Genomic DNA, 144,179 nt, shown 5'->3' on the forward strand with positions numbered 1-144,179 from the left:
TTTAAATCATATTGAAACAATATGAGATTTAAACATATATTGTTTTAAAAAAAGCGAGATGTTTTTGGTAATGTTTTGAAATCTGTGTATTTATTGAGAGTAATCTCAGATAATAGCATTATTACAAATATGTAAAACATGATATTTCTGTGCTTAGTTGTTAGCAGACTCGAAAGAATTTCTGTTATATTTCTTAAAGGATCGTATGATTTTAGAATTATGTCATTTTGTTTTCTATCTATTCGTGTAATTATATAATTTTTACTGTTTTGTACTTGAAGCATGAAAACAAACTTGGTTACCCATAATTTGCAACTTTTGAAATAGCAAAACACGTTGGCAAAGTATGATATACTTTCTGTCATAATTTGTAAAACGTCCATATTGCCTAAATCCTTAATCGGTCAAAAAGGGGATATTCACTATTAAAGTTTATTTTACTTTTTATTCTATTCTCTATTAAAACGAACTTAAGGTGGTATAGGAGTCTAAAATAAAAATGATAGAATTTGTTCATACTTTGCCAAAATGTAGTATCTATTGATACATGTTAAAAAATATTATAAAAATGATAGGTCACCGTGCATTTTTTCAAGCTACGGGTCGTGACAAAATGACACATTTTGTATGGATTATACAGGAAAAAACACCATTTTGTGAATAGAAACTAAACGAAATGATAGAATTGTAAAATAAATTAGGAAAATATAGCTTTCAAACAATGCTTTGATAATATCAAAAGAAAAGATAGGGTCACCGTACGTTTTTTCCGGCTAAAATACAAAGTAGGAAAATTCCATGAACAATCCAACAGAAAATGCACTGTTTTAGAGTTACCTCCCCTTAAAATGACAATTTCAAAATATTTAAAAACAACCAAAAATAATCTACACTTGTACATATATTTATATTTATAAGTTATATTCTTATAAATTGGATCTTTTAAATGTAAAAACACATGAAATATCTGCATTCTTGCATCAAATTTTGCTAATTTGATGGAAAATATGGACCTTAGATTCTCTGTTTTTTACAATCCAAGATGGCGAAAGACACCCATACCACCTTAAACACCATAAAATACTAATACCATTATTGATTTACTCTTGTATTTTAAATGTGTAAAGATTATTTTATATTTTTCTGAAGATTCAGGTTTCTCAATTATAGTAGGTTAAACATATCAAAATATTCGTCAACAACGATTTTCAAAACAAACCATCGTAATCATATTAAGAAAACTGATCAAGAACAAAACTGTTCTAATGACCATATAAATTAAAATAATTTTTCGGTATATGTTGCAATTTCTTATTAGACCTGATGTTCTAATGTTATATTATAGTTGTTCCTCTTTTAGTTTGCAAATAATGATATGCAGATAATATAAAGCCAGGTCTTCTGTTCCGATTTACTGGTATAACTTAGCTGGTAAGTATTAAGCAAATACAGTACAATTTTGGAATACACTCACTAATCTTGAAAAATTGATTTCACATTTGTCAACAATGGTATATATATATATTTCTAGTAGGACATATGGTTAAGGCATATTAACTGTACTATAGTAATGTGTGACTTTGAAAATAAAATTATCCCTTTTAAACTGTACATATTGTCCTTCTGTTGATATCTGATACACTCATAGAAATGTCGTTTGCCTTGGATATGTTTTATATATGTTTAAAAGGGAGGTGAGAGAATAATTGAACACAAATTATCTCTCTTGACATCTTATTTCTAAATATCATACAGTCATTTCAATGTTTTTTCTCATGTTTTAATTCAAATTGATGTCCTTTTTTGTGGAAATGTAGAAAACATTTGAAAAGAAAAGATGAAGAATCTAACGACATGACAATTACACGGCAATTACAATATGTTTACATTGTCTTCATAACACCTTGAAATAGAAATATGTTTAAGAAAACAAAAAATAAATTGTAGCAATATAGTTTCACATTATTTGAGACTCGTTTTCAGTGATTACAATTAACTTTTTATACTGACTATGACATTTTAAACTTTGTGTTTGTCCGTGTAGTATAACACACCTTTAAATTATGATTATTCATTTTAGATATTCTGTTCCTTATTGTTTTTATGTGTGTTCAAAATTGTATTTCATTCATATTATATTTTAATGTTTAACACCTCTTTTAACTGCATTGATTGTGTTTATGTTAAGCGCTTAGAGTAATTGTAATTAAATAATGCTCTGCATAAATATTGTAAATAATAGATAATAATTGCGAATAAACTATTGAAATCAGAAGAGATAATACACCGTGTATTGAGCTTTTCTATTGCTTAGAGTTCAGTAGAAAATATATATACATGCTCAACCTTTACAAACTATTTGACCTACTGCGAGTTGTTCAGTTTTTACTGTTACTCCTGTTTCTCCTAAAATATGGGTGCTAGAAAAACTAGCAAGTAAAATGGCCAGTATCAGATCCGTACGTCTTGTTTTGAAATGAATTATCTTCTTTTGAGAAATATTCATTTTGTCATCCAATTTTTCACCGCTTACAACTGTCTGTCTGTGGTTTCATTTTATACATTAACTTTTAAGCATGATAAGTATCAGTTTGTTTTCAATTCATATTGTTTCGTTTCGTTTCGTTCCGATGTGCCAATGAGACAATTATCCATCCAAATAACAATGTATTGAAACTTTATCTGATTCTTATGTTTTGTTGAGTATGATGCCAAAATTTTAATCAACAAGGTCAAAATGAAGGTAAAATGCCAAGTACCTACTTTTAAAAATTTAAGGGGTAGACTTCAGAGTGAAAACATTTGACATTTAAATATAAAATTAAATATTTAATTCATTTAGTATATATAAACTACAGTTTATGTATGGACTTAACCATTTCCACCTATTCATACCACATCTTCTTATATCTATATATATATATACACCATGTTTTCATCTCTAAACAATTCAATTAACATTACAGTCTGCACCAAGTTCCAACTACTTAGACATTTTCCTGAGGTGTCTACAAAAAATTTGCAAAATTTCCTAGTCCGAATAAAATTTTACAAGCTTGCGGCATCAGATTATATATACAGCTATTATGCAGAGTGCAGATTGCAAATATGTAATAAGGTTAAATAGAATAATTTTTAAACTTCCACTTTTAATACTAGAAACAATGAAGAAGAAGAAGAAGAAGAAGAAGAAGAAGAAGAAGAAGAAGAAGAAGAAGAAGAAGAAGAAGAAGAAGAAGAAGAAGAAGAAGAAGAAGAAGAAGAAGAAGAAGAAGAAGAAGAACAGAAGCACATATATGTTAATACCAACTAAGGGCCCACCAGTGGCATATATAGAGAATACATGCATATTCAGAAAAAAGAACATTGATAAGCATAAAAATTACATATATATATATACGTTTTGCTACAAGTAACAAATACCCTTACAAAACATTTTTTTTACATTTGGGAGATTTATAATTTTGAGTTTTTAAAAATTTACACCTATGAAGTTATTGGATGAAGTTACAAATGTAGCTGAATATGGCACCATAAAAAATGCTTTGGTAAATTATTAATTTATTGAAGTTACATGATATTCAACAAAAAATAAATATATACAAGTTAAATAGGTTATGGCAAATGACTTAACTCTAAAACCAAACCAAAATTCTTAACGGTCATATTAATGTATGTCCTTTTGAAATGATAGCTTATCCTGGTTAAACTTCTTTCTATAAAAATTATCATATTAGCATCAATAAACTTCAATGAACTGTAAACTATTATTTACATATACATGTACATCACATAAGAAATAAATATGTTTTAAAATGGCTTTTATGCATGTTATGCATGTTTTTAAATGCTAATTTGTCTTTACTTCAATGTAAAAAAAAATGAACATTGACGTTTTTTCAAGTTCTTTTATCCATAAATAAGGTATAAAGAAAGTAACAAAAATGAGAAAATCTTTTTAGAAGCAAAAATGAGTCAGTTATATTAAAACTGAAAAGTTCAATAACACATAAACATGATATATGCTATTTATTCATGTTATTATAAAAAGAAGATATGGTATGATTGCCAATGAGACAACTGTCCACAAGAGACCAAAATGACACAGACATTAACAACTATAGGTCACCGCACGGCCTTCAACAATGAGCAAAGCCCATACCGCATAGTCAGCTATAAAAGGCCCCGATATGACAATGTAAAACAATTCAAACGAGAAAACTAACGGTCTTATTAATATAAAAGAATGAACGAAAAACAAATATGTCACACAAAGACAAACGACAACCACTGAATTACAGGCTCCTGACTTGGGACAGGCACATACATAAATAATGTGGCGGGGTTAAACATGTTAGCGGGATCCCAACCCTCCCCCTAACCTGGGACAGTTGTATAACAGTACAAAATAAGAACGAACTATAAAAATCAGTTGAAATAGGCTTAACTCTTCAGATGGACAAAAATACAAATAGACGGGTACTTATACATCCCGCCAACAAAGTACTAGGAACAGATCTGAGAGTACTCACAGTTATTTGACAACAAGTTCAAAGCCACTAAAACTAATAAAAAAATCATGCATCTAAGACTAAACTATCAATCCATACACATCCAACATCCAATGGATTTAGTAAAGACGTCATAAACAGTCAGAGAAAAGCATGACCTTGTACAATGCCAAGGTACAGGTATCGACAGATAGTAGATCCATGAATGTGTATATGTATATAACATACAAGCAATATTTAGTTTGCTTTTAATTTACTGATAACAAAAGCAATATTTATACCAATAAAAACAATATTCAATGATCTTATTACAGTGTTGAATTGGTAACCTCAGTGGCGGATCCAGAAAAAAATTTGGGGGTGGTCCCAAATGGATATTGAATGGTATGAAAAAGGTTAAAAAATACCTTCGACATTATGGAAGATCATGAATTTGGACAACACCATGCGATGCACATATTCCTAGGTACAGGAATTTAAAGACATGTAAAACCGATTTTATTTAAGACTATACAATATCTTGCAATCTAAAATAGCACAACATACTTGTAACTGTCATCTGAATAAGGCAAGCTGAAAAAAAGTTTAGCTAACATGTTCCGAATCGGTAAAAATAGTATATATATATATATATTCTTTATTGCCTCCAGGAGGAGATTGAAAATAATGAACATGATAAACACAATAATTAAACAATTGAACAAAATAAACAATTAAACTAAATCAGAAAATGTCATGATCAGTTGAAGTGAGTAAATTGTCAGTTGCGGATATTACAGTTATATTAATATTGTAGTAAAGTCCCAAATTTATGGATATATCGAACGCATATAGCTTGGAATGTCTCTAGTTGGTCGGTTTCTAGTAGAAAATTGTCCGAATTACAAGAAAGTAAATAATAAAATAGTTCTTCATCCGACATGTTTGATAGGAAGATACTAAAAGTAATTGGATCGATGTTTATAATTTCACACCAAAAGTTCTCACGTGTTTCGTCAAGATAGTCACACGAAGAAATAGTATGAACTATTGGATCTAAAAACATTTTACCACATCTGTCACATAGAATGTATTGCCTATTGTCATTGTCTTTTACTATACAGCAGACAGAAATCAAGAAGTGTGCTTGTTTTCTTAGGTTAGGACGCTTCAATGCTATAGTCCATGCAGGGTGAGGTGTATAACCTTTTTTGATCATTTTAAAAGCAACAAAATCATCATCAATGTTAATACGTCTTGTCCAATTAACAATTTCGAAAGCGGCCACTGCAGTTTTGACAATGCGCTTCCATATTAGAGGTGTTGGAAAAAGTCCGGTTTCACAGAAATCGTTAAAATATGATGATAACTCATACTTCCTCAAGATGTTTATTATATCAACAGTAAATCCCAAATTTGAATAGCTTCCGTCGTTGTATTTAAAGTCGTTTAATATACGGAAAGATATACTTTCGCCGGTACCAACTTCAGTGCTTGAAATGCTGTTGGTGTTGGGGGGAAAAAGGGGGGGGGGGGCTCAAAGAGATAGATAAACACATTTAATTTAATTCATTCACAATGATTGTTTTTTTTTTGCAAAATGTACATAAATGAAATTTAAAATTTCACTTAAAAATACAAAAATAATTTGTATTTACCTTTCAAAATAAGCAGTCAAATTCTTCATATTGACGAGCTATTTTGACAATTTAATTACATGTATACAGGTGAAACGCATTGATCCGTATTCTATCATTGTGACACCTCCAGGTATCTAGTTAATCCATAACCAATTAGTGCGATGAAAGGATTAATCTTAAGTGTTAATTTGTTAATAAGCTAGTTATTGAAAAAATAGACACTTTAAAAAAAATTGAGGTTCGTCATGGGGGTGGTCCGGTGCGCCGTGGGACCACCCCCTGGATCCGCCACTGAACCTTTAAGAATAAGTTTATTTAAAGGAGCGATAAGTTTACAGGGATCATTTCTAAATTTTCGGGCACGGTTATTAGTTTAAAATTGTAGAATTCAAGTTAAAATCACTTTCCAAATTCAATGAAATTATTGAATAAAATCAATTTACCAAACCACATGACAATATACATGACATACACATATATATATATATATATACGGTATATCAGAAACCTCTAGACTATTTTAATCTTGGGTCATGTTTTTTTAAATCTTGGTTCATTTATATATTTCAGAGTTTAGTGTGGTGTCCATTTTTGTAAAGTAGAGAAGATGTAGAACGAGTGCCAATGAGACTACTCTTCATCCAAGTCACAATTTTTAAAAGTTAACCATTATAGGTCAAAGTATGGTCTTAAACACAGAGCCCTTAAATTGAAATTGGAAATACGGAATATGTCAAAGAGACAACAACCTCGACCAAGAACAGAAAAAAGCCTAATGTCACCAATGGGCCTTCAACACAGCGAGAACATTCCGCGACAGGGGGGGGGGGGGGGGCTTAGCTGGCCCCTAAACACAAATGTGTACTAGTTCAATGAAAATGAACGTCACACTAAACTCGAAAACATATAACTGAACTAAAATAAAAAAAAACATACAAGACTAACCTTGCTAACAATGGCTAGAGGCTCCTGACTTGGGACAGGTGCAACAATGCGGCAATGTTAAACATGTTTTGTGAGATCACAACCCTCCCCCTATACCTCTAGCCAATGAAGAAAAAATACACACACAGCAATACCCACAGTAAAACTAGGTTTAAAAGAAGTCTGAGTTCGATGTCTGAATAGATACATGTAGCAAAATAAACTAAGCAAAATGACAATGATACATAAATTAACAAAGGACTACTAGCAGTTACAGACAAAGTGACATGCCAGCTCCAGACCTCAATTAAACTGATTGAATGTTTGTCTCTTTTATATGAAAGCATAATTCCTCCCGTTAGGGGTTTAGTATCATACCAATGATACCATCATAAAAATGATTAAATATATATCAGAACATAACCTGTATCATGCCAACAACTGGTTTTTGAATTACTGTGTTTATTTCTGCATGTTCTGATGCAAATACCTACTATGGGTGCACGTGAATCAATATTAATTCCAAAATATGCCATTTTTAATGTCCTGACAACAGTATCGTAACTGTATCCCTTCTTAATAAGTATGTTTAAAGGTTTTGTTAGCTTTTGAGGTGAATGACAACAGTTTTGTGCTTTGTATAGAATATTACTATAAAAGATTGGATGTGAAAAACCTGAACATATAAGATTTATGCATGTTGATTTATATTTACGAATACTGTCCTTGTAGCTATGGTAAAATTTAGTACAAAAAAGTAAATGTTTCGACTAATTTGTGATATAGAAAACCCTGGTGTAACAATTTTTCATAATACAGAGATTTTGTTCGTTAAAATCAAATACATTGTTTCTTACACAAGCGAAGACGGTGACAAGGGAACAGATAATTAACAATAGGAAATGAAAAATCATTTCTTTTATCATAAATTTTGGTATTAAGCTTCCCGTTAAAGATATAGATATCAAGATCCAGTAAAGGGCAGTGTTCATTGTTACTATTAACTTCATTTGAAGTCAGTTTGAACAGCAGCACATGTATACATGTATCATTGTACCTGCATGTCAAATGACCAAAATTGTCAACTGACTCCTCAAAATAATAATTTCTTAAATTTTCTTTTCAACAATTATTTCTTTCATATTTGGCGATTAATTTGAAAACTACATAGCAGATAAAATTTTACCTGAAAAGCACAATACTGACCCCTTTCAATGCCACAGTCATGAAAAAAAATCAATTTACTTAAACCATCCAATATTTACCAGCTTTTTACAAATTTAACTTGTCAACATGGTCAACGTCATACATCTAATGTTAATGATACCATCGTCCCTTTTATTGACAAAATATTCTATAAATGACAACACGTTTATGTCAGAAAGCAAGCCTACCTGTATTGGACATTTAAAAATGAAATGGGACTAAACATAAATTTCATGTTTAAGATATTAAAAGCATGATTGTTTTTTACATGTTTTAATAGTGACAAGTTTCATGTACTTGGACAATTGATGTTATCTTTTAATTTTGCCCCTATCCATGATTTTTTTTAATACACTTGTCGTACAATGTACATTATCTATTACCATGATTACTGAATAAGAAGAGCTTTCAGCTTTACAATGTTTATAATTCAAAGTTCAAAATCCTTAAAAAAAATGTCGCTCTGTTTGTATTGTTTTATCAAATAAATTACCAACCGAAACTCTATATAAAAAAGAAGATGTGGTATAATTGCCAAAGAGACAACTCTCCACAGGAGACCAAAATGACACAGAAATAAATTTTGGACTTTCATAAAATATTTCTGAACAAAGTCAGCACAGGCAAAATCTAATTAAAATTAGGTCTTCGCACTTGCTCCTCGTTGTTCATATATCCCACGCGCATTGGACAAGCTTTATTGGGTTTTTACTTGTCTGACCCTTGTTACCTCTGGTACTAATCCAAAAAATCATGACGTCTTGCAAGGCTGTTTTATTTTTTGTCATTTTTATTAGACGTCTGACGTAGCCTAGGTCATTTTTTGGGAAGGCATCACAGATATAAAATAAATAGCCTTGCAAAACGTCATAATTATAAAAACGTCTGACGTAGCCTTGGAAGGCATCACAAAAAAATAATGAAATAACCTTGCAAGACGTCATAATTATTTGAGCTAGTCTGGTACTGGACAAAGCACCTTTAATATCGCTATTTGTTCCCCATTACTGGACATCGCACAGGTTCCCCTAAATTTTGACTTCATAATACAAAATATCTGACGCCACAATGGAAAAGTGATTGTTGCATAAGGTCAATAGTTCAAGCAGGACAGATTCTCAGGTCAGTCATATAACAGTAAGATGTATTGGACAAGCCCTGGATGTTAATGTAGATAGAATATAAATGAACGAAAATCAAATATGATATACATGATATACAGCGACAAACAACTACTGAATTACAGGCTACTGACTTGCATGGGACAGGAACATACAGAATTCACAGGTTTAAACTAGTTCGGAGGTGCCAACCATTCACCTAACCGGGAGCAATGGTGTAACTTTAAATAGGATATATCATCATGATCATGTAAACAACATGTATCTATATCAATATTATCATTTATCCTGCAATTAGGTGTCCTACTATACAGTTACAGCCCTACGGATATCGATATGCTGTATCTGTATACTGTACAGATATCGCTTTAAAGCTCCGCCAACTGTCGGACTGAGAATTGTTTGAACCTGTGTGACCTCATAATGTGTATTCCAGTTGCATTCCAATGACGATGACAATTGTCGATTTCAAAACTTGAATGTGTATGATTGTGTTACAAAATCAACCATGTCAATTGCAGCATGCATGTTTAGTGAATGTAAAGTCTGAAGCGTAGGACAACTCGTACACCTCTGTTTCAAACTTGACAATGTTTTGTTATTTGTTTTTACTGTTGAAATTAGTTGTTATGTTAAAATAGATAATAATTCAACTTGAGCGATGTATTATTAATGACCATTCGAGATTCTTTTTTTGCGAACCCGTCTTCAGCGTAATGTGTGATTTTGATATTACTACGCGGGCCTCAAGGGATTACACATAGAAAATAAAGGCTAAACATGTTAGTTTTTGTGTCTTTCGAAATACAAACAATAAACAGAATTAGTTACAGGTTAAGGACAATAACTGTTTAATGTCTATACATATCAGCTGTATTTGTACTCGGCTCGAAACAGGTGTAGTAGCTCGCTTAAAGCTCGCATGCACCTTGTTTCCTAGCCTCGTACAAATACAGCTGATATTTAAAGACACTAAACAGTTTTTGTTTATGTACATGTGTACAGATGAATTTACTCCAAATAATTATGACGTCTTGAAAGGCAATTATTTTTTTTTCTTTGACGCCTCACATCGACGCGTCAAAGAAAAAAAATATAATAGCCTTTCAAGACCTCATAATTATTTGGAATAAGATAAATTATGACTGTTTGCAAACATACATACATGAAAATGTTACTTTAATAATTTAAAGAAACTCATTTCGTTCAACATGAAGTTATAATTGTAACAGATTGCCATGACCATTTTGTATAAATGTCTTTGGTCAGAAATCAGACAGGATCATGTTAACCGAATATGGTCCCCCTTTTTATATCAAGTTGCTGACGCTACACTGTCGTTTTGTGTGTTTGTAACAGTGTCACCGAATCATAACCCTCGCTAAATCTGATGTAAGGAGAGTTTACCTACTTTTTGTCATGTTTTCCTATGCAATAAAATTTTCCATATGGGAATCGACAGGTGCCAAAAGTCTGTTTATCCGGGTTATCACAGAAGCAGAGTTAGCATCGTTTTTTTTTAGATCAATAATGCTATGACGTCACAATGCAAGTTGTTGCGTAGGTGGCAAAATACAGTGCGATCGATATAATCAAATTAAAAATACCTGAGATAGACATGAATTATCTTATTCCGGGTACATGATAAAACATCAGTAAACATTTACCAAATTATCTATAAATAAATACACACATTAACTATCGTCATACTTTATATTGTTTTTTTTAAAACATTTATTGTTTATATTTATATCTGAAAAAATCCTTCAGTTTGAACGGAAATAGAACATGTAGAATAATAAAAAAGATATTGTTTACTGAAGTGAATTATGCGATGAACATGTGATTAATAAAAAATTAATAGCTCACGCCCACCTCCCCCTCCACAAAAAATTAAGTAAATAGTTGTTGCCTTATTTATTTGAAAAGGTCTTCCCGAATCGACTTGACGTACACAGAAATATTCGCCACTGGTCTTTACTCAAAAAACGATTCACGCATAAATGCATGACTAAAAAAAAGTGTGAGGTAAATGATATGTTTGTCTAGTATCTCAGATCCGTTAAATAACACGTACAATAAATTAAAAAAACGTTACCTTTACCAAATACTCCTTGGAGAAGAAATACCATTTGAAACGAACAGAAAAGATAAAAATGTAGAGATCCTAATATCTCAATCCTTTTTTCTCGGCTGTAAGAATGCTGTTGCCGAGATCTAACGTTTTCTAATGCGTTATCGAGACATCTCTAGTATATTCAAACTACTGCAAATTATAAAAGTGGCTTTCATGAAGTAGCAACCACTTAACATAAAAAAAAGGGGGAGGGTTATTATTTTTATCTGAGTCAGATTTTTTTTCGCGCGTACGTTTTTAGTCTTTTTTTATTTCAATATTTAACACTATAATGTATGGGGAAACTCTTGATTCAGAATATTTTTTTAAAACATCTGTATGACGATTTTTTTTTTTTCAAATTGGGGATCGGAATATTTCCATTCCCATCCCCCACCCCCTTTTGAAGTCAAATGGTTGTTACTTTACCACTAGAAAAATTTTTCTTAATTCAGTTCTACGTAATGAACATTTAAATGACATATAGTTTACAAGTCGAAACAAATCTTATGTACATGTAGCTAAACAAGGTGTTTAGATGTGAACAAATGTAATGTGAAACCAGTGTACACTACACTAAACTAATTGTAAACATGTTTACTCTACACGGCGTTTGATGTGAACACGGCCTAAGTCTATAAATTTAGTCAACATGATCAAAATGGCCAGTTGACCCCTTAAGGAGCAACTGCCCTTTTTATAGTCAATTTAAACACCCTACCTTGAAGACCGTACATTGACCGATAATGATTTACTTATATAAATTGTGACATGGATGTAGAGTTGTCTTATAGGCACTCATACATTTGTACCACATCTATCATATTTTTTTTCTTATTAAGATAAAAACAATAGTCACATTCGATTTAAGTGAGTTCATGTTGCAAGGATGACTTCATGAGTGAGATCCTTAAAGTTGTCTGTAGAGGTTTGGTTTGAAGGTGGTAATTTATACCAATCTTTGATGTTAACGGGTAGATCTCGTTTTGGACATCGCTTTTTATGAGAACACCCTGTGATGGTATTGCATTTTTATTTTTTATAAATTTGTGGAACATTTGAAGTCTGGTGTTTAGCCTGTTTTCTTGTGGGGTTTGCTAGTTTAGCTTTTGAACCATTTCAGATACACTTCTGGTGTTGTGAAATATATTGCAAGTATTTATCGTGTAGCTCTTCTTTGCATTTGTTCTACCAGATTACTAATTTACTTGTAACTGATCACAGCTCACAACACAACACACTTCTTGGACAAATCATAATGGAATTCTCAGATGAATTCAACGCTTTATTGGCTACCATGAGTGTGTCTGGAAAAGAACCGGACCTGCATGGGAATTTTCGGTAAGTACTGAACAGGTGACAGTTCAGGTAACATGGAACAAGGCTTCACAAGGAAACAGAGGCATCCTCTAGTAAACTCAAAAGTCCTGAAAAGAGCAAATCACCATTCACCAGGAGAAGGGACGCCAAATGTTTCGACCAGTGGGTGCAGACCAAAAGATCTGCTGTACCGCCACTGAAGTAATACCACCCACCGCCAGCGTAGACCAGAACCACCAGACATAAGCCATCACATTGCTAGAGGGAGCCAGAGAGATAACACCTACCAAAAGCCAAGGTGAACCTGAGGGGATCGTTATTAAGGCGGACATTGTTATCAGTCCATTCAACCCCAAGAAAGTCATGCCATCGCCAATATTATCTCCACCAAACCAACCACAGAGGAAACAATGTCGGATTGCCTTTGACGAGGGATTTGATCTAGATGATCCCGAGTTACTCCGTACACCACCACACACATCGCCATTAATAATGCAATCTCCAGAGGCAGTAACTACAGCTAAGTCAATCTTGGAACGGCCAGATGCACCATACCAAATTCCTCGATGCAAGATGAAAGCCATAAATTTGATTAAAAAACAACGCTCTATATAAGATATATATGAATCCCCTGGTAGCAAGATTTCTTGCAAGGCGTTGTCAGGGTTTTTTTCGACTAACATATTAGTTTAAATGTCCCTCTGGTACATCAACCTCACAAATAGTACGTGATGTTATTGATGTACATATTCTAGGTACGGATGTTGCTTAATATCATCTTAATAACGTGTTATAGTGTTTTTTTTTATTTGTCTTTGTATATCTTTCAACTTTACTGTTAAGTCAATTTCTGGTAATATCCTTTTGGCGTGGAGTGGTATTTATGCATCCCGCCATTGCTTTATTGTGCTTTGTTTTTTTGTATTCTTGACTTTCTTATTGCTTATGCTTTTTTAATGGGGTGTCTGCCAGCCATTTTGTTTTTTCTTTTTTCTAATAATGTTAGCGTCAAGTGACCCTTTCTAATAGTGTAATTGTCAAACGCCCAATTTTAAATACAGTTAACGTAAAAAATAATCTAGCTACTTTTTCTGTCATTTCTCAGATCGTATTTTGAGCTACTGAACTATCTCAGAACAAACAAAACTGTTGAACAATAAAACAAAACTCCAAATTCAGTCTTCTAGAAGAAATTTCAGGTCACATGGTCAATTCTGTTGAAGTGGTGTGTATGACATGACTCAGGTAAATCGATCATTGTTAAATACTTTTATACAGATTAAGTGAAAGTTTTATGAAGGGTTTCAGTATCTATGTACATGGAGCTCTCCTCAAATTGCACGTGCCGTTAGATCAGGACAAGAAAAAAAAACATTTTGTACAATGTGTTACTGAGTCTACTTTTCTCGAGGTTTTGGCCTCTCCACTGATTAATACGTCTTAAAATTGCACGTGCTTCAAACAGCCCGTTAGAGTAGGACAAAAATATAACACATGTTGTACAATTTGTTACTGATTCTACTTTTCTCGAGGTTTTGGCCTCTCCACTGATTAATGAATCAAGAAACATCAACACCAAAATATGAACAAAAGTCGGATAGAAATTTAGCATACCACTTATGCTTAAAGGTCGTCACATCACAAAAGGCTGCATATTTGGCTTACACTGTCCACACTATGTAGGGACTATATGACTGTGGTCCCTGATCATATACCTGTTGGTCGAACGACAACAAAAATATATAGTTTCGGTAAATCCCTTTTAGAATTGAAAAATATTTCATTTGATAAATGCTCTATGATCATTTAAAGCAGAAAAGTCTGGACAAGTAATATAAAGCTTTTATAAGTGATTGATTGTTTGATTAATTGGTGTTAAACGCCACTATTGTGCTATTCGTGGTGGTAAGTTTATATTAGTGGAAGAAGTCGGAGTGCCCGGAGAGAATCACTGACCTTCGGTAGTCAATTAAGATTAGAGTCAAGAGCACCTTGTACGTTTGGGATTCGAACTCACAACTTCAGTGTAGATTGGCTAGTGATACAGTAGTTCCTCTACGTAAACTACTCGCCCAATGAGGCCATTTTTGTAAGTGAAAGAATCGTAATGTCAAAATTATATGATATATCAAAATCAACATTATTTCATACTAATCCAATAATCTTACAACCAGGAAACATTCATGTCCTACATTTTTAAAAACGGTCCCAGCGAATAATGCCAGATATTAATCAGGTACATAGAGCACTTGTGACATAAACGGTACACCTAGGATCAATATTTTGACCAATATGTGTTTTATATCTTATTAATGATTTAATCGCTTTTGTAAAAAAAAAAACACTTTATGTATGATTGAAGACGTAAATAATTGGTCCAAACGGGGAAATGTCCCAAACAGTCAATAGTTGTCACCAAAGACAATTCGTAAATCGTTTATAAAATAGTTAACTTATAGCAAAATGTTAGCCAAGTCATATAAATTCCAAGCAATTTGCGTTGGTATTTTGTTAACTAGAAGACACCAGTAAAATGTAGACTTTCATTTTACGTGTATATATGTTACAATAATAAGGTAAATTTAGGAATTACACATAATTACTGAACAATCAGTAAATACCTGTATTTATTAATCAATTTTGTTTCAGTGATTACCTGTAATCACGGATTTTTTGTTGTCACTTTTACAGCTATTTACTAAACTGATAATTTTGTTTCCAATTTTTAGGCATATTCTTATAAACCGAATAATAAAGTAAAGGGGAAGGGTTTATAGGTCTTTCTTTAAGGTAAAGGTATCAAAGGTCCTTCCAAACTATATACTTTTCATTTACAGTTTGCGTACGGAAACTGAAAAATAGTTATTTTGTGAGCTTTTGAACTAGTTCAAAATAGTTTACAACATGCAACGACATAGTTTAACTCATAAATTATCTCAATCAAACATGCTTAAGTTTTAGGCACTTGCATTACATTTCTTCTGAACAGATGTACATGTCGCAACAGACCTGTATTTATTAATAAAATGTTGAATCCGTCTAAAAATGTGCAGAACATTTGTTGCATACAGGTTCAGATTGTTAGCATTGCACCTCATACGGAGTGTGATCGTCTACGGGGTCACTTTGAGCTTGTGGTATCAAGGTTTCAAGTAATGTGGCTTTTACATCAGAGGTCTGTTGACTCAGGTGTTGGTGGTGTACCTTCCACATGGTAATGTTATGCGTCTAGCATGTCTAGTGCGGTAGATCTATTTTTTTTATGGGTCTTATCGCCGCTGGCTAGCATATTTTATGTGAAAAGAGAGCCGAGTGTGTAAGTCTTTACTGCCAGTATACAGCCTCTACATTACCAAGACTCCAACAGTATCCTCCCCGTTGGTAACACTGGTAACTGACATCTTTCGAAGTCAGGCTGAACTGCTTGGGGATCTCGGAGCAGCAAGGACCCTAGAGATTCAGTGTGTAGGCCCATGAATGTGTGACATGCCCTTGCACTCATCAACCTTGCTCAAGCTATGGGTAAATAGTTGGCTAGATATGCAACCTATCTAAGAGAGACAACTCGAACAAAACCGGACAGATCATGACTCGTAAGCCTTGGTTGGGAACTGATATAGAGTACTGGAACCTTAATAGGAAATCCACTGGCCCTCCAGGTTGGGGGTTGAGCACTCGATCAACTATCTCGTCTCATTAAAAAATGCAGTTACGGAAACAAGGACAAGAAAAAATTGAACTCATCTCGTATTAAGAGCACAGTACTAGCAGACATCTGCAAGTATAAATGATGTCAGTGAAAGCCTAACGGAAGCTGACATGAAAAATATTTTGAGCACGAGAACAAAACTAAAAATTGGATGCTGGAATGTAAGGACAATGTACGAAACAGGAAAACAAGCGCAAGTTATCAGAGAAATGAGAGCATACAAACTCCACCTGTTAGGTATTAGTGAATGTAGATGGACTGGATGTGGTAAAATAATTACAAGTACAGGTGAAACAATTGTGTATTCGGGTAGAAACGACGAAAAACATCAAGCAGTAGTAGCAATTATAATGAGCAGAAACGTAACAAAGGCCATGATAGAGTATGCCCCTGTTAACGAAAGAATAATCAGAGCTCGCTTCCAAGCAAGGCAGGGAAAAGTAACCACCATTCAATGCTATGTTACAACAAATGAAGCAGAGGATGAAGTACACAGAGAATGAATAACACCTGAAACTTGGAAATTGATAGATGAAAGAAAAGAAGTGAACAACAAAATTTGTCAAACACATTCTGAGAGAATTAAGAAAAAGCTAAGAACAAAGTATACAGAATGCAACAAGAAGGTAAAACAGCAACAAGAAAGAACAAGAGAGATTTTATGGAAGACCTAGCAAGAGAAGCAGAAAGAACAGCTTCAAATCAGAGAATGGGACTGATTTATCAAGTAACAAAACAGCCTAGTGGTAAAAAAGCTAAAATTAATATGCCAATTAAAGACAAAAACAACAATATTCTAACAACAGAAAGAGATCAATATATGAGATGGAAGGAACATTTTCAAGAGGTTCTTATTCGAAAAGATCCAGATAATCTAGCAAGTATTCGTAAGGCACCATTAGACCTTGAAATAGACACAGATCCACCTTCAAAACAAGAAATACAGAAAGCCATTAAAAGCTTGAAAAACAAAAAGCCACCTGGCATAGACCAACTAAATGCAGAACTTTTTAAGATAGATCCAGTGCTAGCAGCGGATACTTTACATCAGTATTCCAGAATATATGGGAAAAAGCTGTTATTCCTAACAGTTGGTCTGAAGGCAACATCATAACAATACCAACATCAGGAGACTTAAATAACTGCAACAACTGGAGAGGAATCAGCTTACTATCCATTCCAAGTAAGGTCATCTGCATAATTTTAATATCAAGAATTATAGAGGCTGTGGGTAAGAAACTAAGACACGAACAAGCTGGTTTTAGAAAAGATAGAGGCTGCATAGACCACATATTTGTCCTACGTAACATCTTAGAACAGTGTCATGAGTGGCAGAGAAAACTACTAGTAAATTTTGTGGACTTTGAAAAAGCGTTTGACAGCTTACACCGGGAAAGTCTTTGGGAAATTCTGAGAAACTATGGAATACCAAGTAAGATAGTGCCACTCATCAAGCAGTTCAATACAAATTTCTCATGTACCATAAACTCTGAAGCTGACACTAGTTTCCATGTAAAATCAGGAGTAAGACAAGGATGTGTTATGTCATCTGTGCTGTTCATAATTGCCATGGATTGGGTAATGAGAACCCTAGCAGAAAGTAACACCGGACTGAGATGGACACTTCGTACCACGCTGAGGACACAGACTATGCTGATGATTTAGCACTGTTATCCCATACCGAAGACCATATGCAGGAGAAGACAAAAAAAACTAGAAGAAACAGCTAAAATGATTGGACTTAAGATCAATGTCAAAAAGACAAAGTTAATGTACCTCAATACAGAGAGACATCCTGTCATATTTATAGAAGGGAAACAGCTGGCAGCAGTAGATTAATTTAATTATCTAGGCAGTTGTATAACAACATAAGGTGGTGCTGAAAGAGATATTAAGATCAGAATAGGAAAAGCTAGACTCGCATTCATTAGATTAGGCAACATCTGGAAAACAACAGCCTTTTCAAAGAAGACCAAGCTCAGACTATATAACAGCTGTGTACTTTCTGTACTCATATATGGCTCAGAGTGCTGGAGAATGACTTAGAAAGATATCAACAGACTCTCCAGCTTCCATAACACATGTCTGAGTAAGATAATGAAAATATTCTGGCCAAACAAAATCTCCAACAAAGACCTACATGATATGACCAGCACCAAGGACATGGAGACTTTGCTGATACAAAAAAGATGGAGGTGGCTTGGTCATGTTATACGCAAACCATCTGATGACATGACCAAGGAGGCACTTAGATGGACACCAGAGGGGAAAAGAAAAAGAGGCCGACCTAAAACAACATGAAGACGCACAATAGAAAATGAGCTAAAGGAAAGAGGATATACCTGGGGCACAGTGGAAAGAAAAGCGAACAACCGAGAAGAGTGGAGGAAACTTGTCCTTGCCCTATGTGCCATAAGTCATAGCAAGGACTAAGTAAGTAAGTAAGTAAGTCTGTTGACTCATCTTTGTTTCTCGTCGACCATTTCCAAACGGGTCCAGCAAAGGGACCTGGAAGGGGCTTACGGTCGGCATATCAAGTTGTGCACATGCACTTATCAACCTCCCTCATAACTGTACTCTTTAGACAGGACTGTGAAAAAAGCTTGTAAGAGTTGAATTATTTGAAAAATACGACAGAAGACTGTAGTCATCTCTCTTCTTTTTTGTGTTTCATTTTCAAACACCATTTTGAAATCTGCTGACAATATTGTTCAGCTTCTCCCTTTACATTAAGACTCCATCACATGTTTCTTTGTACAATGTGAACAACTCTCCTGTAAATATATTTTCATCGCCATTTTCTAAAAAAATGTTTGAGAGAGTTTAACTAGAAGGTATATTTTAGGTTGGTCACTTTTAATAACTTACTCATAACTCATAGATATCAGTATTGCACTAATTTTGATCAGATTACCATTTTACAACATTGTTTAAACAGTTAGTAAATAGGTGTAAAAATTCATTTAAAAATCGTAATTACTGGTAATAACTGGACAGTTTCAGGAATTACTTGTATTTATTAAGTGCATCAGGAATAACATGTAATTCCTAATTTTAGTAATTACGTGTAATTTCCCAATTTCACCTATTTACTGTAACATACATACATTTTTGTACTTCGCAAATGAATATACAAAAGAAGAATTACAGGGTGTTAGTATAAACCAATCTATTAAAAAAACATGATCACTACTAAGCCATTTTATAAAATCTCTTTAATCTGATAAAAAAAATAGTATGTTTTATGAATAAAATCATCATAGATACATTGAATTCAAACTGTGTACGCCAGACACGCGTTTCGTCTACAAAAGAACCCATTGGTGACGCTCAAATAAAAAAAGGTTAAAAGGCTAAATAAAGTACGAATGTGAAGAGTATTGAGGACAACAAATTCTGAAAGATATTGTCAAAAACAGCTAAGGTGATATATTCCTTGGTAGAAAATCCTTAATATAACGAAAAATATTAAGTTTTATAAACAGTAAATTTATGATTATGACCATATCAATGATCACAAACTTAAATTGTAACCATGTTGATATATGTTCAAACATGGGACCAAATAATTCTGATATGTTTCGGCAAATTCTAAGTATCTACACAAATTTTTTTAAGAAGGAAACTTTTAACAAAAGCTATCACTTGAGTACATATTAAAAGTTGACCTAAGAAGAATTTGGACATTGTTAAGGATTTGATTTTTTTGTCATAAAGCTCTTAAACGTTAGGATTCTTAAACATTCTCGGCTTTCAAATATTTGGCTTTGAACGTTCCTGCTGAAGGTAAAACCAGACGCATGAAGTTATTTTACCTGTTGTTTTCAATTTTAAGTTGAGTAAGAGAAGTCCTTCATTTTTTTATTCAAACAACGTTAAAACTTGTCGAATGTAACAGGCATATAGTTTGCTACACCAGACGCACGTATACATTTGAAATAGGGCTACCAATACTTTTGACAGGAGAACATTGTTCGGGTCTGAAGAAGCCCGAGTAGAGAAATTACTTTCAAATGAAGTTATTTTTTTTCTAAAAATTGTATAAAGTGTTGTGTACATGTATGTTAGCATGGTTAGGGACACAATTTGATTTTAAAATTGTAGTGCATCTTATTCCAAATTCCAACAAGTGCTGCCCTGCTCCTACTTTAGTCTTTACTGACGTTGTTTATTTTGGAAAAAAACAACAAGATAATAGACCCTGTTATGCTCTATCTTTAAAAGCCATGCAATATTATCAGGCATGTGTGACTAAAGCAAATTCAAGTAACGACCAAAAAGTGAATGTCCTATACTGATTAGATCTGTTAAAACTTAATGTCCTATGACTTGCATACATAATTAAAGTATGTGTCCTAATAATTTATAAACTGTTCAGAGTCTAAAAAGATCATATTTCAACTGGTCGAGCACAGATTTGACATGACTTGACTTTATCTTTACTGTACAAAAACTTGGTCGCAACTTTACTTAATAAGTCTGATTGAGTACTTGATGATTTTGATCTTCATATGGTATAAATGAATTGCTCGACCAATCAGGACTCAGTCTTGACCAGACTCAACCTGTCTTGTCCTTTTAATTTAGTCTCGACTGGTCTGAATCAACCCATCTATCTCAATTATATATTCTTCCTACAACATTTCTAGTGTTTTTGGTAGTTCGGTTCATTACTGTCAAATTAAAGGATTTGAATAATAGGTAAAAAAGCTAGAATTTGCAGTTCAGACTAAATCAGAGTGTCACCTTTAAAAAATTCTATATTTTTTTTTCAAATCAACTTGGATTTACATAAAACTCTACAGCTATCTAAACTATAGTTTGGTCTTACAGAATGCCATGTTCTTTGGTAGTTAATGGATCCAATTAATAGGTAAGCAAAGCTGGAATTTTCAGTTTAAGCTTAATGCAGATAGTCAACTTTAAAAATGTGTATAACTGTTCTAAATCATGCAACTTGGATTTTCATAAATCTTTACAGCTATCTTAATCTTATATAGAATTTACAAAATGCCAGGTTATTTTGTTATTTGGTTCATTGCTGTCAAATTTAAGGATTTAATATTAAATAGGCAAAAAAAGCTAGAATTTTCAGGTCGGACTAAATTCAGATAGTCACCTTTAATTTACAATGTATATGACTTTTCCAAATCAACTTGGATTTTTATACAAATCTACAGCAATCCGAACTATATATTAATCTTACAAAGTGTCATGTTCTTTGGTATTTTGGTTTCTTTTTGTCAAATTATGGATTAATTAATAGATAAAAGAAGTTAAAATTTTCAGTTTAGGCTAAATCCAGCTAGTCACCTTTAAAAATTTGTATAACTTTTCTAAATCAACTTGGATTTTCATAAAACTCTACAGGTAACTCAAGGTTATTTGGTAGTTTGGTTTATTTCTGTCAAATTGTTTGATTTAATTAAAAGGTTAAAAAAGCAACGTTTTCAGTTTTGAACCATCATAGTCAAAAACATGTCTGCCCTTGCTTTAGAAAGATTGAAATTTATTTCTTGAAAACTAGATAAAATCAAATTAACCTTGGAAGAGATTTCTTCAATATGATGATACTTACTTGCTTTTTAATAGATATAGGAAGATGTGGTGTAATGTAATGTCCATTTTTATTGTGTCTGTATAATAAATAATATATTACAGATGATGATCAACGTTAAAAAAATAAAGAGCCGATATGTCATACTTAATGAAATATGCCAATCAAACAATTGATATAGTAAATATCCTTTCAGTGTGTTACCTATTATAAAGCACATGCATACAGACATCAGACTCGGACTTCTCTTGAACTGAATTTTAATGTGCGTATTGTTATGCTTTTACTTTTCTACACTGGTTAGAGGTATAGGGGGAGGGTTGAGATCTCACAAACATGTTTAACCCCGCTGCATTTTTGCGCCTGTCCCAAGTCAGGAGCCTCTGGCCTTTGTTAGTCTTGTATTATTTAAATTTTAGTTTCTTGTGTACAATTTGGATATTAGTATGGCGTTCATTATCACTGAACTAGTATATATTTGTTTAGGGGCCAGCTGAAGGACGCCTCCGGGTGCGGGAATTTCTCGCTACATTGAAGACCTGTTGGTGACCTTCTGCTGTTGTGTTTTTTTATTTTGGTCGGGTTGTTGTCTCTTTGACACATTCCCCATTTCCATTCTCAATTTTATGAGAAAAAAATGATTAGAAGCATATATTTTTAATATGATATATTTCAATAAACGAAGTATACTTTTAAATATAACAAATACACAGAAGTTTAATTTTTTTTTTATCAAACTCTTTTATTGATTATACAATTATTTTGTTTTGATATTTAGTTAATAATTTTGTTTGTTTGTTAGCAATAGTTTAAATTAATCTTCATGTCCTATGGCCACCAAAGGAAAACAGTGGAGACTCTATGCCTGAAATCGAGGAAAAAGTGTTTGTCCTACTATGGTTTTCACCGACCCTACCTGAATGTGTCTACTTTGTGAAATTTATGCCTGATAAATATTGCACGGTCTCTTATTAGAAATTCTATTCGGAATTTCATTATTTTTAAGAAGGATCGAAGAAATGTTCAGTTTTGTTCAGTGTGGTTAGAAAAGACAGTTTGTGTCGCTCAATCTTTAATTTATTTTTTGCATTTTGTTCTGTTGTTTATTTTTTAATGTTTTTTTTTCATTTTGTATTTGACTGAACAGTAATTGTTTTCTTCCGAATGGCAAGAAACTTCAATTGGTCCCCTTCTTCTTTTGATATTATCAACATATTGTTAAATAAGGTGACTGTTGCATCATTTTGTATCAAGTGTTTCCAAGTTCCAAAATGCTACAATAGTTTTGGAAAATTTGATAATTTGCTCTAAATTCTAGTTCTAAATGAGTGTGTTATACTCATTGACAATAGTGGACAATGAATTGCTTACCCTTCCTGAGCACCTGTAACCATTCCCGTTATTTATACTCATTGACAATAGCGGAGGAAGAACTACTTACCGTTCATGAACACCTGTGATCATTCCCATTTTATACTAATTGACGATAGTGGAGCAGAAACTGCTTACCCTTCCTGAGCACTTGTAACCATTTCCGTTTGTATACTCATTGACAAAAGAAGAGTAGGAATCACTTACCGTTTATGAACACCTGTGATCATTCCCATTTTATACCAATGGACAATAGTGGAGCAGGAACTACTTACCCCGTCCTGAGCATCTATGACCATTCCGATTGCATTCGCAGTGATAGCAGTGGACCAGGAACTACTACCCCTTCTTAAGCACCAGTGATCACTCCCGTTTTATATCCATAGACAATATTGTAGCAAGAACTACTTAACCTTTCTGAACACCTACGATCATGCCCATTTTATATTCACTGACAATAGTGAAACAAGAACTACTTACCCCATCCATACCACCTGCGATCATTCCCGTTTTACTTTTATTGAGAATAGTGGAACAAAAACTACTTACCCCTTCTGAACACCTGTGCTCATTCCCGTTTTATATGCACTGACAATAGTGGAACAAGAACTATGTATTCTTTCTGAACACCTGTGATCATTCCCGTTTTATATGCACTGACAAAAGTAGAACAAGAACTACTTACCCCGTCCAGAGCACCTGTGATCATTCCCTTTTTATATGCACTGATAATAGAGGAGCAAGAACTACTTACCCCGTTCAGAGCACCTGTAACCATTCCCGTTTTTATACTCATTAACAAAAGAAGAGTAGGAATAACTTAACGTTCATGAACACCTGTGATCATTCCCATTTTATACCAATGGGCAATAGTGGAGCAGGAACTACTTACCCCGTCCTGAGCATCTATGACCATACCGATTGCATACGCATTGATAATAGTGGACCAGGAACTACTACCCTGTCTTTAGCACTTGTGATCATTCCCCTTTTATATTCATTGAGAATAGTGGAACAAGAACTACGTATCCTTTCTGAACACATGTGATCATTCCCGTTTTATATGCACTGACAAAAGTGGAACAGAACAACTTACCCCGTCCAGAGCACCTACGATCATTTCCGTTTGATATTCATTGAAAATTGTGAAGCAGGAACTATTTACCCCGTCCAGACCACCTGCGATCATTCCCGTTTTAGACTCATTGACAATCGCGGAACAAGAACTACTTACCCTTCCTAAACACCTGTGATCATTCCCGTTGGTATATTTATTGACAATAGTGAAGCAGGAAATACTTACCCTTCCTGAGCACCTGCGATCATTCTTGTTTTATACTCGTTGACAATAATGGAGCAAATACTACTTTCCCTTAAGCACCCGTGATCATTCCTGCTTTATACTCATTGATAATAATGGAGCAAGAACTACTTTCCCATCCTGAGCACCTGTACTATGTACTCATTACCGTTTTAAACTCATTGACAATGGTGGAGGAAGAACTACTTTCCCATCCTGAGCACCTGCGATCATTCCTGTTATATACTCATTGACAATAATGGAGCAAGAATTACTTACCCCTCTTGAGCACCAGTATTCATTACCGTTTTAAACTCGTTGACAGTGGTGGAGGAAGAACTACTTTCCCTTCTTGATCACCTTTAATCATTCCTGCTTTACATTCACCAACAACAGTGGAGCAGGAGCTACTCATCCCGTACTGAGCAACTGTGATAATTTATTTTGCATACTTATTGACAATAGTAAAGCAGGAACTACTTATCCTTCCAAAGCATATGTGATCATTCCCGTTTTATACGCATTGACAATAGTTGAGCAGGAACTACTTTCCCATCCTGAACATCAGAGATTATTCATGTTTTAAACTAATTGACACTAGTGAAGCAGGAACTACTTTCCCTTCCTGAGCACCTGTGATCATTCCCGTTTTATACAAATTGACAATAGCGGAACAGGAACTACTTATTCTTCCTGAGCACCTGCGACCATATCCATTTTTTTAGTGATGGTGTTGCCCTTTTCTTACCAATTTTGCTTAGTGTACGCAGGAACATATATATTATGTTAGATATACTGTTCCCAGGTGTACGTTGTTAAGACGGTTGCATTTTTTTGGGGTGTTTTTCTTTCTTTTTCGTTTTTGTATAATCTGGTTTTCTTCAAATTAAAAATTTTGATTGCAACTTGTTATCGTCGCCCTATATCTATTGAGTTGTGTTATTTACCAAAATGTAAAATATATAAAAAAAAAACATCAGTCATGTTCGAGTGGAACAAAATGCTTTTATTTACAAGGCACACATTGTAACAATGACACAATCAGCATCAATATAGAGCAAAATAAGTGTACAAACAAAACAGAAACAATTCAGCATAGTTTTATTTACACAGTAAAAATTGTAAAACGTACCTGGTTAGTAGTCTCAGAACGTATGCAACAAGCGTGCACACGCTGAAATGTCTCAACTTTTTTACTAATCATTGATATTATGTTGATAGTCATAAATATAAAGCTATATTACAACTGTCACATAAACTTAACATTAACCAAGAAAACTAAACATTGACCAATGAACCATGAAAATGAGGTCAAGGTCAGATGAACCATACCAGGCAGACATGTACAGCTAACAATTTTCTCATACAACAACAATAGCTTACCTATTGCTTATAGTTTAAGAAAATCAGACCAAAATACTAAAACTTAACACTGAGCAATGAACTATGAAAATGAGGTCAAGGTCAAATAAAACCTGCGCGACTGACATATAGATCATAAACATTTCCATACACCACATATAGTTGACCTATTGCATATAGTTTAGAAAAAAAGACCAAAAAACAAAACTTAAATTTGACAACTGAACCACGAAAATGAGGTCAAGGTCAGAAGACACCTGCCAGTTGGACATGTATACCTTACAGGCCTTCCAGACACCGAATATACTAGACCTATTGCATACAGTATAAGAAAAACAGACCAAAACACAAAAACTTAACTATCACCACTGAAACATGAAAATGAGGATACAATCTACAAATGAAATATTCCTGCTCATTATTTGTATGACACGTCTTACTTCAAGATTATTTTTATCTTCAGACAACTGATGTTTATTGGTAATAAAAATTTATAAGGGTTCCGCGGAACCCAGTGTCTTGCCTATTTTTGCTGTAAATCGCAGGCTCAACAACAATGAGGAAAAAAATCAATAAAAATATTCCTCTTGTTACTATTTTATGATTGTAAGAAAATCTAAGTCCATTTAAAAGTAAATTACAGAAAAAAGGGAGTAATCTTTTTACAAACTTTACTTCTGGATACAATCTTATAATCATAAACAAGCTTCTGTCCAAGTTTGGTACAAACCCAGGATACATGTAGTTTAAGAAAGTTATTAAAATTTTAAAAACTTTAACCACAGAGAGAATGTAATGGTTCCCCGCAGAAAAACTAAGTCCATTTAAAAGTAAAAAATGGAAAAAAATGGATTTATTTATTTACAAAATTTACTTCTGGATACTATCTTATGATCATAAACAAGCTTCTGTCCAAGTTTGGTACAAACCCAGGATAGTTTGAGAAAGTTATTAAAATTTCAAAAACTTTAACCACAGAGTGAATATTTGTTGACGCCGCCGACGACGACGGAATGTAGGATCGCTTAGTCTCGCTTTTTCGACTAAAGTCGAAGGCTCGACAAAAAGGGAATAAAGATATTAAAAGGCAATCAGTTTAAATATACTGTACACACATAAAGCTACAGAAGATGACTCATTTTGCCATTTGATTAGGGACTTTCCATTTTGAATTTTCCTCAGAGTTCAGATTTTTTTTATTTTACCTTTTTCTTAACTTTTGGGTGAGTCAAACTTGAGTTGGTGAACGGAAACCAATTTGGGGACGTACCTATGTACGAATGGAAGTAGAGGGACAAGGGTAAATCTTAATGCAACGGTGGGTTCATATACAGATATGTTCATTATATGGTTCTGAAAACTGTCTCTTGATCATATTAAGAAGCTTACGTCCAACTTATGTAAATTTCAATGACGGTTTCAATTTTGACAAAATCTTATACTATATATAAATGTTAGCTGTAAACACAAACTAAGTTACACAAGGTGCTCCGCAGGGCGCAGCTTTATACGACCGCAGAGGTCGAACCCTGAACAGTTGGGGCAAGTATGGACACAACATTCAAGCTTGATACAGCTCTGAATTTGGATTGTGATTAAATAGTTGACACAACATAGGTTTCTGACACAGGATGAATGGGGTATAAGAACTTAATCTTAAAAACTTAAAAATTTTAAATTGGACATTTACCTATTATGGTCCAATATTCAAAATCTAAATACATGGTTAGATTCAGCATATCAAAGAACCCCAAGAATTCAATTTTTGATGAAATCAAATAATGTTCAATATTTGACCCTTTAGACCTCAATGTGGTAACCGGGCCCAAATAATAAAAATCTAAATACATGGTTAGATTCAGCATATTGGAGAACCCCATATATTTAATTTTTGTTGAAATCAAACAAAGTTTAATTTTGGACCCCGATTTGAACCAACTTGAAAACTGGGCCCATAATCAAAAATTAAAGTACATGTTTAGATACAGCATATTAAAGAACCCCAAGAATTCAATTTTTGTTAAAATCAAACTAAGTTTAATTTTGGACCCTTTGGACCTTAATGTAGACTAATTTGAAAACGGGAATAACAATTAAGAATCTAAATACACGGTAAGATTTGGCATATCAAAGAACCCCAATAATTCAATTTTTGATGATATCAAAAAAGTTTAATTTTGGACCCTTATTCCTAAACTGTTGGGACCAAAACTCCCAAAATCAATCCAAACCTTCCTTTTGTGGTCATAAATCTTGTGTTAAAATTTCATAGATTTCTATTTACTTATACTAAAGTTATTGTGCGAAAACCAAGGAAAATGCTTATTTGGGCCCTTTTTGGCCCCCAATTCCTAAACTGTTGGGACCAAAAGTCCCAAAATCAATCCCGACCTTCCCTTTGTGGTCATAAACCTTGTGTTAAAATTTCAAAGATTTCTATTTACTTATACTAAAATTATTGTGCGAAAACCAAGAAAAATGCTTATTTGGGCCCTTTTTGGCCCCTAATTTCTAAACTGTTGGGACCAAAACTCCCAAAATCAATCCAAACCTTCCTTTTGTGGTCATAAATCTTGTGTTAAAATTTCATAGATTTCTATTTACTTATACTAAAGTTATTGTGCGAAACCAAGGAAAATGCTTATTTGGGCCCTTTTTGGCCCCCAATTCCTAAACTGTTGGGACCAAAAGTCCCAAAATCAATCCCGACCTTCCCTTTGTGGTCATCAACCTTGTGTTAAAATTTCAAAGATTTCTATTTACTTATACTAAAATTATTGTGCGAAAACCAAGAAAAATGCTTATTTGGGCACTTTTTGGCCCCTAATTTCTAAACTGTTGGGACCAAAACTCCCAAAATCAATCCAAACCTTCCTTTTGTGGTCATAAATCTTGTGTTAAAATTTCAAAGATTTCTATTTACTTATACTAAAGTTATTGTGCGAAAACCAAGGAAAATGCTTATTTGGGCCCTTTTTGGCCCCCAATTCCTAAACTGTTGGAACCAAAAGTCCTAAAATCAATCTCAACCTTCCCTTTGTGGTCATAAACCTTGTGTTTAAATTTCATAGATTTCTATTTACTTATACTAAAGTTAGAGTGCGAAAACCAAATGTCTTCGGACGACGACGACAAAGACGACGACAACGACAACGCCAACGTCATACCAATATACGACCAAATTTTTTTTATAGTTTTTGCGGTCGTATTAAAATTAAAGTTAGATTTTTTTTTCAAAATTTCACTCTTATTATTAACACTTTACAATGCTTCTGTCAAAATTTCACGTTTGACAAATTTATTGGTTACCTTCAAACTTTAATCAAAGACTGACATTATATAAATAACATATAGCTGAGAGGGTGATAGATCAGATTGTTACCCCGAGAAAACATTGTCAACTGAGGCGAAGCTGAGGTTGACAATGTCTTTTCGAGGGGTAACAATCTGCTCTATCACCCTCTCAGCTATGTGTATTTATATTAGATTAGAAATATTATACTGAATGTTCTGTTATTAATGTCGATTAAATTTAAAATTCAAAGTAATAAACTATGACATCTTGTACATAACCATCTGAATTAATAAAGCGCACACTTGATCAAACGTCTCCGTGAAGGGTAATAGAGTATTTGCCATAGGATAGAGTCGTATTTAATAAAGCGCACACTTGATCAAGCGTCTCTGTGAAGGGTGATAGAGTATTTGTCATAGGATAGAGTCGTGTTTAATAAAGCGCACACTTGATCAAGCGTCTCCATGAAAGGTAATAGAGTAAATTGACACCCTCGTATTAGCCAATCAAAATCTTGCATTTTGACATGAAGTATAATAAAATAACATAATACTGTTCATTAACTGTATGCTTTGAATAACTGATGTGGAACCCAATGAAAATTTAATAAACTTATTTTGACTGTGTTGTGTTATTCTGTATAAATCGAACAGTCTAATTAACCATGTTAAGTTATCTTGAATCTGTTGAATGTGGAGCCAACATAAAGAACAATGTCAATGTAATGGTGGTCCATATTTTTTTTTACTAAAACCAAGACAAGGGAATAATGAAAGTAATGCCAACTGAATGTTTTTGTACTGTTTCTGCTATTGAAAAGGATTTAGTTTTTGCAGAAATGTTTTAAATTTTCCTTGTTTCTCCTCTTCAACTTCCTCAAGTGGAATATATTCCTTTACTCCATCAGTTTTAATGAGTTCCTCCAAACATCTAGCACCTCTCCCTACATTTACCAAGGCTTGAACCAAAACACTTATAGTGGGCTTCACTTTCTGATCTTCCCTCCATTGGAATAATATTTCCTTACATTCTGCCACTAAATTAAATCCATTTTTGTACTGGATTATATCTAATGATGTTACAGGTAATCCTAATTCTATCCCAAGTGGGAAGGATACTTCACCAATTACTTGTGCCAGCTTATCTAATATTTCATCTGTTGGAATTAAATCCAAGTACTCATCATTGAAATCTGTAAAATAGTCTTATTTTTATTAAGTTATTTACGAACAGTTAATACTATAAACACAAGTTCTTCCAACATATACATCACATAACGTTTCGAAATATAAATATAAATCAATAAACCAGTTTGTCATGTTCTAGCAAAAATACTAACATTATGAAAAACGGTGACAAAAAATAAAGGTTCAAATCAAGGCAATTTCACTTTAAAAGGAGCACTGGTGTTTTGAAGTATTGAAACCATGCATCCTTTAACGATTCTAAAGTGAATTGTGTTCACACAATGCAACTGCACATCCATTGTTGCCCTAATAAAAGGTTGACTTACTTAACAAATAAATTGTGAATGTGTCCATGAGACACAGATGATTCCGCCATTTTCATATAACGTCATAAAGGGACATAATTCAAGAACAATAACAGTGACGCTTCCCAAATTCATACTTTATCTGAGTTTTGTGGTTATAATCATTTTGTAAAAGATTCATAATATTTAGTTGAGGCAAACTACCTGAGAGAACGGAAACGAAAAAATCATTCCAATTGTAAAAGGGGCTTAACTCTAAAAAGGTAAAAGTGACGCAACTGAAATTCAACTTGATCTGTCATTTGTGGTAATAAGCCTTGTATTAAAGATTCATAACATTTGGTTGAGGCAAACTAAAGTTAGAGAAAGGAAACAACTTTCAGTACGTACGGACATACTACCGGACGTTAAGACGGACAAGGGTAACACATGCTTCTTAGTGTGTGCTTGTGCATAAATCGAAATTGCGAATAACTAAATGAGGTTATTTTATTGGTAATTAGTCAAGATAAGTGTTCACTAGTTATATATCAAACTAATTTATACCTGAAGGAGGATGTGTCACTGGTAATAAGTTGAGTCAAGTGTTCACTTGTATTGGATCAAACTTACCAATATCTTAGAGGGTATATCACTGATCATAAATACAGGCAAGCGTTCACTGGTTATATATTTTGTCTCACAGATCATGTTTACTGTTGACAGTATCAATTTGTGTCCGCGAGTTTTTAAGATAATATCAAAAAGCAAAAAATGTGGGCAAAAATTACTTTTCAAGGGAAATTACTCCATAAAAAGAAGCGTATTACACCAAAGGCATAGTTAAACTTATAAGTCAAAAATGAACTGACAGTACCATGACAAAAAATTAAAAACACCAAAAGTCAAACAACAGTGTATATAACAAAACATAGAAAACTAAAGACTGGGCAACACAAACCCCACCAAAAACTAGGGGTGATCTCAGGTGCTCTTGAAAGAGTATCAGACTCTGTTCCACATCTAACATCCGTCGTGTTACTCTGGATAAATACGTTGATAAACTGTACCAAATGATTAGGAATCATGCATTAGCAGATTGGTAGTGGACTCTTATTTAACTCTTGTATGTTTTAGGCACCAGTATCAGACCCTGTTCCACATCTACCATCCGTCGTGTTACTCTGAATAACTACGTTTATAAATCATGCATTAGCAGATTGGTAGTTGACTCTCATTTAACCCTTATATGTTTTAGACATCACTAAATTCGCAAACCATCAGCCATGTAAGTGTTCTTACCATGAAACATGACCGAATTTGAATTTTTGAAATGTAATTGAACACCATTTTCCATGACTAAGGATAGACAATCCTGTTATTGGTTAAGACAATAAAGACATTGTAAAATAAAGAAAAACACAAAGAACAAAGCTTTAAGGAGTTCATTGGCGATTTCTGGCTATAGTCTTTACTTTTGCTGATAGATGATGAAGTGTATCTTCTATAGACTTAAGTTTTTTAATACAAAAAGTTGATAATAAATCCTCTTTCGAAGGAAGAAACTGTGATGAATATTCAATTGACAACTACAGATATGTTTTCTCATTTGATATTGGCATTATTCTTTTCCTCCATCTATTGTATTTTTTGCAACAATGGCTACATCAACCAATAAAACAAACGCCATTAAATACCACAATAAATCTATTGTTTCAGTAGTAAACCTATGTTTTGCTATCATCGAAATTTTAATGAGATCTTATTGAAAAAACATACCACACTGTCTATTTCTGGTTCTTTTAACCTACAAATATATTTTAAAAATAAATATAGATTATATGTGTACTGCGTTTAAAGTTGATGATACTACAACATAACAGTGATCTTCTTTACAAAAACTAAGGATGACTTTAAGTGCTACGGAAGGGGAAGCAGATCCTGCTCTTAAGGTGGTTCCCTTCGTGTTGCTCATTTTATAACAAAACCGGTAAATAGTCTAATTCATTAGGTCAGATAAGTGAAAAGGGAAGGGGATTGTAATTACGACATAAGGAACATATTCGATATCATCTGTATAACGAATATACGATAACGTTCAACCAACTCGTAATGGCGTCCATTCTATTTACGAAGGTATGGTTTCAACTTCACCATTTGAATCTCTTGGTTTACAAATGAAAAGGTAACACTTGGGACGCTGATATCATGGTTGTTTTAATCGGGAAGCAGTCCAAATGGCTTAATTTAAAATTAATATTTATAGATCTCTTATCTATGATAATAAAACATTAATATCATAATTCACTGTTGTTATACTGATCATCATAATTGTAGTTATGCTGATCCCAATATGGCGGCATACAAAACAGGTAAAATGCATAGTGCTGGCAGTTCATGCAAGTGGACCATGTACAAAAAAACGAGATTCATAACAAATTAGATACCGTGACTTAAAACATGTCTTTACTTGAAAACGAACGTGATTTAAACATTATAGTTTCAAGTAATAATGTGTAAACATGGAAAATGGTTGCATCACACTATCTTCATGATGGACATTTACCGTATATTATGTCTTGTAAAATACAAAGACCAATATTTGTATAAATGATCATGAAAAATTGCAAACTTCCTTATGTTGAACAAATATTTCGATCACAAATGGTGTTTACGCGTTTGTTGTTATCTTTCCATATTTTTTTTAATTAAATATTCCATTAGCAGAAAGTTCTGATAAAATCAGTTACTATCATCATAGACATATAATATACAGTTGCGATAATCCCTCAAGTTAATTGTCTACAAGTTAGTTACGACTATATTCGTACGATGATCTTCCGTACATTATTTCGGTAACAAGGTCAAATATGATATTATAAACATACACATAAAACAGTACCGTAGATATCAACCTAGCGGATGGGTAATTTTTGTTAAAAGACGCGTTCACAGGGAGAAAAGGACGATTTATCCTATTTCGATAATAACAAAACTGTAAAAAGATATGACAATAGTAGGGCAGGTAATTTACTGCTGACCATTCAAGAGCAACTGAGTTCAACCCTTATTTGTTTTCGTTCGTGTTGCTCTACATAAAGTTATTTGGACTGTTGTTTGTCTTTTCATCATTTTGTGTATTTGACCATAAAAAAAACTATAATTATGCCTTTAATTCAAAATTGTAATATGTCTAAAAATATGAAGTGGTCACATAGAGCAAGATCGCCTTCCTTGCATAACATTTTTTTTCAAATTGCCACTCAGGTTGAACATATAGTTTAAAATGTATAACAATATTTTTGTCAAATTTTTCTGGACATACTATCATGATAATGGACATGAAGGGTTGCAATCTGGGAGAGTTTGCACAATTTAAGAGCATTAAAGCAAAAGGACATAACAATAACAGCCATTTGTCAAGCCAAATGTTCGAATTTGTTTATAGTTTTTTTCTTCTTATTTCTACAATTTATGAATACATCATTTTCTTAAACAGCATGTTGATTCCATTTTAGTTATACAGATAGACATACTATAAAAAGATCATGTTGATTTATAAAATCTCGTTGACGATAGTAAGCCTTAAATGTTTGTACATCATACACGTGTTTCGGTAACATAAGACTTGTCCCTCCTCGAACCAAGACAGTTGGAAATCCAAATTAAACACACAGTGGAAGAGTACTTTTAACTTAAAAGTTAGAAAATTTGTGCCAAATAAGAATAACGCCATCCATGCTGTTAGGAGGGGTAAGGAATGGGGGTGCTTTTAGGGGTGGTAGTGGCAAGAAATGTTAACTTTTATTCGATATTTCAAAATCTATCAACACTATAAATTTATACAGAAAATGAAAGAATCATTGATATTTAATGTCAACAAAGACAAGCTGACGAGGTTTCTAACAATCATGCCCAGTTTCGACATGCAGATTTATACAGAAAATACGTTATTCTTTACACTTAAGTATTCATTTAAAAACCTAAAATTGAAATAAGAAAATAAAATATAGCTTACTTGGCAGAGCATATGGGTAGTTAATTTCATCTTTGTTAAAGCATTCCACATATTCTTGAAAGTTCCTGAACATTTTTCTCTCCAGTTGACCAGTATTCTATACTTGACAATCTGAACACATCTAGGATAATTACTTCTAAGATCATCCCATTCTTGTAAAGCCATTCCAAGATGTATGGCCAGTTCTCGTATTGTGGTTTCGTCAAATCTCGATGAAAATCTCTGTAGTTCAATATCACTTGGAATCTGGATCAATGCATCTTCTTGTAAACCTGTTTAAAAAAAACACATACCACTAATACTGTGAATATAACCAATATCGGACTGACAATTCCAATCGACCTTTTCAGGACTGAGATTTACTATATAAGCAAGACAGGACAACCACAAAATATATTGTCTACATATTTAAGGCCGTTACTTTTCTCGTTTGAATTGTTTTACATTGTCATTTCGGGGCCTTTCATAGCTGACTATGCGGTATGGGCTTTGCTCGTTGTTGAAGGCTGTTCGGTGACATAGAGTTGTTAATTTCTGTGTCATTTTGGTCTCTTGTGTAGAGGTTTCTGATTGGCAATCACACCACATCCTTTATATGTTCTACCTTAATCTCGAATTGACAATGCTGACACCAGTCTGAAACATATATACATTGACTGGGTTGCTATGTGAAGTTTGGTAGTGAATATTCCCACACCTTTGCTAAATTCATTAATAATGTCACACGATGTTCGACAAGAACATATTATTTATTTTTGACCACCCTTGAGACAGATTAAATTAACTTCCTTTTCTACTAATCATACTTATAATGGTTTGACCATCCAATCAAGTGAAATCCATACAGCTACCAGTATCATGACTATAAGAATTATGATAAAAACATTATTATTGATGTTTGACCAACATTGAGACAGATTAAATAATTTCCTTAGTCTACGAATCAGACCTATATTGGTTTGACCATCCAATCAAGTTAAAGCCGTTAAGCTACAAATAGCATGACCAGGGTTTCCTCTCGGTCAATTATTTTTTTCGCCACCTCTTTCACCAAAACAAGATATTTTTCGCCACTTTATTTTTTGTTTCGTCAAGGACATACATATATATTTTTCGCTTAAAATTTACCTTTTTTTCTAACCCCCCCCCCCCTTCCCTTAATATGAATTTGCCCCATGGTGTCTATGATTATTCTCTCAAACTTATTTTAGAGTCTACATTTTAATGAATAAACACTAATCATTTACTTTAAAACAGATTTAAAACTTAACAGGGAAAAACATTGTTTTTTAAACAACTTTTTTCCAAATGAGGGGACCACTATACTTTTAATAATAAAGAAGATATAAGTCCTGGAATATAAAAAAAATAATAGACATGTTTCGATCATATAATACCAGTATAGTTCGTAGGGAAGGTTTCTTTAAAAGAAAAAAAAACGGATGTGCTTTTTTGTACTAAGAAGTGGTTTTTACAACAAAACAAAAGATTTTATTACATGAAATTGATCCTTCATTTCATATGTAGTCATTACATTGAAGGGTTACTCTAATTCGAGGGGTTGTTCCCAACCTTTTGTATATATTTCTTCATAACGACAGTTTTCTGTTCTTGGCCATCGTAAATGAAAAAGACGTAAAACTATGAATGAAACACGTGTGTCACTCAAACTACTTTAAAGTAATCTCCCTAATCAATTACCTATATAAAAGTCAAAGGATACTTAAAGTTTAAAATCAGAGATTGTTCTTGCTTTTGAACATTTTTCGTCACAACAAAAGCTTTCTTTTCTAAACTATCTTTAAAAAGAGAGGAGACGTCAACAGTTTGATTCAAACACGTGCGTCACCAAGTGGTAAATAAATTATGTATTTGACATTTAGCGGAAGCAATTTAACCATATCATTTTGTCAATCAACACCTTTAATAATTAGTCCTTTGTTGTCGATAGCTATAAAATGCAATCAGCTGATAATTGATTTTCTGTCCAAATCTTAATGAGGTCAAGATGAATTCCGAGTATTGTCTGATCGGGAAAAGTCCGCGAAACTCGAAAAAAAGTAAATAAACAAGATGGAGGAAAATAAATCGTTATATATATTCATTTCGCCAAAATCTTTCGCAAATGACGAATTTTTATCGCCACAATTAATTTCTTTTTCGCAGCGGAAGCCCTGAGCATTACTATAAGAATTATGATAAGAACATTTGTTTCTATTGCTTTAATATACATGTAGGTTGCACTTTGTAAATACAGCTGTTTCTGAAACCACGCCTCTTTTGGGGAGATTTAGAATATTCATAGAAAATTAATTTTGTTTACATACTGGTTCCCAGTTATGCTCTCTGTGTTCCATCTCATAGAGGCATAATTTGGGAATGTTACCAGTAAATATACATGTGCATATATTGTTTACATTGAAATCTGTGGTAACCCTTCATTCGAGGTAGGGGTAGTTAAGAAAATTAGTGTTAGTTTAAACTCTGAAAAGTTCAGGGCATACAAACGTTGAAAATATGCCGCACAGCCCTATATTTTGACCTTTGAAAAAAATTGTAGTGCATATGAACTTCATAACTTCATAGTAAAAGTGGTACATTTTTAGCCGTAAAAGGAGTTCCTATGGGAAATTGCATTGTCAATATTTACAGAACTGCAACCTTAAAAATTAATCGTCAAGCCATTTTCACTGTTCCAATGAGATTAATTAATGTGCGAAATATCCTCCGCAATTTCTGCGAATCAATCAACAGCATGCTTTAACATTCCCTGAATTTGCTTCAATTCAAATTTAGAGATTCTACAACTAAAGTTGAATTGAAAACCTTGATTTAAGTCATATTCAACAAGTAAAGCTATCTCGCAAATTCTGATTAGCGTTTGGTACAAAGGAAACATAATCCTGAAATAACTCTGAGAGCATCAGAACCACCCACATGAGCACTGGAATCTTTTAGGCAAATTGTCCATAATTCCTACGTTTGTCTTCTGGACAATGGCAATATGGCAATACTATGCAGAACCAGATCGATTGCTGTATAATTGAAATCAGTATGTCATTGGAGCATGTGGAGCAAAACGGAGAATTTGTACCAAGGATATGCGGAATTCTGACATGACGTCCTTTAAACGCTTTGAGTACACACCCGCGGTAAAATATAAATATATATTGTTTGGGCTGTTCCGATCATACTCTCGCGTCATATGCTTTTTTATGAATGAGCTACCTGATGTCATAAAACGATAACGTCAGAATATAAGCATTTTATGAGAAAATACACGCTTTGTAAAAAGGAAAATCATCACAACAAGGAAACGCAAACAAACGATGCTAAAATGTGTTATATAAGCCATGTTTTGTATATGTTCCGAAACCATATGAGTATTTGGACCATACGCGTATGGTCATGACCATATGGGTATATACTCATATGGTCCGACCATACGCGTATGGTCCGACCGTACGCGTATGGTCGGGGTAATTTACACTATGTTACAGTTTACTTTGAATACTTCTAAACTTTTCATATGGTATGACCGTTCATTAAAAAGACGCTATCATATAGGTAATTTTATTATTATATTATAATAAAAAGATTAGCTAAATAAAAATTAGAAGTTTCATATAGGTAATTCTACTAATTTGTCAAAACTATAATAAACACGTTTATACCGAATGTCACTACCGATGGTCATTACCAATTTTTATTACGAGTGAATTGCAATATGTCAACTTAAACAAATAAATCCAAAAAAATTCTCCAGAACTGTTACACAAGAAGTCACTGGAAAGTAACATAGTTTATTTATGGTGTCTTGTGAATATGGTGTTTTGCAGTCATTTTACGATATCTGAGATCTAGAGCTTCATAAAAACACCGTAGACATATCGGAATGACACAAGACATCGGTATCACTGTACATAGCTGCAAAAAAGGCTAACTTTTCACTCGCAAACAAAAGGTGTAAATGAAAAAGATCGTGCACAACCAAGACTTGCAAATGCAAAAAGCTATGATACCGTGTGGGAGTAAATGTCACCCCAAGCCTACATGCAAGAATGTAATTAGCGATGAAAACTAATTATGGCATCAATATTTAATCTTAACGTAGTCTTTGATTTATAAAATTAATACTTTGGCATGTATTAAACAATCATTGTTTTTTTTAGATAAAGTTTTTGTATTACTGAAACGTTTATAATGTAATTTAAAAAAAAATACCTATATGGTCCAAATACTCATATGGTCTGGCCCGTTAATAACCAAACGAGTATTATACTCATATGGTCCGACCATACGCGTACGGTCGGACCATACGCGTATGGTCGGACCATATGAGTATACGCATATGGCCATGACCATACGTGTATGGTCCAAATACTCATATGGTCCGGAACATATACACATAAGACATATAAATACACTTATATAAGTTCCTCCAAACCCATCTAAACATGTTATTGTAAATAGTTTTAGCTGCCACTTATTCATTTTGCTCCGTTCTTTTACGTCAATTTAATAGTGCGTTCATTTATCAGAACGGCAAATAATGCCTTTACCTAGAGCCCTTCGATCCAAAACAATTGTCGTATTTGTTCTATTAGAATCGAAATAATTCATGGGGGCTTAAATATATCTTGATTTTACCACAGGTTGCACTTTATGACAAATATTTTACCCTGAGCGATAGCAGGGGGGTAAAATATCGGCATAAAGGGACAACCCGTGGTAAAATCAAGATATATTCAAGCCCCCATGAATTAGTTCTTAATTGATCTGAATCAATTTCCAAACGTAAGCAGATTGTTGCATGTGTAATGTTTTATCTTGCCAAAACCGGAAATGAGATCATTCAAACGTGCAGCATATGATGTTTGAGCGAAAATAAACAAACCAAGCAATACAAAAATGAATTAGAAATGTTCAAAAAAGTATACCGAAGAAATCGTTTATAAGATATCAAAGGTTGGGAGAGGACAAAGAACAAAGATAGTATAATAACAATAGGGCAGTGGATGAAAAGAAGTTGGTGCTGTTTTTGATAAAATAAGAAGTAAATATAGGATTCCTGATTTGATATCAATTTGATTGAAACTGCAAACAACCCTAACACAAGCAGTTAATGAACATGTTTTGCTCTGAAGGAATTTCGAAGAAAAATGATATCTGATTTTGATTCCCAGCTCGTTGCTGAGGGTCTGGATCTACAACAAGTAGTTCATCAATGTGATAAGAAGCGAAAACGTCTTTGGGTTGCAGCAAGGTATAAACTAGTGTAATGAACAGATCAGTAATATCTAATTAAGGTTAATTACCTGGACAGTCCTCTTCACATTGTTCTTTTTCCTGAAACATATAAATAAGGCGGGCTAAGTTAAACATCTTAAATTAAAGTTAATAGGAAAACAGTGTTGACATCACATCGTGTATTTCCATTAAGGTTTATGACCCCTTCTGTAGCCATTTTTGTACGAACTTTTCAAACTTCAATTGTATCAAAACTACAGATATAATGAATAATATAGATAGGCCATTTTGTACATATTCCAAGGGGAAACTTGATGCAAGGCATTAGTTTTTACTGTTTCATTAAATTTAAATGAAAAAGAGGACTTTGTGGTAAATAAATCAAGATTTTCATAAAAAATCCACAGCCTTTAATACAGAGATTTTTGTTATAAAATTTGAAACATAAATTACTTGTAACTTGATTTTCTATGATTTGCAGTGTTTACTTTTTACATAAAGATCTAAGCAACCTGTAAATTCCAAAACACCTGGTGCTGAGTCCCTAAAGTCGAGCGCACCCTAAAAGGCGTACTGGATTTTGTCCATATTTAAATTTGTTTCAACCAATAACTACATTTATAAACTTGTTTTAAGAAAATCAATGCTAGCACTGTATGCAGTAATCCTATTTCTATCAGTCATCAAATTGACAAACATGAGAGTACAAGGATAAAGGCTGTTAATTTTCTATAAAAATCTTGATTAATTTACCAAAAAGTCCTTTTTTTTCTATTAAATGCAATGAAATATTATTCATTATATATGTAGTTTTGATTCAATTGAAGTTTGAAAAGTTCACACAAAAATGGCTACAGAAGGGCTCATAAACCTTAAAAACTTTAACATGCTATTGACTATGGTAGATTACTTTCAAATAACAAAGAACCGGTCAACCTCTACATGAAAATATAGAAAGACGAAGCCAAAAGGGTATACATGTATGTATAGCTACAGGGTTTCTGCTGGAAATAATAATAAATGTGGCGATTAAAATTCGTCATTTGCAAAAGAATTTGTTTGAAAGAAATATATATAACTATTTGTTGTCATCCATCTTAGCTTGTTTATTTACTTTTTTACGGATTTCTCGGATTTTATCCGATCAGACAATACTCGGAATTCGTCTTGAACTCATTAATATTTTGACAGGAAATCAATAATCAGCTGATTACATTTGATAGGTATCGACAACAAAGTACTAATTGATAAAGGTGTTAATTGTGTTGTTTGACAAAATAATATGATGAAATGGCGTTCGTCACATGTCACATAAAGGATTTATTAACCCCTTGGCCACCCACGTGTTCGAAGCAAACTTTTGACGTCTCCTCTCCTTCTTGTGATGATAGTCCAGAAAATAAAACTGTTGTTATAACGAAAAATGTTCAGAAGCAAGAAAAATCTTCGATTTAAACTTTATCCTTTGGCCATGTTGACTTTGATATAGATAATTAATTTGAGAGAGTACTTTATAAATGACGTGTTTCAAGCATAGTTTTACGTCTCAACTTTTTCATTTACGATGGTCTAGAAAAGGAAAATGTCGTTATGAAGAAATCTATGCAAAAGGTTGGAAATAACCCCTCGAATGAGAGAAACCATTCACTGTAATGACTACACCTTAAATGAGGGATTGATTTCGAGTGATAAAAGCTTTTGTTTTGTTGTAAAAACCACTTCTTAGTACAAAAGGGCACATATTTTTCTTTTGAAGAAATTTCCCCAAAGAACTGTACATCTTTCTGGTATTATATGGTCAAAACATGTCCAAGAATTTTGTTATATTCCTGGACTTATATCTTATTTATTTAAAGTTAGTGGCTCCTTTTTTAGAAAAGTTGTTCAAAATATAATGAATTTTCCCCTTTTTAAGTTAAAAAAAGTTCTTCTTTTCAAAAGTAAAGGTTTAGTGTTTATTCATTAAATGTAGACTCTAAGATAAGTTTGAGAAAATAATCCCAGAAAACAATGGAAAATGGAGCAAACTCATCTTATTTAGGAAGGGGGGGGGGTAAAAAAAAAGAAAAAAATAATAAAGTGGCGAAAAATATATTGTTTTGCCGAAAATGGTGGCGAAAAAAATAATTGACCCAGTGGAAACTCTGTAGATATATAAAAAAGTCACTGAAATATAATTCTTATCTTTTCCAACATAAACTATCCATCACTTTATTCTATAAAACCTAGAAACAGATTACAAGATAACATTTTAAAACATCACAATTTGTACTTTAGATGAAAACTAGCAGAACCACAAAGTATTCCAAAACAAATAAACTTATTCTATTAAAGCCATATGATTTATTACCTGATCTTGATTCCAAATATTCCACTTTTCTTTAGTATGTACAATCTTGTGTTTATTACAGATCCATTCATCAGTCATGAGTGCTGCCTCTTCAGTTATATGGCATTCTAACCTGGAGCATGCATATTCAATGTGGAAAGGTAGTGTTTGGCTGATAGATGTGGCCTGGACTGTGGACTTATAGAATTCTGAGATTCTCTCCAATGTTGTATACATGCATTCCTTGATACCAGTGGCTATATCTGGTACTATCAGTCCATTGGAGGTTTCGTGGACTATGTAGAGAAATATCTTGTTGCCTTCAACACATACAACAATATCATGTGCTTTGTCGAATGATAATCCAATGAATCCTGAAAACAGGAGTTGTTTTCCTTCATATGTCTTCACAGTCCACATACTGAGACATGCGCTAATGAGACGATTCGGTAAGGCTGGTGGTATGATTGTCCCTTTGAAAACAAAAGCTAGACTGATGGCTTTCTCTGGTGTGCATTCATGGGTCATGAATCTTGTGTCATTTCTTTGAGTGAGCATACAGGGAACAAAGAAGTTTTCCACTGGTAACCGACTTCCCGTATTAATATCATATCTACGCTGCTCTGATAGAATATCAAGGTGGATAAGCATATCAAATATGAACTCTTTGTAGGGTGATATCTTATTGAAATGCTTTTGTTCCCAAATAAGATACAGATCTTTTCTTTGTATTATTCCACTTCCTGACATCCTTTCGAAAGTATTTCTAATAAGGCCTTTCTTTGGCCAGAAGGCAATATCTGTAAAGTAAAATTCAAACAAAGTACAAATTAAAAAAGTTTTAAACAAATCTTATTATAAAAAACGAGCTCAAAACACAAAAAGAAAAAAAAATAATTTGAAGGAAATAATTTCGTGACCTCTAAAAAGAGTTTACTAACGATGTCGGGACATGCATGTGACTAATTTGTAAATCTTGTCTTGCTGATTATGACGGCTTTTTTGTTTCCATTTTTCTTTTATACTTTTTAACTAAATAGGCAAAGATTTAAAACAAAAGACCGGTATCATTTGCCATTTAAGGGCACTCACTCCTATAAAAAACGATGTCTGACAGTTTTTACAGAATAGCTTATTACAATGTTTGGCACTGTCATATTTTCTCGCTATTCATTTTCATTACAATAAACAAAGCTTGCATTTCGTCCCTATGTTCAATCTGTAAACCCGATTAAAAAAATATATACTCTAATAACACTGATAATGACTTTGGTCTAATTTGTTTAAGTTTTGCTAAGAGGTTACATACATTACGATGATGTCAACCTTATGTATTATTTTGCAGCCATTTGAATGACTGACCGCAGCGATACAAGCACAAACTCTTTGGAAAAGATACTCCAATGAAAATTTGGTTGCAACTGTTTTAGTAGTTTCAGAGAAGAACATTTTTGACATCAAGAAATGGCAATTGTCAGGTGATCAAGTCTTTGTTTCACTGCCTTTTGTATCTGTGATTGTATATATGTAAGGCCTTTTATCTTAAAACTTTCATTTGTACACCTTCAAACATCATATCCAGTATTATAATTGGTTGATTTATGAGTGTGTTTGAGAATTTTTCTAGAAAGTTTTAGAACTGCAAATTTTTAGTTTTGAAAGTCTTTTGAATTGTTTTGACAATTATCTAGCCTAATTATAAAAAAGAAGATGTGGTATGATTGCCAATGAGACAAATGTCCACAAAAAAGACCAAAATGACACAGACATTAACAACTATAGGTAACCGTACGGCCTTCAACAATTAGCAAAGCCCATACCGCATAGTCAGCTATAAAAGGCCGCGATATGACAATGTAAAATAATGAGATTATTAGCATAGTATATAGACACCTGGCTGTGTTTGATGGCCATGGAGAATATACAAGTGGATAGTATATCATATAATACCTGTAACAAAGGATCTCATCACTTCGACCAGAAGCAGCGGACTGATGATCACATAACCTTTCAACTGTGGGGTATCAAAATAGACTAATTTCCCCAGTGAGTGGTGAAATTGTAGAAAATCTCTCAGCTCTTCATTTGATAAGACAGACACCTTGCTGATGGAATTCAATTCTTCAACTTCTCTCAATGACAATACTTGTTTCCCCTTTGCTACCAAATTAGCAATCTCAAGTTCAAGAGGAACAGAGGCATTGGGCATTGACTCTCCCCAACATGGATGTTGAAAGGTAAGATCTGTGATTGCTTTCTTAAGGACATCGATCTCCGGATCTGTTTTGTCTGTGGCATTGACAAATATTTGGTTGTCGATGACCAGATGTCCTCGTCCTTCATGGTCTCTAAATAACTCTTCTACTCCACTATATAACTCGGCACGCCGTGTTTCAATATCCCCCTATTAAAAAATACAGAAGAACAGAGAGTAATAAGATTTTATGGTGAGATGCAATGTATGCACTGCCTTAGTTCATGTAAAACTAAGCTATCAGTGAATCCAGTAATCCAAAATAAAAAGTTGATGATTTTAGACATGTTTAATACTAGTGAACAATTAAAAGAAAAAAATAAATAAGGGCGTGCAAAATGACAGCAAACCGTTTATTGGTTGTTCATGTTAACCAATTATTTCATGGGTCCAACTCCTAAATGCCAAAAAATAGAATATTCAACGAAACAATATATTGAGATTGCAATGTTATTACATTAAACTATGGTAAGTTTTCTTAGTAATTGCACAAACATTGATATAAAGTGTTATTTTTCTATGAATCATTGATTAATTCCAAAAAAAATATCAATGGAATTTTGAATATTTAATTTGACCTCCATACTTTTATCACAAACAACATTTTGGAAGGGGACTGGATATAGAAGTTTTCGCACAGAAACGACATTTTGGTACATTTTCAATACAATCAAAGATCATTGCACGATGACAGTACAAGTGAAATACGTCTATTTTGAAATTGATCATTAAAACTTAAGTTATTGAACTGAACAAAAACTCGGGTTTTTCAATTTGTTGTTAAAATCCTATCTTCAAAGTCTGTAATAGATTCTTGATTTTAAAATATTTGAACCTTTAAAGCACCAGTTAAGCTACATTGTAGAAAGTTGCATCTGATCTGGTGCAATCAAATTATCGATGTCAGATCTTGTATAGGTATTCTCAATAATCATAAATTTGCCTTTTTCTGTTATATTCTAACAACAATCATGCCTTAATTTCAATCTACTGCAGTGATTCTGACCTTTGACAGAAACGATGCTTCATTCTCAATTGATCTAATATTTGTCCAAACATTTGTGTAACATATTTGTTTGACACAAATTTATTTACCTTAAGTTTGGATTATTATTAAACAACTTCCCCCGAAAAAAGTAGGAATATTTTCCTTCACAATGGACATATCAAGCAAATGATAAAGGTTTGACGAATGATTGAAAGATTTTACATATAAGTTTTACTTCATTGTAACTTAATTATGCAACAAAGGTACGACGTGTTTTGCTCATTCGTAGCACTATCTACCAATTTGAAAGCTAATGAAACTTTATAACAAACAGTATTGACTTCATCAGTGGTTACCTCCAACTGATTAATTCACAAATGTTTACGCATAAACCACACAACAGTTAGTAAAATCACTTCTGCAACCTTGTTACAGTAGGGACAGTAGTTATTATGAATTATCCAATTATAAAACAATAAACTTTTCAAGAAAATGTTATTTTAGTTTCTCCTTACAGCTGGACAACCAATAAAATAATATTCTATTAATAAAATTTCTGCCAACATGACCAATTTGCATTATTACACCCCAGGTAGTTTCTTTAATATGTTAATTGATTATTTGTACCTCACTTCTCGGTATTAACGGGATATTATTACAATATATGAACTATTCAGACCACTCGATCACTAAGGCCCTTCAAATACTAAATGATAGGCATACAATAAATACATTAAATGAATAAGTTCGATTGTGTGCTGAATTGTGAGTGAAAATAAGTGATGTAAAGAATACCATATGCCATTATCTGACGTGTCTGTATATCAGTTAACATTAGTTATCTTACCTTTGGTACTTTGTCTTTATGAGTTGCAACAAACAAAATCTTTGGAATTCCTGTATATACTGCTTTACAATAGGTAAGGATACAGTTGACCCAGTGTTGTAAAAATACTGAAAATACAATATATCAATACAATACATCTCTTACTTCCAGTTATATGGATTTTCGGGATAAATAGCTGGCTTGAGTTTGCAATATCGATATTGGTTTCTAGTTATTCCTTGTGTTTTTTGTCTGTAACTAAATACATAAAATGTTCTTTTATTTTTAAAGGTTATTGCCATTTCAAAGTGAGTTCTCTGACTCAATGTCACTATGAATTCAATGTTGATCACTGCCCATATCACCAAGTTAACAATATGTTATTTTCCAATGAATCATGGATTAATTCCAAAAAACCATCAATGGAATTTAGAATATTTAATTTGACCGAGTTTTATGCTAAAGCAATGTTGTTGCTAATGCAATAAAGATTCATTCATTCATTCATTCAATACCTTGCGAACACCATTTGATTGAAATATATTAAAGATCGCGATTCCAAACACCTGTTTCTCTCTGGATTTTTCATTTTGTATAAAAGCTTCCGTCTGTCAGCATGTTTCATCATTGATTTCCATCCTCTTACTTACACCCTCTGGTTCAATCGATGAATTTAGAATTCGTATGATCAGTTAACAACAAAGTTCATGTTTTAATGATTTGTAAGTCTTGAACGTGTTATATGTTTATATTAATAATAGTTATCAAAGGTACCAGGATTATAATTTAGTACGCCAGACGCGCGTTTCGTCTACATAAGACTAATCAGTGACGCTCATATCAAAATATTTATAGAGCCAAACAAGTACAAAGTTGAAGAGCATTGAGGATCCAAAATTCCAAAAAGTGTTGCCAAATACGGCTAAGGTAATCTATGTCTGGGATAAGAAAAGCCTTAGTTTTAAAAAAAATCAAAGTTTAGTAAACAGGAAATTTATAAAAATGACCACATCATTAATATTCATGTCATCACCGAGGTGTTGACTACTGGGCTGGTGATACCTTCGGGGACGAAACGTCCACCAGCAGTGGCATCGACCCAGTGGTGTAAATAGTTATCAAAGGTACCAGGATTATAATTTAGTACGCCAGAGGCGCGTTTCGTCTACATAAGACTCACCAGTGACGCTCATATCAAAATATTTATAGAGCCAAACAAGTACAAAGTTGATTTATAAAATGAATAGTTTCATAATAATACCTGCTGGGGTTGGAGTCATATGCTGCCCTGGAAAGCACAAGACATCAGGAACCTGCTCATGTAATCCTTTGCTTCCATCAAAAACAACAAGAAACAAAGCTCTATAGGTCATGAAGGTCTGGTGTGTTGTATAATAAACATACTGTCCACCAAAATCCCAGAAGATGAGTCTTCCAACTTTCATCTTGTACTTTCCACTCTTTAGGACTTTTTCCATTTTTCTTCTGATTTCATCTATAGTCATCTTTGCTTTCATTTTCTGTTTCAACTGCTGTCGTGATAGAGGCACACTAGAGGACGTCTCCAGTGATAAAGGTATGGCTGATGGGGGTTGGTTAGAGATAGTATCTGATGTGTTTGATGGCAGAGGCAATGCCATAGCTTGTGATTGCTGTAGGACACCTGGATTACCCATGTTATCGTCTTTACTTCCAGCAGGACTAATATCTGATGCTTGATGTTGGTCTAACTTTTCACTTGAATTTGTTCCCTTCTCGTCTCTTGAAGTCATTAAAACCTTATTGTAAACAACATCCATGGCGTTATAACTTCCTATAAGAAGAACAAAAAAGAATTTTAGTATAAAAAAGTTAAAATAAATGCTTAACTTAAAGCGGGTGATTTTCGCGGTGTGTACATTTTCGCTTATTTTCGCAGATAGAACAAAATAGCCAAAATAAATTCCGCCAATTAAAAAGCGCACATGCAATAAAATTGATAAAAGTTTTTAATCCGCCAAAATAATTACTGCCTAAATATTTCGTATACCTTTTTAGATGCCAACCGCGATATTTTACACCCGCTAAAATAATCCGCTATACGGTGTTCTATATGATGCGCTTCTATGGCATTGTACATTAGAGGGTGATAACATTCTATGTGTATATACCAAACCCAGACTACAATAGAAGTAGGAAGATGTGGTATGAGTGACAAAGATACAACTCCCCTTCCATGTCACAAATATTAAAAGTAAACTATCATAGCACGTTAAGGTCAAAGTACGAACTTCGACACAGAGCCTTCAATCACACCAAACAGCAAGCTATACAGGGTCTTAACATTGCCAACTGTTAAACTATTCAAACAGGAAAACCAACTGTCTAGATATAGGAAGATGTGGTGTGAGTGCCAATGAGACAACTTTCCATCCAAATAACAATTTATAAAAGTAAACCATGATAGGTCAATAAAATATATATATATATATTACCCAGATGCTTCGCAGGGCGCAGCTTTAAAAAAACCCACAGAGGTCGAACCCTGAACAGTTGGGAAAAGTAAAGACACAACATTCAAGCTTGATACAGCTCTGAATTTGGGTTGTGATTGAAAAGTTGACACAGCTTAGGTTTATGACACAGAATAAATATGGTCTAATGAAATTATTTTATTTTGCTTTTGAGCAATACACTTTGATGTTGGATATTAATCTCCTTTAAAAAATCTCCTTTCATTTTAATTTCTGAAATCTAAAATGAGCAAAATTCTACCACCCCACCAACAAATGTGTATCTCCCTCTCAATTTTATTTTACCTCCCCTTTACCTTATTTCAATTCAAATTTCTAATGGAGTTTACAACAATAATTACTCATTTAAATACCTCATAAAATATCAAAATATAAAAAAATGAAATACAGTCATGGTTAAATTAAATATTAATCAATAGTAACTAATAACTTTTTTTTTACAGCTGATCATCTCAAAACAATCATCATTTCTGTATGCATAATTTTCAAGAAGTGTGAGGGAGGTAATCAAAGTATATATATATATATATATATCACAAGAAACGATAAACAGTTATGAACCACATCAACAAAGACAACTACTGAACATCAGAAAGACTTGCAGCGGGACTAAAAATACCAGACGTACAGTCACACTCATACATCGAAAACAAACTGATAACGCCATGACCAAAAATAAAGACAAAGAGACAAATAATAGTACTGTAACGATAACCGAGCGGTCAGGCTTTGGTGTTAACTATAAATATTGGAACCCTTAGTGTGTTGCTATAAGAATGGAATATATGAACTAAAGTTATAACTGGCGACTCTTCTTTGGTAACGTGGTTCTCTAGTATCGTGGTATTCGGGTAGATCTACAGTTGGTTCTGTATAGGTTTTGTGGTACGTTGTGGTATTCTGATAGATCTTAGTTTGGTTCCGTTTAGGTTCTAGTAAGAATAACAGACTCGTCGAATAAAAATCAACTTGTATTTACGTGCAATAAATATCAGCAATTCGTACACATAATAAATAACATAAGTAACAGTATTCTAGTTTAACAAATAAATACCTTACTTTATTAGAATATCGTAAAGAAAATGGATAGTGGAACTATTATATATAAATACCTAGAAAGTTTACGAACAAGATAGTTTGGTAATCGGCAAATGGTTACGGAAATTCAATGTCAAAAGATAACGTTTCTCTCGAGAAGTTATTCTCTAAATACAACTTGTTATGCAACTAACAAGCCAACATTCTACGGAAAAAGTCTAGTTATTACTTAATCGCTTGGAATTAGCGTGTGTCACTTGCCCAGGGTAAAGTCGTACTGAAGCCTTTTTGGCTTACTCCACTGTATTTATACTATGGTAAAATATTACCTAAATGGTTTACCATTTACCAGTGGTGAAAAATACCTAAACTACCAAAACCGGAATTGGTAATTACCAAAATAATGTTCGGAACGATTGGTAAACGTTTATGTACTTCATTTGATATGAACAATCGAGGGGAGTTCCGAATATAAATTCAAAACATGGACGTTAAGAATAATAAAAAGTTAACAATGTTTACACAAAGTTGTACAAGAAATATAAAATAAAAACAGTCAATAAACGGTAAGGTTTTAACTACATCATCACACAATTTTAGGGAAAACAAGTTCCATTTCAAAGAACCCCCATTTTGTTACAGTACATATAACAAAACATAGAAAACTAAAGACTAAGCAACACGAACCCCACCATAAACTGAGGTGATATCGGATGCTTCTGAAGAGTTAGCAGATCCTGCTCCACATGTGGCATCCGTCGTGTTTATTATGTTATTACAAATCCAGTAAAAAGTCTAATTCGGTAAGTCACATTCATGTAAAGGTAAGGGTATTGTAGTTATGACATAAGGAACATGTCCGATATTATCTGTGAAACGGTTATAACAGTCAACCAACTTGTGATTGCGTCCTTAAACTTTACGAAGGGATGATTTCAACTTCACCATTTGGAACTCATGAACAATCTAATAGGTACCAACTTTCACTTTTATAAAGAACAATAGTGTATCATCCTAAACACACACTATAAAATATAACAAGAGCGCACACTCTGAAATGTCTCGCCTTCTTTACAAATCATAGATATTATGTTGATAGACCAAATATAAAGCTTTAATACAACTGTCACATACACTCAACATTAACCAAGAAAACAAAACATTGATCAATGAACCATGAAAATGAGGTCAAGGTCAAATGAACCATGCCAGGCTGACATGTACAGCTAACAATTATTCAATACAACAAATATAGTTGACTTATTGCTTATCAATTCAGAAAAACAGACAAAAACACAAGAAATTAACACTGAGCAATAAGCCGTTAAAATGAGGTCAAGGTTAAATAAAACCTGGGAAACAGACATATAGATCATAAAATATGTTCATACACCAAATATAGTTGGCATAATGCATAAAGTATTAGAAAAATAGACCAAAACTCAAAAACTTAACTTTGACCACTGAACCATGAAAATGAGGTCAAGGTCAGATGATTCCTGTCAGCTAGACATGTACACCTTACAATCATTCCATACACCAAATTTAGAAGACCTATTGCATATAGTATAAGAAAAACAGACCAAAACACAAAAACCTTACTATAACCACTGAACCATGAAAATGAGGTCAAGGTCAGATGACACCTGTCTGCTAGACATGTGCACCTTACAATCATTCCATACACCAAATATAGTAGACCTATTGCATATAGTATAAGAAAAACAGACAAAAACACAAAACCTTAACTATAACCACTGAACCATGAAAATGAGGTCAAGGTCAGATGACAACTGCCAGTTGGACATGTACACCTTACAGTCCTTCCTAACACCGAATATACTAGACCTTTTGCTTATAGTATCTGAGATATGGACTTGACCACCAAAACTTAACCTTGTTCACTGATCCATGAATTGAGGTCGAGGTCAAGTGAAAACTGTCTGAGGGGCATGAGGACCTTGCAAGGTACGCACATACCAAATATAGTTATCCAATTACTTATAATAAGAGAGAATTTAACATTACAAAAAATCTTAACTTTTTTTTCAAGTAGTCACTGAACCATAAAAATGAGGTCAAGGACATTGGACATGTGACTGACGGAAAGTTTGTAACATGAGTCATCTAGGTCTTCTACCTTCTAAAAAATAAAGCTTTTAAGAAGTTAGCTAACGCCGCCGCCGGATCACTATCCCTATGTCGAGCTTTCTGCAACAAAAGTTGCAGGCTCGACAACAATTAACCTCTCACTTAGAGTAAAAATATGTGCAATTTAGCAATTTAAATTTTGATTGTAAATGTTGTCAAATAAAGCTAAATTGTGATTGGTATTGAATATCAATTATAACTGCACATGCAAAAATGTCTTAGATATAAATGGCTTGCATGAATGATTTCTTCAATTGATTGTACATAACTAATAAATTTATCTAACTCAAAAATGACAATACATAAACAAAAGCACCCCGCCCCCACACCCAATTTCTACCAAACAAAAAACGTCTTAAAACTAACTGAGAGCAGAATAAAAAAGGAAAAAACCAATTTTCCTCTTTTTTCACTCTTAATTCTGACAAGTGCAATTAGAGGCCAAATTCTGACCAGAACGTAATAAATTTATTCTATAACACATGTATTAGAGAAAAAATCATGAAAAACAAAGACAATTCTGTTATATTAGTATTCATTTGTTACATTTCAAAATAAATTTATACTGAAATCTACACTTAGCTGTCCGGTTTTAGTCAACTCTCTGTAAAGGTATAAACATAGAATAAATTTATTCTAAATGCATGGTGCTTTCTGTATATGATCATTTATAAAATAAATTTATTATAAAGAGCCATAATATCTATTATTAGTTCGAGAAAATCATAGAATAAATTTATTCTACATTCAATGTCATTTATGATTATAACAATATTTAAAATAAATTTATTTTGAAAGTCCAATAATCTGTATGGTGAGGCTGAGACATACAATACATTTATTCTACATTCAATGCGATTTTGGATTATAATAAAATATAAAATAAATTTATTTTGAAGTAAAGTTATCTGTATGGTGAGGCTGTGACACAGAATAAATTAATTCTATTTGAATGCGATTTCGGATTATAATAAAATATAAAATAAATTTATTTTGACGTAAAGTTATTTGTATGGTGAGGCTGTAACACAGAATAAATTTATTCTATTTGAATACGATTTCGGATTATAATAAAATATGAAATAAATTTATTTTGAAGTAAAGTAATCTGTATGGTGAGGCTGTGACAGAATAAATTAATTCTAGTTTCAATGCGATTTCGGATTATAATAAAATATAAAATAAATTTATTTTAAGGTGGCTCGTGGGTACAAAAATTTTAGCAAAAAATTAAACCTTAATTTTTTCATTACAAATTTTATTTATTACATTATTAGTTGTTACTTTATGATATGGTACCATAAACAACCCAAAAAAAATATTTGGTTTCGCCCAAGATGACTTTAAAAATTGAAAAAGCTCCAAATTATCTCCCTTTGGTGCAAAAATGCCATTTTTTTGCCTTAAATTTGAAATATCTTTTTTAACTCATCGGTGACCTACATTTTTTATTATTGTTTTCAAATAAGCTATACATAAACTAAATAATTGTAAAATTTAAGCGATTTCTTATATTAGGTTATTTTTTTATTTCGATATTTCCTCTTTTTCTCCTATTAGTTTAACAGAAAAAAAGGACATTAACAAAAATGTATGCTTATTCCAGAGGCAGATTTTAGCTTAAATGAACGGTGACCCCATTTTTTTATTTCATTTTTCTTTTAAGTATAGGATAAAGTTCATTTATGAAAAAATATAGCCAAATCCTATATTAGAAAAAAAAATCATTTATACCCAGGAGCCCCCTTAAGTAAAGTTATTTGTATGGTCATAATGGTGAGGCTAAGATACAGAATAAATTTATTCTACATTCAATATGAATTTTGTTCTATATAAAAATAATCTTAAAAGTATTACATGATACAAAATTAAAATAATTTAAAAGAAAATTCCAACGGTCTTATTTATTACAGACAAACTGAGAGACAACTTGAAGCTTCTTTATAATGCATCTGGTACTAATCGTTTCGAGATCTGATCTTTTAGTGACATGCAGATCTGTAATTGGAATTATTCATCTTCAAACTCTTCTTAACTTTTCGAACAATCATCTTTGTAAATGTAATATTCCCAAATACATGTTTCCATTTTTCCGTTCAACCAAAGCTATCTGAAAGATCAAATAAAAAGATGCAGTTCATACAAAAAAAATGTGCCTATGGGCTACAAATGATGCTGCTCGTTAATGTGCACGTGTCAACTTCCACATTCAGATACATGCACAGGATTCAAGTAGTTAAGACAGTTTTGTGATTTTAACATTCGGTTGAGGCAAACTTAAGTTAGAGAACAGAAACATCCAGCAGTTTTTATGGTTATTAATGGGCATAACTCAAGATGGTAAAAGTTTTGCAACATCTTACATTAACCTTATCAAAAACGAACTGTAACTTGTAAAGTAAGCAAATGTTTCAGAGAGATGTACAAGGGCTGAAGGAGCAGCCGGATCTGATCGCCGTATAAATAGAATGTGCAAATGATTGTACAACTGAACATCACATATCAGGCCCTCGCTCTAAAATTCATAATATATTCCTTTTCATAGAGTAACCGATATATTGCACGCATTCTTAAAATAATGAATTTTAATTCACTAATAACAATTCTGACCGAACTACAATTGTCAAAATACATGTATGAATTATATTTAAATTAGCACTTTCAAAACCTTTAGCAATGAGATAAGAAAGAACAATTTTTATAAAACAACAATTATGAATCTTAATTTCAGCATTCTAAGATCCTCCTTTTTTTTTTTACCTCTAAAGATTTTCCTCAAAATGTATCCTTCACTAATGTTCTCTGTGGTTGTAGCAACTTCTGCCATTTTGTCTGCCTTCTAAACTTTTGTGTTTCTTTAAAAAAAATCCTTTTTTGTGTCTGGTGACCTATAAAGAACAGCGTATTATATTTTGACTGAAATGGTCATGTTATCCATGAAGATGCAGACTTTTTGTCAATTATTCTGTGTGCCAAATAGATTGCATAAGAGTGCGAGTACAGTTCTTTAGGTACTTATGGAAATGTTCAAAACTATTTTTTTACATAAAATATTCTCTTGCTCGTTTATTCGTTTTTCGCAATGGTGTGTTATTTTTTCATAGACTTATGAGTATAAATATCCTTTGGATTCAGTGGCGGATCCAGTTAGGGTTCTGTGCTTTGAACACCTTTTTTTTACGATCATTGGTTTTAATTTGGAACAAATGTTTAGATCCCTCTTTTAAAAATGACCGGCCCTGGGTATCTTTCACTTTTTGCTAAAATAATAGGTACATGTTCCATCCTTTTATGCAACAATTTCATAGCTAGTGTGTCCTAACAGCTGTTCTAAGACTAAGCTTAAAGAAAGTTAACTTTTTAATTTTTTAAATGTTTAAAGATTACTTCAACTTTCTCCAGTAGGACATAATAATGAGATTACCAATTAGAAACATTATTAATATCATAATAATTAAACTTAAGATAATGAATAATATTTATTTAATAATTTTACGTTCAAACTAATGTTCGCATGTTTTCAGATACCATCTCCAATATAAAAAAAAATCACATCATGAAAAAATTAACTTGTTATGTGTTCCTCTTCTACTAGCTTCAAAATGTATCCAAAATCAAGAATGTGGAACATACTCTATCTGACATAATCATTTGGTAACTGATGCAATTAATGTCTCGAGCTCTTTTATGCCCGTCCTGAACATAAAAAAAAACTAAATATAAAATAAACACCTCTGCTAATGCTCAGGTTGGTTGTCATATTATGCAACATAGTTAATAATATAGAAACCAATGGGGACAACAAAGAACTTCTTTTATCATACAAAACACTGTCAAAAACCCAAACATACTATCCACACTGATCTGTGTCCACACTTCTAGTATATAAATTTATCTTTGTGGTATAACAAACTGTCAGAGTAGTAAAGTCAAATTTAGGTATAGCATTAAGCTTTGCTTCATGATACACCTCTTTCTTTAATGATATGATTATTGTTATCATAATCAGTTTTGGAGTTCCATAAATGTTTTATTCCAAATTGTACTTGTTTATTATGGAGTGATCGATATTATTCTTATGCAGTGCTATCGTAAAAAAAAATATGCAAATTGATTCGCAGAAGCGGATCGATCGAGGATTTGAAAAGGGGCATAAGCAGAGACTTATTAAACGTCTAGTATGCATTGAGCATATATGTCGGGTATCCATGAGGGGACCCCTGTATCCTTGACCCCCACCCCTCACCCCACCTCTAGTAAACTGAGCAAAACTAACCTCCAATTTCTTGAACTGTGATGAATGTTTCTTAAACGAAACTGGAAAACTATCCCGTCTATGTTTAACTTGTCTTTCCTCCTTTTGATGTCCACTGTCTGTCATCTTCGTTGCACGTACATAGAGAGAAATACCAAGTGATCATATTATACAAAATTACAGATCAGTGGCATATAAACTGGTCCGCCGTTCCATCTATAATAGCTTCGCACCGTCAGTGTAGCGATAACTGAACACAACAGGGGTCCAGTTTGAGTGTCCTACGTCTTGTCATTAATTATCTTTTGTTTCCATTTGAAGAATTCTCGGCATGTGGAAACACTAGGGGGCTTACAATCAACGTACGTGTGCATTACATAAAGTTGATAAGGCTTTTAAGTCGCGTTTGTTGTAATTAGTAAAAAGTATTTTACAACTTCTGATAGATATGCGGTACTTGTTTGCTAACATAAATTAAACAAATCGAAGGTTGTAAATTATTTGAATCTGTGTCATTTCATAGAGGCTATTAATGTATGGTTTTAAAATAGCTTTTCGTTCCGTGCATGCATGCATAAACTATTTGACACTGCACGTTCTGCAACCACCAATCTGTCAATCAATCGATTTTATAGAAAAGATGTATCATATCTTACATCAAAATAATGTATAACGCCACCCGTTCATCTTTTTCTACAAAATGATATATGTGCAGATCACACTGCTGACATTACTACACCAGGCCACATATATGACATTCGTCTATACCTGAGGCTGTGGATGGGGGTTTACAGAATAGAGAATAATGAACAAAAAATAGAAATAATAGTATCGGAAGTATTGGAACAGAATATAAACAAACAGGAACATAAATTGTACGGCTTCTAATTAGAAATGATTACAGTTCAAACACAGCTGCATCATACATTAAAGTTAACGGTCAATCAGACAGTCTGCTAAAGTTCACGAAAACAATAAATCTACAAATACTTAACACGCTAGGCCAAAGCAAATTAATCTAGGCAATTAAATACCGATCTTAGATAAGAAATAAATGTGCAAGTTTCACCCTATGACAGTTTTCAGATAAAAAAAGACGATTTTTAAGTTTGCAGAACATGTTGTGGCTAAACTTACGTGCATATTCAGGACTTGAACAAAATAACAATACATTCAGTAGATATAGGTTCGTAATGGAATGTCTTCATTGTCTTTGTCTTGTGTAAAAAGCTCTCTTGAAATCCCCGCGGGTTTAAGCAACTTTGAAGTAAGTGCTTTGGTACTTTCACAGTTTATATATATTTTTTAGTTAATTCGCCATTTATTATTTTATAATTTACATGTGAAACAATAATTATTAACCCGGATAAATCATTCCAGAAACATGATAGTGCTTACATTTTATAAGATGATAACGAAATTAGAGAATTATATTTATTTAGATTGATATCCATGATGGAGAAAAGTTTCAACCACTTTTTTATGTCCCTTTTTACCATAAGATACTCGCGTCATTATTTATATAAAGAATGATGAGGATGACGATAATAACGATGTCTGATGTCCAGCGGTAACTATTACATACATACACCCAGAATGACAACATGCTTTATGTTATTAACACGTTTTGTACTAGACAAACTGAGTCAGATGTTTTGACGCATTTTTCAGCAGATACAAATAACTTTGTAAAAAGACATGCCAAGACGCATTATTCTTACTTCAATCGTACCAGAATTCAAATGCTTTCATTACTTATAAACGAATGTTTTCTTAACCTTCATTATTTGTTTGATAAGAGCAATGCTACATGTAATATCATGGAAAAACCATTGTTTTTTACGGAAAGCTGGAACAAGAAGCTAAGTCAACAGTGTAGTATTCCGGACGTCAACACAAAAAACAGCATGCAAATATATATATTGGGGATAAGTATACCATTATTTACACATCTGACTGTACTAGTTATATCATAACTTTGTTGGATACACCAAACTAGGTACTTCATATCTGAGTAACAGGCAATGTACGCCCTCAATTTTATAGAACTAATTCATAACTATTTGTTTCATTTGTATTCATCTGTCAAATGTGTGTGTTCTGCAAGGTTCAGCAGTCCTTACCCTTTCATTTGATACATGTATCTATATAACTTACCAAAAATTATTCTGCATATAATATAGTTTGATTTAAATACGTAAGAACTACTATTTTTTTTTAATACGTACTTCTTTCCTTTGTGAACGCGCCCAAAATGCTTGGTGTAACATCTTACGAAGTCTATTCATTTATTTTGGCAAACTATTTCGCTCTGGCTGTTGCTAGTGGTCGTCTTACACGTGCAGTGTTGTGAGATGCTTTTCGTTCCACGTTGAAGGTTTAATGTGACTTACAGCAATTACAGCGCTGTTCCTTTGCTTAATTTTTTTTTATATTCATTTTCTGTCACGGATTGATACCCAATATTCTTTTGTTTTTCTATGGAAAAAATGTTCCTTTACAAAAAAAATATTGGTATATTCCAAACTTCGATTTTTTTTTTATAACGTAAATGATTTTTAATTTTAACAAGGAGGTTATTATGAGATATTCTAACCTAACTAAACGAAAAAGAGAATTGTAATATAAAATCTTACGATTCTAAAGTTTCTTCGAACAAGATTTGTTATCATAATTATGCTAATTACCCATATCATATTTTAATGACCACATACTGTGGCCTTTGTGATCATATAAACCCTAATAAATTATAAATATTCGAATGTAAAATTTCGCACTATAGATAATGACAAACAAACGACGGAAATTACATAATAAATCCACAGCGTGTATCTTAATATATTTGTCAGTACATGGATAACCCGAATAATCCAGTCGTTATATTAGGATCACTTTGATCACTCCATTAACCATTTTCTCGAGAAAAGTAGTGGATAGGGGCACTGAATCATTCGAGTTAGTACATGGAGTTAAGATATTCAAAGATTAGGAGCGACGATTCAATATCCATTTGTGTATTGCATTTGTCGTTGTTGAAACGGCACCAGGAACATATCAGGATAGACAACAAAAGTCTGTAAGTATCTATTTTATGTATTTATAAATATTAACATAGATATTATAAGCCTTTCATGCCTTCTGCTGACAAATTTTCTTAACTATGCACAATTTTAGTAGACCACCGACATGACCGATGTCCTTTTCGAACTAAAAGAACCTCTTTGAAAAGACACACCTCAGTCGAATCTTTCTTCTCAAATGAATGCCTGAATGATCATCACATTTATACTTGTTATATGGGCAGGCATTTTCGAATAATTTTTAAAAAAATGTATCAATTCTGACTGCAAGGAATTTTAAATGGTAAATAATATACATTGTATCTCGAGGGAAATGTACACACTTAGACAACAGTAAAATTGAGAATGGAAATGGGGAATGTGTCAAAGAGACAACCCGACCAAATAAAAAACAACAGCAGAAGGTCACCAACAGGTCTTCAATGTAGCGAGAAATTCCCGCACCCGGAGGCGTCCTTCAGCTGGCCCCTAAACAAATATATACTAGTTCAGTGATAATGAACGCCATACTAATTTCCAAATTGTACACAAGAAACTAATATAAAAATAATAAGTGAATTTTTCATAAATATTATAATGGTAAAAGTGTAGCATACACATTATATATATCATGTGTATTAACGATTAAAGTCTGGAAGAAATAAAGTCAAGCATGAAAACAAATTAATGGGTCCTATTTGGAAAAAATAAATTTTCTCAGAAAAGTATCTCTTTCTTCAGAGGTTTATATGAAACGTTGATGTCTGATGTGCAGTGATGTTTTTTCTTTCTCCGACGCCTGTATGCGTGATATAGTAGGTATTGCAACCAAGTGGCGCCGGCGACGATGGTGTACACTATTTGTTTGAAGCATTATATTTCATAGGTTAGACAATCTAAAGGTTTCATACGATATGTTACGAAATTTCCGTCTGTCATATATCATTGTCCCGGCAACCTCATTTTCATGGTTCAGTAACTGCTTGATACATTTTGTTTTGTTAAATAAAAAACTCACTTATAATGAGTAATATGATAACTATGTTTGGTATATGGGTTCCTAGCAACATTTACATGTTCGTCAGCTAGGTACATGTAGGGTTAACCTGACCTCGACCTTATTCCATGGATCATTTATCAAAGTTAAAGTAACTTAAGCAAGACTGTATCTAGATACATAACTAGTCAGTCATCTATATTTGCGGTATTGATTATTGAAATGATTGTAAGGTGTACATATCCACCCGATAGGTTCCGTCTGACCTTGGCCTCAATTTCATAGTTCATTGGCCGATATATGGTGTTGTGGTTTGGTCTATTTCTCAGATGCCTTAAGCAGTAGGGTCCTTATATAATGTGTATCACGTATGGAATCATTGTCAGCTGGAAATGTCCGTCTGACAGGTCTCAATTGACTTCGACCTCATTTTAATGGTTCATTGGACAATTTTTAGTTGTGTGGTTGGGTCAATTTTTCGGGCATTATAAGCAATAGGTCAATAATATGTAGTGTATGGAACAACCATGACAACTGTGGTGTCATGTCTATCTGTCGGGGTTAACATGACCTTAACCTAATTGTTCGATGATAAGATGTTGTATTAAGATCTGATTCTCAGGTACTATCAGCAACACCAGAACACACCCACACAATCGTGGTCATAAACAGCTTGTGAACTGGAATGACTTTTTGTATTAAAAAGATATTATGTATGGAGAATTTCATAAAAGGTATCAAAAGCCTTCTCCCTTTTTTCAAAGTCTGATATTTGTTTCCTTTCTGTTAAATTCAATATTTTTTATGTCTCTGGTCTCAGACCACAATTATTCTTCTCCTTTGCTACAATGCATCTTTTGGTAAAATTTGCACCGCTCCAAACATTGCCAAACATAAAATAAATGTAACTGCTTATATATAGACCATAATTATTAGTCTAATAAAATATGCTTCTAGGACAATCCATCAGTGCTTTTTTCTTTTGAGGACATTATTAACATGTCAATGGTAGGATATGAATCTTGTATAAATTGACTGACCGACTAAGTCTAATTTGAGGGGTGGTCGGATGGGTCCTGATCCCGAAATCCGGGCTTAAAAACATGAAATCCCGAGATGCAGAATTTAAAGAAATTCATATCCCGAAATCCAAAAATATATTCCCGGATCCCGCAAGGGTCAATCCCAAAATCCCGAGGTCCCGAAAAAGTCCTGATTCCCTCTTATCCCTACCCTACTTTCTTTTTTGCCAACTCACTACTTTCAATTTCAACAATAAATTTTATGCCCCATCTTTTGGCATTGTGTTTTCTAGTCTGCGAATCTGTGCGTTCGTTTGTTTGTTCGTCCTTCCGTCTGTCCCGCTGCAGGTTAAGGTTTTTGGTCGAGGCATGATGAATAATTTATCGTGGTGGAAGGAAGAGAAGCGACACACAAAATGAGGTCTTCTCGTTTAATAGTATACATGACAACTATCATACATTGTAGTTGTGCATTGTTAATGTTAAGTATACGTGATATTTGTAGTAAAACCTCCATAATAAAGACTTTCAACATGATTTGAATGATAAGTAAGAAAAAGGCGAGACATTTGCACTCATATTTTGGTAATAAAATGAAGTGTTGACAAAAGTACATGTACCTAAATTTCAATATATTTTTGTATGAGTGCCGACGTCGCATCTTTAACATTTTGAGTGGAAAATGGATATTTTGTTGAAGGGGGGAATGTGTTGGGTATATTACTCATACTTTTGCCTGAGGAAGCTGCTGTTCTTTTTGAAACATGTCCTACTTGTTTTCTGGTATGTTGAATGGGGTAGGTAAAAGTATTGTCAACACCAGTCCTGTGTTTTGTTTAAAACTTAATGAAACCTGTTTTTAATTGTAATTTGTGTCTTCAGTTCGCTGTCTCCTAGGCATGAACCATTCATCTGTTTTAAGACTTTATGATTGATTGATTGATTGATCATGACTGGCTGAATGTCCAATGGCAAATATTACATGCATATTCAGGAAGTTAGGAACGATTCATGCCAATCCTGATAAAAAATAAAGAAATATGCCTGAAGAAAAACAATAACAGAGTAAGTGTTCCTGCATTTTAACTTCAAATATTTATTGTAGAGTGAGAAAAATGTTATGAAACACCAGCATAAAAGATTAGATTGTTATTCAGTCCTGACTTATACAGTGTTTCTCAAGATTGAGATTAGGTATGTAATAATGAGTTTTAATTTGATAGAGTGTTGACTTTTAAATTGTAAAAGTTTAATGAGTGACTGTACGTTAATCCCTTTATTGTATCAAAATTAAACAATTGCTGTTCAAGTGCATAGCATAGCCATCTTTATCTTGCTGTACCCAGAGGCAATATATATATATACTAGAACACACCCGCGAAATTGCGGGCATTCAGAGCGTATTTGAAAGGATGTAAAGTGTTGTAGGAAGAATTATGTAAAATATTTAATGACGTGAGAATTTCAGGAAAAGTATCAAAAGTCATAGGTACTTGGGGACAGGAAAATGTTTTTTGAACCCTCCTCCTTTATTTCCAAAATGCCCATTTTTTGTTTTCCATTAATTTCATTATGAAAATAAATTTAGTGTACATGTTTTATGAACATTCCAGTCAGGAGCCTGTAATTCAGTGGTTTAGTGATATTTGTTTTTCGTTCATTTTTTGTACATAAATAAGGCTGTTAGTTTTCTCATTTGAATTGTTTTACATTGTCATTTCGAGGCCTTTTATATCAGACTATGCAGTATCGGCTTTTGCTTATTGTTGAAGGCCGTATGGTGACCTTTAAATGTTAATTCGGTGTCATTTTGGTCTCTTGTGGAGAGCTGTCTCATTGGCATTCATACCAAATCTTCTTTTTTTGTAAAACATTTCATTTTAAGAATTTACAGTCGATTCTCAGTTTAATAATTGATCCACAGCGGTCATTAATATATTATTCAGACCCTCTCTATCAAATAAACCCTGTGACTGCTGTGGATAGTAAACCTGAAAATGATATCAGACAGAAAATACACTGTATTCGTAGTATATGTATTTGTTTCAAAGTAAAAAGAAAAACGCAAACCGGAGGTCTAATCTGACTTAAATTTCGTCCAATGACGGATATAAGACAGAAAACACATTGTATTCGTAGTATCAATGTATGTTCATAGTATACAGAATAACGCAAACCGGAAGTCTATTCTGACTTAAAATTTCGCCCAATGATGGAAACATATCCGGACGTCTTTTTTCTCGTTTTTCACCCAAAATAACTCAATCTGAATAATCATATGAATAGATGACAAATGCGATTATGCACTGTACCCATAGGACACAGAGGCATGATGATTAATTTAGTGTGGAAAGAAGAGAATCGACACCCAAAATGAGGTCTTCTCGTTTAATAGTATAGATAAGCAGATGTGGTATGGGTGCCAATGAGACAACTCTCCATCCAAGTCACAATTTATAAAAGTAAATCATCATAGGTCAAAGTACGGACTTCAACACGGAGCAAGACTGTTATTAATGACAATTAAGAGAGTGAATAATACTATATAAACAAAATAGACATCAAAATTAAAAGAAAGACAGACAGTTTCTTCATCAAATATAATAAATTTTGGTACATGTATGATAACTAAAAATGTTTGAAATTGTTTTGAATTTGTCGTTACTTCTTTCAGATCAGGCCTATCCAGAAGCAAGAAAAAGAACAATTTATAGCACGTACATCTACAGAGAGAGACATGTTTTAAAAGACAGATTTATTTTCAATTTTAGAAAACCTGTTGAACTTTTACTATTTCTTATCTGTTTATTTTACATTTATATAAAATTGAGAATGGAAATGGGGAATGTGTCAAAGAGACAACAACCCGACCAAATAAAAAACAACCGCATATGTTGATATTTTGTTTTTTTAAATTGCTGCACAGTATTTCTATTCAGTCCCATATAACAAAATCAGCTGAAGAAATTGATATTTTCATATTTCAAGGGAGTGTCCCTTTGCATTGTTGATAGCTGATATAAGTATTGTCTTAAGTTGGGTTTAAAAACAGTCAGATCGCAACTTCAAATAAAATACATTTTTATGAATGTTATATGTCATTAAATAGGCATGAAAAATGGAAAATTATATAGGAACACATTTTTTATACCTAAATGTATTGTCGAGGTAAATTTATTATGTGAACATATCAAATATTATCAAAAACACTGCTGGTTTAAAATCAAATTATTCTATGTGGCCCAATGTAATCATACAGATCAGTGTAAGTTTTCCTAAACAAATTTTACATATTTTTATAACCAGAATAAATTTATTTTGTGTCTCAACCTTAACATAATTACTGCACTATCAAAATAAATTTGTTTTATATATCATAATACTTTTAATTCACATTGAATGTAGAATAAATTTATTCTGTGTCGCCTCCTTAATATGATAACTGTACTTTCAGAATAAATTTATTTTATATATTATTATACAAGACAAAAATCACATTGAGCATAGAATAAATTTATTCTGTGTCTCAACCCCACCATACATATTACTTTACTTTCAAAATAAATTTATTTTATATATTATTATAATCATAAATGACATTAAACGTGAAATAAATTTATTCTGTATCACAGCCTCACCCTACAGATTATTGGACTTTCAAAATAAATTTATTTTAAATATTGTTATAATCATAAATGACATTAAATGTAGAATAAATTTATTCTATGATTTTCTCGAACTGATAATAGATATCAAGGCTCTTTATAATAAATTTATTTTATAAATGATTATATACAGAAAGCACCATGCATTTAGAATAAATTTATTCTTAGTTGCATCATTTACGGAGAGTTGAATGAAAATGGACAGTAGAGTGTAGAATTCAGTATAAATTTATTTTGAAATGTATCAAATAAATACTAATAAAACATAATTGTCTTTGTTTTTCATGATTTTTTCTCAAATACATGGGTTATAGAATAAATTTATTACGTTCTGGTCTTATTTTGGCCTCTAATTGCAATTGTCAGAAATTAGAGTGAAAAAAGAGGAAAATTGGTTTTTTCCTTTTTTATTCTGCTCTCTGTTAACTGTATATTAAAATTTGAAAGAGAATTTGCGCTGACATAACTCCTAGAACAGATACTGAATAATAATATCATGTTGAGATGCATATGTAAATATTATGTAATTAGTATAAACAGAGTTTTGTGCTGTAATTTCAGATAGGTGCAATGGCAAGCATAAGACGGACAGTTTGATGATTATGAGGGACTAACGGGTCAACATAAAAAAGAAGATGTGATATGCTAACCAATGAGACAACTGTCCACAAGAGACCAAAATGACACAGACATTAGCAACTATACATGAATGGCCTTCAACAATGAGCAAAGCCACTACCGCAAGGTCAGCTATAAAAGGCCCCGATAAGACAATGTAAAACAATTCAAATGAGAAAACGAACGGCCTTATTTATATAAAAAAATGAACGAAAAACAAATATGTAACACATAAACAAATGACAACCACTGAAGTACAGCTTCCTGACTTGGACAGTACAACATTAGAATGATCTATACAAATCAGTTGAAAAAGACTTAACTCATCAGATGGACAAAAATACAAGTGGACGTGGCCGGTTACTTATACATCCCAACACAAAAAGACACACTGCACAGATCTGAGAGTACTCACAGTTATCTGACAGCTAGTTCAAAGCCACTAACAACTAATAAAAAAATCATCTAAGACTAAATTATCAATCCGTAACATCCAACATCCAATGGATGTAGTGTAAAGACGTCATAAACAAACACATTTGACCCGATGCAACGATGTTGCGTTTGGTAAACAACGATGTTTTAAATTTGTCATTGAAACCTCTCCACTAAATTGAAGTTATATAACTAAGATGGAGAGTTATTCAAGTTTTAAAAAAATGAATCATATATTCCTCAATTTGTACTGCAAGAAATAAGTCCAGGAATTATTAAAATCCTGTCAAATAAGAGAGACCATCTTAGTTATGCAGATTGATCTACAAAAAATTACTGAAATACAAAGAGGTTTGAAAAAGTTCTTTGTTTGTTTAACTTCAAACAATCACTGTATCATCATGTGTACTTCAAAGAAAAACACTTAATCCATTACTCAAGCTAATCAATACATTAACGGTAGACAAAAAAGTTCTTTTTTACCACGATGCTATCTATTGATAAAAAGAAGATTATGTGTTAAGGAATAAAATCAATCTTTGGCATTTATGCTTCTCTGCAAGCATGTGGAATTGAGGGATAATTGCATATACCTGGGTTTTGAGGGGTAAAATTTTCAAGCATATGTTTCCAAATAATGCTCGGACGGAGGTTCAGACGGACAAGGGTAACACTTAATTCCCCCTCCAATGCAACAGGGGCATAAACAAACATACTCTTACCTGGATTTATAAGAATCCATTCTCTTGTTTGGACGTCAAGACCACAGCGTCCTTCTAGAAGAGAGATACCATCTGTAGGATGTCTCCCTTCGGGAATGACGTCCCCCACTAATAGCTTCACCAGAGTCGATTTTCCGACGGCGAACTGGCCAGTAACCATACAGCGCATGTCAAACGATTCGTAGGAACCTTTACCCGTTAAACGATTTAACTGTTGTTTTTTCTTCATCAAGTTGTTATATTCTGTAAAAATAACATGAACATGTTTTACTTAAATTATATGAATACCAATGGTATCCGGGGGAAAAAGATGATAACATAAATGAGTAATGTGTCCATGGGACACGGATAATGCCACTTCTTGCTTATAAGGTTATTATAAAGGGACACAACCCAATAACAGTAACGGTGATGCTATCCAAATGCATACTTGATAGGAGTTTTGTGGTAATAAGCATTGTGTATAAGCTTCATCACAAGTTTTTAAGGGAAACTTAATTTAGAGAACGGAAACGATAATTTAAGCAAATTTTCCATTTGTGAAGGGGCATAACTCTAGAATGGTAAAAATGATGCCACCTGCATTCAAACTCGATATGTGTTTTGTGGTAATAAACATTCTGTATAAGATTCATGCAATTGGGTTGAGACCAACTAAAGTTTTAAAGCGGTATACCAATTAAGGGACGTATGTACGGACCGACTGACAAACAAGGGGAAACCTTAATGTCCCCAGAAAATATACTAAATATACAAATGAACAGTTCAACTTACGGTACCAACTAAAATTAATCATAAATATAACATTGACTGGCAGGGGCATTACTCAAAAAGGTATAAGCTTTCAAATTCATGTTTAATTTCTCAAGTTTATTGATTGATGATATTATCAAACGTATATATCAAAATTACGAAGTCAAAAACAAAACAATAGATACAATGAGATAATGCATGGACTCGTTACATTGTATTAGCATTGGTTGTATATATTCTACATTATATGTCATCCAATTATCCATCAAGATAACATCTGAAGACTGCTGACAGTCATATAACCCGATATAAACATAAATATAAAAAGAAAGATAAACACATACAATCATATGAGGAAGATTTGTCGGTGTCTCTTTGTTTTCATGTTACATCCTTGGTTTTCAAATATTCGTTTTTGTGCGATCCTAATGAAGGTAAATCTAGAAAAGCGCTTTGGACAAATGAAATTTATAGCGTGTTGTTTTCATTTTCTACAATTGATGTTTAACAGCTCTTAATTAAACATAGCTTTGGCAAACTATCTTAAAAGTAAGCAACTGTATAGTTTTTTTATAACTTCCATCTTTGACGTGATTTAAATAATGAAACTCTCTCAAAATTAATAAAAAAACCTCCTAAATTGATGAAAACATTCAACAGTCAGAGCTCAAACATTAACAAGTCGATTTTTGTTTTTTGACTCACTTAATTCAATGAAATGCTCCACAAAGCACAGCTTGATACGACCGCAGAGGTCGAACCCTAAACAGGTGGGGCAAGTATGGACACAACATTCAAGCTTGATACAGCTCTGAATTTGGATTGTGATTAAATATATAAAACACATCATGGGTTTCTAACACAGAATGAATGTGGTCTAAGAACTTAAAAGTTTTAAATTGGACATTTAGCTATTATTTTTTTTTTATAATGAATTTTCTTTATTGTAACAAATAAACTAGCACAAAATGTATGAACAAAGGTTAACAGAAGGAAGTATTAAATAATAAAACAACAATTGAATATAAGATGGTGCAACAATAGGTTTAAAAGAAATAATAATCTTATAATATTGGAATCTTATTTGTTCTTGTAATATCTATTAGTGATGTTTCAATCATCATTGGACATTCATTATTTATTCTATAACAGGGGCCCCTGGACTCCAGTATTTGTTATATTCCTTTACAGAGTTTTTTTAAATGAAATGCTTTTTTTCTAAGTTCAAGTGTTCTTTTAAATAGTTTTTTTTAAAGCATTTAAATTTGGCAAAACTTCTTGTAATTTTGTTCGGAAAATATAGTATTTTGAAAGCAGGATATTCTTATTTTTAACAAAATTCAATTTAACATGTTCGTAGCTACCAAAGAGAATAATCATAATATTCATCCCAGTTCAATATTTGTCATTTCAAAAATCCAGATTTTTTGTGAAAGCCAGAGATAAGCGACCATCGGACAGCTACAAAATAAATGTTCTATGGTCTCTGGTCTTTCTTTGCAAAATGTACATATGTTGCAACTATCTATTTTCTTCTTGTAAAGTAGTGAATTAGTTCCTAAAATTCTATGGATAATTATATATTGGAACCAGCAAAGTTTAGTGCTTCTAGTATATTTTGTACACGAAGTGTGTATTTTTTTCCAGTTAATACCGGTCATATGAAGATGGTTCTCCCATTTTTTCCCTTGCAGCAAAAGTAATATATTTCTCATTCAATACTAATTGTACATGTTCTTTGAACCTTTTTTTTTATTCAAAGAAGACACTTATGTTAAAAAAAGAGGGACGAAAGACACCAAAGGGACAGTCAAACTCGTAAATCTAAAACAAACTGACAACGCCATGGCTAAAGATGAAAAAAACAAACAGAAAAACAATAGTACACATGACACAACATAGAAAACTAAAGAATAAACAACACGAACCCCACCAAAAACTAGGGGTGATCTCAGGTGCTCCGGAAGGGTAAGCAGATCCTGCTCCACATGCGGCACCCGTCGTGTTGCTTATGTGATTACAAATCCGGTAAATAGTCTAATTCGGTAGGTCAAATTCATGAAAGGGAAGGGGATTGTAGTTACGACGTAAGGAACATATCCGATATCATTTGTGAAACGGTTATTCCATAACGGTCAACCAACTCGTGATGGCGTCCGTAAAATTTACGAAGGGATGATTTCAACTTCACCATTTGGAACTCTTGGTTTAATAGCTTCCTTGTGAGCAGTAACCCTCTATCAAGAAAATCATGATAGGAAATGCAAGCACGGGAATATCGTATCAATTGGGAGATATATACCCCGTATGCAGGTGCTGCTGGAATGTTGCTACTTAGAAATGGAAAGTTCACAATTGGAAAGCTGAAATCATCTCTTTTGTCGTAAAGTTTTGTCTTCAACCGACCCTCATTGTCAATTTCTAGATGTAAGTCAAGATATGAAGCCGACTTAACTGTATCTGTAGTATCCTTTATCTCCAATTCGATGGGATAGATGCGATCCACATAGTCACCAAATTTTGAATTGTTTAGTGAAAGAACGTCATCTATATAGCGGAAAGTAGAGTTAAAGGATATTGCTAACTTCTTATCTTTCTTCCTAAGAAGTTCCTGCATGAAGTCAGCCTCATAATAATAAAGAAACAAGTCAGCAAGTAGAGGGGCACAGTTTGTTCCCATTGGGATGCCGACAGTCTGTTGAAAAACACGTCCTCCGAACGTAACAAATATGTTGTCAATCAAGAAATCAAGCATCTTGATAATATCGGTTTCAGAGAATTTTTTGTTTGAATCAGAATGGTTCTTTACAAAGTATGATTTATCAGGTAGTATTACTTCAATACTGATCGTGTTTAACCACTCATTAAACGAGTGTGCTTTTCCATAGTAATATGTAAAATATTTGGCCCAAATTGATATAGTTGTTGAAAAATTTGAAATTACCTAACCTCCAAATTCCAGCGTTTGCCCAGTTTTTATAGTAGACACTTGAACCACCAATTGTAATGTTTTCTACCTCCCATAAAGAAGAAGATATAATTGCATCACTTCATTTTGGTTTCTAGAGTGATTAAGGCTTTTCCAAGCATCAAAAGCCTCTTGCCAAAATTTATTTGATGACCTTTTAATAGGCCCAATATAACTTAAATCAATAAAATGTTTTTTGCTCAACAATAGAGACTAGTCTCACCCACTTTGAATTCGAATTATACATCCGTCTTGTCCATGTAAGTTTCAGTCCCTGTCTAAATGCTTTTAAATTTAGCATTTTAAACCACCCATATAATAATCTTGACATAAAAGATCTCGTTTGACCTTATCTGGTTTATTATTCCAGATAAAAGCATACATTTTATTTGTTAAATTACATAAAAGAGGGACGAAAGATACCAGACGGACAGTCAAAATCATAAATTGAAAAAAAAACTGACAACGCCATGCCTAAAAAATGAAAAGGACAAACAGGCAAACAATAGTTCACATGACACAAGATAGAAAACTTAAGAATAAACACGAAACCCACCCAAAACTAGTTGTTCCGGAAGGGTAAGCAAATCCTGCTCCACATGTTGTACCCTTCGTTTTGTCTATGAGATAACAAATCAAGTAAATAATCTAATTCGGTAGGTCACATTAAATATTCTCATCTGGACTATGGATAGATAGAAACAGATGATTTAATTTAGATATAACCAAAGTATTTAAAAGTTTTTAAAATGGTGATCTTTCCAAAAAGGTGAGATACTGTTTTGACAATGTTTTCAAAGTGTTGTCTATATAATCATAAACTGGCCTATAATTAAGATTAATCATTCTGTCTAGTCAACTGAAAAAAAGTCATTACAAGGAGCTTAAATGTACAGGAGCCCCATTTCAATCCCCACTTTAGACAAATTTTATCCAGGCTATGTGTATTGCACTTGTTTTTTCTATATCAATATTACGTCCCGATATTTCAGCATACAATAAGAGAACGCAAAGAGATGCATCGACGGATTCAGGCGAGCCATCTAATATCAATAATGTATCATCTGCATATTGAGAAAGTACAAATTCTGTGTCATCTATAGTAATACCCTTAATATCCTTACTATTTCTTACCAAGATGCCTAATATTTCTGCACATAACTAGAAAATATACGGGGATTAAAGATCTTCCTGTCTTCAGCCTCTCTCTACAGTGAAGAATTCTGACAGAAAAGAGTTTTGTGTTACTGCAGCTGTTATATTGTTATAGGATAACCCCAAGTGGGGTTCGTGTTGTTTATTCATTAGTTTTCTATGTTGTGTTACGTGTACTAATGTTTTTCTGTTTGTCTTTTTCATTTTTAGCCATGGCGTTGTCAGTTTGTTTTAGATTTATGAGTTTGACTGTCCCTTTGGTATCTTTCGTCCCTCTTTTATAGAAGGTTTAAACCCTGGATATAAGTGATTCACCAAAATCAAATATCTTAATGTATCATAAAGAAAGAAATGACCACGATATGGAATCGAATGCTTTCTCAAAATCAATCAGCAAGAGAATTCCTGGAATATTTCTTTCTTCAGTAAAATGTAAAATATCATATATTTATCGATAATTTTCACCTATATATCTACCATAAACAAAACCAGTTTGATCAAAACGTATTAATTTTGACAAAATAGATTTTATTCTCTTTAATATACAGCTTGATGACAATTTATATGTAGAATTTAGAAGAGTAATAGGTCTCCATTTTTTAAGAAATTGTTCTGGTTTACCATCTTTTAGAATACATGTCATCACTCCCTGCCTCTGGGTGACAGACATTTGACCCTTCCCATATCTAAAATTTACCAAATGAATATCAATCAAAAAAAATAAAATTAATTCTGCAGTGTAACCATCAGATCCCGGACTATTGTTATTTTTCATTCTCTTTTATAATGCTGCAGTTAATTTAGAACCAGATGCTCCGCAGGGCGTAGCTTTATACGACCGCAGAGGTTGAACCCTGAACGGTTGGGGCAAGTATGGACATAACATTCAAGCTGGATTCAGCTCTAAATTTGGATTGTGATTAAACAGTTGACACAGCATAGGTTTCTGACACAGAATGAATGTGTTCTAATGAAATTATTTTTTTGTTTTCTCTTAGAGCAATTCACTATGCTGTTGAATATCATTCCTCTCAAAAAAATGTTTGAAGAAATTTTCTTTTTATTTATGAAATTTCAAATGAGAAAATTGAACCCATTTTTTTTAATCACATCCCCCTTTCCCTTATTCCAAAACTAATCTCAATTAAAATTTCTAATGGAGTTTGCAACAATTACTACTCATTTAAATACATCATGAAATATTAAGATGTAAAAAAACTGCTTGTTATCACTGAATGGTAGAGATTATTTTAATTTATCAGTTGGTAGTAAAAAGTGAATATACATTGAATATTGTATATATAACAAAGATTTAAGTTGATTCTGGACAAAGAAAGATAACTCCAAATAAAAAAAATCTAACAATTAGTTATTTCTTGCTTACTATTCTGAACAAAGAAAGATAACTCTAATTAAAAACAAAATTGCTATTTCACAATATTTTGCAATAAGATATTTCTTGCCATTGCGCAATACTGTGCAATTGAAAAGACTTGTTATTGCACAAAACTTAATATAATAATTTTAGATCCTGATTTGGACCAACTTGAAAACTGGGCTCATAATCTAAAATCTAAGTACATGTTTGGATTCAGCATATCAAAGAACCCCAAGATTTCAATTTTTGTTAAAATCAAACTAAGTTTAATTTTGGACCCTTTGGACTTTAATGTAGACCAATTTGAAAACAAGACCAAAAATGAGGAATCTACATACACAGTTAGATTTGGCACATCAAAGAACCCCATTTATTCAATTTTTGATGAAATCAAACAAAGTTTAATTTTGGACCCCGATTTGGACCAACTTGAAAACTGGGCCGATAATCAAGAATCTAAGTACATTTTTAGATTCAGCATATCAAAGAACCCAACCGATTAATTTTTTGTCAAAATCAAACGAAGTTTAATTTTGGACCCTTTGGACCTTAGTGTAGACCAATTTGAAAACGGGACAAAAAGTAAAAAATCTACATACACAGTTAGATTCGGCATATCAAAGAACCCCAATTATTCAATTTTGATGAAATCAAACAAAGTTTAATTTTGGACCTTTTGGGCCCCTTATTCCTAAACTGTTGGGACCAAAACTCCCAAAATCATTACCAACCTTCCTTTTATGGTCATAAACCTTGTGTTTAAATTTCATAGATTTCTATTTACTTATACTAAAGTTATGGTGCGAAAACCAAGAAAATGTTTATTTGGGTCCCTTTTTGGCCCCTAATTCCTAAACTGTTGGGACCTAAACTCCCAAAATCAATACCAACCTTCCTTTTGTGGTCATAAACATTGTGTTTAAATTTCATTATTTTCTATTTACTTAAACTAAAAGTTATTGTGCGAAAACCAAGAATAATGCTTATTTGGGCCCTTTTTTGGCCCCTAATTCCTACACTGTTGAAACCAAAACTCCCAAAATCAATCCCAACCTTTCTTTTGTGGTCATAAACCTTGTGTCAAAATTTCATAGATTTCTATTAACTTAAACTAAAGTTATAGTGCGAAAACCAAGAAAATGCTTATTTGGGCCCTTTTTGGTCCCTAATTCCTAAAATGTTGGGACCAAAACTCCCAAAGTCAAAACCTTGTGATAAAATTTTATAGATTTATATTCACTTTTACTAAAGTTAGAGTGCGAAAACTAAAAGTATTCTGACGACGACGACGACGACGACAACGACGACGACGACGCAGACGACGACGCCAACGTGATAGCAATATACGACGAAATTTTTTTCAAAATTAGCGGTCGTATAAAAACTAATATTTCCCTCCAATAACTACTTTTCATCCTCGCTTAGCTTCGGTATATCATCATAACAGTTGTCCCGTGTTAAATCAACCCTTTTCAAACGATCTTGTTTTTTATCAAGTTTCCCATAAAACACCCGGGTCTGATTTGTAATTTCTTTTTGTTCTTCCACCATAACACCATTTCCTAAAGTAAGTTTTTCAATTGTCTTGAAAACATAATTTCTAGTCTCAAGATTTAAAAAAAAAATGGTAGGTTTTTCTCCTTCTTCAATCCACTGACTTCTTGAACAAACAAATTGTCCCTGAATTTTCTTTTGTCTATACATTTTAAGTTATGTTTTTTTATGATCAATCTCTTTGAAATTTTCTACTGTAAGTGCATTTTCTTCTACTTGTTTTTTAATTTTAAAATAATCTCATTTTCAGTTTTTATACCCGCCGTTTTTTTATAATAGGCATATGAAATAGTTTTACCGCGTATTTTTGTGAGTAAAGTTTCGAAAAAAAACTGGTCATCAACAGTAAATTCAATTTCAAAGTTGCCAATATTTTGTAAATGTTCATCTCTATATATCTTGGCGGTATATTGTTCTTTTACTGTACTTTTTTTTTTTATATCTTTAACATAGTCAGTATCAAGAAGAAGGGAATTATTTAATTTCAAAAGGCCTCTGCCTTTTATAAAATCATTAATCTTGAAAGAAAAGATCACTGGTGAATGATCACACCTGTAACTATTATCAATTTTAACATCACTAACAAAGTGAAAAATATTATCAGAAATCAGAAAAAAGACGAAAGAAGAATGTTTTCCTTTAAGTAAATATTTTCATATTGGGTTTAATTCTCTAAATGCATCAACTAGATTTTAGTATAGAGTCAGATAAAGGGTGTTCATGAGCGAAATATTTTGTTTTTATTAAGGTTGTATGTCTATACGATAACACTTAGCAGGGTTCATTTCAGTTTATCAAATGTTATGACAAACACAACCATTATTCCTATTTATTATTTAAGGAAGTACACATAGGGAGCAGTTGATTCCGGCCTACCATGTTGCAGACAACTAACACTGTAACCGCAATACAAAAAAAGACTAGAGCGATGGTGATTTTACAAATCAGGATTACGCTCGAGATTAAACAACATTAAAAAAACATTGCTAATACTCTAAAAAACAAATTTATATCAAATTGTCTACATAAAATCACGAGAATCTTACATAATCAAACGATAAATTAACTTTAGTATTTAAGATTATATCAGTATACTTTATTTCAGTTGTATTTATCGTGCGGCATTATTTTAAACATAGGATACCCCATTTGCAGACCAAATTCATCTTTCAGTCCCGTTGCTGCCTGACATGGTTAAACATATACTCCCACATGTAATGCTCAAAACTACTATAAACTTGAATCGTTCTTTTCTTTCTTTTTCGTTTCATTTCCTTTGTGAGCATGAAAAAAGTAAAATCACAAAAATACCGAAGGTACGCACATACCAAATATAGTTATCCAATTACTTATAACATATGTATAATAAGAGAGAATTTAACATAACAAAAAATCTTAACTTTTTTTTCAAGTAGTCACTGAACCATGAAAATGAGGTCAAGGACATTGGACATGTGACTGACGGAAAGTTCGTAACATGAGGCATCTATATACAAAGTATGAAGCATCCAGGTCTTCTACCTTTTAAAATATAAAGGTTTTAAGAAGTTAGCTAACGCCGACCGCCGCCATCTGATCACTATCCCTATGTCGAGCTTTCTGCAACAAAAGTTGCGGGCTCGACAAAAAACAGACCAAAAAACAAAAACTTAACTATAACTACTGAACCATGAAAATGAGGTAAAGGTCAGATGACACTTGCCAGTTGAACATGTACACCTTAAAGTCATTCCATACACCAAATATACTAAACCTATTGCTTATAGTATCTGAGATATGGACTTGACCACCAAAACTTAACCTTGTTCACTGATCAATGAAATGAGGTCGAGGTCAAGTGAAACCTGTCTGATGGGCATGAGAACCTTGCAAGGTACGTACATACCAAATATAGTTATCCTATTACTTAAAATAAGAGAGAATTTAACATTTTAAAAAATCCGAAATTTTTTTCAAGTAGTCACTGAACCATGAAAATGAGGTCATGGACATTGGACATTTGACTTGACTTTGTAACATGACGCATCCATATACAAAGTATGAAGCAACCAGGTCCTCTAACTTCTAAAATATAAAGTTTTTAAGAAGTTAGCTAACGCCACCGCCGGATCACTATCCCTATGTCGAGCTTTCTGCAACAACAGTCGCAGGCTCGACAAAAATGTATTCATTTTAAAAATGTACTTTCATTTTCAGACTTATTTTAGTCAGAGAATTACAGACTTGTTTAGGTCTATTTATGTTTATGAATTTATTTATAATTTTAGTTGGTAGCCAAAGTGCACCACGTATGACAACATAAAACTTCCAGAGAGTTTAAATCTATATCAGTATATCACATTATTTAATTGAACATTTTTACTTAACATAGATTACTTTCTTCATTTTGTTTGGTTACAGATGGTTGCATTGTAATGTAAATAAACATTATTTCGTTTTTTTAGGCTCTCCTGCATATTTTTTTCTTACAAGACATAGCATTGTTTTTCAATGTTCATGTAGATGCTTGACCTTTTTATGAATATGCATGGGTCTTGAAGTTGACCAATTTTGGTAACTTATTGACTTGTATCAGTCATCAAAGTTTAATGAAAACTGCTCTAAGCCCTTTAAGGATATTATCCAAAAACTTGCAAATCATCCCATTTTTTTATGAATAAAATCTTATAACTCGGAAACGTAACATGGAAAATTGGTTTAAGGATGTTCGCTACTCATTATTTTGACACCGTTTGCGCACCCTAGTTGAGAACGAATGCCGTAATATATTTTTTATTTTTTATAAATTTAAAACAATGTATTTGACTCAAAGTTATCAAATATTATATCTTACCTTATTTTTAGTGAAATTTTGATTTTAAACCAATTTTAAATGTCAAATTAATCCAGAATATACGACAATAATATTTACGCGGTATTTCGCCTATTTTCGGCATTGTTTACATTGACACCAGACGACATCAGAAGACCCGTCAACAGATCGTTTACCAGTATATTTGAACATTTTTTAACCATTTTACATCAAACTTTTATATCTTATTTACTTTTAATATACATCGATGCTATTTTTATAAGATCATTATTCAATGGGGAGGTTTAGACACGGATTTTTGTCTTGTAAACAAAAACAGAAAATTGCGTCAATTAGGAAGGGTCAGAACATCAGACAAACGGCTCGAACAGTATTACTAGATCATGCATATACAACTTCATATCCATCGTCTTCATATAAACAACCAGACCTGTCAAATTTTATAAATGAGGAAGTCATAGATGAAAACAATGTTAACATAACATCAGACGACAGCTGGAGAAATGGAAGAAGGGTCGTAGAACTTGGGGTATTGGCAGATCATCTCGCTGCGTGCAAACAATGTGGTCTTCCACTCTCTTTACAAAACTGTTTAAACATAACAACATGTGGCCTGGCTGCTTTCTTGAAAGTTTTATGTGTCAACCAAAGTTGTAAAAACATCAATGCCATACCAACAGGAAAACAGCACAACAGAATATGGGATGTAAATACAAAGTTAGCAACAGGTAAATGTAATCATCGCATCCCAGTTGCGGATCCAGATTTTTTCATAGATGGGGGCCCACTGACTGACATAAGAGGGGGCCCACTCCAGTCATGCTTCAGTATTTCCCTATATAAGCAACCAATTTTTTTCCCTAAAGCCGCCTCTGCATTCATTCAAAGATGTCTTACTTTATAAATTCTTTATAAGTTAAATAACAAACAAGTCTATAAATTGATAATAAGGCTGAAAGAAAAAATATGTGGTTTTCTTGTTCACCTGTAGCAATAATGTACATGCATGTGCAATCCTCTATTTTTTATCTCTCAAATATGTGTATTAAACATATAATATATTATGGATATTTTACACTAAGCATGTAGTGGCTGTTAAACTTCATATCTGATATCTCATCCTAATTTTCTCAATCATGTTTTTTTCTTCCTTAAAAAAATATTTTGATCCCATAAAGTCATGCCATATTTGATGAAAAAAATATTGTGGTCAAGAAGATGACAAAAAAAATATTCAGAATCTTGCTTTCCCCTATATTAAAACCTTATACAGGTAACATATAGCAGGGGTAAATCCAACCATTTTAAACAGGAGGTGTTCCTAACCCAAGAGAAAAAAGGGGGTGTGTGTTCCATTTACATGTCCCCATTCCAATGCATTGATCGTCCAAAAAAGGGGGGTTCCAACCCCAGAACTCCCCTGGATCCGAGCCTGTGAGTGTGAAGTGTTAAACTTTGATAAAAATAATTTGATGGAAAACTTACAAATAAAAAATTATGTTAACAAATTGTGTGGAAAAAAATCTGACTAGAACAAACAGCCACAACCATGTAACCCCCTTTGAAGTGAATTAAATTGGTTTCTTCCCTAGAAAACTTTATACTGTAAATTCAGAAATTATTGTGAAAAAATGTGACTGAGTTGTAAATAATTTAAACTTGAATTTTGAAATATCATGAATATTTTACATGAATTTTTCTCAAAATCATGAAAATTTAAATACTGAAAATCTAAAATAACAAAATTGCAATAATGAATGTTCAAACTTCAAAGTAATTTCTGAATTTACAGTAGTTTTAATTATTTAAAACTTTAGTCTAAAGGATAAGTACATTTCACACAATAAAATGACTTCAGATCTATACATGTACTTATACATACATAAATATTGGCCTTCAGTCTCTGAGAGAACAGATTATAATTTTGCTACATTTAGCTGAAATTTTGATTAAAATTTACTTGATAAGTATCAAGCAAGCAGATTTACTACATGTAGTACAACGGTTGACCAACCTTGGGGTTTTAGTCAGACAATCATGTACATGTACAAAATGTAGATATGATGTAAAAAGAAGGCAAGTTAACCATTTATGAAAGCTTCATATTTGCTATTGGTTCTGTCTAACTCTTTATAAGTTCTATATAAATGTCCATGCACATGTACATTTATATGAATCATAATTTTAATTGCAATAGTAACTACATGTATGTATGGACCATTGTTGGGAATTCCAGATATTTTCATCCTTCCAAAAACATCTAATTTTAAATCTAAAAGGTTTAATAATACAAAGACACTTATAACCACACCACTTCTGACTGAAGTCACACACACAAATAATTGGGGTCAGAGTTTTAACTGTTAGATTTAAACCTTCCCCTTTTATATAAAAAAAAAAATGGGTAATGAGTGGTATGATTGCAAATGGGACAACTCTCCACAAGAGACAAAATGACAAAGAAATTAACAACTTCAGGTCACTGTACGTCCTTCAACAATAAGCGAAGCCGGTACCTAATAATAAACTATAACAGACCCTGAAATTACAAAGAGAAACTAATGTCCGAATTCATGCAGAAAAAAATGAACGGAAAACAAATTTATGATGAAGCACATATCAACAAACGACAACCACTGAATAACAGGCTCCTAATTACTTGGGACAGGCACATACATGTAAAAAATGTACTATTACATGTACATACAAAATATGTGGTGCGGTTAGACATGTTAGATATGAAAAAGTGAAAAGATTATATAGGGTAAAACTAAGGCCCAACTTCAGGGTAGGCGGTTAGTCATCCCTTAGGGGGCTAGATTTATAACAAAAATCAACCTCCAGATTTAATAAATTTTGTTTTCTATTATTTTAGCATCAATTCATACTGGTCTTGGTGAAAGGCAAGTAAATGGTTTTCTATCCACATTGAATATACCTCCAGTTAGCCACAGAATGTTTGACCAACGACAAAATGAAATTGGAACAATTCTTGAAGAAATTGCAGAGAAATCGATGAAGGAATGGACAGAGAAAGAAAAGAGTATGACGAAAGAGTAAGTTAATAGAAATGATTTTGGAGTTTGAGGAATAGTAAATTTAGAAATTATTGAGTGCATTTATCTATTATTGCGATTTCATTATTTTAAACTAAAATGTGATTTAAATTTTTGCAATGTTGATAAAAATCCTTTTTACATAGAAATAAATTATAATAAATTTCAAAATGTGAATTTGAATTATTGCCATATACATGTATTACTAAACCTGTCGCAATTTTTTCGCAATAATAAAAACAATTAATGCAATAATTTCAGAAATAGCAGTATAGCTATAGTACTTCAATTTTAATGAAAGAAATTATTTAGTCTTCTTATAAATATTGATTGAAATTCATATTGATTAGTGGTTCTTAATATCTTGTCGTTCATGCAGGTTTCACGCTTCATTGAAGACCCATTGGTGGCCTTAATTCGGCTGTTGTGTGCTCTATAGTAGGGTTGATGTCGCTTTGACACATTCTCCATTTCCATTCTCAATTTTAATTGTTTCCTGCATGCTCAATCAGGACAAGAGCAAGTTATACAAATTACAATACATCCAAATTTCAGGTATAAATCAATGTTTATAGTCAATTTAGAATTTGATAAAAAGGCATTTTTTAACATTACTTTAAAAATGGTGTACAAATAAAATAACATAATGTTTAGAAATTATTAAAAGTATTATTAACAGTTTATCCCAGCTGCTATAAAATGATATACAGGTATCCATGTGTTACTAATTTCCATTTTTTTTACTTAAAGATGTAGTGGAAACGACGACATAACCGTAGCAGTTGATGCAGGGTGGCAAAAAAGAGGTAGTGGCAGATCGTATGATAGTCTCACAGGTAAGTTAAAGAAATTTTTATGTGTTTTATTACTTTGAACGACAAAACTTTATAAAAAGAAAACTAGACCATAGTTGTTAATGTTTATGTAATTTTGGTCTTTTGTGGATAGTTGTCTCATTGGCAATCATACCACATCTTCCTTTTTATATAGACATAGATTTTCAAGCGATACACATATAACCAATTAAACATACACCGGGGAATTTTTTCTTAATACTACTCCACATGAAAATTTTCATACAAATAATTATGTCTGGTGTCTGACAGCTTAGGGGGTATTTAGTGTTATACATGTATATCCTTGTCCTTTGGTAAGAGTCGGCTGTACTGTAGACATCAGTCTGTCTGTTACATTGTCAGTCTATTTATATTTACTTATTCGTTTTATATTGTCTTATCAGGGCCTTTTATAGCTGACTATGCGGTATGGGTCCCATTGTTGAAGGCCGTACAGTGACCTATAGTTGTTAATGTCTCTGTCATTTTGGTCTTTTGTGGATAGTTGTGTAATTGGCAATCATACCACATCTTCTTTTTTTATATAAATCAAATGTTTTCAAATTTGAAAACAATTATTATGATTAAAATACATACACTTTAAGTTTGATTTTCAGTCTGATACCCTGTAGGGTTTTTAAACAGGAGCCTTTATGTCCTTGATACAGTCTTCTTTTATTTTTATAAAATGTAAATGTATTCTCCAATTTGAATGAATTGATTTATTGTATGAATTATTGTACAGGTCATTGCTCAATGATTGGAACAAGAACAGGCATGATATTAGATTATAGTTTAAGATCAAGAACATGCAGAGTATGTGTGACAGCTAGAAGGATGAAAAAGATACCTAAAGTACATACTTGCAGAAAGAATTATAGTGGGAGTTCCAAAGCAATGGAAGCTGACATGGTAGTACAAATGGTAGCTGATGCAAGAATAAAAGGTACGAACATTATGACGATAGTTGGAGATGAGGATGCTACAACCATAGCCAGACTGAGAAATAAAGTAGACAAGTCAATAATAAAGCTTTCGGATAGTAATCATGTCAAGAAAACCCTAGGAAAGAATCTTTTTGCTCTGAGAAATAAACATTCTCGCCTTACTACAAAGATCATTTACTATTTTATGAAATGTTTTAATTTCTTGGTTGCACAAGCTAGAGGAAGACCAGAAGAAATATCAAAGAATTTACCTGCACTATCTAAACACCCCTTTGGTGACCACACCAGTTGCGATCCCAGTTGGTGCCAGTCTTTTGAAGACTCTAGTATGAAATTTCGCTCTTTACCATATGGTAAACCTCTAAAAGACAAGCAACTGCAGGCCTCATTGAGCACATTATTCAGTAATTACATAACACAGTCTGAAAAGCTAGCTAAACTTGAGAGTACACAAGGCAATGAAAGCTTTAATAATACAGTGGCTTCAAAAGCACCAAAAAACAGACATTATGGTAGTTCTGGAAGTCTTGGCTATAGGGTTGCTGCAAGTGTCATTCAAAAAAATAAAGGTCACAAGTACCTCGTAGATGTAAGCACAAAATTGAAAGCATATTTGAATTATTGTTAGTCTCCTAAACAAGCTTGAACACTGAATTTCATATGTTTCTTCTAGAATCATATGAATACATATACATTGTAGCCATTTAGATCCACTGAAACTAGATTTATACATAAACCAGCTGTAGCAAACTTTTTAGTAATAATAGTTTTCATATATGAAAAGTAATTTGTCTAAATATTGAACACAAAATTAAGTATCTCTCCAGCTTAGAATTGTGCAATAGGAGATACATTGATTTATAGCCTACATAAAATTACAATTAACTTGGACAAAGGGAGATAACTGTCAAATTTGTAATAATGTACAAACAGAATATTTATAGTTCACATTTAAAGGTCATATATGTCCTGTAATCAAGTAAAACTGCCACTTTAGACTACATTTAATTATTTTAGTTTAATTCTATATATAGAGCTAAAACATATCTATATACTGTATGAATAAATGGGTATATAAAACAACTTATTTTCCAAATTGCATGATTCTTAGATGGGTCTGCTACTTCAAGTTTGACATAGAAAACAAAATCATCACAATTCATGTTTGTTTGGGAGACTCTTTATTTTCCTAACTTTTGACAGGACATACTATGGTATACATTTCTGTCTGTCTTTGTAAACTCAGTTTGAATTGCAGAATTGTTTTGGAACTAGTATGAGAATTAATACTAACTGAAACTAAAATTTCTCCTATAAAACCACAAAAATAAATCATTTCATGAATAATGGGGTACCATATTTGCTTCTGGCCAATCTGTTTATTATGATTATGACATTTTAACATTATTTAATGTTGTTTTTTTCATTAATTGTTCACCTGTCAAAGGAAAGTTAGAGAGAAATAGGAAAGCAATATTTTTTCTACTTTTAGTTTTTCTAAAGAATTTGATGAATGCTGGCACATTGTCTTGAACACTATATAACTTATCTAAAAGTTTGATAGAATGTTTACCAACCAAATAAACATGATAAAAGGAATTACATTTTGCTCCAATTTTTATCCCTTTCCTTTGACAAAATAAAACAAATTGACAATTTATATATTGATTGCCACATTGCATTTTTGATTATATATTCATACTTTTGTTCTTGTTATTTCTTATGATATTAGATTACTATAAGTTCAAATTACTCATATCAGGCCAATGGCAATGGAGAATAAATTACATAACACGTAACAGAAAAACATATATTTTTATTAAAATAATTGTAATGTCATTAAAATCAGTATATATATATTGCTTTGTAATGGATATCAATATTTTCACACTAGAATAAAATAGTTTTTCAGTTCACAAATCAATGGGTGATAACTCTTTTCATGCCAGGTTAACTTAGTATATTAAATTCAGCAAAAAATATAAATATTTCACCTTTCATATAAAGTTGGAAGGAATTTACTTACTCATACTAATGAATGAACAAATATTTATTTATATATATAAATACATTACAGGCAAATAGAACAGCTGGTCTTTCACCTGGTGTTCACACATCCAAAGTTAGCGCGCTGAGAGATCTCCAGTACAAAAAGAGAAAGGCCATAGCGATTACAAAGAAGGCTAAACTGAGAAGATTAGAATTGAAGACAGAACGGTAATTTGAAAGATGCATTTACATAATAGATTAAAATATAAAGAGCCTGTTCAATGTTTCATTTTAAAAAGATATTGATATAGATGCTTATGAGACCTAAATCCCAAAAACAAAAGGAGTGCAAATCAGCCATCAGATAGATAACTTTAATAAACCAAATTACCCCCAAGATGGGTATTTTGTAAGATAAATATATAATGAAGATATCTGTAAATTTGATGAAAATCCTAGTTGCTTTGAAATAGTTATAATTTTTTTAAAGACTTTTGTGGGAACTGCACATTCTATTTTATTTTTACCTATAGATTAATTAAATCCTTAAACTTCACAGCAATACTCAGCCAATAGTCTTAACTTCATAACAAGCTAGGATTCAGTAAGATCCATATATAACTGAAATAGCAGTATAATTTTATGAAAATCCAAGTTAATTTGAAAAAAATAGTAAACAAATTTGAAAGTTGACTATCTAAATTAAGTCTGACTGAAAATTTTCTCACATCCTATACTACCTATTTATTAAATCCTCATATTTTATTGCAATAAATCAAACTTCCAAACAACCTGGCATTCTTTAAGATCAATGTATAATTGAGAAAAATGAAGAGTTTCATATTCATTGTTGAAAATGTTTTTTTCAGTAATCAAGATATATCAAGCTGTGAAGTGAGGGAAGGAATCAGTTACCAGTCAGGCATAGATATGGAAGAATCTAGATTGGATCCTGAAAACATAACAGAAATACCCCCTCCTAGAACTTCAAGAATAGAAGCCTCACCAAAGCATGATTCTGTTACAGAAATTTTCTTTGACATAGAAGCTACAGGACTAAGTATGTTATAATAAAAAAACATTTTTTTTTAAATACATTTATTGTCCACGCCACAACGTGATGGAGAGACCTTTAAAGTGATGCTCCTTGTCTGTCTGTCATTCAGTCAGTTACTTTATTAGGTCATTCAAATCTTGCAAAGCAGTTAGTCACCATATGTACTCGATCTTTTTACAACTGCCATTTATAATAATAATTTAACACAACTTATTGGAGATATTAGACGCTGATGTTTTTGACAATTCTACACTATACTAACACTTTTTAAATCCAACTCCTCAGAGAGTTATGGAACTTGTTTTTTTTTAGCTTTCAAGATCTACACTTTATATGAATACAAAGTCTGCCATGTACTTTGAAATAAAAGAAATATGTGGATTTCTTGTGTAAAAACTTGTACATTATATGAACTAAATGTTATCACTACTCATTGCTATACATTTTGTGGAGAAATTGGTAAACTTATTTTAATACAGAACCTTTACAACTACTGATACATGTAATTCTTATGTGAACATCTAGGAACTGGAATAAGTTGTATTTATATTGCTTTTTAGGTAGATCATCCCATATCACACAATTAGCAGCAAAGAGTGCAGCAGAATCTTTTTCCAGATTTGTCCTACCCCAGCACCAAATAACACCAAAGGCGGCAGAGATTACTGGATTGACATTTGAGAATGGGCAGTTATTATCAAATGGAAATGTGTTGCCTGCTGTCCATATCAAAAAGTGCCTCAATGACTTTATTTCTTTTCTTGAAAAAACTAAGAACAATGTTTTAATTGGCCATAATGTTCAAACATATGACTGTGTGTTATTGTACACTTCACTACAAAAATGTAATTTGCTTGATAAATTCAAGTCAACTGTGATAGGCTTTATTGACACATTGCCATTATTTAAACTTTCTCATCCAGGTCTGAATTCTTATTCACAGACAAATTTGTTTGAAACATTTATGAGCAAATCATATGAAGCCCACAGGGCTGATGAAGATGTTGATGCACTATGCACACTTGTCAATAAGAAAATTGAGTTAAATGTTCATTTTGAAAAAGTATATATACCAGAATGTGTCATATCAGACAAATTCAATTCTATGAAAGAATTGCATAAAAATTTGCCTTCTTTGAAGCTGTTGATTGATCGTAAGATACTTTCATTAGGAATGGCACGTATTATTGCCAGTAGTGGACTGTGCTTAGAGCACTTGAAGTTGGCCTTTTCTAGGAATGGTTGTAAAGGTATAAAAGATCTTTTCACAGAAAAGAGTGGTTCAGGTGTACGTGTCACAAAATCAGAAAAGATCATAAGACAGGTTTCAGATTTTTTGAAAGAATGATGTCATTTTCATGAACTTTTTGATGTTGTTTTGAATGTTTTTCAGTCCTTAGTTATATATTTTTTATGAAAAAAGGTCTTTGTTGTACCTAGTATACAGTGATCTAGATTTAAAACAAATTGTTTGGTTAAAAAAGATAACAGTATTTGATAAATTGACATATATGTTATGAAAAATGTCTAAATTTAAATTTCCCGTAGTTTTTCATGGAATTTTGATTTTTTTTCAGCTCTAATTCAAAATTTTGCACATTGACCTATACTTTTCTATTAATAATATCTTAAAATAAAGTCTTGTGAATTATTTCTGAATTTTTTTGAAAATTTCTTGTTATTTTATAAAGGTTAAATCAAAGGTTTCATTTTGATGTCATTCTCTTTCCCGTACTTTTTTGTTTATTTTTTTATTACGGGAAAAAACACATTGACTATATGCCTTGAATGCACAATTTTTGTAGAAATTGAAATAAAGGTATATTTTTATTGATATTAGAATAAAATATATTTACATTTGTATGAATTGTTGTTGTAATTGAAACTTCAATGCAGATGTTCCAATTCTTTGAAAATACCGGATTTTTCAATACTGACATTATGAGCGACCATAAATGCCATCCTTACGAAAAATATAGCGCATTGACCTATATTTTTTTTTTCATTTTTTCACTCCCATATGAAAGGAGTTATAAAAAAACACAACAGGAAAACTTTCTTGTTATTTTGAATTTCAGTAGCGAACCTCCTTAAGCGTTTTTGAGTTAATGTCCGACATGATGACTACGGACGGACAGGCAGACGGTCAACGGTATACTATAATACGTCCTGTAAGCATGTAAACGGGCGTATAAACATTATTGTTTCAGGTGCAATTTCTGCAAAATGGGCTGTCCCATTCGTTTGAAAAAATATTTTCAAAATATCTATATACTGTCTTTTCATCAATAAAAAAAGCTTATTTCCATGTCTCATAAAATTCCATGAAGTTCTGACAAAGTTACTAATAATTAAAAAACTTTTAACTACTAACTGAACCTAAATGTGGACACCTTCAACATAATTAATGTGAGCTTGTTATGTATCGCTTCAGCCAAAAATGTCATCAACTTGATATAAAACCAGTACTATGAATTTGGGAGTTCAAATAAAGAAAGTGTTTCTCTTTGCCTTAAAAATGCATAAGAGGTTCTGCAGAATCCTGAGTCTCGCCTGTGATTACTGCTATTCGTGAACTGTTGACTTAAAAAGTGAGTTCATTTATAAGAAATTCAAACTTTCTCTTTATATGCTATTTCATGGTCCTGAAGCTTAGTTTCTGTTCAAGTTTCATAATTATATAGAATCCATGAAGACTTAAACATTCATCATGTCATAAAAGTTTAATCCTAAACTGTAAATGTTAACTGTAAAGAGTCATTCTATCAGAAAAAAAAATCAAAATGAAAAAAAAAATCAAAAGTTTGCTTCAGACATTATCTCTAAATCAGCAAAAATCTTGTACCAAAGTTTCATAAAGTTTTATGAAGGTTTGATAAAGTAATTGATATGTAACAAACTGTATCCATTTGTTAACTGCAAAATAAACTAAGACCATTTATATGTTATATACATACAAAGGAAAAATTTTTTTTTCAAAATTTTGTTTCCGGTGTCAAATGGTATTTTGAACCCCATGGTTAAATGACCCCGGGGTCAAAATACCGCTATGGTAAATTTAACCCCCCCCCCCCCCCCCATGGTAAATTGAACCCCCCTGTATGGAAAATTGAACCCCATGGTAAATTGAACCCCCCCTGTTTTTTTCCATTCTAGATGATTAATAAAACATTTAACATTATATAAAAGCTAATCAAAAATTAAAAATCATTAATACAAGAAAGAGAGGTCAATTTTCAATGATTGGTTAAAAGAAAAATATTTGCTTGGTATAAGTGCTCTGAAGTCTTAACCAACAAAATTTCATTCAAAAAACTTCTTAAAGCATTATAACTAGACCATGTAGCTTGGACGCTTTAATTCTTTGAAATTTAGAATATTTATATAGAATGGTAGACTTAAGTTTTAATTCTCCATGGTAAAAAAGGGGGATTGGGTCAAATTACCATGGCTCAGTTAATCTAAAAAGTAAAATTTTCAAAACATCTTTTCAAGTTAATAAAATAAATGCAAACTACTTATTGGAGTATAATAAATATGTAAAGGAGTTACAGTAGCAAGATATTTTAACATTAAAGTTCTTTAGATGTATAGTAGGGGGTTCAATATACCATGGTAGGGGGGTCAAAAAGACATGGCTAAGTAAAATTTTCAAAATATATTTTCCAGCATGTTAAATACAAACAAACTACTTATTGGAGTATTGAAACTATGTAAAGGAGTTAGAAAAACTTGGATTTTTAAAATTCAAGTCTAAAGGAAGGGGGTTCAATATATCATGGAAAGGGGGGGGGTCAAAATATAATCTCTTCAAAATATCTTTCAAACATGTTAAATGCATTCAAACTACAAATTGGAGAATTATAACTATGTTATGGAGTTAGAATAGCTAGAATTTTTTAAATTGAAGGTCTATGGCAGGGGGTTCAATATACCGCAGGGAGTCAAAATACCATGGCTAAGTAAAATTATCAAAATATATTTTACAGTATGTTAAATACATACAAACTACTTATTAGAGAATTATAAATATGTAAAGGAGTTAGATTAGCTTGAATTTTTGAAATTCAACGTCTATAGTAGGGGTTTACTACACCGCAGGGAGGTTAAAATTCCATGGAAATGTTCTTTTCTTCAAAATATCTTTTCCAGCATGTTAAATGCATACAAACTTCTTATTGGAGTATTATTACTATGTTAAGGATTAAGAAAAGCCGGAATTTTTTTAATTGAAGGTCTATAGAGGGGGGTTCAATATACCACAGGGGGGGTCAATATACCATAGGGGGGTCAACATACCATGGAAATTATTTTTTTCAAAATATCTTTTACAGTATGTAAAATACATAAAAACTACATATTGAAGTATTATTACTATGTTCAGGATAGATAATAGCTGGAATTTTTGAAATTGAAGGTCTATGGTAGGGGGTTCAATATACCATGGTAGGGGGGTCAAAATACTGTGAAAATATTTTTTTCTTCAAAATATCATTTCCAGTATGTTAAATACATACACACTACTTATTGGAGTATTATAACTATGTTGAGGAGTTAGAATAGCAAGATTTTTTAAGAAGAGGCTGTCACAACGACACCAAACCGGATTTATTAGCATTTATTTGTGTCCTGGCAATATCACAAGAACCATTACTGATGATTGGTGAAAGTCAATATCAAATTTGACCTCTATTTTGTCATCAGTATCAACATATTAAAATTTGAAAAGCTTAGATTGAATGGTTTGTGAGTAAATGCAACAACGTGAATGGAAACACCATTTTACGATCTTTCAAGAACCATAACTCCTGAACGGTAAAAGTCAAAATCGTCATTATTGAACTTGACCTCTATTTTGTCATCAGTAACAACATATTAAAATTTGAAAAGCTTTAGTTGAAAGGTTCATGAGAAAATGCACGGACACGACTGGAAACACCATTTTTCAATCTTTCAAGAACCATAACTCCTGAACGGTAAAAGTCAAAATCGTCATTATTGAACTTGACCTCCATTTTGTCACCAGTAACAACATATTACAATTTGGGAAGCTTTGGTAGAACAGTTCATGCGTAAATGCACGGACACGACTGGAAACGCCATTTTTCAATCTTTCAAGAACCATAACTCCTGAACGGTAAAAGTCAAAATCGTCATTATTGAACTTGACCTCCATTTTGTCACCAGTAACAACATATTAAAATTTGGGAAGCTTTGGTAGAACTGTTCATGCGTAAATGCACGGACACGACTGGAAACGCCATTTTTCAATCTTTCAAGAACCATAATTCCTGAACGGTAAAAGTCAAAATGGCCATTATTGAACTTGACCTTCATTTAGTTGTCAGTAACAACATATTAAAATTTTAAAAGGTTTGGTTGAACGATTCTTGAGTTAATGTACGGACAACATTTGATTGCCGCCCGCCCGCCCGCCCGCCGAGCATCCCCAATTTAATAACCGACATTTTTGTCACAAAATCCGGTTAAAAATTGAAGGTCTATAGTAGGAGGTTCAATATACCGCAGGGGGGTCAAAATACCATGGAAATTATTTTTTTTCTATTATCTTTTCCAGAAAGATAAATACATACAAACTACTTATTGGGGTATTATTACTATGTAAAGGAGGTAGAGTAGTTTGGATTTTTGAAATTCAAGGTCTATAGTAGGGTTCAATTTTTAGGGGGTTCAAAATACCATATGACACCGGGTCATAATAAAGTCTGTCCACATTCCCTAAAACTCCATCTAGATTTGATACAGTTATTGATGTCTAAAAAAACATTTAATCACAGACTGAATCTAAATGTTGACGCTGGCCAAGATGAAATCTAGGATCCCTATGTCTCACTTTCATGAAATTACTTTTTTGTAACATTTATAAATTTCAAAGGCTCGACAAAAATCATACAATAATGTACCGGCCGCTAAAAAATATTTAATAAGTCAAAAAATAAAACAGATTTCTGCCATTTTAATCTTTCCGTCTTAGATGCAGTTATATAACTATTGTTTGTACCAATTAATCTGTTTATCTATCATATACTTTCAATATGCGATTTCAAATTCTCAATTATCAATTATCAAGGTTGATAGAAATGTTTTTTTCTGGGTTATTTCCCAATGTTTTTGACGGTTTGTCATTATGTAAAAGTTATTATTGGTGTTAAAATACCTCCTCACATAAAGGATTTTAAAAGCCCATTGTCCGCCGTGGTGATTTATATTAAACATCCATATTTTAGATTTAGCTTTTTAATGGCATTAGGAACTTTAATTTTAATATTTTGTTTTTCAAATAAGAAAATACACAAATTCACACTTAGTAAAAAGTTACATTATGAAAATAAGACTCGGTGATTGAAGAACAGATCAGACGAACATCTCAATATTCTCAAAAGCATTTCGCTAGTGGGTAACTATAAAGACACAAACACGTCGTATATCGGTCAACCAATTTGTTATAATGACTGTAAAATTACATTTTGTAAGGTAGACTGAGTGTTCATTTGTCAGTTTTCTCATAGCTCTGTTGAAGCGAACATGTGTAAATATAACTCAAGCTACGCAATTATTGAAATAATTTTAATGTGGACATTCGTATCTGGTGCAGAAAAAAATAGTACACAAGATGTTTTTAAACAAACACAACGCAAGATCTGCCAGAAAGACAAAATTCTGAAAATAACGAAAAGGTATAGCACAAATAAAACTCTTTTCATGATTTCTGATAACGGACCGAACATGACTATATGGAAGTTTTAAATTAATGTTTTGACATTTCAACCCCAACCTTCTTTTATTCCCGATTAGAAGTTTAACAAAGCAAATATCCAAAAACTTACTATCAATACTAGCACAGAAAGAACACTTTATTCTTAAATGATGGTATGAGAGACTAGAATACTGGCATATCATAACTGAACTTACCTTCTTCTGGAGTCTTTAACATGACAGTCTACAAAAGAATAAACAATTTGATATCATATAACAATTCATTAGCTTGGTGTGTCTACGGTAAAATGTTAAGCCATTAAGACGAGAAAATCAACAGTTTGATATCGAGCAATCAATAATCGAAACACGAATATATCAGACAATAACCAAAAACAACTGGATGAAGTACAGGCTTCAGATTTGGAACATGCACATACAGAATGTGATGTTTAAACAGGTTTGTGAGTGCTCACTCCTCCTAAACCTGAGACAGTGGTACAACAACACAACACAATAATATATTAGTCTAAAAATATCTGAATCATCAGTTTAAAATGGACGAACAGTGATGAGACAAACTGTTTTTGGCCCTGCAGGACAGGTGAGCTAAAAACCATGAAAAAATGTAAACATGACTATACACAATACTAGATATGGACAATGCCCCCACCCCCTTTTCTGCTCTGCCATATGCACAGTATAGTTCCACATATTTTAGATTTGACCAACAGTGATGTTTGCATACAACTTGAAATTGTTACGCTGTCTGTAAGACAAATGATGCCTCCGCCTGACCATAGGAAATTATAAATTTAACACTACGTATGATGATGTAATAGTAGGAGGAGATAGCTGGACAAACCATGATCTCTTTATGCAGCTAGTAAAAAAAAAGGTCCAACTACCTGTCATTTTCAGAATATTTGAAATAAAAATCTAAATCCTATGGCCATCCACACCTTTATTATGTTTATGAACATCCTACAAAATATTAAAGTTGTACCTCCAAAACTATAGGAGGAGATAGCTAGACAAACCATGATCTTTTTATGCAGCTTGTACCAAAACAATTACCAAGTCCAACTACCTGACATTTTCAGAATATTTGAAAAAAATCAAAATCCTTTGGCCATGCACACCTTTATTGTGTTCATGAACATCCTACAAAATATTAAAGTTGTACCTCCAAAACTGTAGGAGGAGATAGCCGGACAAACAATGTATCCTAATCAAGACGGACGAACAGAGGAACAGACGAACAGACGGACAGACAGGAGTAAATTAACATGCCCCTCCCCTACATTTTGTAAGTAAATCACATAGGACAAGATTCATGATGTATTCAAATTGTAAATAACTTCTTTTTTTTTCTTTTTTTTGGTAAATAACTTGCTTTATTTGTGTACCAGATTCAAACTGAAAATACCTCACTGTATCTGCATATATATAAACTACTGTACATAGGTTTACTTTATTCTTTTAATAAAACGTGGAAATTTTAATCATTTTTTTGAGGTTACATTTATAACTAATAAAATCTTTGAGAGCATCATTACTTTAGCTACAAATAATGTCTGAAATATTTGTATTTGCACGCTCTGAAAAAAATCATTATCCTTTACTAGTCATGATAATTTGTTTTTCTTATATACAATACAACATGATGGTAGAATCTAGCATCTTTAATAGTGATGTGATTAACTTGTAATTGTATTTATATTAGATTTTAAAAGATTTTACAAAGGTTTTTTCTATACATGTAAAAAATGATGCAATGAAGTGCCTGTATATATGTCTATCACATACTTGCATACACATTTAAATCCATCTTTTCATGCACTGATACATAATGCACATATTTTGCTTAAATGAAATATTTATGCCAACATCTACATTAGGCAACAAGCTTGGAAGTGTCAACTTACATTGTTAACTGACAACAAATACCACATAGACAACTAAAGACAAATGTTTTATTGAAACTTTTTTGTACCAAGTCTGTTGTGACTCTAACATATCTGTGACATATTTGTGAATATCTCTTTTTTATTAAGACAAAATATCTACCTTAAGGAAGTCCATCACTTCTTTCTTTTTCTTTTTCTTTTCAGAATCATCATAGCTTTCCATTGTTACCTTATCATAAGGAGTCTGACCCTGAAATACAACCAAATAATCTTTCATCAATCATACACATATACATCTTCTTTTATTTCATTAACTGTAAAGCGATAAATATTAGGTAACTGGTGCATTAATTTTACCTATACAATGTAAAATAATAAATAATAGGTAATTGTTGAATAAATTCACAGTTTCGGTAGCAAGTTATCCTGTGTTGTTCCTCGTAAAGATAAACATTTACATAATTGTACTATTGATGTGTCCCTGATTGCTCTCTAACAACTGGTCTAACACTAGGTTCACATATTTGTTAGTTTCTGTGTATCAGCTTACTACTATTGGTCGGGATTTATTGTATTGTTGGACTATTGATGTGTCGGAACAATGGAGCGTCGGACTAGTGGGGTGTCGGACTAACGGGGTGTCGGACCAACGGGGTGTCGGACCAATGGGTTGTCAGACTAGTGGGGTGTTGGACCAATGGTGTGTCGGACTAATGGGGTGTTGGACCAATGGGGTGTCGGACTAACGGGGTGTCGGAACATCGGGGCTGCCCCGTGTATGATTAGCGGAAGGTGTGATTGTAATGTATGATTGGTGGTAGGTATATTGGTAGTGTTTGATTGATGGAAGGTGTGTTGGTAATGTATGATTGATGGGAGGTATGTTTGTAATGTATGATTGGTGGAAGGTGTGTTTGTAATGTATGATTGGTGGAAGGTGTGTTTGTAATGTATGATTGGTGGAAGGTGTGTTTGTAATGTATGATTGGTGGGAGGTGTGTTTGTAATGTATGATTGGTGGAAGGTGTGTTTGTAATGATTGCTAGGTGATCATTGTATTGACATGCTTTGATTGGTTATCCCTTAGTTGACATTGTTTGAATTATGGTATATCGGTTTTGATGACTCGTGTTAATAATTGTTAATCCAGTGACTGCACCATGTTTTTTGATTGGTGATCAGTGTGTTGACATCATTTGAAGTGTGGTTTGGTATGATCAGTGTGTTGACATCATTTGAAGTGTGGTTTGTGGGTTGGTTTGATCAGTGTGTTGACATCATATGAAGTGTGGTATGTGGGTTGGTATGATCAGTGTGTTGTCATCATTTGAAGTGTGGTTTGTGGGTTGGTTTGATCAGTGTGTTGACATCATTTGAAGTGTGGTTTGTGGGTTGGTATGATCAGTGTGTTGACATCATTTGAAGTGTGGTTTGTTGGTTGGTATGATCAGTGTGTTGACATCATTTGAAGTGTGGTTTGTGGGTTGGTATGATCAGTGTGTTGACATCATTTGAAGTGTGGTTTGTGGGTTGGTTTGATCAGTGTGTTGACATCATTTGAAGTGTGGTTTGTGGGTTGGTATGATCAGTGTGTTGACATCATATGAAGTGTGGTTTGTGGGTTGGTTTGATCAGTGTGTTGACATCATTTGAAGTGTGGTTTGGTGGTTGGTATGATCAGTGTGCTGACATCATATGAAGTGTGGTTTGTGGGTTGGTATGATCAGTGTGTTGACATCATTTGAAGTGTGGTTTGTGGGTTGGTTTGATCAGTGTGTTGACATCATTTGAAGTGTGGTTTGTGGGTTGGTTTGATCAGTGTGTTGACATCATTTGAAGTGTGGTTTGTGGGTTGGTATGATCAGTGTGTTGACATTATATGAAGTGTGGTATGTGGGTTGGTATGATCAGTGTGTTGACATCATTTGAAGTGTGGTTTGGTGGTTGGTATGATCAATGTGTTGACATCATTTGAAGTGTGGTTTGTGGGTTGGTATAATCAGTGTGTTGACATCATTTGAAGTGTGGTTTGTGGGTTGGTATGATCAGTGTGTTGACATCATTTGAAGTGTGGTTTGTGGGTTGGTATGATCAGTGTGTTGACATCATTTGAAGTGTGGTTTGTTGGTTGGTATGATCAGTGTGTTGACATCATTTGAAGTGTGGTTTGTTGGTTGGTTTGATCAGTGTGTTGTCATCATTTGAAGTGTGGTTTGTGGGTTGGTTTGATCAGTGTGTTGACATCATTTGAAGTGTGGTTTGTGGGTTGGTATGATCTGTATGTTGACATCATTTGAAGTGTGGTTTGTGGGTTGGTATGATAAGTGTGTTGACATCATTTGAAGTGTGGTTTGTGGGTTGGTATGATCAGTGTGTTGACATCATTTGAAGTGTGGTTTGGTATGATCAGTGTGTTGACATCATTTGAAGTGTGGTTTGTGGGTTGGTTTGATCAGTGTGTTGTCATCATTTGAAGTGTGGTTTGTGGGTTGGTTTGATCAGTGTGTTGACATCATTTGAAGTGTGGTTTGTGGGTTGGTATGATCAGTGTGTTGACATCATTTGAAGTGTGGTCTGTGGGTCGGTTTGATCAGTGTGTTGACATCATTTTAAGTGTGGTTTGTGGGTTGGTATGATCAGTGTGTTGACATCATTTGAAGTGTGGTTTGTGGGTTGGTTTGATCAGTGTGTTGACATCATTTGAAGTGTGGTTTGTGGGTTGGTTTGATCAGTGTGTTGACATCATTTGAAGTGTGGTTTGGTGGTTGGTATGATCAGTGGGTTGACATCATTTGAAGTGTGGTATGTGGGTTGGTATGATCAGTGTGTTGACATCATATGAAGTGTGGTTTGTGGGTTGGTATGATGAGTGTGTTGACATCATATGAAGTGTGGTTTGTGGGTTGGTTTGATCAGTGTGTTGACATCATTTGAAGTGTGGTATGTGGGTTGGTATGATCAGTGCGTTGACATCATTTGAAGTGTGGTTTGTGGGTTGGTTTGATCAGTGTGTTGACATCATTTGAAGTGTGGTTTGTGGGTTGGTTTGATTAATGTTTGTAAATCAAGTGACTGCACCATGTTAAATACTTGGTTCACATAATTTCAAGTGAGTTTTTCTAATATCAATTTAAAGTGTATATATTTTTAGTTAATAAAGATAGTGAATAAGAATAAAAATGAATATTACCTTTTCTGTTTTCACCCAAGGACTGCATCCTTGATCTATTAACCATTTTGTTGTATCAATCCCTCCATTCTGAGCAGCATAATGTAAAGCTGTTTCGCCATACTATAACAATATAAAAATATAAACATGTTAATGGTGTGTGATAATAAATCAAGAGAGGAGTCAAACAATTTATCAAAATGTAAGAAATATAACATTGGGTAGGATAATAAACAATTATACTTGTGTATAAACTGATAGATGGTAGATTAAGATTATAAACTAAATATATATTTTCTGATTCAGTTCTGCAAAACAGGAAAAAATAATAACAAACCCCATTTAATATAAGTCTAACAAGTATTTGTTGTCCATTTAACATGTCTGATTAACAACATGATTTTATGTTGATTCTGTAGAATAATCAAAGTTGAAAAAAAAACTTTTTTCAAGAAACATTAAAACAAGTTATAATTTCTGATTCAGTACGAAGACACAAGAAAAATAAGACCCCACTTTATATAATTCTGTCAAGTATTAGGTCTCCATTTAACCTGTCTGATTAACAATGATTCAGTAGAAAGATCAAAGTTAAAAAAAAATAATACTTTTTTCAAGAAACATAAAAACAAGTTATATTTTCTGATTCAGTACGAAGAGACAAGAAAAATAAGACCCCACTTTATATAATTCTGTCAAGTATTTGTTATTTTTAAAAGATGTTTTACATTAGATCTGTAGAATTAACATTATCAAATATTTGTTGTCCATTAAACCTGTCTGATTAACAACATGATTTTGTGTAGATTCTGTATAAAGTGATGTTTGGTCAGAGTAAGGTGATTATATCTATCATTACCAGGTCTGTGGCCTCTAACTGACTGCCGTGAGTGACGAGGTACATCACTACCTCCAGGTGTCCTTCCCGAGCCGCCCACATTAATGGTGTCTGTCCCCACTGTAATATCAACATATAACAGACATCAAAACTTGTGTCATAAACTGGACAATGTTGTGTAATAAATATAAACAAAATATATATCACATGAATCAGTGGTCAAAACTGAATAAAATTACCAGTCACACTTGTATTTATATTCTACATAAACAACAAATAAACAAAATGTTTTATTGTGAGATGTCAGAACTTACATCAGAACTGTCAGGTTAAAAAAACAACTTTTTTAAAGAAACATTAAAACGAGTTATAATTTCTGATTCAGTACGAAGAGACATGAAAAATAAGACCCCACTTTATATAATTCTGTCAAGTATTTTTTATTTTTAAAATATGTTTTACATTAGATCTGTAGAATTAACATTATCTGACTAAAGATGTTAACACAACTTGTTCTCATCAACTTCTCATTCAAATCAGATGTTATAAAAATAACTTTTTGTAAGGAAACAAAATAAAACCTTTACTATCTGAATCAGATCTGTATTACGAATAAAATGAGACCCCACTTTATATAATTCTAACAAATATTTGTTGTCCATTAAACCTGTCTGATTAACAACATGATTTTGTGTAGATTCTGTATAAAGTGATGTTTTGTCAGAGTAAGGTGATTATATCTAACATTACCTTGGATGTTGTGGCCTCTAACTGACTGCCCTGACTGACCAGGTACATCACTACCTCCAGGTGTCCGTACAAAGCCGCCCACATTAATGGTGTCTGTCCCAACTGTAATATCAACATATAACAGACATCAAAACTTGTGTCATGAACTGGACAATGTTGTGTAATAAATATAAACAAAATATATATCACATGAATCAGTGGTCAAAACTGAATAAAATGACCAGTCACACTTGTATTTATATTCTACATAAACAACAAATAAACAACATGTTTTATTGTGAGATGTCAGAACTTCCATCAAAACTGTCAGATTAAAAAAAAAAAACTTTTTTCAAGAAACATTGAAACGAGTTATATTTTCTGATTCAGTACGAAGAGACAAGAAAAATAAGACCCCACTTTATATATTTCTGTCAAGTATTTGTTATTTTTAAAAGATGTTTTACATTAGATCTGTAGAATTAACATTATCTGACTAAAGATATTAACACAACTTGTTCTCATCAACTTCTCATTAAAATCAGATTTTAACAAAATAATGTTTCGTCAGAAAACAAAATAAAACCTTTACTTTCTGATTCAGTTCTGTGTTACGAATAAAATGAGACCCCACTTTATATAATTCTAACAAATATTTGTTGTCCATTAAACCTGTCTGATTAATAACATGATTTTGTGTAGATTCTGTATAAAGTGATGTTTGGTCAGAGTAAGGTGATTATATCTATCATTACCCAGTCGTCTGTGGCCTCTAACTGACTGCCCTGACTGGCGAGGTACATCACCACCTCCAGGTGTCCGTACCGAGCTGCCAACATTAATGGTGTCCTTCCAAACTGTAATATCAACATATAACAGACATCAAAACTTGTGTCATAAACTGGACAATGTTGTGTAATAAATATAAACAAAATATATATCACATGAATCAGTGGTCAAAACTGAACAAAATGACCAGTCACACTTGTATTTATATTCTACATAAACAACAAATAAACAACATGTTTTATTGTGAGATGTCAGAACTTCTATCAGAACTGTCAGGTTGAAAAAAAACTTTTTTTCAAGAAACATTAAAACGAGTTATATTTTCTGATTCAGTACAAAGAGACAAGAAAAATAAGACCCCACTTTATATAATTCTGTCAAGTATTTGTTATTTTTAAAAGATGTTTTACATTAGATCTGTAGAATTAACATTATCTGACTAAAGATGTTAACACAACTTGTTCTCATCAACTTCTCATTAAAAAATCAAATATTAACAAAATAATTTTTTGTCAAGAAACAAAATAAAACCTTTACTATCTGATTCAGTTCTGTGTTACGAATAAAATGAGACCCCACTTTATATAATTCTAACAAATATTTGTTGTCCATTAAACCTGTCTGATTAACAACATGATTTTGTGTAGATTCTGTATAAAGTTGAGTTTTGTCAGAGTAAGGTGATTATATCTATCATTACCAAGGTGTCTGTGGCCTCTAACTGACTGCCCTGACTGGCGAGGTACATCACTACCTCCAGGTGTCCTCTCTCAGCCGCCAACATTAATGGTGTCTGTCCATACTGTAATATCAACATATAACAGACATCAAAACTTGTGTCATAAACTGGACAATGTTGTGTAATAAATATAAACAAAATATATATCACATGAATCAGTGGTCAAAACTGAATAAAATGACCAGTCACACTTGTATTTATATTCTACATAAACAACAAATAAACAACATGTTTTATTGTGAGATGTCAGAACTTCCATCAAAACTGTCAGATTAAAAAAAAAAACTTTTTTCAAGAAACATTGAAACGAGTTATATTTTCTGATTCAGTACGAAGAGACAAGAAAAATAAGACCCCACTTTATATATTTCTGTCAAGTATTTGTTCTTTTTAAAAGATGTTTTACATTAGATCTGTAGAATTAACATTATCTGACTAAAGATGTTTTCACAACTTGTTCTCATCAACTTCTCATTAAAATCAGATGTTTACAAAATAATTTTTTGTCAGGAAATAAAATAAAACCTTTACTATCTGATTCAGTTCTGTGTTACAAATAAAATGAGGCCCCACTTTATATAATTCTGTCAATTTTTATTTTTTATTATTATTAAATCTGTCTGATTAACAAAGTTAAAAAAAAATTATTTCAAGAAAAAAAAAATAATTATATTTTCTGATTCAAATTAATGAGACAGGAAAAATGAGGCCCCACTTTATATAATTCTAACAAATTTTTGTTGTCCATTAAACCTGTCTGATTAACAGTATTTTGTGTTAATTCAGAATATTGATCAAAGCTTAAAAAGAATTCAGAGGTATTTCCATGTAAAATGTTTGTGTGGTGTATAACAGTCGCTTCAAATTATATGTGCTGTTGCTTATTATGGTAATATAGCAGTGGTGTATGTTTGTGTTGAGTATAAGTGAAGAATTTCAAAAGCCATGTTTTTACTTTTTGTTTGCGTTGCCTATAAATGTTGATATGTCACTTGTTTGTGAGCAGTATAAGAGTGTCATTGCTAGGTCACTTGTTGGTGTTGAGTATAAGCATGTCATGGTTATGTCAAGTGTTGGTGTTGAGTATAAAAGTGTCATTGATATGTCACATGTTGGAGTTTGGTATAAGAGTGTTATTGCTATGTCACATGTTGGTGTTGAGTATAAGAGTGTCATTGCTATGTCACATGTTGGAGTTTAGTTTAAGAGTGTTATTGCTATGTCAGGTTGGTGTTGAGTATAAGAGTGATTTTGTAATTTCACATGTTGGTGTTGAGTATAAGAGTGATTTTGTAATTTCACATGTTGGTGTAAGTATGTGATTACTATGTCACATGTTACCAGGATACCCATGTCATGTTTAGTATAGAAGTGGTAAATATATGTTGTATGCTCATGTCTCACATGTCATGTTCAGTACAGGAGTGGTGAATGAATGTTGTATGATCAGGTATCACATGTCATGTTCAGTACAAAAGTGGTAAATGAATGTTGTATGCTCATGTCTCACATGTCATGTTCAGTACAGGAGTGGTGAATGAATGTTGTATGATCAGGTATCACATGTCATGTTCAGTACAAAAGTGGTAAATAAATGTTGTATGATCAGGTTTCACATGTCATGTTCAGTACAAAAGTGGTAAATAAATGTTGTATGATCAGGTTTCACATGTCATGTTCAGTACAGGACTGGTAACTGAATGCTGTATGATCAAATGTCATAATTCATGTTCAGTACAGGAGTGGTGAATGAATGTTGTATGATCAGGTCACACATATGCATGTCATGTTCAGTACAGGAGTGGTAAATTAATGTTGTACAATGTTGTGTCACATGTCATGTTCAGTAGAGGAGTGGTGGATGAATGTCGTATGATCAGGTGTCACATGTCATGTTCATTACAGGAGTAATGAATGAATGATGTATGATCAGGTGTCACATGTCATGCTCAGTACAGAAGTGGTAAATGAATGTTGTATGATCAGGTGTCACATATCATGTTCAGTATAGGAGTGGTGGATGAATGTTGTATGATCAGGTGTCATATGTCATGTTCAGTACAGGAGTGGTAAAAGAATGTTGTATGATCAGGTAAGACATATCATGTTCAGAAGAGGAGTGGTGGATGAATGTTGCATGATCAGGTGTCACATGTCATGTTCAGTACAGTAGTGGTGGATGAATGTTGTATGATCAGGTGTCACATGTCATGTTCAGTACAGGAGTGGTAAATGAATGTTGTATGTTGTGGTGTCATAATTCATGTTCAGTACAGAAGTGGTAAATGAATGTTATATGATCAGGTGTCACATGTCATGTTCAGTACAGGAGTGGTAACAAATATTGTATGATCAGGTGTTGCATGTCATATTCAGTACAGGAGTGGTAAATGAATGTTATATGATCAGGTGTCACATGTCATGTTCAGTACAGGAGTGGTAATGAATGTTGTATGATCAGGTGTCATATGTCATGTTAAGTACAGAAGTGGTTAATGAATGTTGTATGATGTGTTGTCACATGTCATGTTCAGTACAGGAGTGGTAACCAATGTTGTATGATCAGGTGTCACAGGTCATGTTCAGTAGAGAAGTGGTGGATGAATGTTGTATGATCAGGTGTCACATGTCATGTTCGGTAGAGGAGTGTTAATTGAATGTTGTATGATCAGGTGTCACATGTCATGTTCAGTACAGGAGTGGTTAATGAATGTTGTATGATGTGTTGTCACATGTCATGTTCAGTGCAGAAGTGGTGGATGAATGTTGTATGATCAGGTGTCACATGTCATGTTCAGTACAGGAGTTGTTGATGAATGTTGTATGATGTGGTGTCACATGTCATGTTCAGTGCAGGAGTGATGGATGAATGTTGTATGATCAGGTGTCTCATGTCATGTGTAGTACAGGAGTGGTGAATGAACGTTGTATGATCAGGTGTGGCATGTCATGTTCAGTACAGGAGTGGTGGATGAATGTTGTATGATCAGGTGTCACATGTCATGTTCAGTACTAGAGTGGTGAATGAATGTTGCATGATCAGGTGTCACATGTCATGTTCAGTACAGGAGTAGTAAATGAATATTGTATGATCAGGTGTCACATGTCATGTTCAGTACAGGAGTGGTAAATGAATGTTGTATGATGTGGTGTCACATGTCATGTTCAGTACAGGAGTGGTTAATGAATGTTGTATGATGTGGTGTCACATGTCATGTTCAGTACAGGAGTGGTAACGAATGTTGTATGATCAGGTGTCGCATGTCATGTTTAGTACAGGAGTGGTGAATGAATTTTGTACAATGTGGTGTCACATGTCATGTTCAGTAGAGGAGTGGTGGATGAATGTTGTATGATCAGGTGTCACATATCATGCTCAGTACATGACTGGTAACGAATGTTGTATGATCAGGTGTTGCATGTCATGTTCAGTATAGGAGTGTTAATTGAATGTTGTATGATCAGGTGTCACATGTCATTTTCAGTACAGGAGTGGTTAATGAATGTTGTTTGATCCGGTGTCACATGTCATGTTCAGTAGAGGAGTGGTAACAAATGTTGTATGATCAGGTGTCTCATGTCATGTTCAGTACAGGAGTGGTTAATGAATGTTGTTTGATCAGGTGTCACATGTCATGTTCAGTAGAGGAGTGGTAACAAATGTTGTATGATCAGGTGTCACATGTCATGTTCAGTAGAGGAGTGTTAATTGAATGTTGTATGATCAGGTGTCGCATGTCATGTTCAGTAGAGGAGTGGTAACAAATGTTGTTTGATCAGGTGTCACATGTCATGTTCAGTATAGGAGTGGTATCAAATGTTGTATGATCAGGTGTCACATGTCATGTTCATTACAGGAGTGGTAACAACTGTTGTATGATCAGGTGTCGCATGTCATGTTCAGTACAGGAGTGGTAAATGAATATTGTATGATCAGGTATCACATGTCATGTTCAGTACAGGATTGGTTACTGAATGATGTATGATCAGATGTCACATGTCATGTTCAGTACAGGAGTGGTAATGAATGTTGTATGATCAGGTGTCATGTGTCATGTTCAGTACAGGAGTGGTTAGGAATGTTGTTTGATGTGGTGTCATATGTCATGTTCAGTAGAGGAGTGGTAACAAATGTTGTATGATCAGGTGTCACATGTCATGTTCAGTACAGGAGTGGTAAATGAATATTGTATGATCAGGTATCACATGTCATGTTCAGTACAGGAGTGGTTAATGAATGATGTATGATCAGATGTCACATGTCATGTTCAGTAGAGGAGTGATGGATGAATGTTGTATGATCAGGTATCACATGTCATGTTCAGTACAGGAGTGGTTAATGAATGTTGTATGATCAGGTGTCATGTGTCATGTTCAGTAGAGGAGTGGTTAATGAATGTTGTATGATCAGGTGTCAGATGTCATGTTCAGTGCAGGAGTGGTAGTGAATGTTGTATGATCAGGTGTCGCATGTCATGTTCAGTATAGGAGTGGTGAATGAATGTTGTATGATCAGGTGCCACATGTCATGTTTAATACAGAATTGGTAAATGATTGTTGTATGATCCTGTGTCATGTCTTGTGTCATGATGATGCAAGATTTATGTAAAACCAAAGGAATTTTTTAATAGAATACCATGAAAGTGTATGTTAAGTGTCTTAAAGTATAATAAAATAAATCACAATATTTCAGTTGTATGCAGTTAAGAGGTTTTAGACAGCAACCCTTTGACATACAAACTAGAGTGGTATTCATCAGTGAAATGAATAAATCACAATGTTTCAGTTGTGTATGCTCACAAATTATTAGACAGCAACCCTGTGACATACAAACTGGAGTGGTATTCGTCAGTGTAATGAAGTAAATCACAATATTTCAGTTGTATACGCTTACAAATTATCAGACAGCAACCCTTTGACTAAAAACTAGAGTCTTATTCATCAGTGTAATGAAGTAAATCACAATATGTCAGTTGTATACAGTTCATGCAGTAAGGAAGTATCAGACAGCAACCCTTTGACATACAAACTGGAGTGGTATTCATCAGTGTAATGAAGTCAATCACAATATTTCAGTTGTATACAGTTAGGAAGTATCAGACAGCAACCCTTTGACATACAAACTGAAGTGGTATTCATCAGTGTAATGAAGTAAATCACAATATTTCAGTTGTATACAGTTAGGAAGTATCAGACAGCAACCCTTTGACATACACACTGGAGTGGTATTCATCAGTGTAATGAAGTCAATCACAATATGGCAGTTGTATACAGTTATGAAGTATCAGACAGCAACAGTTCTATATACATTTGCGATGTGTAATCATGTTTCTTAATATTTTGAAGACTATTTGCAATTATCAGAAATTAACATTGAATCACTGAACACTAAGAAGAGCAATGTTTAACTGATTCATATTGTGTGTACTATATATATAATAAATACATTTTACTTCACTTACTCTATCATCACTTCTACATTCCAAACTAGCTCCATTCTTTACACATATTTCTACCTCTTTTATATTCCCCTCCCTTGCAGCTTTAAGAAGTTTCTGTAAGCAAAACAAAGTTTTTACATTTTCCTCTAAAACATACAAAGGTATTATACATGTAATAATTGAATTTAAGCTATATGTTTACAGTTTCAATAGCTTATATTTAAACATTTAAATACAATGACTATGACAATGTACATGTATGAAGAGGGAATGAAATTGTCTATAATTTCAGAGTTTTTTTTAGAAGAATCTTTAGACAATTGTATTAATCATGCATCAGTTTTGAGATGAGCCTTTTGAGTTTTTGTTGGGGTTAGTATTGTAGGGTCTTGTATGTAATGTTTTGAAGAATGTTGTTTGTATTTTGGTTGTTTTTCATTTTTTGCCCCATTTGCCATGGTGTCGTCAGTTTCTCTTTGACTTGAAAAGAGTTCTGATATCTTATGTCTCTTTGTTTGTTCCCTGGAATTTTGTATATTGAAATTCTTTTCACTGTAATGATATTCTTTTTCTCCTATTCTAATTCTGAGAATACTACACGCCTGTATCTTTCTGTACAGTTTATTGACAACATAGGTCACATGACCATTGACTTTTAAGGAGAAAATCTTACCTGATCCCAACTTGCCATTATATCCTACAAAAGAAAAAAGAAAACATTTTATCATGTTTGTACACAGGAGGTGTAATTTGAAGAGGAATATTGTAATTGTAATCATGATGTCATATTTAGGTTTTTCTCCGAAATATGATTAGCAACCAACCTTGTCTTATTACATACAATCATATAACATATATAAAGTTGTATTAGATAATTTTAGAACAAATCACTTTTTTTTTAAATAGATGCTGTACTTTCAGATTTTGCATACATTTTAGCGTCATTTTTAAAACAATCAAGGGCCATAACTCCTGAGCAGTATAAGTGAAAATTGGCACTTTCATTTAATAGAATGCAAGTTATTACACAGAAATGTCATAAACAGTTATTTTTCAATCAATCAGGACAATAGCCCTTAATCAGAAAAATGAAAATGTAAAAGTCTTTGTAGCAACCATTTGTCTAAACTGGTTCAGTCATTTTTAGTCTCTGGTGGAGAGTGGTCCCATTGGCAATCATACCACATCTCTTTATTTTTATATTGTTAAAATATTATCAGTTTCAGCATGTGTTCAGCATAAATCATTAAAACAAAACTTAAAGTAAAGTAAAGCCCCTATCTTAAGCTAATTTTATTAAATACCCAAAGTGAAATCTGTAGGTCCAAGTTCTGCAAATGTCAATAAAGGTTTACACGTGGGCCTTCGTCAAACTCTAATTTCAACTTCAGCATGTTATGTAAAGTCCGTCTTCATGGCCTTAATGCCACTTTATATTACATACCCTTTCTGCCAACAGTCAATTAGCATGATAAGAAACTGCAAATAAAGTTTTATAAAAAATGTTAAACAAATACACATATGAAAACCTGTAAACAAAAGTGCACAATCTGTTTTGTCTGCTTTACTGATAATCATTGAATGTTGACATGTGTTGAAAGTGTAAAGTGTAACTAAGGAACATTCAATTAAAGTTTGCAGGTATTTGGCCCAGTAGTTTCAGGAGAAGATTTTTAAATGTTAACAAACTTGATGAACAAATTGTGTAAAATTGTCTTTAAAGGGCAATAACTCCTTAAAGGGGTCAATTGACAATTTTTGTCACATAAACTTTTTGTAGATCTTAATTTGCTGAACATTATTGCTGTTAACAATAATGGGCAGATTTTTGTCAAAGTTAACGACGACGGACGACAACGACGTCGGACGCCGGACGCAAAGTGATGAGAAAAGCTCACTTGGCCCTTAACAAGGCAAAATTTCCTTAAAATTACCAATTCAGGGACAGCAACCCAACAACAAAGGGTTGTCAGATCCATCTGGAAATGTTAGGGCAGATAGATCTTTACCTGATAAACAATATAACCCCGTCAGATTTTCTCTTTATGCTTTGGTTTTTGAGTTATAAGCTAAAAACTGCATTTTACCCCTATGTTCTATTTTTAACCGTGGCAGCCATCTTAGTTGGATGGCCTGGTCACTGGACACATTTTTCAAACTAGATACCCAAAAGATGATTGTGGTCATGTTTGGAATAATTTGGCCCAGTAGTTTCAGAGAAGAAGATTACTAAGATTTACGAAAAATGATTAAAAATTTACTATAAAGGGCAATAACTCCTAAAGGGGTCAACTGACCATTTCAGTCATGTTGACTTATTTGTAAATCTTACTTTGCTGGACATTATTGCTGTTTACAGTTTATCTCTATCTATAATAATATTCAAGATAATAACCATATTTAAAAACAGCAAAATTTTCTTCAAATTATAACATTTAAGGGGCATCAACCCAACAATGGGTTGTCAGATTCATTTGAAAATTTCAGGGCAGATAGATCTTGACCGGATAAACAATTTCATAACTTGTCAGATTTGCTCTAAATGCTTATGTTTTTGAGTTATAAGCCAAAAACTGCATGTTACCCCTATCATGTCTATGTTTTATTTTTAGCCATAGCGGCCATCTTGGTTGGTTGGCCGGGTCACAGGACACGTTTTAAACTAGATACCCCTCTGATGATTGTGGTTAAGTTTTGTTTAATTTGGCCCAGTAGTTTCAGAGGTGAAGATTTTTGTAAAAGATTACTAAAATTTACGAAAAATTATTAAAAATTGACTATAAAGGGCAATAACTCCTAAAAGGGTCAACTGATCATTTCAGTCATGTTGATTTGTTTGTAAATCTTACTTTGCTGAACATTATTACGGCTTACAGTTTATCTTTATCTATAATGATATTAATCCCTTGGTTAAAGAATCTTTACAAACAAACATAAATTTACATTCTGCAGGAATTTATTCTTGGTACTCATTTGCAGATAAAATTTTTAAAGATATGAAAATAAACCCAGAAAATTACTCTTATATTAATGTAACTTTTAAGCAATCAAAAACGTGTTAAAATGTAATATTAAAAAGTGTGTTTCAAAGGAATATGAAAACACTACTTTAAATAAACTTTCAAAATTGGATTCCTCATCCAAACTTTGTCTTAATGGGAAATTAAAAACTAATTGTCAGTCTGAGGAATATTTAAATTGCAATAATTTTATACATAGACAGTTAAATTTAGACTGAGTGATCATTCTCTAGGCATTGAATTGGGAAGGTACAGAAATATTCCAAGAGCACAGATTATGTAAGCTCACATACATGACATAGAGGTGACAATATCGTCCCAAATTATATCGGCCAAAAGTTGATCCGTCACGGTAACGGTATTATGAAAATAAATCAAGGATGTCGCAAACAAATATTTATTAATATTATGCAGTTTTTTATTAAGTATAATAAAAATAATCTTTTTTTAAAAGGAACATGGTACATGCGAATGAACAAGTGCCGAAGTGGAGTCACTATTTAGGGCCGAACTGTTCAGTACAATTACGAAAAACCATGAGGTCAAAATTTGTTTACATTTTGCATACGTTGAGAAATCTATCATTGATCTGATATTTTTTCTAAGTTATTTATATGCCGGACGACAATTAATAGAAAGGCACATATATAAACTTGGAGAAAATCAGAATTTACATCTGTAGGGAAAGGAAAAGTCAAAAGATACCAGTTACAAATAAATGTACCACCGGCACTGTAAGTTCAAAGTTCAAAGTTCTTTATTTTACAATTAAGGGCCCCTAATTACGGGACACAATGACAAGTTACAACTCTGATTCTTAACACACATATATATAATGAAGATAAAATTAAAATTTAGCTGTATGATCAATAAAACCAAACAACTCTGCATATCCGGCAATGACAAAATTATGTGTGTTTCAACACATCCAAAATAGTTCGGAATATGATTTAATATGAGGCAGGCATTACCTGTGAAAGGGGACAAAGTCTATAATCTTTTTTTTTAATTCAAACATATCTTAATTTAAAATCATATCAAGGAATTATTAAAAATGAAATTGATATTGTGTCCCTTCCTATTTTATACATGTAATACTAGACTGATAAATATATATTTTACTCAAAATTTCATGCAAACGAGGCGGAAAAAGGAAGTACATTATAGATTTCTGCGCAGATGCGGGAATTCAAAACATGACATAATTATGATCATGTATGATCTTAACCTGCTAAGGCTTAGTCCAAGATTACTCTGAAGTACTGACAACAGTGGCGGATCTAGAAATTTTCATAAGTGGGGGCCCACTGACTGCCTAAGAGGGGGCCCGCTTCGGTCATGCCTCAGTGAATCCCTATATAATCAAACAATTTTTTCCATAAAAAACGGGGCCCGGGGCCCCTTGGCTCCCCCTAAATCCGCCTCTGGACAAGCTGGGGCTACGGACCCAGCTTGTGGCCCCGTCTTGCAAAACTGCCATTTGACATTGTAATCCTTGACTATGCTAGACAAGCTTGGGTGTTTTTTGGACACCCTGCGGTTTTTATCGCAAAAATCTCTGACTTTGAAATACTGTCAAACTGAAACTCGTTATGCTTCCTGAACAGGAAGATCAGCAGTAACTGTGTAAATAAGTTAACTGTCAAAATATGTTTAATATTTTTAATTATCACCATAATTTGTGTATTTTAAAAATGTTTGACAAAATAATTTGTGTTTCTTCTCCCGATTCTATCACCCTTCACAAATCCTTAAGGCCAAAAAAACTTATTTAATTTAACAAACAATAGTTAATGTCAGTCCCAAAAATTGTTTTTATTTGAATTTGTGATACAGATCATTTGCAGATTATATTATTTCTTAAGTCCCAATACCAGGAATCATTAAGGACTTTATTTCGGTTTATTCATTCAGGAAGAAAGTGTAAAGTTTCTGAAAGTAGGATGAATGTTGAAGGAAAAGTCCTGACATATCCTGGTCTATATTATATTTATTTTTGAAAGTCTTGAGATATCCTGAGAATTCCCCTAGTTTAAAGCTGCTTGATTTGAAAGTCCTGACATTTCCTGTAATTCTCCCATCAACTTTTTCCCTAAAAAAGGGGCTAAATGCTTTACAGGATATTTTCAGGATTTCCCAGGATAATCTTGAGATATCCTGGTTAAAAAAATTGTCAGGATTTATTTCTGCAAGGGTTTTTGGCCCCTAATTCCTAAACTGTTGGGACCAAAACTCCCAAAATCAAATTGGGAAAACCCACCAAATATACCAGATGCGAATTTTGATGTGTATAGTTCTTTAGAAATTACCTCTTTTGTGAAAATAAAGAAAGAAACTACATGATTGCCATTTATAATTTTATTTTCCTGTCCTTTTTGTTTTTAAACTTGACAACATGCATGACGTGGCATCAAAATACAGTACTTCTTATATTCCACATGTGATAAGATTTTTTCACCTTCAAAGATAGAAACCATGGTTACAGTTAATAAATTCTGGGATAGCCTATAAAATAAGATTTTTTTTTTAACTGGCCAAGCAGGCTAACACTTTTCTAAATTCACTTGCCCTTTCTGATATTTACTTTTCCTTCAAAATTGAGAAAGAATTACCTCATAGATCTGTAGTAATGTGTTTAGTTAGCCTTTGTTAGTCTTTTTATGTTTTGGAGTTTAGTGTGACGTCCATTTTCACTGTCTAATACACAATTTTATTTCGGGGCCAGCTGATGACCACCTAAACATCTAAAGGGTGTGGGATTTTCTCACTGCGTTGAAGACCCATTGCTGGCCTTCATCTGTTGTCTGCTCTTTGGTCGGGTTGTTGTCTCTTTGACATATTCTCCATTTCCATTCTCAATTTTATTATATTATACAAATATCCAATGTCAATTTATTTCTAGTGAGGAAGAAAGTGAATGTAATATTTTATTAGATTTTTTCATGAACATTTATTGTGAACTCTTCCAATTAGTTTCTGTAAAAAAAAATATTACCTTTTTCTTTTTTCATGTTTTTCTTTTCATAATTTTCAATTCAAAAGTTTTTATTTGATTGTCACCTATGGCGATTCCAGGCGATTTTATTTTTAATTTATTTTTTGTATTTGATTGGTAAACCCAGAATTAGCTGATTAGCCTTGTCCACTTCCGGAATCTGGTCCAGTATTGATTTTGTCTACATTTTCAGTTTATAGCTGCCATTTGTCGAAGTTGTCATGGTTGTATTTTGTCAGTTGGATATATTTTTCATTCGGTTTTACACATTGCTTGTTTGCAATTTTCGGCATAAAGCTAGCAGTTAAGCAAAAAGTACATCGCTGTCATGAATAATATAAATGAAAACGCAATTTGAAAAATTTTCAATCCAGCTGGCAGATGTCCCTAAAAATCTCGTTTGGGAATTTTCCTGCTGAAATTGGGAAAAATGAAGGGGTTTTGCCATACATGTAGGGAATGGGTCCGAATACCTGACCCTGTGGAATGCTAGAAAAATCCATGTAAACTGATATTAGATACTTGTCTCCAGTCTAAAGCCCTACAGGTAGTTCACATGTACACGTTAGCACATCCTTGTAAACTGATGTTAATAAAAATGTGTCCCCTGTACACGAATGCCCCACTCCCACTGTAATTTTCTATGATCAGTGGACCATGAAATTGGGGTAAACACTCTAATTTGGCATTAAAATTAGAAAGATCATGTCAGAAGGAACATGTGTACTAAGTTTCAAGTTGATTGGATTTCAACTTCATCAAAACCTACCTTGACCAAAAACTTAAACCTGAATTGGGACAACAGACGGACAAACGAACGGACCGACGAACGGACAAACGGACGAACAGGCATACAAACCAGAAAACATAATGCCCCTCTACTATTATAGGTGGGGCATAAAAACTTATCTCTCGATTAAAGCCCTACAGGGAGTTCATACGCACACGTTAGCACATCCTTGTAAATAGATGTTAAATATAAAAAAGAAGATGTGGTATGATTGCCAATGAGACAACTATCCACAAAAGACCAAAATGACACAGACATTAACAACTATAGGTCACTGTACGGCCTTCAACAATGAGCCTATACTGCATAGTAAGCCAGGGAGGATTCCACTATATAGTTTAGGGCCGCTGAGCGGCCCTTAAATTGGCCAGCAGCCCCAAAAAAATGTACATGAAAATGAATTCCCAATTCAGGAAAATAAAATAAAAATCCATATTTCCGGAAAAGTTTCTGTCACTGATTAAGGCAACTATAATTTTCCATAGTTTGTTGTCAAAACGTTAAAATCCAGATAAGAATGCTGTTTATGATCGCATTAAATTAAAAACGATTTAATTATGTCAACATGTGGCAAACAATTTTAACAGCCGAATTCAATTGATTAATATGTTATTGGAGTATTCGATCTTGTAAAAGCCGATCGCCCAGGAGGTTGATAAAAATGGGTGTCAAAGCAGACCTCGGCAGAGAGCAAATTCAAATTTTGATATAACATTGATGGATAAATTTTAATGGGCGCCGATCTAGTAAAAGCAGATGTTATATGTTTGTATTAAATGTTTTAATCTTTCTAGTTATCGAATTTGAAGTCTCTATCCTGTCAATAATACAACATTTTTTTCTGTTTCATATCGGTCAGGACATTAGTAGTTTCAAAGTCAAGTTGGTCAGGTCAAATTTTCTAACTCTTATAAATATTTTTTTTATTTTTTTTTCATTTTATTTATTAAATATAAGTTCTCATCTTGCTTCATTCCAAATTTCATTTAAATCCTTCCAATAATAAAAAAAGTATTTAGCATTTTCATTTCAGGACATTGTCAGGACATTTAAGTGTAACCCTCATTGTGGAACTATTTCAAAAGTTTTGAAGATGATCCAAATGATTTTAAAGAACACTGGTTCAATGCTTTAAATATCTTATCAATTAAGTATATAAACTTTTGTAATCTGAATTCGACAATTGACCAGTTCAGTTTGAAATCCATTTGAATCAAGGTAAATTTGTGGAGATGACCTGCTGTTGAAAAAATACCCGATGAATGATTTTTTTCAGTGGTTTATGTTAGCTGGAATATATGTTTTTGTAATAGGCCTATGTAAGTATAGCTAAGACTGGTGCATCATGTTCAATGATATTCATCTAATAACAGTAGCCCATCCAGAATTATTCAAAATGTTACAACTTACATGAACATCAGTGTACAGGTTAAACTTAATAATATACATTTTCCGTTTTTACAGGAAAATAATGTTATTTCGACCGTCTTAGATGTTATGCTTAAAAAATTCCCAATTAGAATAAAAATTCCCAATTCGATGTTCAAGGGACCCATTTGAAAACACCTGGAATCATCCCTGTAAGCTACATGTATAAAAGGGCCCGATAAGACAATGTAAAACAATTCAAACAAGAAAACTAACTGCCTTATTTATGTAAAAAAATGAACGAAAACAGGCGTGTAGCTACGTTTAGGTCAAAACGCCCGGGCGTACACTTGAATTTTGATGAAATGAATTATAATCTAAAAAGAATTATAAATAACTGGTAAAATACACATTGGCCTTTTACTTTTTTCTTCAATGAATTTCGAATAAGAGGGATGAAATTTTCTTTTCAACCAAGAATCATGTCAAATGAGCTGCTTCGGGTAGAAATCGACATTCGAACGTGTACGTGTATAAGATGATGACTAAGTTTGGAACATACAGTAATAGATGAACTTTGGTCTGTGTTGCAGGGTTCTCAAATCTTTTATGGCTAAAGGACAAGGTTCACTTATGGCACAATATGGCCTAAAATATCAACTTTATCATAAAACCCCAAAAAGGTTACAATTTGATTCGTAAATGGAACTATTCTAAAAGACCTAATGCTAAATAAATCAGTTCTTTTCATAAAAGTACATAATATTTTCCAAAGAAGGCCCATTTTTTGACATTTTGTCAAAATATGGTAAATTTGTTCAATTTTCAGACCTAAAAGCTTTTGGAAAACATTGGCCGCCACCTACGATCCAAAATGTTTTGAATCAAAAAGATTCGAATTTTGATGCAGAATTCATCAATATAAAGACTTTTTGGATTGTGGATGGAGGTCAAGGTTAATTATTCCAAAAATAATTAAAATTGTGGAAAAATTTGACCAAAATTGACCAAAAATACAAATAATGTATATTTCAGGGGTCATAGCTTCATAAATTTAAAAGGAAGGTGCCAATAAAATATATTTTTATATTGATCATGTTGATATTATTGTCATAAGTATTTCTATGCAAAATTTGTAATTTATTGGTCCGATTTTAAAAACGTCAAAAATTTAGGGCCAATTTTAACCCTTCGTGAACCTTCTCCTTTACAAAACAGGCAAACGTTAATATTCTAGATCAAGAAACTTCAAAGCATATTTAAACAAAATGTTTAATTATTTTATTTAAATCCTGTAAAGAACTGACATGACTGATAAATGGATAAACTTATTTGCGAGAAGAACTCCAAGACAGGATCCAGGGTTCCACAGAACTCTTTACGAGTTTTGATATTGTACCGGCACATGTCTGAAAACTAATTTTTCCATGCTTACTTACAAATTTTTTTTCTCGATTGAATGCTTTACCCAACGGCTTCTTTAAAACTTATCTCAAAGTTATTGTTTTGTACCAATGACCTTAGATTCCAAAGTTACATTCAACATCAAAAATACACCATTAAATCATAAGGTCTGTTACTATTGATGAGTTTTGAATGACAGAAATAGTATTTTATTCCTGAATAAATAGATAGCTTTCGGGGGCTTCGCAGCTTCGAACCCAATACCACCAGGTACTTTGACCTCAGACCCGCTTGGGCTCAATTTTAGGACCACATTAATGAACATGATGAAAAAAAAAAATTCAAGAAATCTGTAATTTTGATACTATATGCATTTATAAAAGTTTAAACAGTCAAGGGTCTAACTTAAATAAGTTATCAGAGAAAAATAACATGCATCTAAATGTTCATATGATGAAATCATAATCTTTCAGTCAGTTTAATTGAAGTCTGGAGCTGGCATGTCAGTTAACTGCTATGTATTATTGTCATTTTGTTTATTTTCTTTGGTTACATCTTCTGACATCAGACTCGGACTTCTCTTGAACTGAATTTTAATGTGCGTATTGTTATGTGTTTACTTTTTTACATTGGCTAGAGGTATAAGGGGAGGGTTGAGATCTCACAAACATGTTTAACCCCGCCGCATTTTTGCGCCTGTCCCAAGTCAGGAGCCTCTGGCCTTCGTTAGTCTTGTATTATTTTAATTTTAGTTTCTTGTGTACAATTTTGAAATTAGTATGGCGTTCATTATCACTGAACTAGTATATATTTGTTTAGGGGCCAGCTGAAGGACGCCTCCGGGTGCGGGAATTTCTCGCTACATTGAAGACCTGTTGGTGACCTTCTGCTGTTGTGTGTTTTTTTCTATGGTCGGGTTGTTGTCTCTTTGGCACATTCCCCATTTCCATTCTCAATTTTATCTGTTATTACAGACACTTCAGGCCTCTACAATAACTTTTTTTTCAACTTGTCCTGTAGGACAAGTACATACCAAAATTTACTTGTCCGAATGAAATTGTTACTTGTCCAAAAAATTTCTATTAAAAATAACCTTTTTATATTTTTAGTTTATTAAAGGAACAAAACTAATTTAAACAATAGACAGGATTTGATGTATTTCTTTTGATTTGAAATACTTTTCAAAAATATGAGTCAAGTTCAACTGAATCTAGTCATGTCACAGGACTTAGGTTCTAGTTTTTCATCCATGCCAGTCTCATCAGACTCTAAACATGAGGCACCATCTGATAGGCCTGTACACTCATTGGATTTGTATAATCCTGTTGGTTTTTTTTAAGTTGAAAAAAGTTTATTGAAATGCAATCAATAAAAAGAAGAAGATAAGGTATGATTGCCAATGAGACAACTCTCTGCAAGAGACCAAATGACACAGAAATTAACAACTATAGGTCAACATATTGTCAGTATTGTTTTTTCTACTTATGATCAAATATGATTTTGTGAATTTAATGGTAAATAAAAAAATAAAAAAATTGTGAAAAAATTACCAGTATGGTATTTGTTATAAGGAATAGAATAAGGTAGCAAAATGAGGTACTGATTTGTCTTGGTCCCGAAATGTCTCCTGCCTTGCCAAACTGTCTATCAATCATGTCTACTATTTTTTTTACCTTAACAGAAAATTATGATATCAATAGAACTTGAGAAAATTTAACAAAATAAAGGTTGTATATTTTCCCTTTGAAACATGTAACATACATGTATATGTTATCACAGTTTTTTTATATTTAGCTCACAATAACAACATGTATGTTATTTTTCTCTAATAACTTATTTAAGTTAGACCCTTGACTGATAAATGAAAGGTTCAGACACACAGATCCATGGGAAGAAATTTGAGCATGGAATTGACAGCAAAATAAGTTTTTGAAGCGGAGAGGTGAAAAAAGTAGTTCGATACCTTCTAAATATACGTTTATAGTGGTTCTTTCCATGGATTGAAACAAGTGCCTGTGTTAAGACTAGCTTTTTATAAAAAAAAAATACTTGTTTACCAAAAAAGTACAAACATCAGCGCCGCCTGGTGTCTAAAAACTATTCAACAGTTTACTGTCTTTTAACTTTCAAATTTGAATTCATAAATACTTTTACCTTGAAGAAAATAAAATTACTCAGTTAAATGTTCAAATGAAATTTCTTCTCAGTCATTGTTCAGAACATTTCGTCTTAAGGTTTATGTACATGTACCCTTCTGTAGCCATTTTTGTACGAACTTTTCAAACTTCAATTGTATCAAAACTACAGATATAATGAATAATAGAGATAGGCCATTTTGTACATATTCCAAGGGGAAACTTGATGCAAAGCATTATTTTTTACTGTTCCATTGCATTTAATAGAAAAAGAGGACTTTGTGGCAAATAAATCAAGATTTTTATAGAAAATCCACAGCCTTTATCCTTGTACTCTCATATTTGGCAATTTGATGACTGATAGATATAGGATTATTGCATGCAGTGCTAGCATTGATTTCCTTAAAACAAGTTTATAAATGTAGTTATTTGTTAAGACAAGTATAAATATGGCCAAAATCAAGTACACCTTTTAGGGTGCGCATGACTTTAGTGACTCAGCACAAGGTGTTTTGGAATTTACAGGTTACTTAGAACTTTTTGTAAAAAATAAACACTAGCACATCAGAGAAAATCAAGTGAGTAATTTATGTTTCAAATTTTATAACAAAAATCTCTGTATTAAAGGCGGTGGATTTTCTATAAAAATCTTGATTTATTTGCCACAAAGTCCTCTTTTTCTATCAAATGCAATGAAACAGTAAAAAATAATGCTTTGCATCAACAGTCAGGGGACTTACTGAAATAAGTGATTTTTAAATCACTTATTTGAGTAGCAAATTCGAGGTTTTGTCACAAATTGGGATTTTGTAGTTTTTTCAAAATTTTAAACACATAGGTTTAAAATAATATCTTTTAATTAGTAAAATTAAAAAAATATAAACTTTTTGCTTCTTTTAAGTAGCAAGGTTTATGCCTTTGATGCTATCATTTAGCTGAAAATTCTATTTTAGTTGAATAAAATGCTATAATCAGAGCTCCAGATAAGAGTTCACAATTTGGGGTTTTTACCCACCATTTTTTTACGTAATTAGGTGATAAAGATTTTTAATTGCATTATCAATTTCAGTTCACCCCTCAAGCAAATATCAAATTGGGTTTTTTACCACTAAGCTCCTTTATGTATTGGGTTTTTTCATCAACACAATATTGAATATTCAGGCATAATATAATCACATTGTATTAACCTCAGATGTTTTTCCATCTTAAATATGTGCTAGCTGTTTTATTTAGTTTATTCACAGACTAGCAATTGTACATTTTATTTTAAAACGTCCCGTTTTAAACGTTCTTCCAGTTTTTTTTATTTTTTCACAACTTATATAAACTGCAGCTGCATGGTGTCACTAATTGGACAGTAAGTAATTACCTTTCTAGGTCCCATATCATATGATCACCCTACAGTTTAGTTGGGGTAGGTGTTGGCCGGCTATTAAAGTGTTTAGATTTTTATGTGAAATTTAGGTGCTGTAAGAAAGTTTTGTCAGTACTTTCACCTATTTGCCAGACCTACTTTTAAAAAAAAGATAAGTAGTACCCAGATTTGAGATAACCCTTTCACTTTTTCCAACTGATTTCGTTTTTGACGTAACCCCATGTTTATCTTTCTAGCAATGTTCTCGTTCAGGTATGCGAACACGCACATGCCTTTGATAGATGCTTCATAAAAAACAATAGCTGAGTTTTGTTAATATCATAACTTTCCCTAAGCTATCAAAAAGAAGGTGAAAACATGCGGACATTTACTTTCGTTTTAAATCATAGTATGTTATGATAAGTCCCGAGCAATTCGAAAAAAATATGACAACATGACACACGCTAATTGGATAAACGCAGAGAAGATCGGAATGTTTTCATTATCACGTGAACCTGTTGAGCAACTGAAAATTCCAACAGGGACCCATTTCAGCTACTTGATGCTGGGCTCTATTTTTAGAACGATAGGACATTTCCAATTATAAATATTATAAAATAGATTTACGCTACGACTGTAATCAGTGTAGGGTAAACAACGCAAACAATAGCGAGTAAAAGCGTTAGGAACTCATAGTTTTGGCATATAATTGGGTTTTCCTTTGAATTAATTGGGTTATTGAACCCTGCAATTGGCAATTGCATTGAGTTTTTAATTATTTTTATTGCGTGATCACGCAAATACGCAGCTTATCTGGAGCTCTGATAATAATGGCTTTACATAATGATACTTTCTTAAAAGATTTTTCACAGCAGTGGGAGTATTTTTCCTGTGAAGTTCAAGGTTTCATCTTTCAGATTATGTCATAAAATTCTACTGTTCGTGATAAAAATTTCACTGTTTGGGGGTGTTGAAATTAGTGGGGGTTATTAACAGACATGACAGAATGATACTTAAAGAAGTGATTTTGGGAAGGAAATTGAGGTCTGATACTTAAACAAGTGATTTTTATGTCATTATCATAGATTCAGTACAAGGTCATCACCTGAAATGACCTGGTCAACCTAGACAACACAGATGTTGGTTCTGATAAGTTTAGAAACATAATTAGTCCCTGGATCATTTGTATTCTATATTTAAAGCTACAATAAAATTAAATCACTTCTTCTAGTGATTAATTTGTACTACTTAAATTGGTGATTATCAAAGAAAGACAACTCTAACTTCCAACCTTTATGGAAATAATGTTACTTGAATCAGTGATTTAGAAAATCACTTGTTTAAGTAGAATCCGGGTCCGTTCGCCCTGATTCACGTTCGCCATACTACGTGTTCGCCCTGATACCTGTTCGCCCAGGGTCCATTCGCCCAGATTTATATTTTTTTCTGTTTGTTGTCCAGTCGCATAATTTTAAGTATTTGAACAAAATATGTTAAAGTTTGTTTACAAATTGACAGAATATTTATATTGCCGCAATCATTTTATCATTTTCTCTTTGATTTACAGAGTAGAATTGGTATGTACAATGTATTTCTCTTTATTGATATTTGTTAACAAAATAATTGTATTCAGTCAATCATGAATGTATGCAGTATAACTGAGACTAGGACTGTCTCCGAGTATAATAATGAACTTGTAAATCCGTTTCATGATTTACAGTTCGTACATCATTGTGTTTATTAATTTCAAGCTGAATATTTTATCAAAACAAAACGTTTGATTTTTATTAATAATCCATCAAAAGACAAGTATCACAATAATCAGTGATCTGAATTATTTTGTCATTGAACAATTAACGATCCTAAACAAGCCATAAACTTTTAAATATTTCCCTGTTTCCATAAATTTCAAGAATATATACCATAGAAATATCTGAATAAGTTTTTTCAACTTCAATGCCCTGTATATCAATATTTTTTAGTAGGGCGAACAGACTCTCTGGGCGAACGAACTCAGGGCGAACGTACCCAGGGCGAACATGTTATTAGTGCGAACGAACCCGATACCGTTTAAGTAAGTCCCCTGACTGATCAAGTTTCCCCTTGGAACATGTACTAAATGGCCTATCTCTATTATTTATTATATCTTTAGTTTTGATACAATTGAGATTTGAAAAATTCGTACAAAAATGGCTACAGAAGGGTACATAAACCTTAATGCAAAGAAAAAGAGATATGGAAACCCGGAAATATTTGCATCGACATGTTGCTGTGTAAACAATATTTTTAAAATGACCTAAAATGAATGTGTCATTTCTTCCCCTGAGTCAGATATAACAGAAATTACCCTTTAAAGCCATTGAAATGACGTCTTCTTGGTTAAATAGAATTGCTTGCAGTTTGTCGATTACAGTCCCCCGAGAAGAGCAGGAAGTTTTTGTCAAAACGAGACGCTGAAAACCGGGATTAGGACAAGTCGGACCAAGAATACTCGGACCTTCTTCTTCTTTATTCTTTCATCAACTATCTGGAGTACCACTACTTTTGTAGTGTAGCACGGACAAGCAACTGTGTGCATGTGCAGGGATAATTTACAGTGAATATAATCGGTGCACAAACCAGTACAATTTCGCCTATAATCATTTTTTTTTTTGGAAAAAGGGGGGGGGGGGTCGGACCTTAATTTATCGGGACTCCGGGATTGGGTGTTTTTAAGCTGGGTAAGCTCGGGATTGATCCTTTCGGGATCCGGGAATTCTTTTTTTCGAATTTCGCGATGTCGAGATTAAAATTTCCTTAAATTCGGGACCTCGAGATTTCATGTTTTTAGGCCCTGGATTTCGCCGCAGGGGCGTCGCTGCCGTTAGGCACTATAGGCACGTGCCTACACATTATTTTTTTCGGCCTTAATAATCTTACTTTTAGATTCATTCCCCATCCCTTTCGTGATGCACGCGAAGTCATCACAACTCTTTAATCATCGTGATAAACGACACTGTATATCTAGAATGTCCTGATTATTGTTGTTGATTGAAAAAGTTTGAAAGAATAATTTATGTGCAGACAGTAACTTAGTTCACGGGTGTCATTCGGTTTAACGAGAGAAATGGTCGTGAAAGAATATCTAACGGCGGTCAAGTATTGAGAGACGATCGTGAAAGCTCTGGTAACGGATCGTGAAAGACATTTAATGAAAATTCTAGGTCAGAATCTTTGAAGAAATCGCTTAATTTTCAAAACGCGGAACAAATCCGAACAAAAAAAGATGTCTGTCAAAATGGTTTAACTTCCTCAACATAACTGTGAAATAAGATAGAGAAAATATGCAGTACTTTACGAAAAAACACAAAAGGCGCAATGCATGTCTATGAAATTAATCACATAACACGCTTTTTGTACCTGTAATGGTCATATTTCAGTTTATCTTGATATATTTGAAATTTAATCTTTGGTGTATCTGCTAGTACAGTAAAATGGAGGTATGTTCTACTCTTAAAAGCATTAATTTGTATATGAAAACCTTAAACGAGTTGAATATCCATCAAACTTGATCGTGAAAGATCAAGCAACGCATTATTTTGATCGTGAAAGATAATGCGTGACCAGACTTATTACTAGTAATCAGAAATCAGTATTTCTTTTAGGCACTGGCTACGGTTACATGGAAATGTAACAATAATAAAAATATTATTGTTACATAGGAGACTAAATGCCAGAATGCAAAGGCGGATAAGGAACCGATTAATTACGAATGTAACAATAATTACTGAGGCTACGGTTACATGGCGTTATTGTTACATGAAAAACAGCAATCATTAAACTTAAATTTTGTCTAGTTTTGTTGCCTTAATCTTGCATATGTACGAAATAATACTTGTAATAATGATAAATAATAAATATTATCGTTAACAAATGGTGTTTAAATTGTTTTTTCTAACGTATAAATGTTATGGTTTTGGTGTTTTAAAGATATTACTTTAGATAAGTAGTGCCAAAGGCGAAAATATAGACCAATGGTTTGTTGTTGAGAACTCGGGCTGAGAAAAGTGTTCACTTTAAGTATTTAACTGCACACCTACTCGTATTACTGTCATTATACAATGCACAATGGATGAAGAGATTCTTGTGACCAATTTTGTTGTGGGTGAAAAATTTAAAACTTGGGATTCGTTTGAAACAAAACTGAAACAATATCAGGACACAAATTTCATTCAGCTATACAAACGCAGTTCTAAAAAAATTGATTCATCTATAACAAAGTTTGCTAACTGTGAAGTAAAATACTGTGAACTTCGGTATACATGTATCCACGGAGGACGTACCATTTGATAAACCTACAACTATTTTGATAAGGATGAACATTAAAGCTATTTTTTTATTCAACACTTTACATCGAAAGTTAAAAAAAAACAACAACTAAAAACGTCTCTAAATAAGTTTGAAAGATTCAGCTCTGAGAATCGGTCAAGTGCAATTCAGGCAGACCGACACTATTTAGCCAATAATATGGATATGCAACGTTTAAACCAAAATGATATCCATCAAACAAAAAATTACAGCAAAACAGCATCTTTCATGAGTAATTTGAGATTGAACGATAACCAACATTTTGTGCAACAGTACAACGCAGATGTGGATTGATTTAACTATATACTACAGACTATAGAATACCAGAGCGCAAATGCTGTAATGTCTCGTCTGTTTTACTTATGATAGTTAATTTTTGGAACGTCTATAGGTCGCACTTTGTAAATACAGCTGTTTCTCAAAACACGCCTCTTTTTGGGAAGAAATTGAATATTCGTAGAATTTTGTTTACATACTGGTTCCCAGTTATGCTCTCTGTGTTCCATATCGCAGAGACAGAACTTGGGAATGTTACCAGTAAATAAACACGTGCATATTGTTTACATTGAAATCTGTGGTAACCTTTCATTCGAGGTGGGGGTAGTTAAGAAAATTAGTGTAAGTTTAAACTCTGAGAAGTTCAGGGAATATAAACGTTGAAAATATGCCGCACAGCCCTATATTTTGACCTTTGAAAAAAAATTATGGTGCATACATGTATGAACTTTCAATTCTAGGATAAGATTTTTTTTCAAACTTCATAGTTAAATTGGTACAGTTTTAGCCGTAAAAGGAGTTCCTATGGGAAATTGCATTGTCAATATTTACAGAAATGCAACCTATAATATCAAGGGTTTTACTAGAAGTGTCAAATGCGCTTAATGCGCTTAATGTATTTTTATCCATCTAACTTTCAATTGATTTTTATAGTTCTTATGTTGTACTGTTATACCAATGTCTCGGGTTAGGGGAGGGTTGGGATCCCGCAAACATGTCTAATCCCGCCACATTATTTATGTATGTGCCTGTACCAAGTCAGGAGCCTGTAATTCAGTGGTTGTCGTTTGTTTATGTGTTACATATTTGTTTTTCGTTCATTTTTTTTTATACAAATAAGGCCGTTTATTAATAGTTTTCTCGTTTGAATTGATTCACATTGTCATATCGGGGCCTTTTATAGCTGACTATGCGGTATGGGCTTTGCTCATTGTTGAAGGCCGTACGGTGACCTTTAGTTGTTAATGTCTGTGTCATTTTGGTCTCTTGTGGATAGTTGTCTCTTTGGCAATCATACCACATCTTCTTTTTTTTTAAATTATGATTGTCAATGATTGATAAAAAGAGTGCAAAGTCAGATGAACCATGTCATACAGATCTCATACAAATATCCCGTAGACCAATTAAATGTGTTCCGATCCTTAAAGTGCATTAGAAACTGACAAATGTAAAAGTTATGCTTGGCCAATTAATTCGAAACATAAGGTCAATAATATATGAACCCTGACCGACAGCCAGACATAGACATCTTACTATCATTCAATATAACGTAACGGTACCCAAATTGCACCGAGTACCTATTTAGGAAAACTAGCAGCGAAAATCTTACAAGATTTCATAGAGACTAAACAATTTTTTATTTTTATGATTTGATACTAAGCACATCTTTCAACATAGGTAAAACTATTTAGATATGCACAAAACGTTCACAGTATTTATCAACAGATGAAGTATGTACTGAAAAAGCAAAATGTACTGAAACGTCGCCATGCGACGTCATCAAAACGTCATCTTTTTGAAATGAGCAAATACAAGTATCCATTTCAAAAATAATGAAGAGTAAGCATTGAGTAATATCCAATTGTTCAAAATATTTAGAGAAATTTAACAAAAGCTCTGTTGTTAGACTTTTGACGATGTGAATTTAAGCATGGATGCAATTTGGGTACTCCTCATTTCAGAATCATTGATGGTTTGGAGGTCAGTTTAGACTAATTTTTCTATGATTCCATATGGAATAAAATTCCAATTGGTGTACCTTTATAATAAAGAAGGATACTGCTACAAAATAAACACAGAAAGGACATTTTTGTCTTTATCATAAAACAACGTAGATTGAAAAACTGTCAAAATAGGTGTACCGTCACGTTACACGTATCAAATACAATTGACGTCATCATGGTCATATATGAAACATGCAGACAAACATGTACACCATACACGAAATACCATGGTGCTATAGCATACAGGTATATATCTAAAAGGCTAGACAACATAAAACGAGCATTGCCGAATGATGCATAATAATGGGTTCGATATTATTTGAAACCTTGCACAAGTCGAAAATAAAATAAAATAAGGTAAATTCGGGGTCAGGTGAATCCTGTCTGACGGAAAGGTAGTTTATAGGATCCAATATACAAAATTTGGGTATCCTATAACTCCTGATAAGTGAGTACTTCACATGACAATAAAAAAGCTTCATCCTACAATCATCCAACTATTTTACATTTCATTTTCTAAAAATATTAATACTTTGAAAAGCTTAAAGCTGTTGAGGATGTTGACCTAAATTGCTTTTCTCAATACCAATAGCAAATATTAATTATGATATAATTGAAGAATAATTTGAACGTCTTCGTAGCATCAGGCTGCCGTTTCATAAAACGCTGCCGTTTCATAAAACGATCGTTAGCGTACGTTTGAACGTTAACCAAACGTAACGCTAAAACTCCGTTTCATAAAACAATCGTACTTTGCGATGGTCGTAAATTGCGTGTGAATCGCGAACGCTATTTACGTGTGGTTAAACCTGTCGCAAAGCGATCGTTAAATAAAAGATGGCCGTCGCCTTGCATACTTTGGTGTACAACTAACGCCGAATTTTTAGACGACAAAGGGTTTACAGGGAAGGATTGAAATCAGTGACAATTTGAATGACACATATATCATATCTCGCTACCGTCTTGTTAGACAGGGCATATTTAAGTTTGCAGATATGCTTTTATCACGCCTTGAAAGGACGACTTTGGTAAATTTCTCCAACTTTGACCTCCTTTCACACTGACTTTCGAGTAAAGTAAAAGATAATTTGCGTGCTATGTACTTACAATTCATATGTATAACAAGTTATTTCAACAGAACAATCAGAAATATCTGAACCAAACCATTTGTTTGTGATATATGAACAAAAACATCTAGACAATAAATTTTATACCAATGTTTACTGTTGACGCTACTTAAAGGTGTCTTCTGTCACGTCCGCGTTTTTGGCAGGGAGTGCTTGTTTGTCCAATTATAATAACTCCGGTTAAAATATTATATTTTTCTTTTTTTTTGATTTCGAGGGCATTTGAAACTATCCAAATCTATCAGTAGCTGTTAATTAAAAAAAAGCAGCACTCTTTCATGAAGATATTTATAAAAAAAACAAACTTGTCAGATATTTTGATACTGTGCGAGATTCAACATTAAGGTTCGTTGGAGAGCAATTTTCATGGCTTTCGTGGGTACAGGTGAACCAATATTTCAAGTCAACGAATTAAATTTTTTGTATGCTTTGTAAGCATAAATTGTCAAAACCACGAAATCAATAGATGAAAAATAAACATAAAATTGGAACTTGAACAATCAAATTTCGGGTATGCAACAACACATAACGGTCCTAAATCCCATTAAAATTGATTCAATTCTCAGATCTGCAGTGACATCACAACATGTAACTGACCAATCAATGATTAGCATTTTTGTTATGTAAAAAATGTTGAGAGGTGATGCGGATAAGATTCCTCTAGATTTTCCATAGACTTATTGCAAATTAATTTAATTGATATATATCGTAACCAGTTGAATATAGTAATTTTACTCTTTTAATACTGTTAAAGACACTATATAATATCTCTATTTTGATTTTTAACATACTATAACCTCTTGTTAAAAAATTATCGGCAATATAAATAATCAGTAATCCCCTTCAAATAGATGAAAAATCTAGAGGATTCCGGATGGCATCACCTCCTGACAAATGTAATTATATTTAATTAAAAATAGCTTTTGCAAATGTTATTATTACTATGAAAATGAGTATGGTACGATAGTCAAAAAAGGAACAATTACCGAACATAACCTATATACTGTTGCCTTAAAGTTTTAAACAATGAGAAAAGAACGATATAAGCAATTAAAAGAAAGCCATTTAGTTTAAACATATCTTATCTGCAAAAGTAGCAAAATGGATATAGATATGAACAAAGAAGAAATATTTTATAATGACGATAACCGAAAAGGAATACCTGTTATACAACAATCGAAACCCTTTCTCTTGCGATGTTATGCTGCTGTCAGCGTAAAAGTGTAATGTAAACAAAAAATAAATAATCCCGGTATCAGTAAACTACAGAATAAAAAAAATTCTAAGATGTTATTTCTTGGTCTTCAAGATGACCTTCTGTTTAATTTCCATAACAATCCATAAGGTTCACAAATTTGTCATGTCAAAAAATGTAATCCAAGATCATAATATTGTAGAGACTCAAAAATGTATAGTATACATATTTACAAGAGAGTTGTCTCATTGGCACTTATACCACATCTTCTTATATCTATTTTCCTGAAATGTAAGTTCACCATCAACAGCCAAATGAAGCTCAAATGATTCACGCCTTTACTCCGACAGCCCATTAGTCCGACAGCCCATTTTTCTGACAGCCCATTTGTCCGACAACTCATTAGTCCGACAACCCAATATTCCAACACTTTTTTTAGAAGTGCGGTATAATGATTTGGTCAACATTGAGACATTACAATACAAGTATAGTATCATTATCATTATATCACCATTATATCACCATAGGGCTCAGTCAGAATCGGAGAAAAAAAACAACTAACGGTTTTGAAATCAAATAACAGTATCAAGACCTGTTCTACACAAGTCAAAAGAACTTACAATAAAATCATCATTTTCCCCCATAATAGTAAGGTTTTCTTGTGTTAAAACATTAAAACAAATTTCGAAGATTTATCATGTATATCTAACTTTTTAAAGTTCTGACAAGTGCGATCGTTATTAGAAGTGCTATGTACTTTCTCCGCATTTCGTGGATTCACATTCCCGAACATGATATTCATAAAAATCGCACGGGTGGTGTATTTGTAGAAGCTGTAATTGCTCATCTTTTTGGAACACATATTTCGTCATATTTGTCATCTTATTTTCTTTGCAACTGGATTGTATTTGTGTTTTTGTTTTCAGTCTCATTTTGGCTGACGCTACATTAGTGCTAATTTCAGCGACAAAATTAATTTAAATAAAACTCAGATAAGTGATATAAGGGGTAGAAAGTGTTACGACCAAAGAGGGCGTGTAGTGTTATCCAATTCTGATATATTTATTTATGTAGTTAATATAGATGAAACCTCACTCCCCTGATACGCGAGAGGGAGAAACCGAAGATCTTAGACTAATGAAAAAATATAGATCAAAACAATAACAAAGAACAGCGAACCAGAACTGGACAGAATGACAACGTACACACAAACGCCGAAATATAAAGATCAATAAAATATCAAGACCCGTAAAACGAAAGAGGGACGAAGGTAAGGACTGAGTAGTTGCAATAAGCATGTGTATAAACTCCAATATACTGAGACAAATATCCCGCATGAGAAGAAGAATCGAAATCAAAACGGATAATTACAAATATTATAGAGAACGAAGTTAGTATTTTTAGAGAAAATGTACACATACACTGAAGACAGATGCATTGTCGGAATAATGAGCTGTCGGAATAACGGGCTGTCGGAAAATTAGGCTGTTGGAGTAATGGGCTGTCTGAATACTGGACTGTCGGAGTAATGGGCTGTAGGAATAATGGTTGTTGGACTAACGGGATGTCACCATATCGGCAATGATATAGCATACATTTGTACATCTTTCTAATTAATAAAATTTCGTTCGCTTCATTGTGAAAATGGAACTTACAAATTGTGAAAACATTATTCATGCGAAAGCCATGTAAAAGAGGATCGTAATGAGGGTACCTTTATGACGAATAACGGTAAAATTCTTGCAAACTGACATGAACTGTAATATCCGATGCATGACCATTTTCTTAATGACGTTTAAAAAAAATCGACTGCTTTCGACATTTTTTTGTTTTCCAAAATAACTGTAACGATTAATTATTTGAGATCTCCGAATCTCGAGAATACGGTGGCATTATGCGGCTACATGTATGAAAGAACGAGATAACTATCTTGTGGGAACGACATTCCTGTATATTATATTCATTGTTTGCTTATTTGTTGAAGGCCGTATGGTGACCTAACATTTACGTCATTTGGTCTAGAGTGGATAGTTGTCTCATTGGAAATCATACTGTATTTTTCTTATTGTAACAAGAAGCGTCAAAAAGCGAGAAGAAGAATAAATTTGGCGACAAGAAAACTTTAAAAAAAAAAATAATATTTTGATGTACGGGCAGTAACAAAGTTATTTTCCTTCTCTTTTTTTTTATTATATTGATAGATATTTGCTGTGATATTATGCTTTTAATTTGTACATGTACTTGTGTTTAAGAACAATCATATATTTATTTTATTTATTTTTTAACACTCTCTTTGTCTAAAATATAAAAAATGGACTGTATGCAAAATGCATTATTCGTGAACCAATGTCCAGAAAAGAAAATGTTAATAAAACTTCAATATTTTGTTTTTATGTATTGACTCATTAATCTCTTGAAACCATGAATAAACCAATAACAGAATACATGAGTACCTATCCTATTAAAATAGTTAACAAACATGGGTTATGCTAAAAAAACTAAGTTAGACCAAAGGATTAAGCTAGGTTCACACTGCCGATCAGACCAACTCGATCAATCTCGAACAAGACAAATTAAGCGATCGGGAGACTGGTCTATCTCAATCGACAAGAATGTTCGGGGTGGTCTACCTTGGTCGTCATCGATCTGACTTTCTACCCGAGAGTTTTTGACATGTCAAAAACATTCGAGTAAGGATCGAGAAGCCAGTCACTCGAGAAGAGATCGAGAATTCGTCGAGTATCGGTCGAATTGATCGGAAAAGGATCGTGTAGAGATCGCGTTTGATCGGAATACAAATAGTTTACCGATCAGTACTCGATCATTTCGATCTTTGCTCGACTAATATCCGATCAATTCCCGATCAACGATAACCTGTACGATATGTGGTAAAGATTACCTCGACTAATGCCCGATCGCTTCATGATCACTGCGACTTCGATATATTTTTCATCCCAGATCAACTCGACCAATACCCGATCTCTACGCGATTGCATTCGACCACTTTTCGATCTCTACTCGACCATACACGAATATACATGACTGCTACACGGTTCTCTAAAAATATGTGCAGCTCTGATTAACTCTCATAATTTTGCTTCTGCAAAAATATCTTGTCACTATTTATTTTCAGCTGTACACAAATTCCTCCATGTACAGTACGCGTCTGTACTTTTGCAAAGAGGAGTTAAAGTTTAAAAGAGAGAACACAGATACCAGAGGAGTAAAAGTTTAAAAGAGAGAATACAGACACCAAAGGAACAATCAAACCCAAAGCTAAAACCGAAACAGCCATAGCGAAAAACGAAAGCCGACGAGAAGACAAACTGAAGTGATCTTAACACAACACACAAAAAAATAAAAAACATAGCAACACGAAACCCAATAAAACCTGGGATGATATCAGGTGTTTTGGAAGGGAAGTAGATTCTGCATTTTGGCCCTAGAGGATTTTTCAAAATATGAAAGAACTTGTGCATTAAAATTCATTATTAGACAGCTGATGACTAATTTAGTTTTCAAAGTTTGTTTTTGGGCTATGGGCTCTTTTTGTTTGACTTTCTCTATTTTTCGTATGTCCAGACATTTTTGTGATATAAAAATAAGAAGATGTGGTATAATTGCCAATGAGACAACTCTCCACAGGACACCAAATGACACAGAAATTAACAACTATTATATGTCACCGTACGGTCGAATGTTTACAAACACTTTTTTTCATACGCTTTTTGAAGCAATTTTATTAAAAAAAATGAGACGAAAGAGAAATGATTTTTATTTGAATTCGTGATAGATATATATATACATTGTATATGTAAACTGTTGCAGAAACAAACTGGACCCCAATGGTTATAAAAACTTCCTGAAAGTAGAGTGGGACGCTGATTTGTTATAGGAGTTTTATTGCTTTTTTATTCAAAATGATATTTGTCCCCTCAAGGGATTGAAATTCTATTTTTGGTCAAATTTTGGGAAAATATGTGACATCTTTGCCCCCTTTTTGCAATATTATTAGTAAAAAAGGCAGATTGTTGCCAAGGATACACCAACAATAAATATATTGAACCATTCAACTACTGAGTATCAAATCTGTGGAAAATATTGATTACATACATATTCACATATATGACACAAACAGTAGGCTTAATTTTAAGAAAGCAAGGAAAAGGGGATGGTAATATTTATGTATTATGCTATCTTACATCAGTACTTATCCAGTGACAAATCTCATTTTGAAGAAAAGAGCAGCAAAAGTCCTATAAAAATCAGCGTCCCACTCTACTTTCAGAAAGTTTTTATAACCATTGGGGTCCTGTTTGTTCAGCTCCTGCAAGTCTCTCATACTTATGATTTTGCCATTTGATTAGGGACTTTCCATTTTAAAGTTTTTCCTCGGAGTTCAGTATTTTTGTGATTACTTTTAATACTGCCCACACAGTGGTCGCCCTGTCAGCCACTGCATTTCTAGATTTTGTCGGCACCCTTTGCTGTATAACCCTTTTTGGTTGTTTTCTATGCTCTCTTCAAGCTCCGTCACAGATATTAACCTGTCTATCTGAGCCCTAACCACCTTGCCAAACAATCCAACTGCTTGATTTCCATGTAGATACTTATTTCAAATGTAAAATTTTACTCAGACCTTCTGTGAATTACTGAAACTAACCAAATAAACGGGGAACGTGTCCATTGGACACAGAAAATGCCCCAGCTTGAATATAACATAATAAAGAGTCATTACTCAAGAATGGTAAAAGTGACGCCACCCAAATTCGCACTAGATCTGTGTATTATGGTATTGCGTTTCCTAAAATTTGGTTGAGGCAGAATAAAATTGGAGAACGGAAACTAATTGTTTGAACGTTCGCATACGTACTCACGGACGGACATGCAGGGGTAACACATAATGCCTCCTCCGCTGCAGTGCCCGGGGTGATGTAAAACAAATTCAGATGTTTTTATACTGAAATTGTACATATCCGACCAATGCCCGACTATCCCTACGACCCCTATACGATCAAGTCGATCTAGTCTGGCGGAGATCAGACTGAGATCGAGTATAGTCGAGTTAGTCTAGCTAGTTGAGTAAAGATCGTGTAGAGGTCTTGAATTGGTCGGAATTTTCGAATATGCATTCAATAAGGGGTCGTGAATGGTCGGGTTAAGGTCGTGTACAGTCGGATAGCAGTCGGGTAGAAGTCGTTCACGATCCTTTTCCGACGATCTTCAAAAATGCGGTACGTGATTTTTCACGATCCGAAACATCTATTTTTGTGTAAATAGTTCTTTATTTACCAAGTTTCAGATTATGTTTATACAAAATAACTATGAGAACCATTTGATTAATTCAAATAGAATGCCTCTATTCGTATTACAGTAGTTTTTCTAGTCGAATTTGTGAAAAAATGATGTTTGTTTACATTTTTTATGTCATTGAAATGTCGAGAAGCAATCTGCCTTTTGTTGTTTTGTAATAACTATGTACTTTTAAAACTGGATATTCTCACATACAGATGATAATGTTGAACCATTTTGACAGACAGTTTTATTTTGTCGTAATTTTGTCTGTGTAATTAATTACAGCACATTTCAGTCAGTATGTAGCTTATGGTAATGTCTTTGGTTAGCTTGCTTGTTAGCTGAACCGTGAAGTCATTGTTAGGTAAGGTAAACTTCCCTCCTTTTAAAGTGGCGTAGTCCTACAGAGAGATGGATTTTTTATCTGTTGGGCTAGTCTACTATTAAAGGAGGGAAGTTTACCTTACCTAACAATTACTTCACGGTTCAGCTAACAAGCAAGCAAACCAAAGATATTACCATTAGCTACACACTGACTGAAATGTGCTGTAAATTAGAATATGTATTGACCTTTCATATGTCTTCACGATTAAATGTCTTTCACGATCCGTTATCAGAACTTTCACGATCGTCTCTCAATATTTGACCGCCGTAAGATATTCTTTCACGATCATTTCTCTCGTTAAACCGAATGACACCCGTGTAGTTAACCGTATTTAGTTTTTAACTATACAGATCGAGTCAGACATTTACCGGTAATTGAATTGATTATTCAGTTGTGAAAAATGTCAGAACCCAAAGAAAAACCCAAATTGAAAAATAGAACTATAGACGAAATGTTTCAGAAAATAAGACAAAGTGAATCTCCAGAAAATCAAAACGAAACGCCGAAGGTATCAAATCAAATCCCGGAAAGTGATGAAAATGAAGAAACAGTTGTAATGGCGGGGAGCCAGACTGACTTAGGTGAAGCAGTGACAGCTACGTCCGATTTGACGCCTTCTACATGTAGCTCCAGTTCAAATTTCACTCTTAGTCTAATCAGCAAATATGAACCTCTATACCCTGACATTGCTAAATTATCTGATATGGATGACCTAATAAAACAAAAACTGTTGTCTACAAAGTGGAATGACTCTCACTTATTTAAATTCCTAAGTAGGTACATTGTAGGTGCATAAATCAGAAAATATATATTTGATAAATTCAGATTGTGTTGAATTTAAGTATGCACGCATGTAGCTTAAATTACGTACCTATATTGTCTATCAGTTTTCATAACATTTTTTTTAATATGATTTTCCACTCCGACTTTTGTTAAGTTGTATGTTGTATATGTGTAGATTTTTGTATTGTTCTTTAACATTTACTTTGATTGTTTCGATTTAGAACTTTTGTTCAGAAACTTACATTTTGTCATGCAAGAACCTTTTATAATACTATCTTAATATTCTGTGTTTTCGTACTGCTAAAGACCGTACGGTTACCTATAATAACGGTAGATGTTATCATCCTCGAGCTTTCGTCTCTGGTGAATATATTTGTCTCATTGGCAACTGTCAAACCACATGATCATCTTTAAAACAACTCGTATTTTCAGGGTGTTTGGACAAAAGCAGAGAAAACTTCAAAGTTCCTGGCTTCAAAATCATCCGTGGATGCGCTATTCTGTATCAACTGACGCCCTTTTCTGTGCTTATTGTGTGCTTTTCTCATCAAAAGACAGTAAAGAAAAGTCGTTCTCAAAAACTCCTATTTCGAATTGGAACAATCTTGATTTATATTTATATATAATATAAGAAGTGTAAATATCAAAGATATTATTGACAAATTTTCAGTGAAAAAAAAACCAGACACCTTAATTTCGTTTAAACGTTGTGATTTTGTCATGGTTTTTCCTGAAAATTTAGTACTTTATTAGTTTGACTTTGATGGTTTCTTTTATGTTTGAACTTTTTAACATTGTCCTCATGTGCATATAATATAAATGTTGAAAACAATTTCTGGACAGTCATTCATCAGTCAGTTTTAATTATTAAATAAATAATTAAACTTTACTTTTTTCGTGTATATTTCATGAGAAAAATAACCAGTGAATTGAATGTTTTCTGTGCAACGAAATAAAAAAAAATTGCATCCAGAAATGCTCAAAACCGTTTTCCGTCGGGAGGCGAAGCGGGGGCGAAGCCCTGAACCCTCTACCAGGGCTTTGCCCTGGACCCACTCGGGGCCTTCAGCGGCCCCAGACCCCCTGCCGATTGGTACCTACACTTCAATTTAAGTCTGGCTACGCCCCTGGTTTCATTTGTTTTTTTTATGAATACCATTCCGATTCAAGTTTAAGCAACTGTGTACAAACTGTTTTGCCGTTTCGTTGATCATGAAAGTGAGGTCTATGAGAAGAAACTTCGGTCACAACCGTTTAAAACTAGTCTGCAATTTATGCAGGAAATTGTTGAGAATTATGGCATCGAAAGAAAACAACAACGACGACGAAGACAATCTAGTGTATACGGTCCGTAGCTATCTTGAATGAGTGAAGTGAGGGACTGTCGCGTAAGTTTACATTTTTGGGTTACGCTTTTTATCTATTTGTATACTAGTATTATAACTCATACAACAGCGAAAAATACTAGGGGAGAGTTGAGCGTCTATAAACATGTTTAACCCCGCCACAATCTGTGCCTATCCCAAGTCAGGAGTCTGAAAGCTCAGTGATTTTCTTTGATTCATGCATGTCTGTCATATTTGTTTTTCGTGATTTTTGTTTTCGTCTAAAGATTTCGATGTTAGTTTCTCATGCCATGGGTTTTGAAGCAGATTTGGCCTAACTGGTATGCAGTTTTCTCATGCCATGGTTTTTGTAGCAGATTTGGCCTAACTGGTATGCAGCTTTCTCATGCCATGGTTTTTGTAGCAGATTTGGCCTAACTGGTATGCAGTTTTCTCATGCCATGGTTTTTGTAGCAGATTTGGCCTAACTGGTATGCAGTTTTCTCATTGTTGAAGGTCCAACAGTTACCTACAATTGCTTACATCCACTTCATTTGAACTTGGATTGTTGTCTCATTAGCAATCATACCACATCACTATACCTTTTATCAGGAACTTGACTTTTTGGTAATTTCTAAACTATTATCATTAGTACTGCAGATTTGAAAGGAAACAAATCGTTTAGTCTGTGTGAATGATAAAAGTCTTACTAGTAAAGAGATGGCGTTATAAACACACAGTCAATATATTAAAGATGTCTTCAAGATGTTTAACAAAAAGCAGACATTTATAGAGATTGCTTTTGTCTTATCACATTAAGAATATGGTATGCCAAGTTACTTGTAAGCCAGCAAAAATATTTAACTTGAGTGGGTTTTGAAGTTCTCAAATGTAGGCTCACCATATACATGTAGCTCAATTTTGGTAATTTAGCTTCATAATATAAGTTCCGCAGGAATAAATATTACAGTATATGTTCCTAACGGAACAAATGGTATAGAATATTTGTTCCCACAGGAATAGATATTATGACAATGTTTATAATAAAGTTTCCATTGGAACTTCTGTTAGGCGGAACAAATATACCTTGACAGTGTGTCTTATAAATTTATGAACATACTATGGAGGGATCAAATTACCGGTGAACATCTTACTATATGGTCGTATATAGATGTTATCTAATTGGAATGATATTACTATGTACATGTATTCTTGTTCTCCGTGGACTATCAATACATCTACGACTTTGTTCTATTATTCCGTTTTACATATTTTACATCATCCTCCGTTCTTGTCTCGAGACGATTCTCGAATAGTCGTAGACATATACAAATCGATACGATTTCATATCATATATAAACTGTTTCAACCAGACTGGGTCTACGACTGACTGGCCATTGTAAAGTTCCTAACCAAACGCATGTTGTCACATGATACCAGACTGGGTCTACGCCTGACTGGCCATTGTAGAGTTCCTAACCAAACCCTTGTTGTCACATGATACCAGACTAGGTCTCTGCCTGACTGGCCTTTGTAGAGTTCCTAACCAAGGGCATGTTGTCACATGATACCAGACTGGGTCTCTGCCTGACTGGCCATTGTAGAGTTCCTAACCAAACGCATGTTGTCACATGATACCAGACTGGGTCTCTGCCTGACTGGCCATTGTAGAGTTCCTAACCAAACGCATGTTGTCACATGATACCAGACTGGGTCTCCGCCCGACTGGCCATTGTAGAGTTCCTAACCAAGCGTATGTTGTCACATGATACCAGACTGGGTCTCCGCCCGACTGGCCATTGTAGAGTTCCTAACCAAGCGCATGTTGTCACATGATACCAGACTGGGTCTCTGCCTGACTGGCCATTGTAGAGTTCCTAACCAAACGCATGTTGTCACATGATACCAGACTGGGTCTCCGCCCGACTGGCCATTGTAGAGTTCCTAACCAAGCGCATGTTGTCACATGATACCAGACTGGGTCTCCGCCCGACTGGCCATTGTAGAGTTCCTAACCAAGCGCATGTTGTCACATGATACCAGACTGGGTCTCTGCCTGACTGGCCATTGTAGAGTTCCTAACCAAGAGTATGTTGTCTCATGATACTATGCCTATGGGCAACCATTTGATCTTCTGTGGGAGGAGGTGGGGCTCCGGAATAAATATTCGTGATCATTTTTTGCTACTAGTACAAATTATTGTCATTCACATTTATTTTCTGCATTGTCCTGTATTTTGTTGGACAAAACATTCATCTTCTTCCCGTCTTTTCCAAAATTATTTACAAGGCCGGAATATTTTATTCCAAAATCCTACGGCCCCATTCTCTTTGTTTAGAATATCAAATGGTCATCCCATAAGGAATTGAATTCGTTGACAGTCAACCGGTATTCATGACTTTGATCTGGCTGTTATACCTTCGGTGGTGGATACGTTGTACCAAAGAAATGATTTAAATCAAGAATGTATGATTAAGGATGTTTACTTGTCAAGTTTTGGAATTTTTGTCAGATTTTCAGAATCCTCTGGTTTTATCCATTTAATTTAAATGCCTTAAAAGTGGCCAATGGACCCCCATTTTTCACTTTATAAATCTATTACATGTATAATAACAAGCCATTTGTAAAAGTCTTATAAAATCTTTTTTTTTGTATATAGTTTTTGAGAGCTTTAACTGGTCAATGGCTCCAATGGCTAATATCTCGAAAACAAGCACATTGCTCCCTATATATATATTTTTTTTTTTGCTTTTTTGATTCCTCAATTTATCCCCTATCAATATAAACTAGTGTTATGGAAAGCTATTTATTTTGAAACTGAGCAGCGAACTTCCTTAAATGTCATTTCCAATACTGCGTAACTTGCAGAATTGTGTTCTTTTAAATCATAATTCATGATTATGCCTATTTTAATTAACACTTGATCACCTATACGCTTCCGCAGCGTTTTTCTGGATTAACCTTCATCGGAAATGCTCAAAACCAAATATTTAAAAAGATATGACTCAAAGATAAAAGATAAAAGCCAAATCTATCTACGGTCAACTTAATTTACCTTATTGAAATCATCACTATACAAAAATAAGATGATACTTCCATAAGATTATGGTAATTGCAAGAGACAAAACGACATAAATGTAAAAAACTGTAAACACTTCATGTCCTTCAACAATGAGAAAAACACATATCGTACAGTTAGTTGTAAAAGTTACCAAAATCACAAAATGTGAAGCATTTCCGATAACAGACTCCCTTTTAAAAAATAAAAATCAACAGCTCGGTTTACGTGCTACATGATAAAAAAAATATATATGATAGATATATGGAATCCACTACACAGATTTACGTGTCAAATAAATGGCTAAAGTGACGTCACGAAATAATGAAAGATGGAAAGAGAATAAAACATCATTGACAAAACGTCGTTACCTTATGCTCTCGTAGCTGAAATCAATCAATGCTTAATATATTAACATTAACCATCGGCCCGATCGGCCCTTTGGCAGTTAAAGAACACCTAAATCGGCCCTTTAAGAGAAACGTCAATCGGCCCGACCGGCCCATTGGCAGTTAGAGGTAACGTCAATCGGCCCTGCTCGGTCCGTTGGCAGTATAAGGGTTAAGAACACTTCTGAGTGATTGATTCAGAGGGGAAAGGGGTGCGTACGACCCGGCCCACCGTTTCATTGTTCCGATTCGTCTTTTAAACAGGTGTGATTTGTCTTAAGACTAATCCGAGTTGTCTTAAAATGATTTTGACAAAATGTCAATGCTTTATATATAAATGTCTATATATATAAAAATTATTATTATTAATTACTATATTATTAATTATTATAAAAAAATAAGTCAAATGGAACCATTGATTCACATAAATTTGCCAATAAATATTGACTGATTGCTACAGTGATTTCTCCAACAGGAGGATCTTTTCCTTTGTCACCTCCATGACTGATGGTCTGGTATGGGGGATCATTAGAAACAGGCAAAGTACCATCTGACTGGAACCACGCAAACGTCAAAACTGTATTAAAAAAAGGGGATAAACATAACCCAGGTAACTACAGACCTATAACCTTAACATGTATAGCTTGCAAATTACTTGAACCTACTCTTGTAAGCAGCATGATGCAACATCTAGAAATCAATAACACACTTTATAAATTACAACATGGATTTAAGGCAAAACGATCATGTGAGTCCAAGTTATCTTTCTGATTCATGAATTATCACAAAACAATGACAAGAACATACAAACAAATCTCATAATCATGGATTTTACTAAAGCTTTTGACAACTGGGTACCACACAAAAGATTAATATACAAAATGAAATACTTTGGCATATCAGAACAAATGATAAACTGGATAGAATACTTTCTTTTAAACAGAACTCGAACAGTACTTTTAGAAAACATGACTTTGTCATCTTCAAAAATACCAGTCATATCGGTATTCCCACAGGGTACATACTAGGACCTATACGTTTCCTTATTTACATAAATGACCTTCAAGAATACATCCAGCATAGCAACATCAGACTCTTCGCAGATGACAGCTATAATTTACAGACAAATTAAATCCCCAAACGACTGCCTCAAGCTTCAAACCATTAAAGACTGGAACCTCCGACATAACTAAAATACCACTACAGAAACCTTCAAGGATTAACTCACTCACGATGTGCTCCTTGATACCTATCTACACCTGAACATGCTGAAGTAAACAGGCAATCATGATTTTATCTTAAATTAAAAGTAAAACAAGAATGTGTCCAAAGTACACGGATGCCCCACTCAATCATTTTCCATGTTCCATGGACCGTGAAATAGGGTAAAAATCTAATTTTGCATTAACATTAGAAGGATTGTACTATAGGGAACATGTGTACTAAGTTTCAAGTTAATTTGACTTCAATTTCATCAAAAACTACCTTGACCAAAAACTTTAACCTGAAACTTCCATTTTCATTTTCTATGTTAAGTGGAGCGTGAAATTGGGGTCAAAAGTCTAATTTGGCTTTAAAATTAGAAAGATCATACCATAAGCAACAAGTGTACTAAGTTTCAAGTTGATTGTTCTTCAGTGTCATCAAAAACTTATTATAAAATACCTTGACCAAAAACTTTAACCTGAAACTCCCACTTTCATTTTCTATGTGCAATGGACCGTGAAATTGGGGTCAAAAGTATAATTTGGCTTTAAAATTAGAAAGATCATACCATAAGCAACAAGTGTACCAAGTTATAAGTTGATTGGACTTCAACTTCATCAAAAACTACCTTGACCAAAAACTTTAACCTGAAACTCCCTCTTTCATTTTCTATGTCCAATGGACCGTGAAATTGGGGTCAAAAGTATAATTTGGCTTTAAAATTAGAAAGATCATATCATAAGCAACAAGTGTACCAAGTTATCAGTTTATTGGACTTCAGCTTCATCAAAAACTACCTTGACCAAAAACTTTAACCTGAACGAACGAACGAACGAACGAACGAACGGACGAACGGAGCCACAGACCAGAAAACATAATGCCCCTCTACTATCGTAGGTGGGGCATAATAAAAATAGGATGCCCTTCAAAAAATGGTAAACAAAATATCCCCCGCCCCATCTTTTTGAAACCCCCTTGGAGCAATAACCCTTAACGGACGAACGGACGAACGGAGCCACAGACCAGAAAACATAATGCCCCTCTACTATCGTAGGTGGGGCATAATAAAAAAAATTATGTAACGTGTAACCAGGCGTTTATATCTTAAACGAACGTTCCAATAAATACTTGGATCTAAGTTGTCCACAAACAATACGGCAATATACTACAACCATCTACGTTATGCACAATGAACTAAAATATACACACTGACTCTTTGTCGATATAAAGTAACAACGGACAATTATATATATACAAATATAGAACAATAAAACAGCCTGTCCAGAAGATGGGACGGTATGTCACTGTAAAACAATGTGGCTGGTACAGCTTGTCCTCCGAATGGGACAGTCTGTTACTACTAGAAAGTGCAGCCTGGTACGACTTGTCCTCCGAGTGGGACAGTCTGTCACTACCAGACAATGCGGTCTGGTACAACTTGTCCCCCGTCAATCCTGTACACGTGTACGTCCACTTTGTACCCAGTACAAAGTGTCCTGTGAATATAAAGGCTCTTCTAGCACTTAATATATCCGACGTACGCTCGGTTGAAGGCTGACAGCTCATTGACAGCCAACCGACAGCCTCGAGTGCCGTTTCTCACTCTCTTATATACCCGTGGTCGATTTGATTATTTGCTGGATAGGGGTGTTCTCTATGTTACCATTACGGAGCATAGAGTATGGAACGCCATGACTGCCTTATGTTAATGATCAGCATTATATGCAGTGCTCACAACATTATATGCAGTGCTCACATCATTATATGCAGTGCTCACAACATTATATGAAGTGGTCACAACATTATATGAAGTGGTCACAACATTATACTTTTTTTGTTGATGAAGGTGATGATCGATGATGGTGATGATGATGTTTGATGTATGATGAGATTGATGTATGATTAGATCATTCGGTAAACTTCGTTTTTTAGCGGAAATTACCGAATCCATTATTGGTAATGCCCAGCTAACAATTAAATTCATGTTATCATTAAAGGCAGTATACAATATTTAAAACTAATTGAAATAAGTAAGGAAAAGATGAAACTAAGAGGTGAATGAATGAACTAGTTCTGTTCGTCGTAAGAAATGCGAATGACAAAATGTAAGTTAAATAATAAAAAGTTTATTTAATGAAATATCGAAGGAAAATTTGTATGATATATTCCTCGAGTTCATTTCCTACTGAAGAACTTTAGCAAGGTGCCACTTTATAGTCCGTACTCAGTTTTAAAAAGCTTAATTGCCTTTTAAAGAAAATAGTCAGCTTTCTATAACACTTAAGTGCCATATTACGCTAGCTTATATATGTCATGATAGAGTCATTTTTTTTGCATCGATTTTCAGAATTTGGCATTTTTACATGAATAAGTATCTAACAGATATGGAAAATGCAGTTTAAAGCATTTCATTGTAGGTGTTTAACATAACGTTACATGAATTATTCCAATTTTTTTTTACAAGCTTTTTAGCACGCCAAGTAGTTTGTCTTCTAAATATGATCAGCAGTCTTATATAGAGATATAGACTTTCATAAGAAAAAAATACCCTTTCAAGACCCAGTTTAACATTTTCATTTAAAGTTATCATCTCTTATGAAAACTGAGTTTGTGGGGGTGAATAAAACTTTTACTACGTTTGTTCGTCAGTCTGCACGGTTAATATATAAAAAAGTGGTATGCTTGCCAATGAAACAACTTTCCACAAGAGACAAAATGACACCACAGAAATTAACAACTAAACGGCCACAGTACGGCCTTCAACAATGAGCAAAGCCCATACTGCACAGTCAGCTATAGAAGGCCCCGAAATGATAAACGTAAAACATTCCTAATTTATGTACAAACGAACATGTATATAACACATTAACAAACAACAACTACTGAAATAAAGGCTCCTCCTGACTTGGGACAGACACATATATACAGAATGTGGCGGGTTTTAACATGTTAGCGGGATACCAACCCTCCCTCTAACCTGGGACAGTGGCGTAACAGAACAACATAAGAACGAACTATGAAAATCAGTTGTAAAAGGCTTAACTCATCAGATGGATACAAATATAAATACATCTAACAAAAATAGAGCGGACGTGGGCGGGTACTTGTATATCCCAACAACAAAAAGACACTATAACGTGGGCGGGTACTTGTATATCCCAACAACAAAAAGACACTATAAGTACTGATCTGAGAGTACTCGTTGTTACTGACAGCTAGTTCAAAGCCACTAACAACTAATAAAAAAAAACATGCATCTAAGTTTTGCATTTAGGTAAAGATTGAAACAAACTGTGAGTAAAAAAGAATGATTTACTATTATTGGATAGTAACGATTGTCCATGAAAAAAGAGTCATCTTGACCTAAATTAATTCTGGTTAAGGTACATTAAGATACAAAATCTAATCAACTACAAGTCATAGAAGAATAATATCTTTTAGATCGCACTTCTTTGATAACAATGGACCTTGCTGACCAACATTAATATAAAAAAAAAAATGCAATGAACAGTAAATTTCTGACAGATATTTGGTTCTTCTTGAAAAATACTGGGTCATAACATATCTTAATTACAGTCCCGAGTAATCTGAATATATTTATTCAGAAATGCACAATATATGTGTATAAATCTACATGTATTAATACGTTTGCAAAAAAAAAAAAAAAAAAAGCCGTATATTGCTATCACGTCGTCGTCGTCAGCGTCGCCGAAGACAGATGGTTTCCGGATAATAACTTTTGTATAAGTAAATAGAAATCAATTAAATTTTAACACAAGGTTTATAACCACTAAAGAAAGGTTGGGATTGATTTGGGGGGTTATGGTCTTAACTGTTTAAGAATTAGGGGCCCAAAAGGGGGTCCAAATAAACATTTTTGTAGTTTCCAGTCATTAAGTGTAAGAATCTCTCTGAAATTATACCACAAGTTTCCAAACCACAAAGGGATGGTTATGATTTGCTCGGAGGGGTAGGTGGGGGAGGTGTTATGGCTCAAACCGTTTAGGAATTAGAGGCAAAAAAGAGAGAAAAACAAGGGTTTCTTGGTTAATGGTCAATTAAGACAATTTGAAACCAGTGTAAGGAAGGTAATACAAATATATTGAGGTAATCCAGACATGTTTGATTACCTCCCTTACACTGC

General features: G+C 33.2%; 3 protein-coding genes and 1 long non-coding RNA gene across 5 annotated transcripts; 1 reads left to right on the forward strand and 3 right to left on the reverse strand.

Moving 5' to 3' along the window:
- Window positions 1-30,092: 30,092 nt before the first annotated feature.
- Window positions 30,093-44,876, reverse strand: LOC143084003 (uncharacterized). The gene is made up of 6 exons (XM_076260410.1): window positions 44,430-44,876; window positions 42,501-43,279; window positions 40,219-40,249; window positions 34,901-35,172; window positions 32,662-32,689; window positions 30,093-30,603 (listed from the first exon to the last, which is right to left on the reverse strand). Exons 1-6 carry the CDS (start codon window positions 44,686-44,688, stop codon window positions 30,221-30,223), a joined length of 1,752 nt encoding a protein of 583 aa, XP_076116525.1. The 5' UTR covers window positions 44,689-44,876; the 3' UTR covers window positions 30,093-30,220.
- A 239-nt stretch (window positions 44,877-45,115) lies between these two features.
- LOC143084319 (uncharacterized) lies at window positions 45,116-98,959 on the reverse strand. Its single transcript, XM_076260731.1, has 8 exons — window positions 98,912-98,959; window positions 97,345-97,446; window positions 94,315-94,404; window positions 92,461-92,488; window positions 67,023-67,265; window positions 47,809-48,360; window positions 46,569-46,675; window positions 45,116-45,130 (listed from the first exon to the last, which is right to left on the reverse strand). Exons 1-8 carry the CDS (start codon window positions 98,957-98,959, stop codon window positions 45,116-45,118), a joined length of 1,185 nt encoding a protein of 394 aa, XP_076116846.1.
- Window positions 77,687-87,206, forward strand: LOC143083992 (protein PML-like). Of its 2 annotated transcripts, XM_076260403.1 has the most exons (7): window positions 77,687-78,370; window positions 80,518-80,698; window positions 81,449-81,534; window positions 82,280-82,480; window positions 84,559-84,698; window positions 85,340-85,530; window positions 86,088-87,206. In XM_076260403.1, exons 1-5 carry the CDS (start codon window positions 77,917-77,919, stop codon window positions 84,564-84,566), a joined length of 930 nt encoding a protein of 309 aa, XP_076116518.1. In that variant the 5' UTR covers window positions 77,687-77,916; the 3' UTR covers window positions 84,567-84,698; window positions 85,340-85,530; window positions 86,088-87,206. The 2 variants fall into 2 exon arrangements, with proteins under 2 accessions (XP_076116518.1, XP_076116517.1); XM_076260402.1 differs by lacking the exons at window positions 77,687-78,370; window positions 80,518-80,698; window positions 81,449-81,534; window positions 82,280-82,480 and having other exon boundaries at window positions 84,313-84,698; window positions 86,088-87,201.
- A 6,918-nt stretch (window positions 98,960-105,877) lies between the features above and the next one.
- Window positions 105,878-121,373, reverse strand: LOC143082059 (uncharacterized). Its single transcript, XR_012980247.1, has 4 exons — window positions 121,273-121,373; window positions 107,164-107,338; window positions 106,533-106,556; window positions 105,878-105,973 (listed from the first exon to the last, which is right to left on the reverse strand). It is a non-coding gene; the product is annotated as an uncharacterized LOC143082059 (long non-coding RNA).
- Window positions 121,374-144,179: the final 22,806 nt, after the last annotated feature.

Source organism: Mytilus galloprovincialis, chromosome 7, assembly GCF_965363235.1.
Source record: "Mytilus galloprovincialis chromosome 7, xbMytGall1.hap1.1, whole genome shotgun sequence".
In the NCBI taxonomy this organism is placed as follows: Eukaryota; Metazoa; Mollusca; class Bivalvia; order Mytilida; family Mytilidae; genus Mytilus; species Mytilus galloprovincialis.

Coding starts and splice junctions, on each gene's coding strand:
- LOC143084319 (XM_076260731.1), bottom strand. CDS start 98,959: ATGTACCTGGTCAGTCAGGGCAGTCAGTTAGAGGCCACAACATCCAAG. Junction 97,447..98,911: donor TAGAGGCCACAACATCCAAG/GTAATGTTAGAT, acceptor ATATTGTTATAG/TATGGCGAAACAGCTTTACA. Junction 48,361..67,022: donor ATGGATTCTTATAAATCCAG/GTAAGAGTATGT, acceptor TTCTTCTTATAG/GAAGTTATAACGCCATGGAT.
- LOC143084003 (XM_076260410.1), bottom strand. CDS start 44,688: ATGCCCAATGCCTCTGTTCCTCTTGAACTTGAGATTGCTAATTTGGTA. Junction 40,250..42,500: donor ATATTTGGAATCAAGATCAG/GTAATAAATCAT, acceptor TATATGTTTCAG/GAAAAAGAACAATGTGAAGA. Junction 30,604..32,661: donor AACCAGAAATAGACAGTGTG/GTATGTTTTTTC, acceptor ACTATTTTACAG/ATTTCAATGATGAGTACTTG.
- LOC143083992 (XM_076260402.1), top strand. CDS start 84,520: ATGAACAAATATTTATTTATATATATAAATACATTACAGGCAAATAGA. Junction 84,699..85,339: donor TTAGAATTGAAGACAGAACG/GTAATTTGAAAG, acceptor TGTTTTTTTCAG/TAATCAAGATATATCAAGCT. Junction 85,531..86,087: donor CATAGAAGCTACAGGACTAA/GTATGTTATAAT, acceptor ATTGCTTTTTAG/GTAGATCATCCCATATCACA.